Here is a 139,524-nt window from a genome sequence, read left to right on the forward strand (position 1 = left end):
GCTTACCATAAGGAACAGAAGAACTGGGAAAAACGAGGGCTGGGCATCTGGACAAGGCCTGACCTGGCTCCTGCCAGGGGTGGGGGAGAGGTTCTTGCGGGTGAGACACCTCATAACCAGGGACACCTGCCTGAACCTTTCCTCCTTCCCTCACCTACAGCCCCTGGCCCCACCCATCTAGCTGCTCCCACTTCCCTAGTCCACTGCCCAGTCCTTCTTGACCTCAAAGTATGGCAGGATGGGACACTGAAGCAGGTTGGCTGAACAGGTCCTGGCATGGCCTGCATCTGACACCTGCTCCCTATCACCTGTTCCCTGCCTGGGAATACCTCCCCTGGTGAAGGTGCCCACCTGACACCAGGCATCTGGGGTGAAAGATGCCTGCCTTCCTGAAGTGGGGAGGGGTGCCGCCTCTGGTGCCAGAAACCCCCTACCCATCTTCCTGCTCATCAGTCCTGAGGCTGGCCATGTTTTGTCCTCCGTTGGCACTCAAGGCCAAAGCCTAGCCCGGGCCTCCTCTTGCCACTTAGGCTCCCCAGTCCTGTAGCCCATGTCCTGCCGCCCTGGACGCTCACACTGGATGACAACTCCACGACTCAGGAGGTGCTGGGGAGGTGACCCCTTGAGGGTCCCACCGGGACTGGGCCTAAAAGTGCCCTTCTCAGTGCTTACACCCTCCTCAGCAAGTCCCTCCACCTCTGGTGTCCTTGAACTCGTCCTCCCCTCTCTGCAGCTTGGCCCCCAGGGTGGACTTTCTCCTCATCCCTCCTTCCTCAGACTCCGTCACCCCAGAGCCTCTTTGAGTACCCTCCTTCTAACCACCCCCCCCCCCCCCCGCTAAACCCCTCCCCTGACCAGCCAGGGCTATGCTGGTTGATTTCACCTTGAAGCTCCCTTATCACAGTCTCCATCTCCTGCTGGCCTTAGCTGGAGCAAAATTGTTTTCTTTGTGGCTGCCCTGAGCAGTGAGGCCAGAGTGGGTGCAGGGATGGGAATGGGCTATGGTGGGTGGAAATTCAAGTCCTGAGATCCAACGGTCTCCTCTGCTTCCTCTCCCTGCACCCAGACCCTATCCCTGCCCCATCCCCACCCCCAGACCCAGGTACAGGCCTGGCCTACCTTGATTTGTTGCTCATGCCCACACTCACTTACCCTTCTCACCCTGGGCTAAGCTGACCTAGCAGACCCTTGGGATGCTCCCTCCCCCCTGTGAGCACGCTCCTCCAGCCCCATGGGCTGGGACCCACACAAGCACATGCCCACATTCCTTCGGACCCCCATTTTGTACTTGTGCTCCCCTTTGGGCATGCACACACTCCGCCACAAAAACATGTGCCCACTTACTTGTGCATACGCCTAACACAGAGCTCCAGAAGGTCAGAGCCCGGAGAAGCCCAGCAGTCTTCCACTCCCCTAACCCAGTCCAGACACCTTGTTGTACAGATGGGAAAGCAGAGGTCCAGAGGGGTGGAATGGAAGCAGACATCCTGGGTTGGAGGTGGGGTTGCAAAGTCTCAGGGAGGGGTTAGGGGTCCAGTTGGTTTCCCCTAAGCTTTGAAGAAAGGCCTCTCTGTTGGGCCATTCACCTGGGGACATTCTTTCTCCAGGCTTTTTTTCCTGCCCAGAGCAATCAAGATCTCAGTGCTCTGCCCTGGGGTACTCCAGTCCCCCATGTCTCTCAACTCCTGCCCTCCACTCTCTCCTCTCTAACTCAGCTTTCTCTCAGAGCCACCTCCCCATGAGGAAAATAGTCTCAGGCCCCAGCCATGCTCTGGAGTCCCAGCTCCAGGATCCTGCTGTGTGACCCCAGGCAGGTCACCTCACCTCTCTGAACCTCCATTTCCTCAGCAAATAGGGATGATAAACAATCTGACCTCACAACCTCACGTGATCTTATGAAACTGAAAGACTCACCTGGAAGGGACTTAGTGCAGGCAACAGGGTCCTGTACCAATATAGTAACAGCAGTGATAAAAACAAAGCTGCTGCCCTTCCCTGCTCACCCTCCCTGCCCTCACCCTCAAGGACTTTTTTCCTCTCTATCAAACTCCTTGCAAGAGTTGCCTGCACCCTAGCCACCACTTCCTCTCCATGCACATATACTCTTAAACATGCATGCCCACCCATGGGAGTGTGCCCCTCAAATCCACACCCCCATCTAGTACTCGCACATGCTCACACACACGCACACACACATGGTAAGCAGAATATAATTCATTTGTAAAGGAGACTCCAGTCGTGCCATCCATCTTAAGCTAAAATTCAATACTTCCCAGCGCGGCCCACCAGGTTTTGATGAATGGAGAGGACAAAAGGCTCCATCCCACGCACCCCATTCTCTGGAACAGATGCCAGCCACCAGGGGCTGGTGGCATGGAGAGGCAGGGCAGCGTCCCAGCCATCCAGAGAGGTGGTTCTAACAGTCTAGCAGCCCAGCTGGGGCCAGAGCAGGAACTACTCCAACTTCAGCCTCCCATCTGTGGCCTCCCAGGGGTTCTCTGATTCTGCTTTTTTTTTCTGGACCCTTTGGAGCCAGTGCAGCCTGACCAGAGGGTTGGCTGAGGCCCTCCCAATTACCTGGATGCCAGCTCCCACCTCCATCCCCAGCACCTCTTCCTCCCTCAGCCACCCACTCTGAAACAAAAGTTCCCCTTCCCTGCTTGCATCCACCTCCTTAGAGCCTGTGGCTACTTCCCAAGTACTCCTGACCTTTGCATATACTGTTCCCCCACCCCAAATTACCATTCCTTTTCTTCTTAACCTGGAGAAGTTCTCCACATGATTCAAAGCCCGGTTCAAACGCCCTTCCTCCAGGAAGCCAGACCCCTGACCCTCCTGGGAACAGCTAACTCCCAGGCAGTCAGGGTGTCAGAGCCATAAGGCAGGACAGGGTGAGGGAGGGTCCACCATGCAAGTCCCTGCAGGCCAAGGAGGGGGCTCAGATGCAACGCAGACAATGGGGGGCCATGGAAGGGATTAAGGGGCAGCAGCATGGCCAACGTGAGGTGCCTGGGTGTGGCTTTAAAAGGACGATGGCTAAACCTTTCCCCACACTAAGCCTGGGTGAGGAGCCCAGCCTTGGCCTCTGCAGTCAGGGCCCTGCTAGCTATGCGAACATTCCTCCTCCGCTGGGGGAGTTTTATGGCCCGCGGTGCTTCCTCCGCAATGGCCTGTGCTGTTTACGAACCCCTCTCCGGCTTGGAAATAGACTGCCTTTTCTGAACGATTTTCTCTTTTCACATTTACTAAACATTGATTTCCCCCCTCCTGCGCCTCTAATAGATCAGAAACCAATACGTCTTTGTTTGCTTTTCTCGCGCGTTTGGGGCACGGGAGGCGGCGGCAGGGCCAGGCGGCTGCCCCGCGCATGTGCATCCCTCCAGGTGGCACTGCCCACCGCTGGCGCTCCAGCTGCCCCAGCACTGTTGCGCCCCGCCTGCAGGGAGGGTACCAAGTCTGGGACACTGGGTCGGGGCACACCGCAGGCCAACAGAGCCGACCAGGAGCCTGAGTCTCCGAGGCTGCTGTGAGGACTGGTAGCGGGGGTACCAGGAAGGCAACCTGTTCCGGTCGCCTCCCAACTCTGATGCAGTTCCATCAGCAGTGCCTCACCTCCTCCAGATCCTCTTGTGAAGTCCAGGTGCTTCTGGCTGAAGGGCCCATTAGTGTCTGGGGCTACACTCAGTAGTGGCCAAGTGGGGATGGGATGTTCATTCCTTCTTCCCTTCATGCATTCAGTCACCAAAGGCATCTGAGCCAGGCCCTGTGCTGGGGGCTTGGCGGGGGGACAGTGAGCAAGACAGGTGTGGTTCCTTTGTATCCTGGTGCTGCACTGCCCCTCACACCACTGAAGAAGCAAACAGACCAAGGCAGGGAGGAAGGATAACTGGGTGTGAAAAGATCTCAGTCGTGACCACAGCCCGATTCACACATTCCCCAGGGCAGCTGGCCGTGCAAGCCCTCCCCCCATAGTACGGGGGCCCATCTTTCTGCCAGACAGAGTCCCTGATAGACCAGGATTCACAGGTGACCTTGGCAATTTCTTCCTTTTCCGGGCCTCATTGTCTCAATCTGAAACATGGGTCCAGCACCCAGGTGAACTAAAACTGCTGGTCAAGGCCCGTGCTGCCCATCCCTACCTTCAGGAGCACCCAGGCTCACCAGCACCCAGTGACCCAACCCAAAACAAGCTGCAAAGTCCTAGGTTCAAATTATACTCTGCCCTTATTAGCTGTGAGATCTTGAATACTTCTCTTCCCTCTCTGGGGCTGTTGATGGTCCCTACGTCATAGGGTTGTTCTGAGCATCAAACGGCTTTAGAAAGCTCAGCTGCTGAAACCCAGTAATGACTCCACTGAGGGAGAGGGTAGAGGGGCTCAGAGAGGGGAAAGTGGGGCTGGGGGAGAGGTTCCAAAGGATGGGGAAAAACAGCCCCTGGCCTCTCTGTCCACTCAGAGTGGACATGTGGTTACATGTCCACCCAGAACTCCTATGAGCTTCACAGCAGCCCTGAGAGGGGCCATTTATAGATGATAAAGGTGGGAGCTCAGAGAAGGGAAGGATCTTGCCAAGTCACACAGCAAGAGAGTGGCAGCCCTAGTACAGGACCCAGTCCTACTAACTGGGTTGGGCAGGTGTGTGTGTGTGTGTGTGTGTGTGTGTCTGTAGTCATTGGATGTGTCAAGGGAAAGAGAGGGCACATCCGGCAGGCATACCTGCTGGGAGCAAAGGCCTGGAGGCAGGAACGTGTGTAACACAAGCTGGGGGAAATGGAGATCAGGCTCAATTTTCAGACTTCCCAGGAACTTGGCTCTGACTTGTTTGTGACCAAGTGAAATGTAGAAGAGGCCTCCACGGAGTTGTGGCTTATGGAGAAGGGAAAACCAGAGGCCTTATGGGCAGACACCAGGGGAAGGAACCAGGCTAGGGCAGATGCAAAGAGAGACTTGGGCAGACGGAGGGGCAAAAAAATCAGACTAGGAGACCCACTGACAGGCTGGCAAGTAGGCAGAGAGATGGGTAGATAGAAGGGATGCATGGATAGATAGGTAGATGATGGGCAGATGGATAAACAAAGGGACAGACCAATGAACAGTCAGAGAGCACTGAGCAGGATTCAGCAGAGCCAAGAGGAGGAAAGGCATCCCAGGCAGGAGTACCTGTGTGAACAATGGATCAGAGGTGAGGCTGAGAGTGACCTCTGGGCTTTGGGCAGTGGGGGAGGAGGCTGGTGTCCTACTGCGGTAAATCTCAGAGGCCCAGGGCCATGAGGAAAGCAGGGTGGGCTGGCCAGTTGTTGGGAGTTGGGAGAGGAGGTGGTGGCAGCCCTCCCACGACAGGGCAAAGGCAAGTTCTCAGGGGGATCCGGTCATTTATATCCCCCTAGGATCACTGCACTCACAGCCCTGTACACTTGGTGCCCAGTGTATGTCTGGACGATGGACCCAGATCAAAATGCCTTCTCTGCACCAGGCGTCAGGTGTTTGGGTCGGCCTCTGGAGCAAGGCTGTGACCACCCGGGGCCGACTGGGGCAGGTGGTGGGCAAGCTTTGGCCACTCTGAGGAAGCCAACTGCAGCCACAGCACAAGCATAGGGGCCTGGACCAATTAGGAAAGAAAGGGAGGCAGCAATAATTAAAAATTAAAATCCAACAAGACAGCAGTTTAAAAATGGAAGGGGCGAGTAAAAACAATTAGCAGAGATGAGGCAATAGGGCGGGCACGATACAAATGGAGCTGATCACAAAGCACTAATGACATCAGAAACCTAATTTTTACAGTGTCAGGGCTTTGTGATGAAGCACTGGGTCTGCTCCCCTAAACCAGGCCTCCAGCTGTCTGAGGGCCGAGGGACTCCATCTCCCTCCCCACAGGTCCCTTTCAGGGAGGCCTGAATGGAGGGGTCAGGAGGCAGAGGGCATGGGTTGGTGGGGAGGCTTGGAAGCAGGGAGGCCAAAGGGACAGTGCTGGGAGGCAGAGCTGGGAGGCTGGGAAACCAAGGCATGAGTTCGTGGTGGGGGGCAGCTATTGTCCCCTCAGTTTCCCCACCAACCAGGCAGCAGGGGTGAAGTCACAGTCCTCCGCAGCATCCCGTTGCCACAGAGACCAGGCGACCCTCCTGGCAGAGGGAGGCTGAGTCAGTTTGAGTAATGGTGGAGAATGCTGCCACTGATGGGGAAAAATGCATCTTCATAACAGGGTGAACCTTTTGGAAAATGGAATAAGTAAAATAATTGAGAGAAAGAAAATTGAGTTTTTATTGCTTTTTAAGTGTTTAAGTGGAGGTTTCATTTCGGGAAATTATCGTTGCTTTTATTTTTAGCCACCCGGTGGTGTGGGGTGGGGCCTGGGGGAGTTTGATTCAGGGTGGGGCTTGGGTCTCCCCCCACCTCCCCAACAGGAGCCACAGGGGCAGCTGCATCTCACAAAAGAGAGAGGAGGCTAAGGCTGAGGTCTCGGTGGAGGGCCGCCTTGCCTCCTGTGTCTCTTGGGTCCTGCCATCAGGCTGACCACTCGCCTCCTCTTTTGTTGGTCCCCTGACTGTGTTGGAACACCCCCTTCACCTCGACAGCTCTTGCCACACACTCTCAAGTGGGCCTGGTGCCTCCCCCTGAGCTCCCTTGCTCCCCTGACCTTCCGGATGCTCCCCTTGTCATTTCTGACCCCTCCTGAGTGGTCCTGTGTCTCCTGTCCTCAGTCCTGTATGGCACCACAGTGGAGGAGGAGAAGGGGGCTCAGTGAACCCTTACTGACTGGCTCATCTGCTCCATGGGAGGCGGGGGTTGGGGAGGGACTCAGACGGTCTGTGGACCTGATGCTCGGAAGGTGCTGGTTGAGCCTCTCCAACACCTCCTGCCAAGCCTGGGTGTCTACAATCTCATCCACGCTTCCTATCCCCATTCTCTCCCCTGTCCCAACTCTGCTGGAACCCTTCTATACCCTGAAATGGCTCAGGTGAAGGCCACCAAAGACCCCACTGAGAAGATCACACAGTGGTTGGGGTGGCCTGCCTCTCCAGACCCCACTGCCCCCTACCCTGTGTCCCATGACTGGTCTGGCTGCTACTTGGGGTTCCACCCTGGGTCTAGTCCTGCACTCCCTTTTCCATCTCTGCGATTGGCCTCTCCAAGGCTCCAGTCTTCCGAGGATCTCCCCGATGCCCTCCTGAGCCCCAGATGGAAGTCCCTGCTGGCTGGTCTTCACTCTTCACTGGCTCCACCATCCTCCTTTGCTCAGTTCAATCCCTGATCCATTCTTTCCACAGACCCTCTCATTTCTCTCCAAAACAGCAGCTTCAGCGTTCCCTGGTCTCCTGCCTCCATGCTTGTTTTCTCTGTCCCAACAGCTTCTTTCAATTTCTCAACAGTGTCAAGTTTTTCTCGACCCCATGGCCTTTGCTCATGCTACTCTCTGCTGAGAAAGTATTTCCCCTTCACCCGACCTGACCAAGCACAGGGGGCACTCTCACCCTTAAGGTCATGAATTAGGAAGCACAAACCATGATTCATGTTACCTCAGTCACAAAACAGAATTTACTGGCACAAGTAACTGAAAAGTCCAGGTCTATGAGCTTCAGGCATGGCTGGATGCGGGTGCTCAAACATTATTACCAGAACACAACCTCTCTATCTTGTACTTCCTTGAGTGTAAACTTCATGCCCAGTCAGGCCCTCTCATGTCCTGCCGCCTCAATGTACCTCGTGCCCTGCCCCTAGCCCTAGCATCAAATTCACACGACCATCTCAGAAAATCAGTATGGTCCTGGAGATGAAGGAGGCCAATTGGCCAGGCCTGTGCCAAGACAGAGAGATGGGGGAGGGCACTTGCTTATCCCCAATCCATGGAGAGAGAATGAAGGGGTCAGGGGTTCCCAGGGACAACTGGGAGTGAGCATGTGAGCAGGCCCGGCCTCTGTTGAACTTACACAATGCCTTAACTCCCCTTTCCTTGATTAATTCCTTGAGGAGTGAGCCTCTTCTTGTCTGGCCCCCTCTAGGCTGTGAACCCAGAGGGGGTACCAGGCTGTCTTGCTCACTATGGGATTCTCAGTGCCCATGAGTGAGGGGGAGCCCCTCATATTACAGATGGGGAAACTGAGGCAGGGACTTGGCCAAGATCACACGTCTACGTTCATGCTAAGGTGCCCTATGCTCTGCTCCTCATCTCCATCACTCCCTCCACCAACCCCTCCTCCCACTGTTCCCACATCTGTCTCCCCCACTTAAACCATCCCCATTCCTGCCTGTGGCCTCCAGCTTCTTCTTATCTGTCTACTCATCTCTCCAAAACTCCTTCCCTGGTGTCCGCATTCTGTTCTTCACCTCCTGCAGCCTGACTCCCTCCAAGGCCCTTGTGGCCCCACTGACTCTGACATGCACACAGCAGCCCCTCATCAGCATACAGCTTGTCAGCGACGGCTCTCTACATCACACACCTGCCTCCCCTCCTGCCCCCTGGCCACACTGTCTCAGGCCCTTTAGACATGTCTTCTTCTAGCTGCCCCTGGACCATGGCTGTCCCCACGGCTTTGTCCCTCGCTGCTGGTCTCACACCTCCTCCCCCAGGCCATCCCTGCCTGTGGCATTATTCCCATCCTGGGGCCTGGTGCATATATTGTACTCCTTGGTCCTGACCTCTGCCTCCAGTCACCCCATGGGACAACTCCATGGGCATCCCTTGAATGCCTGGAGCTCAGGGTCTATCCCCAGACGTGCTGCCCCCACCCACATCCAGTTCATCCCTCTTCCTGGCCCTGAAGCCCCTGCAGAGACCAGGTTACAACACGCTGTCCTGGACAATCCAGCCTCCAGATGGACCTTGGCTCCCTATTGTCCTTAGAACCAGCCCAAGCTCCTCAGTGGGGCCCCAGGCCCTCGCACTCCCACCACGCTGACTTCTCCAACACCACCTACATATCCTTACTCTGACCCCTCATCCTCACAGATAGACAAGGTGCCATCTCTGGAGGGTGTTCTTATCAGCCCTCTGCCCGTGCCCCTGCCATCCCCCATGCCCAAGCGTCTTCCCTCCCTGGCCTCCTCCTATGCCACTCCTGTCCCTGGTTAATCACTCTTATTCTCCAGCCTTAGCTCAGGGGTCACCAACTGCAGAAGCCTTCTGGGCCCCTCCCCCGAGCCAGACTCCCGAGTCTCCTCCACAGCTGTAGGATGCTGATCTGTGTACGCATTGTCTCCTGTAGTACTCTGCCCCCTCAAGGGTAGACAGTGGATGACTCCTCTTGGTATCTGTTTTGCCAAACCCTGAGCCTGGTGTGCTTAGCACACATCACTGAATGAATGAATGAATGGATGGATGGATGAATGACTTTCCAGTGATAGGGGCTTTCACACACCGGGCCAGGTCTCCTGTGTGCAAGATGTGGCATGTCAAAAAGACCCCCTGGGCACCCTTGGCAGAGTCCAGGACCAGCATTGACACTGGAGTAGGACGTGAGGTGTCCTGGAAGCTGGATGCTATGTCTATATCTCGATGGCTGGCCCTGCTCCCCAGGAGAGGACCCCTGGGAAGCTGAGAGGACACAAGTTCATCCTCCTGTCCACCTTGGCTCTCCTTTCCATCCTTTCCATTCTCTCTGCCACCACCCAGTCCTGGTCTGGCCCCTTTGGTCAGTGACCCCATCGTAGTTCCTTTCCCCTCCCCTTGGCTTCTGCTCTCCTCCCCAGGGTGCATTCCACAGCTGGCTCTGGCAGCCACCCCTCCCTCCCTGCCCTGCCAGCTCCCATCCCCTCCCTGCAGCCGCCACAGCCCCCATCTCCCACGGCACTGCCATCCCTCAGCTGGTACAGCTGCTTTCCTCCAAGAAGTTAAGTTGAATTGAGCTTCTGTTTAATGACCTGATGTGTTCATTGCCCACATGACACGTTGGCAGAGGTGGCTGTGGTGGTGGGCAGGCAGACACCTGCCTGCCCACCTGGGAGCGCAGCAGTGCAGGTGTGCTTCCCAGAGAGGCCAGGGCAGCAGGAAAGGAGTGCAGGCACCCACCCACCAGCACACACACACACACACACACCCCTTGCTGAGTCTCCACATGCATAAACACATGCACGCAGTCATATCCCCACACCCACGCCAGCTTACAGTGCTTCCAGCTGCAGCCAACAGCTGTTATTACCACCACTCCTGGGCCTGGCATTCAAGGCCACCATGATCAAGCCTCAGCAGACCACTCCAGCCACACCTCCTCAAGGTGTCTCTGGACCCAGGGACAGAGGAGGGGAGGCTTTCCATCTCTGTCCGTTAGTCTCTCTGTGTCTGTAGTGGTGTTTGTCACTCTGAGGGAGCCCTCAGGGCAGACGCTGTACAGGCACATTCTCTCTGAGCCTGAGAAGGGGTGCACTGTCCCCCCTCCCCAACCATGTCCTGGGCAGCACCTGGACTTGGACTTGCCCGGAGCTCATCCTCAGCACTGGAGGAGGTAGAACTCAGAGGAATGAGCCCTCACTGAGCACCTACTCTGTACAGCACTTTCACACCGCTGTTGCCTCTGGTCCTTGTCACAGTCCTACTCCCTGCCCGTACACCTTCCATTCCTCCTCTCACTGACAAGGAATGAGGTCCTCAGGCAGTGCCCTTTCCAAGTCACACCCAGCCTGCCTAATTCTCTCCAGTGTTTCTTGACTGTTTTGCAGGGTCAAGGATAAATCCTGGTTGTATCTCATCTCTGGGCCAGGCAGGAGCTGGGGGTAGGTGGGAGCATGGGCATCATTGTCCTTTTTGCCCACTGCTGGCCTGGGTTCATCTTGTCACATTCAGCTGTGATACTCTGGTCCTGCCTCCTAAGATCAAAGTCTGTGTGCCAGGCAACTCCTCAGGTCCTCACATGCCCTGCAGCAGAGGTGTGACTCACGACCCCATTTTACAGATGGGGAAAGTGAGACTTTGAGAGTTTAAGTGACTTGCTTGCGAGGGAGCTCACAGATAAGAAGGGGCTGAGGCCTGAATTGACCCTGGGTCAGGTCATCAACTGGGCTGGCTGACACCCCACACCTTTGATACAGATTGGAAGACTGCAGCCCTGAGGCCAAGAAAGAAAGATGCATGGTGGCCCTGAGCACTGCAGCTGCGGTACTCAGTGCATGGTGTTCTTTCCGGAACTAGAGGACAAAGCCGAGGATTTCCTGGGGATCAGACTCCAGATTGCAGGGAGCATGTGTCTGCTGCTGGGGTTGGAGTACAGACGCTTCCAGGCGGCAGCTCAGATTTGCATCCGTTTATGTGCTCTTTACTAGGCCCTCCTATCTCCACTGTAAAGCAGCCCCCAGGGGCCTCTCTTTGTAGGGTGTCATTAGCTTTTCCTCCCCTTTGGAGGGAAGTGGCCAAAGGGTTCTTTGTCAAGTGGCCCTTGAAGGTTGACCTTGGATGAGTGAGTACAGTGGCCACTGTCCACAGGCCCCCAACTCCTTTGTTTCCCTAAGAGAGGGCATGGCAGGGGAGAGGAAGAAGGAGGGAGAGGAAGTGAAGGGGGGGCGATTGGGAGAAGGATAAGGAGGTTGAGGGGGAGGGAGGGGAGGAGAGAGGGAAGGAGGAGGAAGGTGAAGAGAGGAGAGGAAGAGGGAGGGGAGGGGAGGGGAGGGGAGGAGGACATGCCAAGCTGACCCGAAGAGAGGCTGGAGGGAGGGGGAGGCAGGCCGCAGGGGAGTCAGCGATGGCTGCAGTAGACAGATAAGGCTGGGGAGGAAGATGCGCTCCACCGAGGGGAGCACAGGGATTAGGGGCTCCAAGGGCCTGTCCTGGGCCTGTGAGTGGAAATTCAGGAAGAAGGGAAGCTGCCCTAATGAGAAGGGAGGAGAGAGAAGACTGATCCCACTTCAGGGGACCCCTGTGTCCTTTGGGAGCAATGAAAAAGGCCCCACCCCCACTCCACCTCGGCTGGCTGCTCAGTGAACTGTCTAAGGGAGGCCCAGGTCTCTGGCCCAGGCAGGGCAGCATGGAAGATCCCCTGAGCTCAGTGCTCTCCCCCAATCAAAGAAGGCAAGTCATGGCTATGGCCCATCCTCTTCATGCCAACCTGACATGCCCGCACCCTGGCAGGCGTGCGTGCCAGCCCATGGCCGCAACAAGGACTGTCCCTGTCCTGGTGGGGTTTGGCTACGCTTCACACGTGTGTCCTATACAGCCGTGTCCTCACACACTCATGGTTATGCAGATCTCTGGGGTTCCTATACTCTTCTTGGTGCCTGTGGCCTTTCACCTGGGGTAGGTGAAGGCACGCCCGTACCAGCCGGGCAGGGCCCAGCGCCAAGTGAGGGAAGAGCCTTACATGGCATGCTGTCATTCTCAGGGCTAGATTCTGAGGACACCCCTGTTCTCAGCCCCTGAGGCAGGCCCCTTGTGGAGGGCCCCGGACTCCCAGACCCCAAGCTGGAGGAGCCCAGGCCTGAGGCTCCCTGAGCTCACACTGGTCATGGGGCTGGGCCTGGGAACCAAGTCCCTCCTGGCCAGCGGAACACAGCTCTGTGTGGGTGGGTGTGGGCCTCTGGCCTTCCTTGCTGTGCTGTGCCCAATTCCCAACCCACGTGGGCATGCAGTGGGGCGCTCACAGATATCTGGGGTGCATGCATTCTGAGCTGTTAGAAGCTCAGTCTCCCAGGGGCTTGGTGGGAAGGGGTCCCTCTTCTAGGCCCTTTTATTTATTTATTTATTTTTTAACATCTTTATTGGAGTATAATTGCTTAACAATGGTGTGCTAGTTTCTGCTTTATAACAAAGTGAATCAGCTGTACATATACATATATGCCCATATCTCCTCCCTCTGGCGTCTCCCTCCCACCCTCCCTATCCCACCCCTCTAGTTTGTCACAAAGCACCGAGCTGATCTCCCTGTGCGATGCAGCTGCTTCCCACTAGCTATCTATTTTACATTTAGTAGTGTATATATTGTCAGTGCTACTCTCTCACTTCGTCCCAGCTTACCCTTCCCCCTCCCTGTGTCCTTAAGTCCATTCTCTATGTCTGCGTCTTTATTCCTGTCCTGCCCCTAGCTTCTTCAGAACCTTTTTTTTTTTTTTAAGATTCCAAATATATGTGTTAGCATATGGTATTTGTTTTTCCCTTTCTGACTTCCTTCACTCTGTATGACAGACTCTAGGTCCATCCACCTCACTACAAATAACTCAATTTCGTTTCCTTTTATGGCTGAGTAATATTCCATTGTATATATGTGCCACATCTTCTTTATCCATTCATCTGTCGATGGACACTTAGATTGCTTCTGTGTCTTGGCTATTGTAAATAGAACTGCAGTGAACATTGTGGTACATGACTCTTTTTGAATTATGGTTTTCTCAGGGTATATGCCCAGTAGTGGGATTGCTGGGTCGTATGGTAGTTCTATTTTTACTTTTTTAAGGAACTTCCATACTGTTCTCCATAGTGGCTGTATCAATTTACCCACCAACAGTGCAAGAGGGTTCCCTTTTCTCCACACCCTCTCCAGCATTTATTGTCTGTAGATTTTTTGATGATGGCCACTCTGACCAGTGTGAGATGATATCTCATTGTAGTTTTGATTTGCATTTCTCTAATGATTAATGATGTTGAGCATCCTTTCATGTGTTTGTTGGCAATCTGTATATCTTCTTTGGAGAAATGTCTATTGAGGTCTTCTGCCCATTTTTGGATTGGGTTGTTTGTTTTTTTGATATTGAGCTGCATGAGATGCTTGTATATTTTGGAGATTAATCCTTTGTCAGTTGTTTCACTAGCAAATATTTTCTCCCATTCTGAGGGTTGTCTTTTGGTTTTGTTTATGGTTTCCTTTGCTGTGCAAAAGCTTTGAAGTTTCATTAGGTCCCATTTGTTTATTTTTGTTTTTATTTCCATTTCTCTAGGAGGTGGATCAAAAAGGATCTTGCTGTGATTTATATCATAGAGTGTTCTGCCTATGTTTTCCTCTAAGAGTTTGATAGTGTCTGGCCTTACATTTAGGTCTTTAATCCATTTTGAGTTTATTTTTATGTATGGTGTTAGGGAGTGCTCTAATTTCATTCTTTTACATGTAGCTCTCCAGTCTTCCCAGCACCACTTATTGAAGAGGCTGTCTTTTCTGCACTATATATTCTTGCCTCCTTTATCAAAAATAAGGCAACCATATGTGCGTGGGTTTATCTCTGGGCTTTCTATCCTGTTACATTGATCTATATTTCTGTTTTTATGCCAGTACTATACTGTCTTGATTACTGTAGCTTTGTAGTATAGTCTGAAGTCCAGGAGCCTGATTCCTCCAGCTCCATTTTTCTTTCTCAAGATTGCTTTGGCTATTCAGTGTCTTTTGTGTTTCCATACAAATTGTGAAATTTTTGTTCTAGTTCTGTGAAAAATGCCATTGGCATTTTGCTAGAGATTGCATTGAATCTGTAGATTACTTTGGGTAGTAGAGTCATTTTCACAATGTTGATTCTTCCAATCCAAGAACATGGTATATCTCTCCATCTGTTTATATCATCTTTAATTTCTTTCATCAGTGTCTTATAATTTTCTGCATACAGGTCTTTTGTCTCCTTAGGTAGGTTTATTCCTAGGTATTTTATTCTTTTTGTTGCAGTGGTAAATGGGAGTGTTTCCTTAATTTCTCTTTCAGATTTTTCATCATTAGTGTATAGGAATGCAAGAGATTTCTGTGCATTAATTTTGTATCCTGCTACTTTACCAAATTCATTGATTAGCTCTAGTAGTTTTCTGGTAGCATCTTTAGGATTCTCTATGTATAGTATCATGTCATCTGCAAACAGTGACAACTTACTTCTTCTTTTCCAATTTGGATTCCTTTTATTTCTTTTTCTTCTCTGATTGCTGTGGCTAAAACTTCCAAAACTATGTTGAATAAGAATGGTAAGAGTGGGCAACCTTGTCTTGTTCCTGATCTTAGAGGAAATGGTTTCAGTTTTTCACCATCGAGGATGATGTTGGCTGTGGGTTTGTCATATATGGCCTTTATTATGTTGAGGTAAGTTCCCTCTATGCCTATTTTCTGCAGGGTTTTTATCATAAATGGGCGTTGAATTTTGTCAAAAGCTTTTTCTGCATCTAGTGAGATGATCATACGGTTTTCCTCCTTCAATTTGTTAATATGGTGTATCACATTGATTGATTTGCGTATATTGAAGAGTCCTTGCATTCCCGGGATAAACCCCACTTGATCATGGTGTATGATCCTTTCAGTGTGCTGTTGGATTTTGTTTGCTAGTATTTTGTAGAGGACTTTTGCATCTATGTTCATCAGTGATATTGGTCTAGACCCTTTTAGAACTGTGAGGGACCTGCCTAAGGTGGCCTTGTCCCTGGGGGAGTCCATCTGCTCAGACTAAGAGTCAGGGAAGGGCTGCTTAGTGTCAGTCCCACGGGATGGAGATAGTACCTGCTGGTGGAGAGCCTGGCTGCTGGGAGCAGCTGATGGAGATAAATGGTCCTGTCCTGGGTGGGGTCAGGGCTGGGTAAGGTGGCCTTGGGTCTGATGGAAGACTCAGGGCTGTCCAGGAAGTCGAGGATGCCTCCTGCAGTGGATCTGTCTGGGCAGCAGGAACCCAGTTGTCCACAGCCTTCCAAGGTCACCTTCACCAGGGCTGAGAGTTTGGGAGAGGGGAGGTGCTGGCCACACCCTGTTGCATGTGTGGAAGCTGAGGCTCTGCTGAGCCCTCAACTGCCCAGTGGACCAAGCCCCATCCTGGGCAGGAAGTGGGTTTTCCTTGGTGTATTTGTCAAGTAGACCAAGACTCTCCTCACAAAGACCTCAGGGTGAGAGGGCTGGCCTGCTAGAGGCTGGTCCCAGGCCTCAATTTTTCTTCGCTCATTCATTCATTCCCATGCCTGCCCCTGGTATCCTTTCTGGACTGCTATAAACTCCTTTCCACCCAGGGAGGCCAGGCCCTCCCCTCTGCCCTGGCATCTCTTTGCCCATGTCACTCTCCTTCTGCTACATTGGCCTACTGGCTGTTTCTTCAGGAAGACTCTGGACCTTTACTTTTGCTGGTGTTTATTTATTTATTTACTTACTTATTTTTCCAATCTGGAACCCTCCTGCCCCAGGTGTCTGCATGGCCAGCAACTCTTGACGTTGCCAGTGCTTCAGGTGCCCTCTCCTCCTTGATTGCCCCTCTGAAGCTGTCCCCTGCCATTGTCTATTTCCATACAATCCTGGTTTGTTTCCTTCAGAGCCTAAACATACTTTGTTTGCTGGTTCATCTGTTTATCATCTGTCTCTCCCAGGCATTGGGAGCCCAAAGGAGAAGGCACCTCACCAAGCCCTCCCCAGGAGCCAGGTGCCAGCTGCTTTCTTTAGTGCTTTCCATGAGTGCTCAAGTCCCCGGGGCTACTCAGGTCAGTGTAAGGCAGGACCTCTTCACAGGCCAGTAACAAGACTGTTGCTAGAGCAATGGGCTGCCCATTTCTGAGGGTCCCATTTAAAGGATTAAAACTTTGGATCCAGGTTGTCAGAGGGAGAGCAGGTGGCCAGGACCCCAAGGACACTACACACCCAGAAAGCAGGTTCCCCAAGCCCTGCCTGGGCTAGGCCCTGTGGCTGAAGCCTGGAGAGGATGCACATGAAGATTGGCACCACATCTGGGTACCTCTGCCCCCAACGTGATGGAGGTAAATGAGAGATGTCTGGAGCTATAGTGGATGACAAGGAGGCTGGTGTAGCCTGAGTGATGCAGAGTTTGGGGAGGGGGACAAGGCAGTGGGAGACGAGATGCTGGGAGAATCTATAATCCCTCTAGGACACCCACTGCCCTCTGTGGAGAGGAGGGGAGATGTGCTCCACAGGTTGCGGTGGTGTGGGGTGAGGGGGGGATGACTTCAGGGCCCATTTCAACCTCAGCCCACAGAGGGGCAATGTCAGAGCCTTTAATGCCGCCCTGGTTCTGAATCCTGGGTGGGGAACCAGCATGGGGCCATGGAACCCCACCCAACAGTCATGACTCCTCTCCCCACCTACTTCACCATCTTCTCTCTCCCTCTACACTCCCAGAGTCCTCAGGCTCCAGGAAGGGTCTTCCTGGTTACTGTCTAGGGATCAGTGGGCCTGGTGTGGGTGTGGCTGTGGGTGTCTCCAGTAGCCAAGTTCCTGAGTACCAGCCCAGTCTCTGTTCTACCCAGCTACTACTCCAACAGCCCCTAGGGGAAGTGCTGGGAAAGGAGCCAGGGCCACAGTGGGCCCCTCATTTTTTTGAGATGGAAGGGGGTCCTGTGGCTTGGAGAGAATGTGGCCCCATCTTTCCTCAGCTTCTTGGAGGTCTGGGGCCGCTGGATAACCTCAGGGTCTCTCGGAAGGATAAGTCCATAGCTCCAAAGAGAAAGGATGAAGTGGGGCTGAATATGGCTTCCACTGCTGCCACCTGGTGGCTGAAAGAGGCAAAGCATCTGCTCTTCCAATTCCCAGAAGGAAGTGGAGGGGACACTCATCAGGGTTGGGGGCAGAGGAACAGGTAAGACATGCACCCCCCCCCCACCTGCGCCCCGTCTCCCACTAGCATCATGGTCAGGAACCTGGGCCTTCACTTGCTTTGGATCAGAGCCTCCCCAGGTGCTATCTGACATGTGCCCACCAGAACATTCCAGAATGTCTTCAAAGCAGATCTAGCGTCAGAGGTGGCCTGTTTGGCCTCCACTGTATTAAGGGAGGACCCAGGGCCTGAATGACATCCAGGGCCGTGCTGGATGGGTCTTAGTGGCAAAGAAGAGGGGGAGGAGTGGGAGCTGGGAAGGAAGTAGGAAGCAGGGGCAGCAGGGAGATGGGTGCAGCCCAGCCGAGCCTTGCCTGTCTTGTCCTCGCTTTACTCACAAATGCAGCTGGTTCTCTGTTTGCAGGACCTGAAGTGAGTCCCATGAGGCTCTCCAGCACCCTGAAGTGCCCTACTTGTGTTGTAATAAACCTCCTCCCTGCTCCAGAATGGGGGGGTGGGGTGGCTTGCTCGGGATCCACAGGCCTCGGCCAGCTGGTCTCAGCAGAGGGTCCTTCGGAAGGAACAGATTTCCCTTCCTGCTACTCCTCACTTCCCCACCACTCTGACTGCATCAAGGTGATGTCAAGGTCACCAAATCTACTGAAGGAATTATGGTGTGGCAGGCAAAGTTAAAACTGGATACCAAAAATGACCTTCTTAGAGTCCAAGGGAAAAAAAATCAAATGCATCCCCTCAAGTGGACTTTCTTCTCCCTTTTCTCAACCTCCAGGAGGCACGTCCCACCCTGCCATCCTGTCCTCCTGGTCTCTCTCTCTCTACCTGCCACAGAACATGCCATTTCCCCAGTGGTACATTTCCTAAAATCTCCATGATTCAGTTAAGAATAACCTCCAAGAAAAGATGATGTTGAAATCGCTGGATGATAACCTGGGGGAAAAAAATTAACTTGGCTCCCTACCTTACACCTTAAAACAAATACCAGGCACTTCCCTGGTGGTGCAGTGGATAAGAATCCACCTGCCAGTGCAGGGGATACAGGTTTGATCCCTGGTCTGGGAGGATCCCACATGCTGCGGAAGAACTAAGCCCGTGCAGCACAACTACTGAGCGTGTGCTCTAGAGCCTGCGCACCACAACTACTGAGCTTGAGTGCCGCAACTACTGAAGCCCACGCACCTAGAGCCCGTGCTCCACAACTAGAGAAGCCACTGCAATGAGAAGACTGCGCACCGCAAGGAAGAGAAGCCTCCACTCACCACAACTAGAGAAAGCCTACGCGCAACAACAAAGACCCAAAGCAGCCAAAAAAATAAAATTAAAAAAACCAAAAAAAAAATACCAATTCCAGTTGGATCAAAGCTAGAGGGACTAAAGAATGAAGAACAAATTCCTAGAAGAAAACAAGGGGATTTTTGTACAGTTTTTATTTGATATGACCTTTTCTAAGTATAACAAAAAAGCAGAAAAGCCACAAGAGAAAAAGTTGGATACATCTGACCCCATAAAAATCAAACATTTCCATGTGGGGAAAAGAAAAATCAAAATTTAAAGACAAACAACAAGCTGACGGAAAAAATTACAAATCATATATATATACAAATATATATATGTATGTAGATATATATATGGGCCCTATAAATCTGGAAGGAAAAGACCAACAATCCCAGTGAAAACTGCATGGACAGAAGAGAGGAACGTCTAGTCACACAAAAAGAAATACAGAAGACTCACCCACTGAAACCATGCTCAACTTCCTTCCTCTGAGAGAAATGCAAATTAAATAGGCACAGCTGTGAAAGGTTGATGCACATTTCTGGTAAGCACAAGGGAAAGCAGAAACTTGTAGTCTGTTGCTTGTTAGAGTATAAATTTTGTAACCTCCGTGAAAGCAATTTGGCAATATCTATCAAAATTTAAAATGCACAGATCCTTTGGCCTAGCACTGACCACTTCTAGGAATTTATTCTGCAGATAAACTCACACACATGTGAAATTACACCCCAGGGTGTTCGCTGTGTGACGTTTCTAAGAGTAATCGATTGGAAACACCCTACCCTGAGTAGCCTGGCTGAGTAAATACGGAGCACCCTCACCATACATTCTATGCAGCTATTAAGACGATGAGGGCAAGGCAGTGCCACATGCAGTGATGTATGAACAAGGTGTATATGTATAGGATGTTAAACTCATGTTTTTTGGTTTTTTAAGACTTGGGATTTTTTTTTTTATTGAAGTATAGTTGATTTACAATATTGTGTTAGTTTCAGGTATACAGCAAAATGATTCATATATATATATATATATGTATTTCAGATTATTTTCCATTATAGGGTATTACAAGATATTGAATATTGTTCCCTGTGTTATACAGTAAATCCTTGTTGCTTATCTATTTTATGGATGTAACAATGTTTTTTTAAAAGGAAAAGAGTAAGTGTTCTGGAACCCTGGTAGTACCCTCCAGACCTCTCAGCCCCCATTCCCCGCCGCCCCCACCCCCACCCCCCGTCCCACGAGGTTGAGCTGCGTGGGTGGCATTCACTTGGCTCTGCCCTCTTGGTGTTAGGTCTGGACAATGGGAGCCCAGCAGGAAGTTAGCAGGCAGAAGCAGGAGGTCACGTTTATTCCCATGTCCATGTTTATTCCCCTCCCAGTCCATCCTCCTCTTGATTTTTCTGAACAGAGATCTGGTCACATCCCTCCGTGTTCAAAACATTCTGTGGCTCACCACTGTCCTCTGGATAGAAGCCAGATTCCCACCACAGACCATGGACCATGGACCGTGAGGCCCCACCATGGCTTTTGAGGGTCTGCTCCTGCCAGCTGTCCGTTCTCTATACTTCCAAACCTCTCCCAGGCCCTGGTCTCAGCATAGTTCCCTCTGCCTTCAACACTCCTCCCTGCCCCAGGGGACAGCCTCAAAGGACCTCCTTGTCTTCCCCTGGCTGCTGTGCTCCTGCCCTGAAAGCAGGGAGCACTCTTCCCTGCATCCTACCTGTGCTCCTGGAATGCAGTTTGGCTAAATGGACAGAGGTTCCCCAAGGTTCTTGGTCTCTGAAACTCTTCGGAGTCTGTTCTGCTGCAGGGCCCAACTCTGGTCCTTCCAGATTTGGGGAAGAAGGTGGCCTGCTTGACTCACCTCTGGGAGGCTGGACCAAAAGAGGCCAGAGAGGACCCAGGGGACTGGAGACCACGGCTCAAGGGAGAGGCCTGGTAGGACAGGCTATTGGTTGGGGCAGGGTAGGAATAGGACTGTGTACAATCAGTAAGAAGCCATGTTTTTAAAAATAACTCTGCTGTCAGCAGTGGTGAAACAATATAATAAATATGAGAAATAAATCTCGTTACCATGTAATGAGCTGCCTTATTAATGTGTTAAACTTGTAAGAAATGCTTAAGTGTATAATTGGCACCTAATGAGGGTGCCAATTAGGAATCATTATACATTTCTTTTAAAAAAATCCTAATTGGCAGGGGGGCATTTCAATCAATGCCACAGAATTAGCTCCGCAGGGACCCCATCCTGGAGGTGCATCTGGAAGCTGTACCTGCAGGGCCACACATTGGTGGCTAGCCCCACTGGAGCCCACAGCAAGGTCAGGGCCACCTGGGTTCGATGTGCCCCAAACCCACCAGAGACCAGGACTCAGTTTCTCCTGGGCCACCAAATCCTGCTACCGATTAAAGCCCATCTGAAATAGTGCCTCGTCAGGAGGTTTCCCTGTTGCTCCAGCCAGATGGGGGGACTTGGTCTGTCTTGAGGCTTCCAGAGGCCAAGGGCTCACTGAGCACAGTGACCATGGCTCTCCTCCAGTGCCCGGCACACAAAACCTCAGCATCCCTCACTCAGCTAAATCTCATCCTGGCCACCTTTACAAGCAGCCCCCATCTGCCTGGCAGGGCCAGGGGGAGGTGGGCAGGCAATGGAACTCAGAGTAGATTCCATCCCTCTTGCCTCCAGGACTCAGCCTCCCTTCCCAGGAAAAGCAAAGCCGAGCAGATCTACATTCCAGGCCAGGCCGGCAGAAGGGAAGTGTCCTGAGCAGCCGGAGCATGATTAATTACCAAATTAATTACCACATTAGTCACCTGGGTAATTGCCAGAGGGCTGGGAGGAGGGCAGGGAAGGGGGTCCACTGAGGGGCAGGGCAGTGGGTAACCCTGGCCCAGGCAGTGGGCAAGAGGGCAGAGACAGAGCACTGGCTGCAGTCTGAGCAGATGGCTTGGGCAGAATGGGAAGCAGTAGGCTGAGAGTCTTGGAAGCCAAACTTGGGGGTTCCAGAGTTCAGGGAAGACTTGCAGGCCTGTGAGTGGAGGATAGAGGGGCCACGGAGGCAGTGGCAGGTGGGGATGGCTGGGAGCTTGGCTGGGGTGGCTGGGAGGTCCAGGAAAAGATGGCCAGGTGGACTGTGTATAAACTTGGAGGGAGGGAGTTAATTGGCCTTGGGGGCTGCAGGCTGGGGGAAAGTGCCAGTTTCTCGCCTGGAAACTAGGAAGGAAGTCGGCATCTCTGAACCCGACAGAGAATGAGATGAGGCAAGGGGCCAGCCCCTCCCCTGCGGCCTGTGGACCCCCAGGCCTCCAGGACCCTGACCCTGTCTGTGACTCTTGTATTAGGAGTGACTGGGGAAGGGGCCAAGTAGCTTCTGCCACCTGCTGATTTTCAGGAACTATCAGGAAACTGAGAGATTCCGTCCTTCCCAATGGAGAAAAACACAAGGCCACTGAGTGGAGCCAGGTTAGAGGGCTCTCTGGCCCCAGAGCTCAGGCCCTGCCCTATTTTTCTCTCCTGGCCCAGCTGCTTCCACTTACCCCACCCAGGCCAGATCCCAGAGGCTGGGCTGTGTTTACAGGAGGCCCCAGGTCAGGCCAGGTGTGGAGCAGGAGACTGCCCCTTGACCCTGAACCCACCTGGAAGTGGGGGACTTGGTGTCTCTGGGGAACTGCCTTCTTCAGAGAGAAGGAGATGGGGGGACATGAATTGGTGGTTAGTTTCTGAGTTTTACCAAATAAAGTAGAATCTAAGAGGAAAAAACAGTTGCTGGGTAGAGGCAACTTTAGATCTTGGGCTCCTTGGGAGAGTTCAGAGGGCAAGACCAGAGTTTGAGCCAGGAGGTACAACCCGAACCAGGTGGACCTGCAACCCCAGGGCGCTGGAAGGCTGAGTCCATATGTGATTCAGAAGTTCCCACTTCTGTGAAGGCCTGTACCCCTTGGACTACCGTTTGGATCTTTAGTGTGTTATTTATTTAACAAATTATTTACTTAGTGTTTCCTATGTGTCAGGCACTGTTCCAGGCCCTCTACAAACATGAACTCTTCTTTTTGTTCAGTTATAATGTGCTTTATTACTTATCACAGATCATGACTTCCTTTGTTAATCATCAAATATGGATTCATGGCATCATTTTCTTTTTTAAATAAATTTATTCATTTATTTATTTATTTTTGGCTGCGTTGGGTCTTCGTTGCTGCACGTGGGCTTTTCTCTAGTTGCGGTGAGCAGGGGCTACTCTTCGTTGTGGGGCGTGGGCTTCTCATTGCAGTGGCTTCTCTTGTTGCGGAGCACAGGCTCTAGGCACCCGGGCTTCAGTAGTTGTGGCTCGCAGGCTCAGTAGTTGTGGTTCACAGGCTTTAGAGAGCAGGCTCAGTAGTGGTGGCGCACGGGCTTAGTTGCTCTGCGGCACATGGGATCTTCCTGGACCAAGGCTCGAACTCATGTCCCCTGCATTGGCAGATGGATTCTCAACCACTGTGCCACCAGGGGAGCCCCATGGCATCATTTTCAAAGGCTTCTGTCCATTCCTAGCACAAAACACTAATCCACCCTCCACTGCTGCCTTTGGTTTATTTCCAAACAGGTCTGTGATGTAAACAACTTCATGCTCTGGACTTTTCGGGGTATGGAATCTCAGCTCACCTGAGGACAAGTGGTCATGCCCTGCTCCCAGGTAGTCCTGTGGGTAAAGTGGGCCCTCAGAGGAGAGGGGGCTAAAGGACCTGAGGACTAAGGGTACCTTTGGGTAGATTTCTAAGGGTGACCTCTAACACAACCCTAAACCCACCATGTGGGGACTTCCTGGTGGTCCAGTGGTTAAGACTCTGCACTCCCAATGCAGGGGGCCTGGGTTCGATCCTTGGTAGGGGAACTAGATCCCACATGCGTGCTGCAACTAAGACCCAGCACAGCCTAAATAAATAAATAAATAATAAATAAATAAATATTTAAAAATAAATAAATAAACCCACTGTGTGATTTCCACCAACCCAGCAGCATCTCCCGTAGGCAACAGCAAGGCCGCACCTATTCCAGGAGGAGCTCAGCCCCTAGGAATCAGGCCCAGGGAACCTGCACTTCTGGAAGTTCTTAACCCAAACCTTCACGCTACTCAGTGGTCTCAGGTGTACTCTGATAACTCTAGCTCAGTGCTACTGGATACAGGTCTGAGAGAGTAACATCTGCACCAACAAAAACTTATTAAAGATGCCATTTCGTGAGCCCCACAGGAGAATCATAACTTAGAGTGGGGTCCTGATTCCCCCCAAATTTGTATGCACTTTAAAATTTTGGAAGAAATGTTTGCTGCGTGGTTCCCATGCAGTTTCCCATTAGTATTACATGATGAGTATTTAGCAATAACATCACCTGTGCCCTCCCCACAGAGCCTGTCTATTGAACTGGGTGGGAGTATCCGCGTTGTTTTAACTCCAGGTGATTCTAAGTTGAGGCCCGGTTTAAGCATGAGGACTGCTGGGTACAGTGGTGAGAGTTGCTGCCTGTCTTTGGTCCTTTTGCCTTTGGGGAGGCATCGGTGTCTGCTCTACATGGGATTGGAAGGGGCAGGGCAGTGTGGCCCAATTACTCTATGGTGTAGCAGAGTTTTTGGACATCTGTGTGAGGGGAGAGCATGTGTAGGCAGGAAAGAAAAAGCTCATAGCTTGTTCTCCATGCAGGAGCTCATTGTTCCTGAATCTCTTTCTCGTACAAACATGAACTCTTAATCCTATCAAGTAGGACCTGTTTTACTTTACAGATGAGGAAACTGAGGCAAGAGGTTCAGGGATTTGCCAGGGGTCACATGGTGGCTGAGCTGGGATTTAGACCAGCTGGTTCCTGCAGCAATGGGCATTTAGGTGAGTCCAGTTGTCCCGGGTGGGTGCCGGGGGGGGGTGTCTCTGGGACACCTGGCACCAGCACCACAGTGGAAGGCAGAGCTGATTTGCCATTAGTTATACCCCTCTTCATAGCTGAAGGAGGGCCTGGGGCCAGTTACACCACCTCTTCTTCAGAGTCAGGCTGCCTGTGGCAGTTTATCATCAGTAATCACTTTGCGGGAGCTGCTTGTTTCCTGCTATCTGCCTTGTTGGAGATGATGTATGCGGATGAGATGGTGCAGCTCCTGCCCTTCCCAGCCATATAGCTTAGCTGCCGCAGGCAGCAAATGCCCCATCTCATGTGTTCACTCATGGGGATGCAGGAGATAAAAGGAGGGGGACTCTCGGTGATGTACCCAGGAACCCACCTAAAGTCCAGCCCAGAGCAGGACCTGCCATGGGGGAGACAGGGATGAACCAGACCCATTCAGAGTGTGACCTAGGATTCCCACAGAGCTGGGTTCAAATCCTTTGTGACCGAAGACAAGTCACTTAGTCTTGAAACTCAGCTACAGGTGGGATAGCTAATTGATCTCATAAGAAATCAGTGGCAAGCAGCCTCCATAATGGGGGGAGGGGAGAGACGGTTTTCGTTTTTCTGTGTGATACCCTGGTGGGCACTCATCTGAGGTGGGAGCTAGGATTTGAGGTAAAGATGGGATAGGAATTTACAGTAGAGATCCCAGGGCAGGCACATGTGGCAGTAAGAAAGTTCCAGGAGGGAGTGACCTGCGGATACCATGTGCTTGGGCCACGACCACTAAAGGGCATGGCCCCCAGCCTCACCCCTGCCCAACCTCCAGCAGCTGAACCTGTCAGCAGGCCAGCCCGGTCAGGGACAGGAGAAGGTTGGCTTTCTCCCCTGCCTATGGAAGATGCCTGGTGAAGTAGAGGGGGCCCCAGTCCCTGTGCCACCATCAGGGTTTGGCACAGACCTTTCCTGTCTCCAAATGCCCACAAGAGCTGCTCTGCTGAATGGTGAGGCTTTGGGGTTCAGTCTTTATCCCCTGCTGGGAGAAGCTATCTAGATACCAGGACGGGGCCCACAGCTTAGACTTTCCAAAATGGGTGGGGACCATCCATAATAAAAGTTCAAAGAAGTGCACACATTTATTGAAGTCTTTCCACGTGCTTTTTATATATTAACTCATTTAATTCTCATGAGGCAAGAACCACTTACCAATCCTCTGTTCATTGAATAGCCCTGAGCACCTACTAGGTACCAGGCTCCATTCTGGAGGCTCAGGACACAGCCATGAGTAGACATTCTCCGTGACCCAGTCCCAGACTAGACCTGCTCCTGGCAGGGAGGAAGCAAACAGCTTCAGTGCGTCAGCCACCCAGACTCCCAGTCTCCCAAAAAAGGGCTCAAGGCCAAGTTTCATCCACAGCACTCCTCAAACCGGCCCCACAAGCCAGGCCTATAATCTGGGCCTACACTGTCATCTGCTGGTCACATTGGGAAGGTCTCCAAACAGAGTACTCTCGCTTTCCTCCACCAAAGGAAACTGGTCCACTTACCCACTGAGGCTTGGGCAGGGGACAACTTGCGTGTGGGAACAGGCCTCCTGGGTCCCTCTGGAGGAGTGGAGGTGAGTGTGGTCTCTCTGGGGGAGTCATCCAGCAGCACCCTTGGCCTGGTGATCCTCAGAGAGCAGTCTGACAGATCCACTCCCCTAACAGCACCGGCGTGAAGAAAGGGGGTATTCAGTAGAGAGGCAGAGAGGGTGTGGCACATAGGGCTGGCCCAGCACAAGGTAGGCGCCCCATGTTTGTGGGGGTCATCTCCATCGCTAGTGTCATGGCTGTGAGGAAGCCCATCGTCCCTTACACCTTGCCCCTGCCCAGCCCGAAATGTCCATTGTGACCCTGTGTCCAAACCCGGCACAGGGCCCGGCACAATGAAAGACTTGCCCTGCCTCTGGTCAGAAGTGATGTTGCATCTCTTGTCACTTCCTAGAGAGGGGTGAGTTGTTGCTGTCATCATTACTGTTCTGGGTCACAACGCTGCGTAGGACTCTTCTAAGGCCAACCCCTTCTGGGTGCACCTCAGCCCCAGAGTCCAGCAGAGGGCCTGGTGTGGAGGAGTTGGGAATGGTTGAAGAGAATGAAAAAGTGGTGAGAGGAGGGGGCAGCTCTTTCTTCAGAGAACATTCTTACCTTCTTTGGGAGTCTTGGGTGTGAGCTCTGGGGTTAACCCAACTGAGGTAAAATCCAGGCCCTGCCACATGCCGTTACCCTACTGCTCTGTGTATCAGTTTCCCCATGTACAATATGAGGGCACGGGCTTCCTGGTGGCGCAGTGGTTGAGAGTCCACCTGCCGATCCAGGGGACGCGGGTTCGTGCCCCCTGTCCGGGAAGATCCCGCATGCCGCGGAGCAGCTGGGCCCGTGAGCCATGGCCACTGAGCCTGCGCGTCCAGAGCCTGTGCTCCGCAACGGGAGAGGCCACAGCAGTGAGAGGCCCACGTACAGCAAAAAAATAAAAAAATTTAAAAAATATGAGGGCACAACTGGTGCCCATACTCTGGGGTTGCTGGGGGATTAAATGGGTTCTGATTTTGCCTGCAAGTGCCGCGGGAGGTTCACACACACACCTCAGGTCTGAGCTGCCCACAGGGATTTACGGCAGGAATCCTGTCCTCCTCCTTCACCTGGGGCTTCAGAGCGTCACCTTATTGACTAGTTATTGAGCCGCTGCTAAGTCCTTTAAGTCTCTCATAATCTGGTGTTCTCAGCCTCCTCTGGGTAAAGAGCATCTGTGCGAGCTCTGCCAGAGAGAGGTCCACACTCCCCTTGCTTGGCCTTCTGGGGCCTCCAGCCTGCTGGCATGGGCGTGAGTGGTGGTGGGACGGAGGTTCAGGGTCTGCCGCCTGGGTCCTGACCAAGAGGGGCCTGAGTAGCAGGGCCAGGACTAGGATGAGGCGAATGAGGCACCCAGGGCACAGATTTGAGGAGACATTCACGTTCAGGTTGGTGCAAGTGTAATATCAGCGCCTGAGTGGCTCCTGACATTTTGAACCCTGTGCTCCCTTTCACCTCACTCTAGTCCCTGCCCGGCCAGATGAGCCCCCATGTCAGGACCTGCAGTGTGAGGGCTGCATTCCATGCCACATGGGGGAAAGGCAGGGGAGGAATCCGAGGATGGGGCCAGAGGTGCACTTGGGGCCACCAAACGGGTGACTGGGCTGACAGTGGGGGACAGGAAGGCCACCTGCAGTGCCTATAGATGCCAGCAGGTGGCAGCACGGGAGCACATTGGAGGCTGGAAGGCAGATTGGGGAGCCAAGTGGGCCGTGCCTCCTGGGTGCCCCATCAGGCCCCAGCATCCTCCTGTTTCTAGGACTTGTCTGACACTCCTTTCTCAAATGGCATAGAGGAAGAGCCAATCCTCTGCCTCTGAGCCTGATGACCATAGTCTCTGGGTGCTAGAGGTCTTCTTCTGTGAGATGGGTGACAGTATATCCCCAAGAAGGATACTGGGAATAAAGTGAGATTGTGCCGGGATCGGGCCAATCAAAGGTAGCAGTTACTGGGACCAGATTCTGGCCCTTGAGGTGGCCCAAGGCCCTTTCTGGCCATTGTCCAGCTCTGAATACCTGTGAATGGCAGTGGGGAACACTGACCTGGCCCTCCCTCAGGGAGCCGGTCCACTGTAACTGGCACGTGGCAGAAGCTCAATAAACCACACATTATTATTGTTACTGTTATTATTATTGACACTGTTATTACTGCAGCCCCTTTATCTCTAGCTGCACTCCCAGGAAGTAGACCTGCCTACCCCTCCTAATGCAGGCCTCCAGGCCTCCAGCAGAAGTACAGTAAGGGCTGGGTAGGTGGGAATGGCCAGGGTGAATGTCCCTCCTCTCCTGTTTGACCAGTGGCCAGAGGACAGGAGGCCCATCAACCCCAAGGGCTGGGACATCTACTGTTGTCCCCTCTCTACATTCTCACAGGTCAGATCCCAGAGGTGGCTGGGTAGGAGAAGCTGAGGGGATTGGCTAGGCCTTAGCCTGGATGTCACTGGGAGCACTGGGGAAGCTCAAGCAGGTGGGCACATCCATCCATGTTGCCATCCAGGAAGGTGGGAGCTGGATTAGTGGTGTGAGAGACTGGGAGACTGGGTGCTCCTTGACAGTGATCTGTGGGGCTTTGGCAGCCCCAGGGGGGAGGTGCTGGTACCCAGCGACCATGTATTAGGAGAACAGAGGGGTGCAGACAAGGACATGGCCTCTCATTCCGCACTACATATGTACACCTGGAGGAAATAGGGCTGGGATCCAGGTTGTCACGGAGCCTCAAAGGGGACCTAGTCCTAGCCCTGGCCTTGGAAAGCTGGACTGAATCTATGGCCCTTTCCCCTGAAATACCTAGGCATAGGACGCAGGACATGCCCAGCCTCCTGTCAGGTCAAAGGGAGGTAGGAGCTTGGAGCACCTTGGGCCACGCTTGTAGGTGCAGGCTGTGTTGCTGTCCTCCATATCAAGGCCTGCCTGGGCCACATGAGCTGTGGGCTGTGGGCCCAGGATGTACCAGGTTCAAACCCCAGCCCCAGCTGTACACGGAGCCCTGGGCTACTCTCCCCTGGCTCCTCACTGATGAAACAGGAGTGAGACAGCCCACCTCCCCCAGCCATTGTGGGTAAGAGGATCTCTGGCCTTTCAAGAATGTCTTCTGTATGACCACAGATGCCCCTGGCTGCACTTGCCCCCTGTCCTGAGCCCTCAGAGGCCAGGAGGGTGGGGGATGCTCCTGGGGTTCCCTCAGATATTCTCAGCCAAGGCCCCTCACACTGAGGCCTGCTGCAGGGTGCAGCTGGATAGGATAGGGTGGCAGTGTCTGCTCTCAGCCTCTGAACACCCCCAGGCACACTGGATCCTCTTCCTGCCTTCTTTTTCATATGGGTGTAGACTTAGAGTGTGTTTGTGGATACACTTGAAACACACACACACACACACACACACACACACACACACACACACTCTCTCTCTCTCTCTCTCTCTCTCTTTCTCATCCTTTCTTCCTATTTGACATGTGTTTCCTCCCATCTCAAATGGTGATGCAGAGACTGGGTTGGTGCTGGGCCCCCTGTGGGGCTCAGTGATGTTTCTGGAAGGAACCCATTGCAAGGTCAGACTGCTCTACAGGAGTTTCTGTGCTCAACCCCACAGGAACTTTCCTTTACATTCTGAAGGCGTCTCTGGCATCTGCCTGCAGCCAGGCAACAGGATTATTGTATTCACTTTGGCTCGAAGGTGACACTTCACTTGATTAAACAAGATGGCCTCCTCTGAAGGCGGCCCTCCACGTCCACCCTCATACCACCCACTGTAACCGCTGCAGCTTCTGCCCAAAACTCCGGTCGCTACCTGTGAGGAGGGGTTTCATGCATTGATGTGTGTACAGGGCTGGGGGCCAGGGGAGCAGCTCCCAAGGGCCCCCTTGTAACAGTCACCACCAGGAGTAGTAATGGCAGGCGGGCAGCACCGTCTCACCCCGTCTGCCTGGCTGAGGGTGGCGAGGAGCTTTCTGGTCAGTCCACCAGGCCCATGGTCACGTGGAGGACACATCACCTGGAACATTTTATCCCAATGCTTATTGATCCCACACTCTGTAGAAGACCTGGGAACTTTGGGGGGCATTTGGTATTCCTCCAGGAGTGAGAGAGAGCTAGAAAACAGAAGGTGGGTGGAAGGGAAGAGGGGGTGATGTGAGGGGACAAAGGAGGAGGAAGCGGCCCCCGTCACCCAGAGAAAGCTGCCCTGTGTCCATCACCTAGCCAAACCCACCCAACCAGGACAGGGGTCTGGGGCAGGCAGTGGGAGAGAATGGGGACAGGGGTCCTCCCGGAGCCCCCATCCCAGGCTCTGGTCCCTGGGTGCCAACCTTACTCTCCGGACTCCATTTTTAGGGTCTCCCAGACATTGGGTCCTCTGCAGCTCCCACATTCTGGGGCTGAGGGGCTATCCAACAGGATTGAGGTGCACAGCCCACACATCCCGTCTCCCCTCACCCTCAGAAATCCTCTGTCAGTCTGCTGAGGAAAGGAGACCCCTCCCCAAGACCAGGCTTGTCACTGACAGGTCCGGCTGTTTGACCCCAGTGTGGGAGGCCCATGGGGTGCTTGGGGCCCTCACTCTTACCCAAGGCCCTGTCCTGCAACCCCCAGGTCCAGCCCAGCCCTCCACCATGGGACTGGGGCTCACCCTCTCCTCGTTTCCACTTATGCTAGCCTGAAGGTTCAGTTCTTTAGCAGAGGGTCAGGATGTCACTTAAAGTCCTGGTTTATGAGATTTTCAATCCTAAAATTGTGCAGTCCTGGGAAAACTAGGGCATTAGGTCACAACAGTGACCAAACCCTCCAAACCCTTCTGAACACTGCAGGTGGGTTCCCCACACATAACCCTTGTGGCTTCCCAACACCACCCATCCCCTGCACCCCTGTGCTCTGGGAAAGACCACATTATTTTCTTCTCTTTTGTGTTTCACACCCAGCTCCTATGGGTCCTGAGGCATTGCACCTCCCCCTGGCCCTTGGGGCTCATGCCCCCTCCCTCCTCCTGTCCCATAGGTCCTGTCCACTTGGCCTCTCCAACCAAGGATATGGCAGGCATCATGACGCCATTCCACAGCTGAGGCACGAGGCCCCAGAGCAGCCTTGAACTCAGGACCAGAGGCAACTCATTGGATAGATCAAGGAAAGCCAGCTGGGCTTCCACCTCATAGCTGATATCCAAGCGGCCATCCCCCCCACAGCCCCTCACTCATCCCACCCCTCCTGGGGTTTCACATCCCCAGTGTCACAGGCTCACACTCTTTTTGTGTAAACGTCTTAATTACATCTTTAATGCTCTCACATGGAGATGCTATGAGTTAAATTACAGTTTCTGTGCATCCTAAATTACCCATAGCCCTCCAATTGGCTCAAATGCTAACGTATTTATAGCATCTAGAGGAGGAAATAAATCCAGAACCTTCCCCATGAAGTCCTCCTAGGCCCTCACAGCCTGACACCTCGTATTTGCCACCCTCACGTCCCCGCCAACCAGCAGAGGACAGTGATGGCGGCGAGGCTGGGCACAGGGGTGTGTGTCTGTGCCTGCTCAGGTGCACATGTGTGCCCAGCGGAGAAGTGCCCAGCTCTTGGGGTCTGGCTTGACCCAGTGCCTTGCCCAGATGCCCCAGCCTGGCAGAATTCCTGCGGGGCATGGGGTGGGTGGACAATGGGTAGGTGGGTTGTGTAATCAAAACCCAGACTAGGTCTCTTAGGTCTGTTTTCCAAGGGGCTATCCCCACCCTGTTTCAGGCATTCAGAACTTCCCCTGCTACCCTGCAGCTGGCGACCACTGCCCTCTGACCAATAGTCTCTCCCCCAACCCCAGGTCCCCGATAAACACCAAGACAGGGAACTGTTCCAGAAGCAGGTTACCTGGCTTTTAGAGCCCAGTGAAGGGATGTGGTGGGCAGTGGACCCTTGCCTTTGCTTCCCTCTCCCTTCAGTCCCTGAACACTGAAGGTGGAGAAGGTGGCCTACTTAATGTTCCTCTACACACCATGGGGTGGGGGGTGGCTTGGAGTGTGGAGCCAATGCAGGGGTCTCCATCCTGCCCCCTGTGCTGGGACAGGCACATGTCTGCAGGTGGGCACCTTCATGCGCATGCAGGAGGCCTTCCAGCAGGTCTGGGCACTGCATCCCTCCACACCTGCTCCCCCACCTCCCTTCCCCCTCAGCTCTCATCCTAGCTTGGGCCCAGCCAATAGCCGACCACCACGGAGGGGTGGCTGGAAGACCTCATGGATCCCTGTAATTTGGACTGACCTTGGGTATGAGCAGTCCTCCTGCTGGCATCCTTGCCCACTGGGCAGTTTCAGCTCTATCCCTGAGCCTCTCCCAGTGTACCACCATACCATGTGTCTGTGACCTGGGTGGCTGCCTCTCCCCACCCCAGAGGAGACTCCAGATTCCAAAGATATGTCTCTCCCTGATGGATGGGGACCCCCCTACTCTCCTTCCCTTCCCCCTCCCATCCCACATCTCCCCCCATTTCCTCCACATTAGAGGAGAAGACCCTGATGTGAGGGGTCTGGGAAGGGCACAAGGAAGCCAGCCAGCATAAGGAAGCCTTATGAGGGATGCTCTGCATTCCAGGGCCCTCAGGTCAGGGGATATCAGTGGCCATATGCCCAACCTGGCCAGGGCCTCTTTTAGAGCCTGGAGGGTCAGCAGCTGGGTCCTCAAAATAGCTGAGGCCTTGGCAGGGCAGGTCCTGAGAGGAGGTCCTAATGATCTCGGAGTTGGCAGCTGAGGGCACTGTGGCAGGTGTTTTCATCAGAGGTCCAGGCCTGTCCCGGGGTCCTCACGCGTGGATGGCATTGGCTACATCGGTGAACACCAGCCGGCTGGGCCTCTGCATTGGGCCCTGAGAGGGGAGAGTGGTCTGCAGAGAGACAGTAAGGGGCATCAGGGACCTTGACCAAGGCCATGCACTCTCTGGCCCAGTCCCCTCCACCCTCTGGTGCCCACGTGTGCTTGGCACCAGCTATGTCTTCTGCCTGGAATGCCCTCCCACAAGCTCAGCCAAGAAATACGACCTGGCTCAGATGACTCCTCCCCCCAGCCATCCCCAGCTTGCCCTGCCACCTCAGCCAGTTGCAGCACTTAACCTAGGTCCCAGGGCCTGCATTAATTATGCATGTACTGACCTCTCCCAGCAGAGGGTATTCACCTCTGTACCCCCAAGCCCCAAAGCCCGGGCACAAGGGCTGGCACAAGGGAGATGCACAGGAAACAACCGTCAAATAGTCAGTAGTCCCAAGCGCTGGGTGGACCAAGGTTCTCAGCCCAATTTCCTGAATATCCCAAGGGGGAATGAGTCCTGATCCAGGTGACAAAGAACTGGTAGCAAAACCAGGGGACTCTCAGCCTGGACTCTTCCTGAGCCCAGTCTCTTAATTCTGCTGCTGTGGAGCCAGGTTCCCTAGCAACCTGTGCAGTCAAGGCAAGGAGGGATGCAAAGGGGCATCATGGGTCAGGGGGAGACCAGGCCTCCTCATGGTGCTCTGGCCCCTGGGGATTTCAGGGACCGGTGGCAAGTGGCCAGGCAGCCCAGTGACTCTGGCAGGATAACCACACAGGTACCCAGCACTTTGGACATGGGAGGTGAGTCCGGCTAGGGTCTGCACCTGCCTGGGGTCTGCCAGCTACTAGGAACCCACCAATCTACTCAGAGGTGCCACTGCCCCAGAATCTGATGCCAGTCACAACTCACTCAGGACTGGGATCTCAGGAAGCAGAAGAACCCAGGGTCTCAGCCCCCCAACAATCCCTCCCGTGAGTCTTCTGCTTTCCCCCTAGTTTGAGGGGGCATACCTGAGGCAAGAATCAGGATTTTCACTTGCAGATGAGAAAACTGAGGCTCAGAGAGGCCAACGGAGCTTCCAAGGTGACCAGGCTATCAGGACAGAGCCAGCCTGGATCCCAGGGCTGCCCTGGCCTGGCCTTGTGCAGTAAGCCTGTGGGTGGCCGAGGAGCAATTCTACTAGTTTCTAAACAAACCTGACAAAATCCATATACCCGATAGCTGCCACTTGACCACATGGCAGGTGCTAGAAAGCTACATGGGAAAGGAGGGAGGGTGGGGGTGGAAGAGCCACAAACAGGCTGCAGGCTGAGTGGAGGAGCCTGGTCAGTGCCCACCTTGGCCAGCGTGGCCTGCACAGCGGTGGCGGCCTGCACGGAGGCAGTGTCCCGCCCGTGCTCCAGCAGCTCCCGCTCCAGTTCATCTTGCTCCTCCGTGGGGTCGAAGTTGTACATAGGCATGAGCTGGTGGCGCAGCTTCTCCAGCCTGGGGGGTGGGGGCAGAGACTGCTGCAGGCAGGGCAGGCCCTTCCGCTCCCACCAGCTCTCCAGGTGCTGCTGCCTGCTGACCAGCTGACACCACCATGTTTAGGGTCCTAAAATTTCCCCTGGGGTTCAATGAAAGACATTTTTGCACATACAGTACTAGCTCTACCTCTTGTATGGGTGGCCTGGGAGGGATAGTTACCCACTCCTGGGACCAGATGGGGCCATGGGCCACAGAGCTATCATCCATGAGAGCCATGGGGACTGCCTAAGCCAGGGCCTTGTGCGATCCCCAGCCTCTGAGGGGCCGGGGTGGGGAAAGGGGAGTCAGTAGCCATTAGCTCAGGGCAGCAGGGCAAGGGTGGCTCAGCCCTCCCCAGGGGAAAATGGTTACCCCCAACCCCGAGTGGGCAGAAGAGGCCCTGACTCCTTCACTAGGGAGAGGGACCCTCATGGTGGAGGGACTCTCCTTTCCCACCCACGTCCCCTGGAGTCCAGCCCAGCATTGCCCACGGGCTGGAGTCTTGGGTGGCAGATGGGGAGTTACCTCTTCTTCTTCCTGATGTACAAAACCTGCAAGAGAAGGAGCAGCATCAAATGGCCAGGAAAGGAGGCCCTAATTAATCCAGCAGTCCCTCGGGACAGGGGACATGCTGAGGCTGATGAACGGGAGAACTATAGGTCCCCATGTCCTCAGCGACCCCATCCCAGGGACACATACATCCTAAATTTGTGCTTCCATTTGACGTTTATTAGATGCTGACAGTGCCCGAACTCAGAGGTGGGGAGAAGGCCAGCCTGGGAAGACCACACAGGTAAGCCTGGCCTAGGGACGCGTGGGCCCACCCCTGCCAAAACTGACTGTGGCTCCAGCCACTCAGTGCCTGCCTCGGACTCCTCAGGGCTGAAGTGGTGGTGGCTGAGAGCCCTCCTCTCAGCTGTCCCCAGGACCAAATTTTCTCCCCATGTATGGGCAAAAAGAACAGAGGATAGGCAGTGGGCAGACACTGCAGGGCAGTGACTCTAGGCAAGGCTCTGGGCTGGCTTCCTGGGGTTTCCATGGGAGGCTGATGGCCCTCAGGGGCTGAGGAGGAGGGTCTGAGCCCCTGGACATCAGCCTAGACCACATTCCTGAACCCTGATGCTGGAGGAACCTAGGAAGACCACTGGGTCCTAACCCCCATCATAATGACTTGAAGATAAAGGCCTAGGCAGCCTGAGAAAACATCTGAGACCCAAGAGCTCCCGGCTAGAGCAGGAAATCCTGGTACAAAGCACTCAGGGGAGGAAGGAAGGGGGTGAGACTTGGGGACCTCTGCAGGACCTGGAGCAGGAACTCCAGGGACCTCTGCCACCATCTCGCTCATCCCTCAACTGGTGTTTTTTGACTACCAGGAGCGTGACTTCTTCTGCTTGGGGGAAAGCCATGTCCCTAGAGTCTGTCCCAAACCCCCTGTGGCTCCTATACTCTTTGTGGCCCATTCACAGCTTGAATCTGGTTTGTTTCCAGCCTGACCCAGAGCTCCTCCTGCTGCTCATTCCTGGGGGACCCCAAAGGCGGAAAGAAACTGCAGTGCCCCTTGCTCCCCCATCCCCTCCAGGAGGTCACATGTTGGCATGCCCCTTGCTCTCTTGTGGGTGGGATGCAACAGGAGCTCCAGGTCTCTGGCATAGCCCCTGCCTGCCCTGAAGCAGCAGCTCCAGCCCCAGCACACTGTACTCCCTCGCCTCTCAGCCCTCCTGCCTGCCCTGTGATACAGAAGGATCTTTAAGAGAGGCTAGAACCAATCTCCACCCCTCGCCCTTGCTGCTCCCTCTGCCCCAACTACTAACACCCTCCCTGCAAATACCTTCCTTTCCAAATCTTCCTTACGTAACTTCACTGTCCAGCTGCAGCCCCACCTCTTCCAGGAAGCCCTCCCCCACTGTTCTTCCTACGTGAGGCACACGGCCTGGCACTGATTTGTTCCTCCTTGCACCCAGCATGGCCTGGCTCAGGGTTGGCATGAGGGGAGAGGAAGTAGTACTTAAGGAACATCTCCAGACCTGACCCCTGCCCAGGAGCTGTTTCCTGCCCTCCACTGCCTTTGCCCCACAACTTCCCTACCTCTCCGTGTTTGGTGATGAGGCCATCCACCGTGGCCCTCCGAATATTCCTCCAGAATGAAGAGTAAGGAAGTCTTCCCAAGTTCCCAGGACAAAATCTTTGGCCAAGAGTGACAAAGGCAGTTTCTAGGCCCTGCTCTGCCCCTGAGGTTAGGGTGTCTCAGCCTGCTTAGCCACCACATGGGTGCCAAACACCGGTATTCTGCCTCACTCCTGCCCCAGGAGACTGCTCAGGCCCCGGCCTCACTCTGTGTGTTGCATCCTGGCTCTGCCCGCTGGCCAGCAGTTGTTCCCTGGCAGCAATCCGGAGCCTGTGGGGCCCATATGGTGACCCTGTTTTACCAGCAGCTCCAGCCATGAATGGATCATCCAGCCCTATTTGTCACAGCAACATGCTCCTGAGTCTAAGGCCAGCCGTCAGAGCCTGTGAGGGGCAGCAGGCAGAATGCCACCATTGCCGGGCCTGCTGGGGGACCTCAGGTACACCTCTCACCCTTCCAGATCTCAGTCCTCGCAATCTCCAATGGGCCCTCGGTGACATTCTGAGTGTCCATGTATCATCTTAAGAGGAGAGTCCATATCTTTTTTTTTTTTGTCCACGCTGCACAACTTGAGATCCTAGTTCCCTGACCAGGGATTGAACCTGGGGCCACGGCAGTTAAAGCACTGAGTCCTAACCATTGGACTGCCAGGGAATTCCCAGGGGAGAGTCCATATCTTCAGAGGTAGATACCAGATCTGGAAGCATCATATCCACTCTCAGGGGACACCTGCAGTCCTCACCCCAGCTCACCTCTGCCCTGATGTCTGCCCAACTCTGCCCTTCTCATGACGCTGGGGCCAGGCCTCCACTGTGATGTCTTAGCTCTAATGTTGTCTCCTTAGTTGTCCCTGACCACCCAGCCTAGGAAGTCCCCCTAACTCCCACCCAGTTCCCTAATCCAGTCCCTACGGGCTTCCCTTGGCACCCTTGGTTTTACCTATCTCTCACTCCCTGTAAGAACTGCAGGGCAGGACTTTTTCTTCCTAGTCCCTGGGGTCCCGAAGGCTCGGTCCAGGGCAGGTGCCCAGTAAATAATTGCCAAGTGAATGAATGAATGAACATTGCCAGCAGCCTGCCATGCCCAAAGCATCCCATTTGGACTCTACAGCCCACGATCTATCCCAATTGCCTGCTGGCCTCTACTCCTATTGCATCCCCACGCTCACTTGCCTCACTGTCCTGCTTGCTGCTCACAGGTACCTCCTGTCTGCCTCCAAACGTTTGCCCATCAGGACCCTCCACCTGCAACACCCTCCTCCCCAACTCCTACGTGGCCTTCATGGCCCAACTCAAAATGCCATGTATTCCTCAGAACCTTTTCTGGTTCTTCCAATTGGAGGCAGCTTCTCTGGTCTCTGGACCCCAATAAACAAATCTCTGGGGAAGGAAGGGATTGTACTATCACTAACAGACAATTGTGTTCCGATTAGATCCTCTAAAATCTAAACAGTGATAGCCCTCTGCCAAGTGAGGGCCATCTGGGCCAGCCCCAGCCTGCCCCAGCTCTCACCATGGCCACAGCCAGGCCAATCACTGTGATGATCCCAAAGGACAGAAGCATTGTGCCCACGCCGGCTGTGCCACCAGCCACGTCAGGGATTCTGGTGTCATTAAAGCTGGTGGCTTCTGGGCCGAGTGTGGTGGTCTCAGAAGCTGGCCCATCTGTGGCAGGCTCCAGGTCAGGTTCAGAGGTGGGTGGGTGGCTGCTGATCCAGCTCCTAGCAGATGGGATCCTGGAGTCCATGCTCATGCTGAGGGACTGCTTGTGGTCAGTCAACCTGCTCACTCACTTCTGACAGCAGGGGTGTCCCAGCCTGTGGCCCCCACTACCCATACAGGGGGCCACGTCCTTGGATAAAGAGAGCTCCCTGCCTCCCTGGGTGTTGGAAAGGAAAAAATAAAAAACATGAGGCTGAGGATGGGACTCTGTGAGGAGATGAAGTCCCCCTAAGTTCTGAAGGCACAGGGGAAATAAAAGTTTGAGGGCAAGGGCAAGTTCAGGGAACATCAGGACATGTGCTTTATATATCTATGGATCCCATGTGGATTTAGGAACATGAAAATGAAGCCCTGCCCCCTCTTTGTGGGTAAGATGATCATAGTGATCATACTTGGAGGATGTGAAAAGTAGCGGGGAGGTTTGAAAGAAAAAGTTCATTCCCCACCCCCAGCCCCTACTCCCCACACTGCTCACCTTCTTACTTCCTGCCCCCCACACCCCTCACCTCCTGCTTGGAGAAAAAAATACTGCAGCTTTTTCCTTTCCTGGAGGAAAACACTTGCACGAAAGTCAGATAGGCTTGTCTTTGAATCCCGGTTCAGCCACTTAACTGGGTGACCCTAGGCAAGTCACTCCACCTCTCCATGTCTCAGTTTTCCTGAGTCTAAGGTAGGGGTATTAAGAACACTCCCTCACAGAAAGGGTCATAGGGTCACTGAAATATCAGAATGAACAAGTTCCTAGAAATGACTTAGCTCCGTACAACCCTCATCCACAGCAAGTACCCAATAAATGTTAGATCTTCTCCCTCTGGCCACTCCAGTTGGGAAAGGGGAGCCCCAGAAGCCCCTGGACCCAGCCTGCTGTGTGGTCCAGCTTGTGCTTGGAGTAAGGGCAGGGACATGTGTGGCAAGACCAGAAGACAGGAAGGAGAGAGAGGCCAAAGTCAGGTCCTCTGGTAGGCTTTCTCTGTAGGCTCTTGGGTCATTGAACTCCCTATAGGGGCTGCCAGGGACTAGGAGAAAATCAAGGGGAGCGTATCTTCAGAGGCAGGGATGGAGCTCCCACTCTGAGATGCCTTCTCTTCCCCTTCCCTCCTCCCCTGGGAGCAGAGGGTGGGTGATGTGCCCAGTCTAAGCTGTGACTTTGGCCTTCCTAGGCCAAAAGGCCCTGGGTAAGGCAGGGTGGGAAGGGGTCCTAGCCAAACTGCAGAAGGGAAGGCCGAGGGATAGGAGAGATGCACAGCTCATGGCTGCATACACACCTCTGCGCTAGCTCACGGGTGTATGTGGGATGCCTCCCTGTGCAGGTGTATGGGTGTGTGTGAGGTGTGCACACACCAGTGATGGCCTCTTAGGAAGAAGCAAGGCTGGCACAGAAACATGGGATGGGAGAAGCTCATCGTCCCTCTCTGTCCTCCTCCTCTAGCTAGGCTGGGCACGTCAGGAGTCCCAGGTTCTTTCTTGGCTCTGCCGCTGACCCCAGATGTGACCTTGGGCCAGACCCTTAATACTTGCTCTGGGGCTCTGTTTATTCTTCCCTCCAAAGGAGAGAAGGGGCTCTGCTCATCATTGTTCAGGAATGCCTCATGGTCCAAAGGGCAAGAGAAGGAAGCCAGAGAGAAAGGGGTGGGTACCACCACCTCCAAGAACCCGCATACCATTCTCCACCAGGTTCATCAGTCCTCCCTGCCCCAATCCCCAACCCCACCTTCGCGACTCTGTGATTCCTCCATTCTTGCACAGAAGCGGCGACCTCAGCACTTACTTAATCCTCTCTGGGGCGCCGAACTCAGCGGGAGAGGCTAGGGGTGGTGGCGACTGGCAGGAGGCCGGGGCAAGGTGAGGGGGACCCCCAGGCCCCGGGATTGGGGGCGGCGGGTCCGACCCAAGGTCCGCCCTCCCTGGGCGCCCTGGGAGGACCTCCCTGGGCTGGGCCAGCGACGTCACACCGCCCACAGCCGAGAGTGCCTGTTCTGCCAGCCTGGACAGGGACTGGCCGGCCGGGACCCACCTCGGGGGTGGGGCTGAGGCGAGCAGCCTCACGGCTCCGCGACGCTCCAGCTCCTCTCCTCCCTGCCAGCTCCGTGCCCCCGGCCCCGGATTGGCTGTCAGGCCCAGAGCCTGCCCTGCATTGGCCCGCTGGCCTGCCGCTCGGATCTGACTCTGCCCCCAGCAAGAGGGGGAGCCAGGTCGCAGGTCTTGGAGACCACTCCTCACTGCCCGTGGACTGTGCCAGAGTCGGGAGGGGGACGGTGGGTGGCCAGGCCTTCCTAAGGGCTACAACTCTGGTCTCCGGCTACTCTGGGCTCCATCTCCGCCAGGACAGAGTCGGGCTCCGCAAACGCAGGTGGACACAAATTTGGGGAGATCACTTGACTAGGAGTCCTTGAGTCTGCATTGAACTCCGGTTCGACCCTCCACTAGCTTAGTGACCTAGAGCAAGATGCTTCTCTTCCCTGGGTCTCAGCTTCCTGCTCAGATGGGCTCTGGTGTGAGGGCTCTTGTTAAACGATACCCATCCCAGGCTAGAAATGAGACATCTTCAGAGAAGTTGGGGGGCGGGATGGTATTTTTATTACAGGAGTGGTATTATTGGACACCTGGACCCAAGCAAGCCTACACACACCCCTCCAATCCAGAGCTCGATCATCTCTGGAGAGGAGCCTTCTAATCCTCAGGTTTTTAAAGGAGCTTATGGGGATCACCGGAGTAGCTTGTTACAAATACAGATCCCCGGGTCTGGGATGGAGCCCGGGAAACTGCATGCTTCATAGTAGTTTAGTCAACAGTGATCTAGTTAACAATAGATTAGGGGGCGAGGGCGTGGCATTGGCAGGCCATACTTTTCGAAACACTGCCATGAATTTTATTGGAGCGACTGAGGCCCACAGAGGGGCACATGGACAAAGCCTCACGATGAGTCAGGATTCAAACCCTGGTCTACTACTTCCAGTTTCGAGCTCCCTGCTCGAAAATGGGAGCTAGAGGGTCAAGAGCGGCCCTGGGGTCCAGTTGCCACCTGAACCCCAGGTCCTGGACACTGGGTGCCACCCCCCAAATTAGTGCCCGCCCCCAACACTGGGATCCGCCCATGTGCCGCTCTACCACCACACAGCCTACGTTAGACCAGGCCCCTGGGCATCGCGCCCCAACTCTCGAATTCAGAGCCGGCTGGTGACATGCCTCCGTTCGGGCTGGCTACACACCTCCCGGCCGGGTACCCAAACGTCATCTCGGAGCTGTCACCGCAGGCTTATCCCTGCCTCGACCTTCAGGAAGACCGTCCGGTCCAGGCCCCCAGGGAGCAACCCTACTCCCAACCACGCACTTTCCCGCCAGTGGGCCTTTGGACGTAGTGGGCGTGGCGTTCATAGCCCTCACTGGACGCAGGGGCTTCCGAGGTGGAACACATCGGCTCTAGGAACTCTGGAGCTGGGCGACGGGGTCCGCCCGAGCCCTTCCTCAGTTGCGCCAACCCCGGAAGCAGAGCGTCGGAGGGAGCTTACCGCGGGTCACGCATGTCCGGGAGCCGAGCCTGCGGCAGTTTCTTCAGGCTGGCGGGCGAGTGGGGAAGCTTCTCAGGCAGGTATGCGTAACACCCTCGAGACCTCGAGTTCGTCAGAGCTCTGGCAGCCTTCCTTAAAAAGTCTGTACCCCCGTTGTACAGATGGAGAAACAGGCTTGTGGAGAGGCGACCTCGCGGTGCGAAACTGAGAGGGAAGCTGCGCCTTTGACTTCAGGCCTCGGCTCCTCCCTGGGCGGCGCTCTGGTAGACAGAGCTGCCTCTGGAGTCCAAAGGACTTGTGTCTTGACTGGGACAGTACCTAGCTGGGTGACTTTGGGCAAGTTGCTTCCAGTCTCGGAGTCTCATTTTCCTCTCTGTTTGTCTCTGAAGAGCGGCACCTAGCAGGTGTTCAGTAAAGGCTAGTTTGAACCCTGGTCTCTGTAAGAGGAAAGGAGACCGCTGGTTTTAAACCTTCAGTTAAATTTGTTTGTGATAACTTGCATATAAAATTAACAGAAATTGTCAATTTTTTACCTGGAAGTTTATGCTGGTGTTTAGGACTATGGGTTAAATTGGGTGGAGGGGTGATTTTCAGCATACAGATCAATGACAGTGCATGCAAAATGTCAAAAGCAAAGCTCCCAAGCAAGGGTGGTCTCCTCCTCCTAGTAATATTAGTCAAGAGCATATAAAATTGAGTTCCTCTACGTGTTGAGCTGGCTCCCAGGCCCTTGATATTCATTGACCGATGCACTGCTCACCGTGGAGTTTGTGTTATTTTCCCCATTTTATGGACGAGGAAACTGAAACACAGAAATAATGACTTTCCCAAGGTCACACCCTCTGGGTCAGATAGATCTGTCCAACCCCCGAGCCTGGGCCCTGATCCACACCAGCCCATTTATTAGTAGGGACTGAGCTATGGGTTCAGATCACTTGAGCCAAAAACATGAAGAAAATGTCACTGACCAAGACAAGAAAACTCAGATAGGTGGGTGAGGGTCTAAAATGGAGTCAAAGAGGCGACAGAGCAAGAGCATGCCCTCTCTCAGGCAACAGGTCAGAGAGGAGTGGGTCCCACAAGTCTCAGCTACTCTCCTGGTTCTCCTTCCCTATTCTAGGGCAGCCACATCTGAGGACCAGAGCCATGCTGAGGAGCCAGAGCCTGTGACCTTCTCCATCTCTATCCGGCTGAGGCCAGCCACCATCCTCAGCAGCTGACATCACGAGAAAGATTTGGGGACCTTGGGGAAGTACTCAAGGGATCCTTTCCCTGAGATGTGGAACATCGGGGCAGAATGCTGAGGGCCCTCCTATCTGGCCTGGGGTGGAGGGGAGGCATTTGGGGCTGCACCTTCAGCTCACAGCAACCCCATCTGCCTCCGGCTCGGATGTTGAGTGCCACAGAACTGGTCAGCCACTGGACAGTAGTATTTGAGAAAAGGGGCATCCCTGAGGCCCGGGAATCCAGTGAGTACATCGTGGCTCATGTCCTTGGAGCCAAAACAGTTAAGTGCAGTGTTGTCAAGAGGGCAGGAAATGGGGGGAGGGAGGACTCTGGGGAAGAGACATCCAGGCTTTTCCATTCCACTGAGAGTGCTGAGCTGAGAATGATGGGATTTTTCTGGAGGAATGTCTTAGGCAGATACTTATTCATTCATCCAACAAACTATTACAGTGTGTGCCAGGCACTAGGGGTTCAGGGATCACCAAGGTGGCCAGTGTTGGACCCACTGGCATTGTCTACAAAAGAAACCTGGGTCAGGGGAGCCAGCCACTCACATTCTCTGTGGTGCAGTTTCAGAGCCTGAGGCCAGGACTTTGGACCCAGCCCCTGACCCCTTGGCAGTTACAGTATGTCCAGGAGCTGAGTAGCTACCGATTGCAAAGGTGAGCACCATAGGCCAAACCAGAGGGCTCTGTGTGGGGAGCAGGGTCCAGCTTCCTTCAGCTCCACCAAGTTCATGGTCAGGGAGGAAGAAAGTGTCCAAGGACTAGGGAGGTGTTGGGATGAGAGAGTGATGAGAGAGGGATCATGGTAGTAAATAGGAAGAAGGGAGGGAAGGAAGGTCTTGGCTAGGAGTTCTGGGGCGTAGGAGACATGACCCTACCCGACACTTTTGGCCACAAGTGGTATCCCAACCCAGACATGGTCTTGTTGGTCCAGGTGCTGGCACTGATGATCACCCTGCTGCCCCCTCTGCAGGATGCCTGTGCAGTACATCCTTGGTGAGTGGGACTTTCAGGGCCTCAGTCTGAAGATGGCACCCCCAGTGTTTATCCCTCGGCCAGAAACAGAGGTAGGTGTGCCATCAGGACTGGGCAGGATGGGAATGAAGGGGGCTCAGGGCACCTGTCTTGTCCCAGAGTTCCACCAGGGGGCGCTGGAGCCCCATGACTGCTGTCCTTTAGAGGCAGCGCCCTTCCTGGCTGGCTGAGTAGGTGGGGCCAAGAGGAAAGAGGTCTCCTGCTCACCTCCTTGACTATCCTCACTTCCCAAGCCACTTGCCAAGCCACTGCCCCAGCCGCTAGGCTGGCAGTGGCTCAAGATGCCCCAACTAGTGCTGCCCACCAAGTACTCAGCCGGTTCCTGTCATTTCCCTAGGAGCTGTCCCATGGGCCCATAGCCTACCCAACCCATGGGAAACAAGTGCCCTTCTCTTCCTCAGGAGGCATGGGCGAAGTGGAGAGGGCTCCAGCTGGACATCTGGAAGCCTGGTACAGCTTTGTGACCTTGGGTAGGTCACTGCCCCCTCTGGGCCCAGATGATGAGAGGGTTGGGCCTCCAGACCAGGGAACTGGTTGGGACCTTTTACCTATTACATCCACTATCTAGTCAGGTAATCACCTGTGTTTCTCAAATTACTAGGACTGGGAAGTGTATGGTCCCAGCATGCTGTGGGTAGGTGCGACACCCTAGTCTTGGGAGAAATGCTTTCTATGGCCCTTCTTGGGCTTCCCCATGACCTTGTAGGTGGCAGGGCTGGGAGCCAGAGAGAGCAGAGCAGGTGGAGGGGTATGTGGGTGGGGGCTGGTGGGCAAGCCAGAGCGCACCACGTTCTGAGAAGGGGTGTTTCCAGAAAGGCACACACATTCTTGGGAAATACCAGGCCTCATCCACCTGTCCCAGCCAGGGACCCAGAGCCCCTTCTCACTTTCCCAGCCTCTCTCCCTCAGCCAAGAAGCCCTCTGACCCCACTTGCCCCCTGCATCATGTGGTTGGGAGGCCAGGTCCTTGCCTTAATGCCCAGTGTCAGGGCAGGGACAGTAGGGAGTCTGAGACCTTGCTGAAGTCACAGGGATGTCAAGGTAGGGAGCATGGGGGCAGCACTCAAGACATCCTGTCTCCTGCGTCAGGGCCCCATACCTTACAAGGGGCTGAACCATCTGGGATTGGATGAGCTGGATAGGTGCAGAGACCCAGAGCAGGATATAGCCTGCTACCTGCAGACTTTTGGGAGGCCAACCTGTGGCCCCTCCAAGCATGCGACCTCTGGCCAGGAGGTCACTCACCATCCCCTGAGGCTGCCAAGGGTCAGGGCATGGGAGGGAAGCTACCGCGATGACCTTTGAGTCCCCTCAGAGCTGACCTGGCACCAACCATGTGTTCCAGGGTTCTGAGTGTTGGGTGTGGACTTCCGGCTCCCATGTGAGGGTCCCCCCTTTCCTGGGTGGGTCTGGGCCAGGAGAGCAGCTCTGCTATAAGGGGTGGGGGAGAGGAGGGAGGCTGCGGTTGGGAGGCCAAGTCCTCGCCTCACTGTACAGACGTTTCTCAGAATTTACCAGGTTGCCCCAATGTGAAGCCGCATTGGGGAGTGCCTTACCAAGAACTTGAGAGGACGTGGCCTGTGGTGGGGAGTGGGGAGAATTAGTGCAAGGGAGGGACCGTGGTGCTTGCGTTCTCTCCATCCATTGAAGGGTGGTTTCTGATGATGGGTGCAGAATTCTGAAATGCAAAGTTGTAGGTGGTGTGTGGCCTGACCAGTTGGGTTTTCTCTGGGGATGGGGAGGTGGCTCAGTCCCTGGACTGGCAGTGTGTACAGTGGGAAAACCAAGGCTGGAAGTGTGAGCCATTCTTGCCCAGCTTGGCGAGGTGAGGCTCTGTGAGGTGTGGGAGGCTCAGTGCCTTGTCTGTGATTAGCTTGAGGGAGGCAATGCTGCCTTCTTGGGGCTGCCTCATCAAGAATGTAATCCTAATGAGGGTCCTGATGGCACTCAGGTCCTGCTGAGGCCTTGCGCCAGCCTCTTAAGGGGTGTGGAGTCCTGTTGAGGCAGTGGCTCCAGGCAGAGCCGACAGCTGCCTGCTCTTTGCCTCCTTCCCACGTTCCCCTCTGCTCCGACCCTGCAGTGTTCTTGGATTCTCCCCATGTTCGCCTGGGAAAAGTGCCCTGGGCCTGTAACCAGCTCGATTTTCAGCTTCCCCCAAGGAGCCACCAACTCTAGGCTGAGGACACTCTTTACTAGGTGAGGAAGAGAGTTTCTGGACTTGCTGGGAGTGGTCTCCATCCCTACCCCGCCCCTGCCAAAACCCGAAGTGGTCCTACAGCCAAGATAATCTTCCCCGGATCTGGAGGGTAAGGGGGAGGCCAAGGGGCACTGGTGGCAGTGGGGGCCCAGTCTCTCATCTTCATGCCCTGACCAGGGTAGCCATTCACACATGTGGTGTGTGCCTCTGATGTCAGGATGTCTCTCTGAGGTGGCTGGCCAGTGTGGTTGACTAAGGGGTCATTCTCCAGCCAGGGTAGGTCTGTCTGTGGTCAGGAAACCAAGAGAAGTTCATGCCCCTGACAAGTTTCAGCTGGCCACTTATTATGTGGACTCGCCACTGTGACCGCAGGCTCCAAGCCACAGCCCTAGACTGCTGGCTCTGTGCTGGTCTCAATGCTGTGGGCGCAGCTTGCTGCCAGCACTCCAGTTCTCCAGTGGTGCCTGGTACAGGGCTGGTGGGAAGGAGTGAGGGGAAGCCCTCTCTGGCTGGAGAGGGTCTGTCTCACTCATAGGCAGTAGCTTGTTTGGTGCAGAAGGGGCTTGGAACAGAAAAGGTTGGACCCACTGGCCAAGTTCCACCTGCCTTGGACTTGCTACCCTGGGGACAGGTGAACTTTGCTCCCGGGTTGGGATGAAGGATGAAATACTTCTGGGGACTCAGCACTGAGCAGCTTATGCGGAAAATGAGTCTGAGTGATCTGGAGCCCTCTGCTCTATCGGGGCCTAACTGTTGACACTGGGGCTTGGGGGAAGCTGCGGGTCTGAGGCTCAGGGTAGCTTCCTGTGGCCACTGAGAGCTTGCCCAGCACTTGGGAAGTAGCCAAGAGGCCGCTCTGTGGGCCAAGCCCTGCCCGTGTGGGACATGCCATGACGGGTTAGATTCCTGGTCTTCACATCATGGAGCATTCAGTTTGGTGGGAGAAGCACACCCCATCCTAGACCTTAGGCCCACAGTGAGGAAGGTCATGGTAGAGAGAGCCTGGAGGAAGTAGATCTCTTTCAGATGAAGGAAACACCTACTTCCTGACTCTTCCCCTCATTCCCTGAGCCAGCCCTGCCTGGAACCCCAGGAATCCTCAGCCTCTAGGGGGACCTTTCCTACCCTCATCCAAAGGGCGGGTCCCTTTGAGGGACTGCCCTTTCCCTGCTCCATAGCTCCATGCCCTTTCCCTGGTTCCCTGGCTCCATACCTGGCTACTTGGGCCCCCACTCTACTGCTGTTTAGAAACATTTTGGCCAATGCACAGCAGCGGCCCTCCACCCTCACCCTATATTGGCTTCCATGCACAGTCTTCAGGTGACAGATGGGTGGGTCAGACTTGAAACTGTTGTTTCTAAAGTGACAGTGTCTGAAAGTGTCCCCCTGCCACCAAGGCAGGTACAGTGCAGTTAGGCACCTCTTCCCATGCCATGCCCACTTACCCCATGCCCTGTGTGTGCCACAGCCCCCTTCAGATATGGGGCTCAGGTAGGGCTGTCATCCCCCTGCCCCTCCATGGAGGGAATTTCCTGTCCCTTTGACCTGGGAGCCTCTCTGGGGGGGCTGTGAGGAAGCTGGGGACACACTGGCCCCTGATTCTTGGCCACCATGAGCTGCAGGCCAGGTTCCCAGTGGGGCCTTGACCCCTGGACCTCACTTTCCTCATGAGGGTCTAACAGATTAATACAGGGAAACCTCCGGAAGCAGGGCCAGGCACAGAGGGGTTGGCCAGGGACCATTAAGTATGATTCTTAACATTGCTGTAAGCACAAAACAAGAGGATGTCTGTAAAAGGATTAGCTGAGGCTTACTGAACACTTACCATGTACCAGGCATGAGATAAGTGCTTCATGAATGTGCTTCTGTTAAATCTCCACCTGCCCCCAATGAGGTGGGTTATTCTCAACTGTGCTCAAGTTTACAGATGGGGAAGCGGAGGCATGGAGAGGCAGCGTGACCTGCCCATGGCCGCAGCTGACAACGAAGTTCAGTCTGGCTTTAACCATCCCCATTCTACATTCACACAGGGGCTAACTATGCTTGGCCCTCTGTGCCAAGACCCACAGGAGTCAGGTCAGCACCAACTCTGATCAGGATCTATCTCCCTTGCAGGAGCTGGTTGAATGGGTGCTGGAGGAGGTGACCCAAGGGCCCCGTGTGGTGGGAGCTCAAGGTGGCCCACTCATCCTGGAGGTGGGCTGTGGATCAGGAGCCATTTCCCTCAGCCTGCTGAGCAAGCTCCCCCAGGTGAGCCCCCTATGCATCCCTCCACCCCACCCTGGGTAGACTGTGACTGGCACTTACTGTCCTTCCTGCTGATCCCTCCCCAACCCACTCTGCTAGAATTACTTGAGAGGAAATGACTGAAAATAGGAGGAAGACAGAGCTGCCCCAGCCCACCATGGTCACAGCCTTTAAGTCCCATCCCCTTCCATCTGGCCAGACCCTGACCGCAGAGGAAGAAAAGCTACTGAGTATTTCCCTCCTCTTCTAGCAGAGGGTTGGAAGAGGGCTCTGGTCCCCAGGCCTGGCCTTTCCAAACACCCTGTCTCCCACGTACCTTTTGTTTGTTCTTGGGGCAGAGCCGAGTCATTGCTGTGGACAAGGGAGAAGCCGCCATCTGCCTGGCCCATGAGAATGCTCAGAGGTAGGGGGGCTTGGGTGCAGACGGTCAGGGTAGGGGGAGTCAGACTTTGGGGCCTGCTCTCAACCTCTATCCAGGTATCAAACCCGCCGATGTCCACCCCCAAGAAGGAGGAGGCAGTGGGGGAGGCCTGGCGTAGGTCCCACAGGGTTACAAATGGACAATGGACACCAGGTGTCTTGCTGGTCCAAGAAGGGTTTATTCTCCCGTTCTTTGTAGCCAAGGGTAGGAGTCTGTCCCCACCCCTGCTCCCACCCCCTCTCCCCCTCCCCATGCTCACCTTTACTTTCCTATCTCTCCAGGTTTCGGTTGCAGGACAGGATTCGGATCATCCCCTTCGATGTGACCTTAGGTACTTTCCCCACCCATCTTCCCTGGGTGGGGATCCTGGGTCCAGATGCTGATGGGTGGATGAAGCAGTCTGCAGAGATAGAGGGATGGCTTACACACACACACACACACACACACCTCCTGGGCTGACCTGACCCATGAAGGGACCAGCCACAGGATCTTTCTTACCTTTCGTATCCCCCATAATTAATGAATTTAACTAGGGCTTGTTTGTTGTCAGGAAGTAAGCAGAAGCTCAAGAGATAGCCTTTGGGACCAAAATACTTGAGTGTCTGCCCGCCCCCGCCTGGCCCAGGCACAGCATGACTTGGCTGCATCCTTTACAGAGTACCCGCAGAGTTCTGGCTCCAGCTCTGGCTCTATCACATGCCCACAGCATCCTTGAGCTTCATGTGCACCCTCCATGGAGTGTGATACCTGATGCAGGGTGGGGCCAGTAAACAGAGCCACTAGGAATCAACTGACTGAGGCCAGGCTTGCCCTCCATACACTCAGTCCATGTTGGCTACGAGGCAGAGTGTGGCAAGGCCAGCAGGGTGGCAGAGAACAGAGGCGCTTGCTTTGTCAGGCAATCAGAGATGGCTGCCTGAAAGTGGCACTTGATCTGAGTCTTGCTTATTGAGGAGGTTTTTGATAGGAAGGAGAGAAGGCAAGGACACTCCAGGGGGAGAACTGCCACGTCAGAGCATACACACTCCCAGCCAGGCTGCTGGCTGGGGACGCTGGGCACTAATCTAGAAGTCTAGTTTATTGGGTCCAGAGATAGGCCTAAGTTGTGGTTTGGGGAGAGGGATTACCCAAGGGACATAGCAGTGCGTGGAGCTTCTACCCTTTACCTCCCATTCTCTGCTGTGTGTTCCCTTTGACCACAGATGGGAGCTGGGCACATCTTCTACCCTGGGGCCCTGTGGACCTGGTCGTCAGCAACCCTCCCTACGTCTTCCACCGGGACATGGAGAAGCTGGCCCCTGAGATCCTCAGGTGTGGGGTAGACCAGGGTGGTCAGGCCTGAGAAGGCCTAATGGGATGGGTCTGCCCTGGAGGACCATACTATCGGGAGGGATGGGGAAGCCGGGGGGCTGAACGGGGCAGTGGTGTTGAAAGAGAGGCTCACTCTGGAACCCACAGACCTACTTTGGTTCAGCATCTGCCTTCCCACTTAAGACCACTGAACCTCTCTGAGCCTCAGTTTCCTGCCTCTGAAAGGGGAGTGGTAGAGCTTTGCCGGGCCATGGGGAGGACTCACTAATGACTAAAATATCAGACTACAGTATACAACACATAGAAGGTGGTCAGATGGGTGCATCATTTTCCAGAAGACTGAGGCCCAGAGAGGGAAGGGACCTTGTCCAAGATTGTGTGGGGGCTTAGCTGGAAAGCTGGGACTAAGACTCTACTCCAGGCTTTGCACTGAACCATCCTGTTCTCAAACGGTCTGAGAACCAGGGGTAGCCCAGCAGCCTCTGGATGAGGCAGTGGTAGTGAGTGTCAGGGTGCTGGCTTCCAAATTCCTGGCTCTCAGGAGTGGTCAGGGCCAGCTCTATGCCTCCCCAAGCCAAGAATAGGAATATCCTTGTTGTGGGGAGACCCTCATGCCCTGGGGGTAGTCAGTCAATGGGATTCGCTGAGCATGCCCAGCACTGCCTGGTAGGGGGCTGCCTGTAGGAGGTAGGGGAATCAGAGCTGCCATCATTCGGGGTCCTCAGACTTTCTTCTCAGCCCAGAGTGTAAGTTCCACAGAGCCTTCTTTGTGGAAGTCCTGGTCAGCTTCTCCATACTTTTCAGATACCCCATCCCAGGCCCTTAGCTCTCACTGTTTTCCCCTTCAGCTATGAAGATCCACTAGCCCTGGACGGTGGGGAGGAGGGCATGGACATCATTACTCACATCCTGGCCCTGGCACCTCGGCTCCTGAAGGACTCTGGGTATGGATGGGGTGTTTCCTGAGTCTGACCTCAACAGCCTCCTCCCCTCCCAGTATGTACTGGGCCTGCCCTGGGTGTCATTCTGCCTCCACCCCTCCCTGCTGGGACAACCCAGAAATGCAGGTCCAGCCCTGCCCAGCTGAGCTGACCCATTTCTCCCCCACCTAGAAGCATCTTCTTGGAAGTGGACCCAAGACACCCAGAGCTCGTCGGCAGCTGGCTTCAGAGCCAGCCTGACCTGTCCCTCAATCTTGTGGCTGTGCGCAGGGACTTCTGTGGGAGGTGAGACTCTACCCTCCCCCCAGTCCCCACAGCCATGCTGGTCCTTCCACTCAGACTATCACAGCTCTGGCTGTGGGGCAAGCATGCGGTTCCCACCCCCTGCTCATTCCCCAGGGCTCAGGCAGTAACTGGCCCCTTGTCCCTGTCTCCTTAGGCCCCGGTTCCTACATATCAGGAGGTGTGGGCCACAGCATGGTTGCCCTGTGGATGCCTGGCCAGGGCCCCAACCTGCCAGAGTGCCTGGCTGACATTTCTACCTGGAATGCTACTTGGAGGGAGGTGGATGGTGCCTTCCAGAACCCCAGATGTTTGTGGCATTTCCCGTGGCTTTGTGATTCTCCATGCTCTACATTTCTAGGAGACTTGGGAGTAGGCACGAGGGCGGGGGTGTCCTTCCTGGGCCAGCAAAGAGCAAGAGCACCCACAATCCAGCTTAGGAGCTCAGCAGACCGGATTCCCAGTCTGGCCCCATCGTGTCAGTGTAGCCAAGGCAGGTTGCTTTGTCTCTGTGGGTGGAATTGCTCTAGGGATGTTGGGAGATACGGCCAATAAAGTGGCGAGAGACCAGCAAGTGGTGACCTAATGTTTTGATATTGTGATTTGTGGGTCCCCTGACCCCTTGCCCTTAGGCAGTGCTGGGGGTAAGAGCTTCCTTCTGCCTTTGCAGGGCTGGCTGGCAGGCCCCAGCTGGTGGTGTGGGGAGCAGGGCTTGTGTTTACTTTTTATTCCCATAGTTTTGAGCTAAAACATTCCTTCCAAGCCTTGGGGTTTCTGAAAACCCATCTGTCCCTGGTTGGAGCTGGGGAGAGTGAGAAGCTGAGACAGAGTGGGCACCAGGTTTTGACCTCCACCCTAGCTCTGGTCTGCAGGCTGGTGGCTGCCGGGAGGCCCAAAGGCCCTTCTGTCCACAGCGACAGGAAACCTCCAGGTTGGCAGGTGCTGGTGTTAGCCTGCATCAGGGTGGGTCTCAAGGAACATGGCAGACTAGGCTGACTCATTCTGTTGGTCTCCCCTCCCATCCCCCCAACCCAGCACTTTCAGAGGCCTGACCTGGTGATGCAGTGGCCAGAGGCAGTGTGTCTGGTAGACAGCATCCTCTGATGGAGCCACCATGGTAGACAGACATGGAGCCATGGTAGACAGCCTCTGATGGTTCTAGAGCTGTGTCTTGCAGTGGGACCTTGGGCAGCTCCCTTCCCTGTGAGAAGCTGGCTTTTCTGGCTCCAAGGCCAGTGCAAGATGGCAGTCTCATTTTAATCTCAGTCAGTCAGGTAAAGTATGTAGCTGGTATTCAAGGGCCCACTCCCCAGGCAGGGACTCCGCAACAGAAGACATGGCCTGCCTGAGGTCCCATGATGGGAGGAGGCCAAATGGAGATAGGAAGTTAGGTCCCTGCCTTGGGAGAGTCTATTGCTGGAGTCATACCTGGCCTGAGCTACTCCCTCGCTGTGGTTAGGGGTTGTATTTGCCTTAGCAGAGGCCACATTGCAGTTCCCAGGGCTACCGTATCTTGCTCCTTGCCCAGACCCAGCTGCATGGACCTCAAGCCGCCCATGGCTTCCTTTGAGGAGGAGCCAGGGACTCCCAGCCATGGCTGTTCCAAAAGGAACCTGGAAAGGCGGCATGGGCTTTCAGAGCCCCCGTGTGCTCTCAGATCTTGGCCTGCCTCACCAGTATTGCCCTTCCTCTCCTACCTGTGTCCTTGGGCTCTTGCTCTCTTCGCAGCATCTCAGGGTAGCTGCCTTGACCTAGCAGTCTGTTGCCTCCTTGTCCCACACCTCAACCACTGATGGCTTCCCTGATGGTCTCACCCTCCTGGCTTCAGGCCTTGGCAAGCATGTGGATATGGCTCCCCAAGAGTACATAAATAATAATGGGGAGTGACAGTGTAGGCATAGTTGGGGTCACTGAAGCAGGAGGCACCCTTGGGGACAACTTCCTCCCATGAGGCCTGACTCCCCTGAGAAAGAGGTGCAGGCCAAGTGGACTGGCAGGGCCGGGCTTCAAGCCTGCAGCCACTGGCTTGACTGGGGCTTGGACGTTAAGCTCCAGTGTTGGAGCTACACCAGCCTGGGTGCAGATCCTGGCATCTGCCCCTCACTAGGGTATGTCCTTGGGTAGATGACTTCAACTCTGTCAGCCTTGGCTTTTAAGTCTGAGAAATGGGACCAAGTGCTTTCTTTATCTTAATATGATTTTGAAGAGACCATGGGTTTCACCTTTCATGGGGCACTGTGAACGTTTTCACTGCTTGCCTTGGAGGGCAGACATAAGGAGGATGCTGTACCCTCGTGTGTGTCTTGTGGTTGGCACCAACACGAGTCAGGCAGAGACATGGCAGTCTGGAAAAAAGGGAAGGCAGGGATTTCAGTCTTGGGCTCTTGACTTCTCTCTGCCCTCTGGAGATGGAGCCACCAAGAGGCTGGTAGCCTGGCAGCCAGATCTCCCCTCAGTCCCTCCTTTCCCTCTTCACCAGGGCCTGAGTGCCCCAAGGTCCAGGCCAGAGCAGCCTGTGGCTCCAGCCCAGGGAAAGCCAGCCTCACCTGCCCTGTCTCCTCCCTCCTTACTGGGGCTGGAGCAGAGATGAGCTGCCTCCTTTAGCATGTGTCATGGAGCCCAGGAGACAGAACAGCAGGAGGATGTGGGGCTGATGGTGGAGTCCAGGCTCTACAGGCCCTTGAGGTCTTGAGGGATGTGCCTGATGTCCACCCAGCCTCTGTCAGCTGGAGCCCCAAGCGAGGGCAAAGGGTGTAGGAGTCCCTGATGGATGTACTCTGGAAGAGCAATTACATCTCTTCTGACAGTTGAGGAAACTGACACTTTGCCTCAAGTTGTATGCTTTTCCCAGCTGCCCATGGCTCTTCCCATGGGGCCCATCTAGCTGCTTTATTGACATGTACCCTTTCTGTTCTCCCCTAACCCCACCTGGACCCTGGGCCATTAACTTCTCCCAATCCCTGCTCTAAACCCTTGGCTGGCTCCCCATGACCTGAATGTGGTCTCCGTGTCCTGCAGAGTCCAGATCTGAAGAGGTAGGGGAGGATGACTATGGGAGGGGTCTTGGGGAGCCCTCCCAAAGCCTCATCAGTGCTCTGAGTAAGCTTCCATCAGAACAGAGTATTCCACTGCTGACTGGCTTTGAGAACTGCTTTAACCTACGTAGGCCAGCATGTCCCTCCCTGTCCATCTTTGGATTCTTTCTTCCACTGCCCTATACTCCAGCTTCCCTGCAGAGCTATCCATTCCTCAAACTCCCCTCCTTCCCTTTGACCAGGCTGTGCATTCATCAGAAATGCTCTTGCTCACCACTTCTAGTCCAGATAATCCTCTCCTTCAGGCTCCAACACAAATGCTCTCTCCTCTGGACCACCCATCTGACCTCTGGGTTCTCCCCACCAGACCCTAGCCCACTTCTTCCAGTAGCAATGACATTCTGTCTCATGCATTTGGAAGCCTTCCTGTCTCTGTCTTCTCTCTGGGGTCCCATGTGGGTCTAGCATACACTAAGCTCAGTAAATGTCCACCAGTAAGCCAACAGTGTATGCGTTTTCTAGAATGGAGCTGGAATTTCCCATGTGGCTCACATTGTACCTGACAGCAGCTCTCACATATTCTGGTCAGCAGGGAGAAGAAGCTACGAGGGCTTAGCCTCCCACCCGAGCCAGGCAGCAGTTCAAGTTGAGCCATAGCCACTTCTTGGGCTACAGTGCACCTGATCTCTGCACAGTGGCCACGCCGAGTACAGGCCGTCCTTTCTGCAGCAGGGGCAGGCGCCAGGTTTCCTGGAGCTCTGGGCCCCGGCCAGCCCCCAGCCAGCCCCCAGCCAGCATTGGCCAGAACAGCAGCCTGATCCCCCCTCATGACTCCCCAGTCCTAGGACAGGCCACCTGGGCAGGGATTGGGACTGGTAAAGCAATCTTCTCCCTCCTGTAGTAGGCAGAATAATGGCCCCAAAGATGCCCATGTCCTAATCCCATAACCCCCCAGTCCTAGGACAGGCCATCTGGGCGGGGATTGGGACTGGTAAAGCAATCTTCTCCCTCCTGTAGTAGGCAGAATAATGGCCCCACAGATGCCCATGTCCTAATCCCATAAACCTGTGAATTTGTTACCTTACATGGCAAAAGGAACTTTGCAGATTTAAGGATTTTGAGATGGAAAGATCCTCCTGGGTTATTCAGGTGGGCTCAATATAATCACAGGGGTCCTTATGAGAGGGAGGCAGGAGTGTCAGAGAAGGGGATGTGATGGTGGAAGCAGAGGTCAAAGCGATGCCATTGCTGGAGGAAGGACCATGAGCCACGGAATACAGATGGCCTCTAGAAGCTGGAAGAGGCAAGGGAATGGATTCTTCCCTAGAGTCTTAAGAAAGAATGCCAGCTTGCCAATATCTTGATTTTAGCCTCTTAAAACTGATTTTGGATTTCTGACTTCCAGAACTGTAAGATGATACATTGCTGTTGTTTAAAAACACTAAATTTGTGGTCATTTTGTTGTAGCAGCAATAGGATACTGTTACGGATTTTGGTACCCGAAGTGAAGTGCTGCTCTAACAAATACCTAAAAATGGAAGTGGCTTTGGAATTGGAATTTGGAAATAGGCAGAGATTGAAAGATTTTGAGGTGCATGATAGATTGCTTTGAACACTTTTCCTCTGAGCAGTGAGGTGGGTGGGGATGGGGGTGGGAAACCCTTCACAACCTAGAGACCTGAGCTGCCCAGGCTCCCTAGAGCTGACCCTTTCTTGGAGTGAGAGACTAGAAGACTGCCCAGGGTGGGACCCAGAGAAGCTGGCCCAGGCACTGGGAGCTGTGGGGAATGGAACTGGGATCAGGGGGAGAGAGCAAAGCTGGCCTCCATGGTCTATCTCCAGTGGTAAGGGGGCCACCCAGGCCCTCAGAGGGGACCTCAGAGACTGGATCCGAGCCTGGTCCTGACTCCCATGGAGTCACGTGGCTGGCCCAGCACCCCTGGAGTGTGTGATAATGAACAGGGTGTGAGGGTGAGCAGGTACTCTGCCTGAAATGAGTGCAGCAGCCCCTGACTCCAAGGTGATCCCTCCATGTAAGCCATGGAGGTTTGGCTCCTTCCAGCCCCCAGGCAGTGCCCAGCTCCTGCTACAAGCCTGTGCTGGGCTGTGTGGCTGGGCTAGAAGTGGGTCATTCCTAGGATTCTCAGCTTCATGATCCCCAGAGCTGAAGTGGCTACCTGGAACCTTCAACCCTATCCCTGATGTCAGCCATATTAGCCCAACTACAGCCTTGGGTGTGCGGACAGATCTGGGTCTCATTTGAAGCCCTGATGGTAGTTGTGAGGAGAGCAGGGGTTCCTCTTTTCATCCCTCCCTGAGAGAACTGGTTATGCACCCTGCCAAGGAACCTTTAGCATCTTTGGCCTCATAACCAGGAATCCGATGTGTAAGAGCTTCAAATTCTGGGACCACTCCCCTTCCAAGATACTCTTGTCAATCATCCTATAGGGAAACAGTGGGGAAAAGCCAGTTTTACAGTTCACAGAGTAGGAGAGGCAAGGGAAGCTTACGTCAGCCTCACTGGGAGCCCTGGACTGAGCTGGCTTCCACCTGGCCTTGGCCGTGACTGAGCGGAGAGGTGAGGTGGCTCAGAGCAGCTCTGCCCAGCGGAAGGCAGGCCTTGTCTGGTCGCTCCTTCTCAGAGGCTGGGGTCTCTCTCAGAGACTTCGCCTTTCAGAGCGAGGGATGCCACTGTATTGCCCCCTGCTGCGCTGGGTCTATAGCCCTCTCCTGGGGCATGCATCTAGGGCAATGGAGGGGTCAGGTTTCCCAGCCTACTGAGCCCCAGGAGCAGATTATTGGGACTTGAAGCACCCACAAAGATCCTTGTGTGCAAATGAGAACATTAAGGCTCAGCAGGCCAGGGCTGGGGCTCAAACCCAGGTCTCTTCTTTGCCTCCCAGCCTCCAGCCCTTTATCAGCTGCAGACCCCCAACCTGCCTTGCTTTCCAGGTATAGTCTTGTCTGCCATTCCTGGGGGTCAGTGTGAGGCCAAGCTACGTGGGCGATTAGAGTGAACCCCGAGCTAGAGCTGCTTGGGCCTTGTTTGCCCTCAGACCTTGCAGCTGAGTGAAGTATCTGGGCAGCCCCCTGGGCCTTCCTCCTCCTCCTCCATCTCCTTGCCATCATATCTTGAGCTCCTGCTGGGCACTAGGCCCCAAGCAGCTGCTTTACATTTATTGGTGTTAATCCTCACACAACCCCACAGACTGGGTTTTTAATCATCTCCGTGATGAGGAAACCAAGGTTCAGCAGGGTGCAGTCACGGATCAGGTCTCACCGCTGGATTGGAAGGGAGGGTGAGGCCACCATTGGTGCCCATTTGACTGGTCAGAGACTGAGGTCAGCATAGCTAGGTCCTGGGCTGCCCCCTGCAGAGCTTAGTGCAGTGGTCCACCTGGGCCTGTGGATCCTCAGAGCAGGAACAGGGGTTGCCAGGGTTGTTCCCAGAGGGCTTTCCAGAAGCCCAGTGCCTACCCTGGTGGGCCCTTCTCCTGAGGTGTGTGCAGCATAGGCTCAGGCCTCTGTCTCCCAAGCCCTACTATGTGCCAGGCCCTGGGGAGATGATACCAGTCAGAAGAGCTTGTAAAATATGGAGATTGAACGGTGCACCCTGAACCAAGTGCTTCTGGGATTATCTTATTCACTCTCAAGACATCCCATAAGGCAAAGTCAGTGAACCCTCCCATTTTACAGACGAGGAAACTAAAACTGGGGAAGGCTAAGGAATCTGCTTATATGCTGGCTGAACTGGGATTCCAGTGCAAGCCTAATGACCCAGGGCCTGAGGCCTTGGTCATCACACCTGGCTTGAAGAGGGTAGGGTGCAGGACAGGGATAGAGCAGGCCCAGAGTGAGGACAGTCTGGGCAAAAGCCTGGATGCCTGGAGGCACGTGGAGAGGACTATGTTGTGGTGAGGTGGTGGTGGGTGCCTTTGGATGAGCTCTGAATGCATTTCTGGGTACCAGAGCCTAATTTAAGGGTCTCAGGGTGAGTTACAGGGTCAGGTAGGCATTGAGGATATTCTCTAGCTGCCAGGAAGAGGGGACTGGGGCAGGAGGCTGCAACTGGGCCAGGATCTAGAGGCCGCTAGGGGCTATAGCAGTGGCATATAGCAACAGGCCTTCTGGAAGAGAACCAACTCACCTCCATTGCTGAGGGATTGGATGTAGGGCGGGGGGTGGCCAGGACCACGATAGGGCCCAGGGCTCTGACTGGAACCTGGGGGCCCTGGAGCCACCCTGAACTGGGCACTGGGGTACTAGGGACAGACAGCTTGAGAGAGTGGGGTGCCCTCAGGCCATCCCATAGGCAGTGTCAGGGGCAGTGGGCAGGGGTGTCTGGAGATCCAAATGTGACCATGTGGGGACATAACCTAGAGGCAGCCCTTTAGATGGAGTTGTGAAGACCACCCTCCCAGGCCTGAGCTCTGTCAACAACAGTAACTGGGCATCTCCATGTGTAATGGTGCCCCGTGCCACACACACTTTGTCATAAATCCTCTGTCTGCACATGAGGGGAGCCTTCCTTGGCCCACTAGACAGATGAAGCAACTGAGACTTAACCGGTGCAACATCACACAAGCAGGAAGTAGCCATGCTGGGCTTTGAACCCAGTCCTCTGACATCCCAGCTGGAAGGGGAGTGAGCAGGCCACAGAGGCCAGCTGTAGCCCGGGGCCCGGATACCCAGCTGGGATGCCCCCAGGGCTGACATGGGCTTCCAGGGCAAAGAGGAAAGTGGTGAGTCAAACAGAAAGCACCAGATGTGGAGTGAGCTTCCTCCCCTCCCAGCTGCCCCTGGTGCCAAACTTTCACACCCCACAGCAGAGGAGCGCATGGGGGAGGGGAGGGCAGTGAAAGTGGCTGCTGCTGAAAGGAGGCTCTGATGTACTCCGGATGTGGGGTGGGACTGACAGACACCCAGACTCTGGTTCCCTGCTGACAGGTGGGTGAGGAAAGTGAGTCCCCTCGCAGCATAAGGAAGTGTAAAGCCTGCCGTATCAGGTGGAATGTTTCAGGTTCCCAGGCCTGGGAGGTTCTGGGAGAGGGTGCAGGTGGATGTGCCTAAAACCCTTCTTGAAGGCATTCCCACAGCTCAAGAACTGACCAGGGCTCCCCACTCTCTCTGCTTGCACAGAAATCCTCTGTCTCTTGTCATTCTGCCCAGCCCTCCTGCCCAGAGCCCTAGAGTTTGTTCTTTCAAACCAAGTTTCACGTGGAACTCAACTATGTAGTTTTTAAAAGATAAAAGCATCATTTTAAACGTAAATGTATTTTATGAGTTCAAATTCTCAACACTTTCTTAGCATTAAGTCCATCAAGGTGAACAGCGATGAGCACTGACGTTGGAACTGGGGGCTAGGATGGGAGTTGCAGTCTTACGTCAGCCTCAGCGTTCAGTGTCTTTTCAGTATTTGGTTTTGGTGGCACAGGACCAAATGACCCCACCAAGTGATTCTCACAGATAAGTGGTTACAAATGGTAGCATGTTTCTGAAGGGCCCCTTGCAGTCTCTTTCATTTGTAGGGACAGCAGGAGAAGGCTCATGTCCAGCTCAGCCCAAACCTGGGTCTCTGGACACATGGGTAGGATTCTAACGTATCATAGTTTGGTGTTGTGCCCATTTGAGTGTGTGTGTGCTTTTTAAAACTGGGCTTTTTCCAATAGTTAAAAATATGAACGAAAGAGGGAAAGAGAGGGGGGAAAAAAGGAAAGGAGGACGGGAAGGGAGGGCAAGGAGAAAGAAGGAACTCACATGGGGCATCTGAGGATGCCTTCACTCAGGTTCTTGGTGAGGGCAGCCTCTGTCTCTCCTGGGAAGCCCACCCTGACTGCTCCACCCCTACCTGTCCAGGAGGTTCCAGTGCCTCCTCTCATTCAGCATCTGTCTCAGCAAGTGAATCTGGGCCACATACTTCTGAAAAGTCTCAGGAGTCCACGACTCCCTCCTGGCTCTGGTGTGGACTTTCCACTCAGTCCCTGGTTCTGGGGCAGGGAAGAAGGTCCCAAGGAGGGGACAGGGACTAGGGGCTTCCCCAGGCCCTATGTGGGATCTCTAGGGGTGGGAGGACTGGGGAACCCAGTGCCCCTGAGAGCCTGGGGTTTCTGTACCTTCATTTCTGGGAACTTGCTATACTTTAGGAAGAGAGAAATGAGAAGCAAAACCCTAGGGCCCCAGCACCACCAACCCCCCTTCCTGTCTTCCTTCCGCTGAGTCATAGCCAAGAGCCCAGCACCTCTGCCTCCTTTGGGGCCATCTGGGTGGGGTGGAATTCAGAGTCGTGTGAGGACACAGCATCTGGACAAGTCCTCTTTTCCTGCCAATATCTGTGAGGGACCCAGACTTGCTGAGGCCTGAAGCTACCTCCCAAGTTTGGAGAATGGGTGACTGAGGTCCTTAGTGTCCTGTCTCTCCCCCATCCCCAGCCCCACTGTTCACCTGCAAGCACTGAGCACCAACTGTAAGCCAGGTAGGGTGGTTCAGATGGGGCCCTGTCCTTGAGGAGCTCATGGATTTGGACATGGACGACTCCTGACAGGCCCCTCATGACTGGCTGGGTCCTTAGGCTTGCTCTGGTCAGCAGTAGGGAGGCAGGCCACATCACACATGCCCATCATAGAGACCTGCACACCCCTACACAGGTACCCATAGATATGTGCATGTGCACAGGTGTGGGACTTGAGCATGTGGGTCCATGTCCATGATCACAGGTGTGCCCACGCAGGGCTTCCATTGGATGGGGGAGCTCCAGGCTCTGGGAACCAGTTCAGGACCTTGTGTGTGTGGCCTCTGTGAGAGGCCCCAGGTTGCTGAGGGCCGAGGCTGCCTTCCATACTTGGAGAAGGGGCGACTGAGGTTCTTGTGAGGTATCACCCTGTCTTGGAGGCCCAGCTACTGTCTCTGAGTTATGGGAGCCCATGGGAGCTTGAGTACTGTGCCCCCATTTCATGGAAAAGAAAGCTGAAGCCCAGAGAGGGCCCATGACTTGCCCAGGGTAACACAGCAAGCTAGGGGAGATCTGGGAGGGGAATGGGCCAGACCTGGGCACCTGTCCACATCCCTGACCTTTCTGGCCTGGCATTTGGGGCTTGGCAATCCCTGATGACCACACTGCATCAAACTCTGGGTTGATTCTCCCAGAAAACCCACCTAGGGACCAACCACAGGGTCCTCCCAAGCCTTGCCATTCCTAGGAATTTCCCCCACACTACACCTTTGCTTGGGCTGTCCTAGCTGCCTGGAACGCCCTCTCTCTCTCAATCAGTCTCTGTCTATCTCTCTCTGATTCTGCAAATAAAATCCAAACTTCCAAATTCTGTTTAAATGGTTTCTATACCTTCTTTGACCCCCTGGAACTTTCCCCTGCCTCTAGCGTCCCTCAGCCTCTGTCCCCCTCACTCCCACCCATTTTGCACCCACCTACTAAACATAAAATTGACCCCTAGAGCCCTAGGCTGGGTGTGAAGGGTCCTTTGAGGCTGAGACAGTGAAAGCCATACTCAGGCCAGCCCAGCCCTCCAGACTTTGCCAGGCACTGGGGTGGGCCCTGGAGCTAGGAGAGGAAACCGCACCTCTGCTAGGCCTCACCATCTGCCCCCAACTCTGCTCCTTCCCTGAAGGCCCAGAAGCCTGGAGCACTGTACTCTAGGCAAGATTGATCCCTCGCAGTTTACCATTCCAGCTTTTGTTTATTCCCCCACACCCTGAGTACCCCTCAACTGGGGGCTAGGCCTGTGTTTGGTGGGGTGGAGGGTGGGGGTTGAACAAAGAGTAGAGAAGCTTCAGATTTGTTGGGTGCCGCCCTTTCATTAAATGGCCCTGGACAGAGCTGTCTGCTCCTTTCCAGAGCTCTTCCCTTCCACTTGGTCTCAAGAGGTGGGCAGGGAGTCTGCCTTTGCCCCATGAGGCAGTGAGCCCCATCACTGCCTGGCTATCCCCTCACTCCCCTACACCCCTAACTGGGAGCCTAAGATTAATTGTCAGGCCTACCCTTGGTGCTAGAGTATGAAGGAAAAATTGACAAGACACTGCCCATAAGGAGTTCATAGCCTAGTGGAGGACAGAGGCAAGTAAACAGGTCCTTATCCTTGGCCCATGTGGCATGCATTTGATCACTGTGTGCTCGGCACTGTGCCAGGCACTGGCCATGGGCAGTATTCAGATAAGGCCCTGCTTGCATGGGGCATATCCCTTCCCACTTAGGTTTCCACACAGCAGTTACAGTGCTCAGCTTGAGGCTTTCTCTATGGCAAAGGCCAGCTTGGTAGGTGAAATAGGCAGGGAGTTCACCCCCTGGAGCAGCCCTTAGCCAGTGAATAGTGGGAGTTGGTGGATACACATCCCAGCTTCCTTACCTCTCGGGTAGGACAACCCTGATGTGTGTTCTACACTATCTCTCAACCGAGGACTGACCTCAGTTGCCCGCAGAGAGAGCACACTCATTAACACACCTGCTTCGGCTTCCTTTCCTTCCCTGTCTCACTTCCCCTGTCCTCTATGTCAGGAGCTGGGAAGGCTCTGAGATTTCACCCAACTCACAAGCTAACAAGTTGTCATATTCCCGAGGATGTTGGCAGAAGACACAGATTCCTGCTTGAGAAACAAAGGTCAGTTTACTTTCCACAGTAACAGTAGACAGAGTATCAGCATTTTCTTGTACCACTTCCCTGAACCACAATTCCTGCAGAGTGACCCAATAAGGGCCAGATGATGCCTGTGCGTGCAGTGGGTTGACAGGAGAGGAACCCTGAGATCAGGGAACCCAAATCTTTTATAATAGACTATAAACAAACCTGCCCACCCTTTACTCCAGAGGCAGATATTATCTTTATTATACTGGACAATAAATCTGCCTTTTTCCCTGGAGGGAGACGCTATCTCTATCTTCTAAGGCTGTTCACTGGAATAATCACCCTTGAAAGTATTGTTTGGAACAAGGGCAGTCAGTGCCTCTACCAGCAAGTGTACAGAAATGGGAGACAACCAGGAAAAATTGCCTCCCTATCCTCTACTGGTGCTTCTTGACATGACCTCTGAAATAAGCTGTTTGTGTTTGGATCCTTGTCCCTGAGCCTGCCTCTGGGGGAAACCCTCCAAGACCGGGAAGATGACACCAAATGGGCAGTAATGGGTTTCTGGTGTGGCTCTCATTTCTCCAGACCTGTCCTGCACGTAGTGCAGGGGAGCCACATGAAGGAAGAAGTTTCCTTACCCAGAATCGATACTGTTGTGACTCTTAGGGAGGTGCTCTAAAAGACTCTTAGGGTGTCATTTTTTCATGTTTAAATATTTAGTCCATCTAGAATTATTGAGATTTCCCTGTGTGAGGTAGACATTGGACTTCATTTTTTTCCCAAATCAATATCAATTATTGGATTGATATTAGATCAATATCATTTATTGGAAATTGTGCCTGCTCTGTCACCACTCTCTTCTAAGCTGCTTGGAGGCTGTTATTTAGAATGTATCACAAGCACACAAATGATCACAAGCACACAAATGATCAATTCACAATAAATGGACTAAAGAACACATGGGCATCACCATCACTGGGGATTTGACACTCAGCGGTGGCACAATGTGAGACAAACCCAACACCCACTCGTGATGACACCATTCAGACCCCAGGGAAATGGAGGGAGGCTGTGAACCAGCCTTAGAATTCACAGGGGATTTGAACACGAATTGGGAAGGTTTCTTTCTATAAAAATATTTAACAGTTAATAAAAATTTCAAAAAGTTGAATAAAATTTTAGTTTAAATCTTTTTGACTTAAATTTTTATATCAGTTCATTATAACTTATAGTTTGTATTTTGCCTTTTAATTTTACTAATTTTGATTATTTAAAAAATAACTTTTTGGAATGTATTTTAAATACTTCCAATTTCTAATATTTTAAATTTAATTCATATTTTTGTGCTCTTTGAATATAATATTTTATTTTAGTCTTTTAAATCATTATTGCCAATAGAATAGTAATTATGTGAAAATCTTGACTATAACAACATAATCAATAGTTTTACTGGAATCAAAGCAAGAACAGTGAATGTTACAGAATAAGTATATAATACCTTATGAATTAGGCATGTCTTTATCTTCTTACTCACTTGGTATCAGTGAACACCTGAACATAAGCAATAATCATTAAATTGAATCATCTTTGATATCTGACTTTCTGATATTTTTATGACTTTTAGACATACAAAACCCACAGATTTACAGATTTTTTATTGTTATGAAAGTTTACTTGTTGAGTAGGAGGATAGCACGTGTTTTATTAGCAGTTTGTAGCTTGACTTATGATTTTAAATATTTAGATTCTGTAGCGTGGGCCTCCATTTGTCCTTTTGCCCGGAGCACTGCAAATGTCAGGGCCTGTGCTCCAGTGGGAAGAGCAGATGTGTCCATAGTTCTTCCTGTTGCAATAAGGGCCAAAGAAAGAGTGCTTCTGAGGCTCTTGTCTACTTGGGCCTATGGTCAAGGGGGAGCCAGAGGGGTGGATTGGGACCAGGGAGGAGACCCCAAGGAGAAAAATCACCAAACATATTTACTCCTCACCATGATTCTGTAAGGTAAGAAGTCATGACTGGCTCAAGTCATGCAGAGTGCCTGGCTCTGGAGCCACCTATATAGAGCAGGGCACCAGTGTCCTCTGCAAACCCAGTATGTGCCACCTAGCAGCTCTTCCCACTCAGGTCGGGTGGTTCCAGGTCCAGTCCTCCCATGGTATCTTCCCAGTCAAGGCCAGCCTGACCTGGGTGCAGGCGCCAGGGCTGCTAAGTGGTGGAGAATGCAGCACTACACTGCCAGCTGCCTCAGGTAGCCCCAGAGAACCAGCACTCCAAAGCGCAAGCGTAATGGTGAACTATGTCCCTAGGGTGCCCCACCATCTTCCTGCAGGGGTCAAAGGGCCTCTCTGTCACAACCCTGCCTCACAGCCCCCGCCTGGGCACTGAGTCTCAGCCCTTCTCAACCCCAGGACTGGCCTCTGGAGGATGGGCTGGGGGCCCCATCTCTGTGACATGTCGGGGGTGGGTGGGTAGCAGGCTTGGAGCTGTGCTCAGTGAGAGCCAAGGAGTGACCTGAGGGCATGAGGCGAGAGGCAAATCCCTGCCCACACCTCTGTCCAGCCTTAGCCAGGGAGCGTTCTCCATTCTTCTGAGGGCAAACAGGTCCTGAGTGGTTAAAAGACTGCCCCAAGGTCACCCAGCTAGAGAGGGAGGCCCTTACTTCCCCTCTGTGCCTGTCTAGACAGGCCCCCCAGCACCCCTTCAAGACCCCTGCTGTCCCCAGGACCCTGTGATGGGAACACTCATGGCTACTCCCTCAAAGTGTGACTAGGTCCCAATCCAGTCCCAGAACCAGGTCACAACCTGCAGAGCCGTCCTGGGGCCCTGCAGCTTCTCCTCTTCATCCTCTAAGTAGGGAAACTGAGTCTCCAACAGGCCAGATGTGTGCTCAAGATTGCACAGCTGGGCACTGGTGCTAGGACCATACCAGGTGGCCTGATGCTGAGGCTGGGACCTGTACCCCAGCTGTGGGACAGGAATCTGAGGGGAAAGACCCTCTAGGAAAAGACTGGCCTGAAGGAGAGACAGAAGTCCTGGCCAGAGGTTTCCCATTCATCAGCAAGGGACTCAGTGAGCAGGGCCTGCCACTGCTGATCCCACCTTGCTCGCCCTCCTCCTTCCCCTTAGCCTTCGTAGCCCTCACTGCTCACCAGCCTGGGCAGTACACTTGCACCTAACATCCCACTTTCACCTGTGCCCCCTCACCCGCCTATTGCCCCTCCTCCCAGGCATGCACGCCCCGCTTTTTCCCTATTGTTTCTGGTTGTCCACTCTGTGCCTATCCCTGGGCTGGATGCTGGGTACCGCAGAGGTTGTGCCAGACCTGAGCCTGTCCTGGCAGAGCCCTTAGAGGGACCCTGCACTCAGTGCTGAGAGAGGGGAGTCTAAGGAGGCACCCACAGTCAGGGAGGGCTTCCTGGAGGCAAGGACCCCAGTTGTGGCCTCAGCACCCCCTCCCCCTCACCTAGGTCACTGCCCCTCCTGTGAGCCTCTCTCTGTGGAGTGGCCAGCGGGTTCCAGGAAGCGTCCCCTCGCTCTGCAGTGCCGATTCCAAGAACCGCGGCTCCTGGCAGCACTTGCTCAGGATCCTTTCCTAGAACATAGGCCTCGCCCCACCCAGGCTGCTGGGGTCTCATTGGACAGCTGGCAAAGGGAATGAAGGAGGGAGTGCCCTGGGCGGGGTCCTCTGTAGAGTCCGGAAGCTGGGAGGTGGGCCTAGGCTGTCAGCCTGGAGAGGGTGGCCACACTAGGGTCGGGGGACAGGAGGTCAATGTGTGTGAAGGCACTTTGACTCCCAGTCAGCTAGGGGGCGGGGTAGGCCCAATGAGTTCAGCTCACAGCCTCCCTGCACACACAGGAGGCTCACCCCTTGGACCCAGAACTTGGGCTCAGCTTGCTACACTCCATCCTCGATCCCCCGACCCCCATCCCAGGGTCCCATCTCATAGGCAAATGGCACAAGCCTTACTCTGGCCTCAGAGCAGGCCTTCATCAGATAACCTCCAGAGGTATAGGCCAGGGGACAGGAGTGGCAGGTTCTGAGCAGTGAAGGGGGGATGGGACAGTTGGTCCTTGGAAGGACATGACACCTGTATTATTAATCTTATAATTTCACCTTGCCTGATTATGATGGAGGAAGTCACCCCATCCAACACCCTCAGCAAGGTGGGTGGGGGTTGGGGGTGACAGGCCCTGATTCATGGGCAAGGACAGGGCCTAACTTCCTTCAAGGTCACTGGGCCTCCCACTCTGGGGCGTGTCCTCCACCCCTGCCACCTCTGAGCTGGCACCAGGCCTGCCCGCCTGTCTGGGACCTGCCAGATCATGTTGAGCAACCAGTTCCTGAGAAGCGTTGAAGGCTGTTTGGTTTAAAATTAACTCCCCGCTACCCCTCCCCTGCCTGCAGGCCTCCTCCGAGTTCTTGGAAGAGGCGCTCTGCTCTTTCTTCCTGGGAAGAGGCCTCTAGCCACAGCTGCTGCAATTCCAGCAAAAACACCTCACCCAGGGTGGGGGTGGGGGGTGCCCATTCCACACCTTCTCTGCCCTCTAGTTCTCTGCCCTCTGTGAGGCCCAGGGATACTCCTGGAGCCTAACATGCCCCAGTTCATCCACTGAGACCCAGAGGAGAAAGGGGGTGACTGTCAGGGTGCTAAGAGCAGGTGCTGCTGCCCCAAAGCCCACAGCTCTGCATTCAGGCACCTGCTGGCTCTGAACAGAAAAAGGGCTATAGAGACCCAGTCTGAGCACCTCTGGGGTAGAGAGAGTATGAGCTGATCGCACTGACAGCAAACCCAGGACTTTGGTCTACTTTAAGACATGTATGGCTCAGAGAGATAAAGCAATCTGCCCAGGGTCACCCAGCTTTGCCTGCCTAAGCTCAGCCTGCCCACTAGATGCCAGGCTGACAACACTGACCTCGCAAGGATGCCCAGAGGCCAGACCCCGCATGCACTCACACTGGCATTAGAGCTCTCTTTTTCTCTTACTCACACTCCTCTAACTGCTCCGGAAACCCATCTCCTTCTGGATAAGCCTTCATTTTCTAGTGTTTCCTTGGGCTCCATGTTTCTATGGTTTTGGAGAAAAGGTTTCCTGAGAACCTGCTCTCCTAACAACTCCTCCTACCATGGCCATCTACCCAAAGGAGCTGAGAAATACAAAGGAATGTTGGCCAAGTGGAAAGGTCAACACACACGCGCACACACACACACACACACACACACGCGCACACACCCACACACACGCACACACCCACACACACACACACACACACACACATTGATGTTGCTCAGAAGTAGGGCTGGTGGGGGTGGGGAGGGGAGAAGTGCTTCTTAGGAGAAGGCTGAGAGGCGAGAAGCACTTTTAAAAACAAAGCTTTGGCCCAACCCAAACTATGAGTGAAGTCCTCACCTCTGATGGAGGAGGAGCCCCGCTCTGGTGACAGGAAGGGCCCAGTCTGGCTCATCGGCGCTGGGTGTGGGGAGTCCCTGGAACAGGGCTGTGCCTGGGGAGCATTTGCTGGGTGCCACTCCCCTTCCAGCCACATCATCAGAGTGTGGATCTCCCTAGCGGGGACTGTGCAGTGAAACAGTCCTAGAGGACTGCCTGGAGGAGTTGTGGCCATCCCAAGTTCCCTCAGCCCTCAGAGGCCACTTCTTGCACTCTGGGCCCTGCCTGCTTCAACCAGGCCTGAGTCATGGAAGCAACTGCCTTTCCATTGAGCATAAAGCTTTGGCCACACAAAAAGGCTCCTCCTGCTTTGGGCCTGCCACATCTCCTGCTCAGAGATGAGCATCAGCTTCTACTCACCCCGTATTCCCCCAAAACTAGGCATAGCCACTCTCCAACCACCCTGTGGCAGGGCACTTCCACTATCTCTGTTAGACAGATGGGGAAACTGGGATTTCCCTGGCAGTCCAGTGGTTAAGACTTTGTGCTTCCAATGCGGGGGACGTGGGTTCGATCCCTGGTCAGGGAACTAAGATACCACATGCCATGCGGAGTGGACAGAAAAAAAAAAAAAAAAAGAGCTCTTGGCTGTTTGCGCTCCAAGGAGGAGCTGTGGAGGAGGCAGCTGCTTGGCTGGGGAAAGAGGGAGCCAGAGCCCACCTCACCTGCGACTCAGCAAAAAAAAGACATGGGGAAACTGAGGCTCCAAGAAGCTAAACCATTCGCTTGAGATCCTACAGTGATTTTGGAGGCTCTGAAATTTGAACTCTGCCTGAGTTCTTTCCACTTGGCTAATTTGCCTCTTCAAAGACATCCCCAGGAGACTTTCATGGGAAGCATGGTGTGTATGTGTGTGAGAGAGAGAAATTTAGTCAAAGAATGGCTGTTTTGAATTTGTTATGGAAAGTATGTTTTCTCCTCCCCAGGCTGAAGAGACCTGGGAAAACTCGGGCTCCAGGGAGATTCCCTAGGATGCAGTGGGTGCCCAACACAGGCATGAATAAATGCAGGAGAAGTTAAGGAAGACTTCTCAGAAAAGGAGCATTTGAGTTGGACTTTGAAGGGTGAGTAAGAGTTTGCCCTGGCACAACTGAGGAAGAGGACGTTCCAGGATGAATGATATCCTGGTATGTGGAGGGCTGTTTGGAGGGAAGCAGAATGAAATGGCTTGTTGGCAGTTTGGGAATCCATGTCTTGGAGCCTGGGGTAAGGCACAAGCAAGATATGAGGGGAGCCTGTGAATATCACTAAATGAGGAAGGCAGGACAAGTTTGGGTTTGCAAGCCCCTCACTCTGGAGATGGTGGTAGGGCTGAGGGAGCCAGTGAGGAGGCCATCAGGATGGTCCATTCAGGTTGGTGAGTGATGGTAAGGCTAGATCTGGGCAAGGCAGCCATGGGGAGCAGCAGGAGAGCAGCTTGAGAAGGACCAGGGGCAAGGTAGACAGACGTGGAGATCAACAGGTGGGGGGCGCATGTGGGGGCTGTGGAGGCATGATGGGGGGAGAGTGGAGGCATGTCTAGGGGACAGTGAAGAGTCCAGGTCTGGACAGGGGGAGTCTGGAGGGCCTTGAACCAGGCTGTTCATGTTCCTAGTCAGAAGGCAGCAGACTCAAGTTCAAGAGTTCTAGGGTGAGGGGGACAGGCCCTGACCTGGGATTCAAAGCCCTGGGCTCCAGCCCTGTATGGCCACTTCCTCTCTGGGTGACTGTGGACAAGCTAGCCTGACTCTCTGGGTCTCAGGCTTGCAGCTTTGAAATGGGACAGACCCAGAGGTGCTACCCAGCTCACCTCCCTCACCTGTGGCTCACCTCTGAGGGCACAGACCACCGAGGGCGTGGAAAGTAACAGGCCTGAGGGAGACCCATCCTCCAGGTGTGGACAAGGGTAGCAGATGGCCTAGTCTCTACTGGAGCTGCAAGGGAAGTTGCTAGAAGGTTAGGCTGGTCTAGCCTCCACCCCAGCCCATGCAGAGACCAGACAAAGGGTCTATTCACCATGACTGGAACCCAAGGCCTTGGTTGGCAAATGATGCCTGAAGGTGGAGGGCTGGGCTGGCAGGGCAGCATCAAAGCTAGTGGGGTGAGGGGCTGCTTATAGCTCCAGGGAGTTCCAGCCAGCTCCCCTGTAGCTCCCATGGGGACCTCAGGGGACATCAACACCTGTCCGGTGACTTCCCTGGTGGTCCAGTGGTAGAGAATTCGCCTTCCAATGCATGGGACACGGGTTTGATCCCTGGTGGGGGAACTAAGATCCCACGTGCCATGGGGCAACTAAGCCCACATGCCACAACTACTGAGCCTGTGCGCCTCAACTAGAGAGCCCACGTGCCGCAACTACACAGCCCACGCACTCTGGAGCCTGCGCGCCACAACTACACGGCCCACGTGCCCTGGAGCCTGTGCGCCACAACTAGAGAGAAGCCTGTGAGCTGCAACGAAGAGCCCGCGTGCCGCAATGATGATCCCACATACTGCAATTAAGACCCGACGCAGCCTAAAAAAAAAAACCCTGCCCTGCCCACCTCTCAAATGGGATTAAAACAAGGGACAAGGAATAGTTACAGTGACAGCTGCAGCAGCTGCCAGGTTGAACCCTCAGGCTCTCCTCAGTATCAACTTATAAATCCTCCTGGGCCCCCCATGTCCCCTCTGAGAGACGTGCTGTCACTCTCCCCATTTCATAGCTAAGGAATCTTATGAGGTTCAGTGAGGTTGAGGGAAACAGCCCCCCCCAAACCAAGTGTACAGCACATAATCCAGACTGGAGGGGAGGTGGGGGTAAAACCAGGGTTGGAGGGAAATGCTAGCCAGGAGTAAACCTCCAGGGACCTCCTGTCTTAAGTATCAGATGTGGGAGCCCCAGCCTGCTGCCCCAGAGTGACCATTGGAATGGCCCCTTGGGTGGTGGCTGTGCAGCCTGCCTAAGCTGGGGAGGGGGCCCATACCCTGCAGTTGGCGTGGGGAGGACACCTTCACCAGGAGAGGCTGTTGAATTTCTGGCAAAGCTCCAACCTGCTTTATATTAAAACTGGTCTAACAGGTTGGTATGAAAGGGCTGCCCAGGCCTGTGCAGGCTCCACTTCTCCTGAAGAAAGAGGGCCTTTGTGAGGTCCCAGAATCCTCCTGCCTTCTTGATTAGGACTTATTTCAGGCTCTTGGCTCCTCTGTTTCACTGTGGAGCTGTGCTGGGTGGGAGGGTTCCCATCTGAGAGTGGAGCCAGCCTGGCCATGTCCCCAGACCTGTTCAGACCCATGTTTGCCCTTGATCCAGCAAGATTTGCTCAGTTGGCAGATTAGAAGCTGGGCCCAGGTGCAGAGACCCCAATGGTTCAGGGCGTGTTAGGACATACGGTGATCACAGGTGAAGCCTCCCAGCAAGACCTCTCATTGACTGACAAGAGAAACCTGAATGGCCTAGTGGCATCTCTGTCCCAGAATTTTTCCAGAGGGGCATCGTGAGTCCAAGGATGGACACCACGTAGGATCAATCTGCAAACCCATTTCCCCGTGGCCTGACAGAATCCTCTAGGGCAGTCCCCAGCCCCCCTCCTCCAAAAAGCCTTCCTGAATTGCCTGGCCTTCTACATGTCCCCAGTGCCTTGTGAGGGCCAAGGCCTTAGCATGCCAGCCCCTGGGAGGCAGAGCAGAGCAACAGTTTATACAAACGAGGTCTTGAGTCAGGGTTTGAACCCCGGCTCTGCCCCTCACAAGTTGTGTGACCCTGAAAAAGCCACCACCTCTCTCTGAGTCTTACCTCTTCTGCTGTAAATGGGGACCTCTGCTGGTGTGCAAGGCTGCAGTGAGAACTTAATGGGGCACGAGCCGCACCCAGGATCACCTCGCCTCCTCTGCTCTCCACCACACCCTACTCCTCCATATCCCATACCTCTCAACCTCCTTCTGGCCTCTGGCCCCCAGGCCCTTGTGGGGCCACCCCCCCCACCCCCAGCTGACAGGTTCACTCCTTAGAACTGAGCACTGGATCATAGCTTGTCCCTGCTAAACACTGAAGGGGCGCTGCACCGCACCAGAGCACAATCCATGTGCACGCTCTGCCCTCTCCACCCACCCTCTGTCTCCTCAGCCCTCCTGGGCAGCCAGCCATCTTCTGGTCACACCAGGTTTGTTCCTGCCTCAGGGCCATTGCACTGGAGCTCCTTCCACCTGGGATGTCCTTTCTCTAAGTTGTCTGCATAGCCAGTTCCTGCTCTTTGCTCGGGTGTCCAGGCTCAGTGCCACCCTGCTCCAGAGCTTTCCCCGACCCTCTCATCGGCAGCAGTGTCCCCACACCCAAAGCACTTTCTTCCCCGCCTCCTGCTTTGCTTTCATTTCACTCTCAAAACTCATCCTGAGTGCCCATTTGTTTACTTGTTTATCTCTCGCCTACCAGCCCATGAGTCCCACAAGGATGGGGAGTGTGTCCATCGTATTCCCTGCTGTGTCCCCAGGGCCCAAATGGAGTCTGGCCCAGTTTGTGCCCAAAGAGCACGTGTGCTGGTGAAGGACTTAATTGGTAAAGGGTTACCATCAGTTATTGTTTGTATGTTGTGCAGGGTCCTGTGTGCCCTCCAGTCAGCTCCTTTCTTCCTCCTCCGTCAGTGCTGGTAGGTGTGCTCCTTTCACCAGCCCAGAACCACCCAGGGGTGATTGCAGTGACCAGAGGATTTTCAGCATCTGTTAGGCTGGGTCTCTGACTTGGGTCTGGGGCCCGATGACATGCTCTCCACTGATCCTGTTCTAACTAGGCGTCACTCACTCCCTTGGTAGGGAAACATGAAAATAAGATTGAAGCAGATTGGGACTTCCCTGGCGGTCCAGTGGTTAAGACTCCGTGCTTCCAAGGCAGGGGCTGTGGGTTCGATCCCTAGTTGGGGAACTAAGATCCCACATGCTGTGCGGTGCAGCCAAAAAAAAAAAAAAAAAGATTGAAGCAGAAAAGCATCAGGGGTCAGAAGTAGCTGTAGGCCCTCCTCAGGCAAGAGCTGGACCCTGGCTTGGGCTGAGGCGACAGGGAATGGGATAGGACCCTTTTGGTCAGGCCAGTGGCTCCAGAGACCTTAGCAGGCAGGAACGCGAGGGGATAAAGCCAGCATCCAAGAACAACTCACCTGAAAGCTGCCCCCCTACCCCAGCTGCCCGTCCTCGCCACCTCATGTAGCAGTGCAGGGGCAGGTGGGCAGTCAGGACCCCTCAGGCTTAGCTCTGCTCTGTGCCTCACCTCCTCAGCCAGTCCCTTGCCCCCTCTGGGCCTCAGTTTCCTCATCTGTGAAATATGGGTAATATTTAGACCTACTCCCAGGGTTGTGGTGAGCATTACATGAGGTGCAAAGCCCTTGTCTGTTGCCAGCACCCGGTGGGCACCCTGAGACGTGTCCTCTCTGTGGACAACGAAGGGCTTCCTCCTGCTCCAGCACTTTCTGTCTGGGTCATGGCACCAGGTGGTGAAGAGCCTGCCTTTGGCCCTTCTGTGTCTGCTACCCACCCACTGGGTGACTCAGATCTCGGGGTGGAGCAGACAGAGGGGTCACCTCAGGTATTTTGGGAGTCATCAAGGGGCTGGGATCCAGGCTGAAACAATGAGGAACTGCAGACATCCCTGGCAGGGTCATGGTGACCTGGAGGAGGTGTTTGTTGGGCCCTGCAGCCAGCAATGGAGAAGGCACCAGGCGGGACACGTGGGCCTGGGCACCACTCCGATAAAGACAGCCCTCACCCACTTCTTGCTCACTCTCACCCAACATCAGCTCCATTCTTTCCCACTACTATCTCCGTGCCCCCAAGGTTCTGTGCCTCCATAGTTCTTGATTTATTTTTTTTGCGATACGCCGGCCTCCCACTGTTGTGGCCTCTCCTGTTGCGGAGCACAGGCTCTGGACGCGCAGGCTCAGCGGCCATGGCTCACGGGCCCAGCCGCTCCGCGGCATGTGGGATCTTCCCCGACCGGGGCACGAACCCGCGTCCCCTGCATCGGCAGGCGGACTTTCAACCACTGCACCACCAGGGAAGCCCCATAGTTCTTGATTTTTATCCTTTCCTGCCTCCTCCTCATCATCAACATTGTCACTCCTCACACCTTCCTGCCTTCAATCTGCCGACATTTGCCTCTTCTAATCTGCAGCTTTTAATTGTCTAAGGGCTAAGAAGATAGAAAGGTTAGAACTGTTTCTAAAATAAGGGTTAAAGGCTATGAATGAGGTTCACAGGAGCATTCCTGTGAGTTACTCAAGTAAAGGTGCAGAAAATTTCAGGACATAGTGGGATTCCAGGTGCTGAAGTGCTCCAAAGGCAGACCATCAGATGATGGAGAGCGTTTTCATTTTAATTGCTTTTTCACCTACTTCTGATATGCAGGACCCTGAGTGAGAGAGTACCCAAACCCCAATCAGCCTAGACCAGAGCCCCATTAGCCCCATCCCAGGCCAGACCCTGCCAGCTTACTGGCCACTATCCACAACTCAACTGTTCCACTCCACTGCACAGAATGACCCTTCCCCAGGCCTCCTTGTGGTCAGGAATATAAGCTTCCCAGTCATGCCCTGGTGCCTTTGCATGCCCTGTACCTTCTCCTTGGAATGACTGGCCCTGACTTCTCTGATTGTTGGTCTCCTCATCTCAAAAGACGCTGCCCCCAGGAGTAGTCCACAGTCCCCATCCCCCTAGTATTCTCCACTTTCAATCTTTAATTGACATCACTTACACATCTCTCCGACCTGGTGCTCCTCTGCCACCACCCCCCACCTGACACTGGGCAGTGACCCTGCAGGCAATCCAACTGGCCTTCATCTCCTGCATCCCACCCTCCAAGGGGAAAATAGGGAATGAGTGAAGAAAGGCTTCTCGCTATCCCCTCCACTCTTTACTGGGTGCCCTAGCAGGGCCTGCTCTGCCACATAGGTCTCTGGGCCTCTGCTGACCCAGATGTAAAGTGGGGGATAATGATAGTAAGATCAAAGGGGACAAACTGTGTACAACTCAAAAGAGGCCCCACTGAGGGCTCCATAAATGAAAGGTACAATTTTATTGTCATTACAGAAAAATCAGTGAAAAAAAAATGACTACCAAACTGTGGGTTTTTTTTTTTTTTTTAGAAATAATTATTTTATAAAGTCTTATCAGATATGTATTTTCTTTCCTTCTTTCATGTGCAGGCACCTTCCTGGGCAGGAAGCAGACCCATCAGAGGTGGAGTGGCAGCCCTCAAACTACCATGCTCCTCCCTGACACGGCACCCACACTCATGCAGGGCCTGTGCCCCAGCGAGACCAGCTCTGTGCAGACAGGGCTCTGCCCTGCAAGGGGGTGAGTAGCAGGCTCTGCAAGGCGCTAACACTTTGGCTCTCTTTTCTTGTTTATTCACCCATCCTCCCAAAACAGGGCTGGAGGCAGAAGAGGGTGGACACCTTCACAGGTGGGTGGGTCAGCGCCAGGACACCCAGGACTGCCTTGGGTCCAGCAACACGTCTCAGGAAGAGGCTCTCGGCTGGGAGGAACCAGAGAAGCTGAGGCAGGGCTGGGGTCTCTGGAGCACTCAGGGCTCAGGCAGAGAGGTGGGGTTGGCTCTCCAACCCAAGGAGAATAAATAAATAAATACTATATAACTGTGCCGTCCCCCAGCCTGGCCTGCTCCCGCAGAAGGGGACTGTCAGTGTCAACCTCAGTTCCTCTGGCTGCCATCCCCCCTGAGACAGAGGCTGGCTGAAAGGAGGGGGCCTGCCCCACCCTGTGGACTGAGAAACCAGGGCCGGCCAAGTCTACGCAGTTCAGGAGGCCACAGCAGGTGAGTTGGGGCCTGGGCCCAGCCCACAGGGTGAGACGAGGTCCTGCCAGTCCCCTCTTCTGTCACATGGCCCACCACAATGGAGCCACATGGGAGCTGGGGGCGCTGACCTCCAAGTCGTGTGACACTCCTCCCTACCCCTCACCCCCAGCCTTGTTCCTGCAGACCCTTCCTGGTCCAGCTGCCAGATGCATGTGGCACCAGGAGGACTGGAGGAGGGATAGTGGGAGCCCAAGTCCAGCTGGAGCCGGTGTCCCCTCCAGGGTCTGGCTGGGTGAGGCTAGGCGGTTGCTTGGCTGGGTCAGAGCTGGAAGGGGTACTGTCGGAGGTAGTCAGCCATGCGCCGGGGTAGTGGCAGGCAGTCCACATCAGCCACCAGACGGTTGATGACGAGGCGGCACAGGTGCTGCAGGCTTCGGGTGCTGCTTTTGCGCACAAAGGGCTGCACCAGTTTTAGGTGTACAGCAGTAGCAGGCAGTGCTGGGTCACCAGGTGCATCTTCCTTAGGGGTAGGCAGGGCTTGGGTGGTTGCAAGGTCAGGACTGTCACTTCGGGTATCTGCAGCACAGGAGGCCACATAGTGCTGCACAAGGCTGACCACATCTGGGAAGGCCAGGATGCGCGGCCTGGACAGGCAGTTGGAGTCCAGGCGGAAGCTGGAGTCGGCGTACTCAATGCGCACGTTGGTGGGGCCACGGGTGGTTTTGACCGACAATGTGAACAGGTAGCTGGGGTGGGTGCTGTCACGTACTAGGAATGTGCCCTCTGGCATCTTCTGCAGGTGTTGCCGGGCCTCACTGGCCGTAATGGAACCCCAGTACCAGCCTAGGCAAGTGGAGAGGGGGCTAAGAGACTGGTCACAGTGGAAATTAGTTGGGTGCACCAACCCAGGGCAAGGCAGGGCTCAGCCTCTCTCTTCACATCTCCCTGGGGAGTGCTGTACCCCTTCTCTCCCATCAGACTCTTCTGGCCAGAGCCATGCCTCTCAAATTAGACACAACAGGCAGAGCTAAACTTTCCCCATCAGACTTCAGGACAAGTCCTGCCTCCCTCCTCAGACTCACCAGATTCCCGAAGGTACGAGAAGGTCTTGGCTATGCACAGCAGATCTTCTTCGGGGTCCAGCACCTTGGGCTCACCCTCTGGCTGGGCTGGGGACTCCTCTGCTGCTTCCTCCAGGAAGGCACCAGCAGGTAAAGGCTGCATAGCTGGTTCGGGCAGCTCCAGGGACTGGGCCCACAGGGGCCGCTGCCCGATCTGCTCCACAGCCAGCAAAGGACAAGGTCTAGAAAGAGGTGGATGGGCGCTGAGTGGAGGCCCTGTGCTCTCCCCATTTCCAGAGATCCCCTCTGCCCCAGACTGGCTATGTGACCTCTGGCCAGTCTATCTCACTATGAGTCCTAGTTTCCCCTCTGCCCACCCACGGGCTCAATGAGACCAGTACCCCACCTCCCACTTGTCATCACAAAAGGCCCCTTGATTACTTCCCCCACATATGAACCCTCTTCTGAAAGAGACTTCTCCACCCTCCTGCATTTGTTAAACAGTAATTACAGTCATCCCTCAGTATCCGCGGGGGATTGGTTATGGGAGCCCCCGTGGATACGAAAATCTGCGGAGGCTGAAGTCCCTTATATGAATGGCGTAGCACAGTGAATACTTTGGGCCCTCCATATCCATGGGTTTCGCATCTGCAGATACGAAGGGTCAACTGTAATCTCTCTATTTTGCACCAACCAAATACACTTCATTCTCTATAGGCATCTCTAGCTCACAGTGGCCAGTTGGTGTTCTCACCACACTGACAGGATCCAGTACAAAGAGGCTTCACAGTGGTGCCCTCCTGGCAGTGGTGGGCCAATTAAATGGCACTTGTCCTGGTTGAGCCGAGGGATTGGTCACATGCTACCTCCCCATAGATAGGAGTATCTGTCAAAGGGACCTAGGTCCACACTGGCCAGGGCTTAGGGGCTGGAATAATATCCCCAAACAGGTCAGACACCCATCCTGTTCTCTCCTCCTCCCAGCTGAGGGTATAGGATAGACAGTGGCCTCTAAAGGCACTGACAAGTCCCACCTCCCATAAATATGAGCTCCCACCAAAGGGCAGGGTACTCATCCCACATTCCAGATCCTACCCTGACGAGCCTGCCCTACGAGGCACTATGATCTTATGCAAACACTGTTCTTCACTAGACGTCAGTTTCCCCTCCTCAATGAGGGGTCCTACTAGCCCAGACACTGAGGGGTTCGGTCACACCATATTTTCAGATGGCTAGAGTTGGGTTGCTGAACTGGCCCCAATCTGAGCAGTAGCTTCCCTTTAGGGGAAGCCCACCCAGCATGGTGATCCTGGGGCTTCCTGGGATTGAGGGGCATGGCCCTGGTTCCCAAGGAAGAGACTGCTGGTCCTCTCCCACTCACTCATCACAAAATAAATCCTCGGGTCTTGGGTCTGGTTCTCCGCTGGCCTCAAGACACCAAATAATGAAACCCTGGGCCCTACCCTAAAGGAGAACTCATAACCCAAAGTCATAAAAGCAAAGAATGTTAGGGGGAAGTCAGGGTCTGCCTGTTCCTGAGCTGAGTCTGCCAGGCTAAAGGAAGGAGTAGCGGGGAAGGCACCGCAGGCTGAGATGATGGTATGGGTAAACACTGACAGGTACTGCTTACAAGGCAGGAAGAGGTGGGCAGGAACCGGCAGCAGGAGTCAGGCAGAGGAACCAGATCTGACAGTGTAAGTTATACAGTGTAGGTTATAGGTGACTCTTAGAAGATTTTAACAAATCAGGGGCCCGTGACCACTCAAGAGAAGGGGCCATAAGACCCTAGCATACCACAGCCTGCTAATACTTTTCCACCCCTACCCTGGCTGTACTACGGGAGCTCTGGAATCTCTGTTGGGGAGCTAGAGGCTGAGTTTCAAGGAACTGGTTGATGGCCTGCCTGCTGGAACCCAGAGCTCAGCTCAGGCCCAGGAGCCTTCTAGGAGTATGGGAGGTGTCATTGTCGTGGCGGTGGCTGTTATGTTCCAGGTGTGGGTGGCCAGTATGTGTGTGTGCCTGCTGTGGAGCCCAGCCTGTGAGTTCTGCCTGGGCACATAAGCCAATGAGGCAAACTCAGCCCTGAGCGGGGATCCCTCAGCAAAGCTGACAACCCATACCTACAATTGGGAATCCCTGCACCCTACCTCAGGAGGGCACCAGCTGGTCTGTGGCTGTGTGTGTGTGTAGGTCTTAAAAATCTTGCTTTCCCTGCTGTGGAGCACCCATTCACATCTTCTTTCATTCTCCCCGGAACTTTCTGAGCTCCTGTCAGATCAGTTGGGAGAGCATCAGACCCTTGGTTGAAGGGGATCCTGAGGCTCTGGCCAGAAGGAATGTGCCAAGAATGCTCAGCTGAGGCCAAGACTCTGTCTTATCAGTCCCCATCCCACCCCCACATTTTGGGAAACTTGGAGAAGGGAGGCAGGAGCCAAGGTCCTTCTCACATTGGGATCCCATTTTGGGCTGAGAGGAGGGCTGAGGACATTGTGGGGGTACCTCAGGCAGGACTGGGCCAAACCTAGGCTCTCCCAACAGCTGCTTGTTCAGCAGGTGCCAACCAGGGGAGAGGCAAGGATCTCAGGCTGGCTTCCCAAGAACAGCCTAATTGCTAGCCGAGGCAGGAGAGTGGATGACAGGACAGAGAAGGGCAGGGGCTGGCCCAAGGTCACAGTAGACTGTTGGGCCGGCAGGCTAGGATAGAGCGCTCCGGGCCCAGACGGCTGGGCAGGTGAGCCACGCCTTGGAGGACGCGCTGCCTGAGGCGTCTACCTTCTCCCACGCTTAGCCCACCCTGTTTCTCCTGTCGCCAGCCAACCCCCAGTTTCCCTACCCTCAGTGCCAGTAGAGGTGGTGACGATGTTGTCACCCTTCCCTGTTGTCTCTCTCGAGGTCTTTCCGCGCTCGATCATTTCCGACCGGTCAAGCCCTCTTAATGCTCGGCAGCTAGCACGAGGCCAGTACTCTGCCGCGTGCCGGCGCAGAGCTGGGCGGGGGCGGAGAGCCGCGCTTACCCCTGAACGCAGAGGACCATGTCACGGCAGCGGCAGCGGCTGCTCCGGAGCTGGGGCTCGGCCTGACGGCGGCTGCTGGAGGGAGCCAGTGGGCGCGGGTCGCGCTCGCAAGGCAGGCTCCTGGGGCGCACGAGCGGCGGGTCGGGACTGAGAGGTGGCGGCGCGGGCCGGCCGGGAGGGCGCGTGGGGCGGGCCGGGAGGGCGGGGCGAGCAGCCTAATCTTTTGTCCTCTGTGTCCCAGCCCTTCCCGGAAGCGACGTCTTCCTAGAACCGCCGGCTGTGCGGCCGGGCGGGGAGGGGTGCTGGCGAGGGAGTCGGTTCCCTGGTCTGCGGCCGAGGGCCGCTAAAGGAAACACCTTTGACAGAGTTCCAAGAACTTTCCAGGAAAATGGGGCGGGGCTCCGCGCGCTGACCAATCGCAGCGCAGGAGGTGGAGCCGAGTGGTCACGCAGGGCCAATTACAGCGCTTGGACCCGAGGCTGACGTGACCAAGCCGGGTTGAGAGTGACCTAGAGAACATTAGGGAAAGTCCAGGTTGAAAAGGGCTAGGGAGGGGCAGGTGCTCTACCTACCGGAGCCCAGATTTCTTTCGGGCACTCCGCTTCGTTGGGAACAGGCCCCCTTATCTCTCTGTAGAACCGGTGGCAGCACGAGGGCGCGGTCACCGGCCTGTCCGCCCAGCTAGCGGCTCCTCCAAGGCGGTCTGTCTGGTGTGCGGGGGCCCCCTGTGGGCTGCACTTGGACCCCTGGACTCTGTTTCCGGGGAGGTGGGTAGCAAAGGGTGTGGTTTGGAGAGGGACATTAGGGGAGGGAAGGGGTACAGAGGGAGTACTCAGATACGCGCAGCTTCACGGGGGTCAAGCCTGCGGCCACCACAGCCAAGAGAATCCAGGCGAGAACGTTTTCACTGAGAGTTGGGGGAGAAGGCACCATCCCAACCTTTGCACCAGGCAGGGCCATCCAGTCTCGGCCCCAGCCTGTCCTCTGGCCGGCCCTCCAATCAGGGAAGAAATGACTACCGACTTGAGGGGCAGGCAGGCCCCCAGCTCACCCCACAGGACAGTTCACATGTGTCTCTGGGTTGGTGGGTTCCCTAAAAATGTGAGAGAGAGACCTGGAGCTCCAAACACCAAGAGATAAACTGAAGATGGGGGGTAACGGTAGAGAGAAGGATCAGTGACACCCCCTCCCATCTACATGGAGCACTTGATACATTTGCTTCTCAACAGCTGGTATTACCCCCATTATGCCGAGCCCCAGGGAACAAAAGTCAGAAGCCCATGCTCCTACCCTTGATCCTCTCCACCTTTTCCCAGTTCACTGGACTCACCAGGGAACATCTTGAAAGACCATAGGGGCTACACACACCTCCTCTAAGCCCTTGGACCAGAAGGAGAGGGAGAGAATTGGAGAAGTGGCAGGGTCCACTCCCCCCTTCCAACTTTCCGGTGTGTACTCCCAGGTTCCCAGAAAGAAGGTAAGCTTCAGATCCCCTAGCAGGGATGACAGACTCCTGGCAGGGTCCAGAAGCCTAAATGGCAGTATCCAGGTTTTCCCAAGGCAGACAGGGCTGAGCTTGCCCTGCCTGGGAGGGGATGGAAGACAGAGGGGGTCCAAAAGCAAAACCCCGTGAAACAGGACAAAATGACAAAATAAACTGGTTAAGATGAGAAATGACTTCAGGAAACCCACTTCTCTGTAAATTTCCTGAAGGGAAGTTGAGCTTCAGTGTCGCCCCACCAGTCCTCCTGAGTAGGCCAGAAGCTGCTTGCATGGGGTGGAGATGGGTGTGGAGACCTCATTACCACTTTGATGGCTGGGGCACCTGGAGAGCCCAGCATGGAGCCCCTGTATAAGGTGCCGTTTCTCCAGTAGGAACTGTCTACTGCTCCACATTACTATGAAGACAAAGGGGCTTCACAGCTGCCAAGCAACAGAGCTGGATTTGAACCTTGGTCCCCCTGGTGACAAATCCCAAGCTCTCTACCCCGAGATTGCCCTTTCCCTCTAACTGTGATTACTTTACTGAATGCTTACTATGTGGCAGATGCTCTCAGCAATTTCCAGCCCCATTTCATTGCCTAACTACTACATATTGTCCCCTCTTTACAGGTGATAAAAGTGAGGCATAGAGAGGGTAAAATATACCCTAGATCTCACAGGCCCAACCCCAACCCCAGTTCCTCTCTAGGCTCCTATTATAAGCCAACTCCTAGACATCCTTCAGGATCCAACTTTCAGGTCCTCAGTGAAGCTTCCCTGCCTCCAGGACAGTCAACATCAGGGCACCACAGGTGTCCCCTTGAAAGCGCCCCCTACAGAAGTCAGTGATTGTGCAGTTCTGTGTGTAAACTAAAGGACCCAAGGGTTTTGCCCTCCAACTGCCCTTTGTAAATTTGACAGCACTATGCACCTCCCCTGAATACTGGGAAGAGTGGTGTGCCTTTGTTTTACCTGAGGTGCCTGCCTCTGGCCGTGTAATTGTCACCTCTCCTGCCCTGATTGCTGGGCCCACACTGCCACCCAGTGGCAATTCCTCTCATAGTTTCATGTGCCACATCTCCATGGATCCTTCCTTCCAGAAAAACCCCTCCCGTGCACCCGAGATTCTTGCTGCAGGATCTCTCTGCCCTTCCCCACCCAGAACAGACACAAAATGGGTCACAATAATATACAGCAGTGCCTTCCTCAAGGTCTGGCTCATTTAGTCTGTAAACTTTCATATGTGCAGCCTCTCCTCTCCCCAAAGAATAGTCCACACGTCTACGTGTGTGTGTGTGTGTGTGTGTGTGTGTGTGTGTGTGTGTGTTGAGAGAGTGGTTTCAGCTGCCCTACCACCCCACCCAGGCACTCACTGGATTCCTTGGTCACTGTAAGCTGTTCCAAAGTTCTCAGCCCTCATCCCCTTGGACTTACAGCTCTCATGGAGAGCTGTGTGGCAGAGTTTGCCACCATGTACCCACCTGCCCTGGCCGAGCCATCCCCAATACTGAATCCTCCCATCAATTTGCAGGTGGCAGATGCTTGCTGGAACATGAGCAGCGAGGGGAAACCATGCATTCTGACTCCCCTGGGTCAGCTGCAAAACACGTGTCTATGATGAACCCATGTGGGGCACGTGTGTGTTTGTGTAAGCACTGGCCTTGGTATGGACACTGCAAGAGGAGAGACATTGTCATTCCTTACTTTTTACATTTCTATATGGTTCGAATTTATTATAACAAGCAAGTTTTGCTTATGCAATTAAAATTTTTAATAAAGAGAGACCAGTTTAAAAAATACAGATAGAGTGTGCAGGCCACGTCGGAGCCAAGCCCAGCTGATCAGCCATGATCATGGATGTGCAGCTGGCCATCTTCGCCAACCTGCTTGTCGTTCTCTATCACTACATGGCCATCAACAGTCCCAAGATGTAGGAATGAAAGTGGCGCTTTCTCCACCTCAAGTTTCCAGGACATAGTCTGAGGCAATATGGAGCGTGTGAGGGGCCTTCACCCTTCACTTCGTCCCTTCTACCCATCACAATATACAAAGCAACTACACCTGGATTTGTCCAAACGACTTTTATTTCCTCAAAGTCTTCCTTAACCCTATGGAACAAAAAGCTGCCACTGAATAGGGCCCAGTATAGGGGCTACTTTCTTTTCTACTCCCTCCCTCCAATATAAAAATATAGATTTTTTTGTGGTCAAAAAAAATACAAATACAAAAATGTTAGAACAATTGTAATCTAACTCCATTTTAAGAAAATAAGATAGCTCAGAGATCATAGCACGCAGAGATGACCTTGGCTACGACAAGTGGCCAGCCTCCACCCTCAGCTCTCTAGACCCCTGCTTATGAGTGGGGCCTTGCTTGTCCAGAATGAGATCTTGCTCAGCTTTGGGTTCACCTGGCTCAAACCAGTCATCTCCATAGGAGAAGGAGAATCCTTCTCTAGTCTCCAAGCCTTCAAGCAGTGGTAGCTTCTGGATCACAGGGCTTCCCGCAAGGCTCTGAGATCTTGGATCAGATTCTCAGGTGGGGCTCAAGGACAGAGGTCCTGGCTCCAGCTAGGCATAAATGTGTGTGTGTTGTGTGCATGTGTATGCCTGTGTATCTCTGTGTGCATATGTGCACATGTGTAAAGGTGTGATTGCATGTGTGTGAACATGTGTGAGAATGTGTACTTGTGGATGTGGGAGTGGGGCGGGGAGGCACAGGAGAGGAAGGCATAGTTTGAGGGTGAGAGCTGGGCCCTGGAGTTGTTCTTTGGGGGTTGGGATAGGGGCTGTGCCATGGTAGCTACTGACCTCAGGCAGGTCTCTTGACCTCTCAGGGCTTGTCACTCGTGTGTCTGGTGTAGGCTGCACGGGATTGGTACTGCCTTCCCTCCTCCAGTCCCAGTGCGATCATGGGGTGCCCAGATAGAGCATCTACCCAGTGTCTGGTCCAAAAGAAGAGCTCAGTACGCTTAGTTGAGGCTGTCATCTGGGCTTCTGCTTTACTGAACCTTCCTAGCTTGAAGGTCGCCTCAAGGAGAGAGGGAAGAGCCCCTCACACCCTCATCCAGCTCAATGCCTGCACACAGAGGGTGCCTGTTCTCCTGGAGCTTCTGCCCAGTCATCCACGTGCATCCACATGCATGTGTGTGTTGGGGCTTAGGGGCAGGGAGCTCGCTGGGCCCCAATTCCGAAGCCAGAAGATACCTTTGGATACTTAGGTATACAGAGGAGTTACCTACGGGTGGGACAGAGGCTGCGGTTCCTGCAGTCCTGCTAGTGGCCTGTAGATGGCAGCAGAGGCTCGCTCGCACAGGGATCTTGCCCTAAATCGCATGTTCCCTGTCCCAAGTGAGCCACCTCTTTCGGGGCTGTGGGGCGAGAGGTAAGTGCAAGAGTAGTGCAGATTTGTCCAAGGAGACAGCCACACACTCTGCAGCTCTAGACAAGTTGTTTCCTCTAGGGGGTTCTCAGCTTCCTCATCTGTGAAATAAGAGTTAACAGTCTGTGATGGGAAAACCCGTTCGCAATATATAAGGTAATCTAAGATGGGCTCAGAGTAGAGACCTAAATGTGGAAGGGAAAAGCACTTAGCTAATAAAGAATATCTGTCACTGTGGTAGGAGGAGGAGACTTTTTAAACATGACACAAAAGCTCTAACCATAAGGTGAAAAGTTGATGGATCTGACCAAAGGGGAATTCAGGATTTCTGGTCTTAGGACGCTGTATTCCAAGGGAATATGAGCAGGAGATGCACAGAAGGGTAGAGATGCCAGTGCTAGAGAGACGCGCAGAGCCACCAGGAGCTAGAGAGACACGAATCACAACAAAATTCTATTTCACTCTTGCGCTGTTGGCAAAAATTAAGACTTTAGATACGCTGGCGGTGGGCCACCACTAAGGAAGTTGCAAGCCTTACAGATTATACTGGAGGGCCTCCTGGCAGCGTGCAGAGAAAACACCCGACTCAAGGGGCTACCTGAGACTCCAAGAAAAACAAGACTTCCTGTGCTGCCACTTCCTTGGTGGCTGGTAAAATTCGCGGCTCGCACAGCCCACGCGGAACCCGGCTGCGCTAGCGCTGGGGTGTCCCCGGAGGCTGGCGGAGCCTAGGAGATTTCTGCACCCTGGAGAAGCCACGCCCCCTATTTCTGCTTCAGCTCTAGGCGGGCCTCGCCCCGCCCCGCCCCGTCCTGCCAGGGCCCGCCTGGCCCTTTAAGGCTGACCAAGCCCGGCCTCAAGCCGGGGACGCGCGGGGGAGGGGAGCAGTCACGTGGGCAGGCGGCGGGGTGACTCTCAGCTCTGGGCGCTCGCGGCTGCGGGCTTCGGCGACGGCCGCCCCTGCCCCTTACCGGCGCTGCAGCCAGGTGCGCTGCCGTCAGGTACGCCCTCGCCAGGTACGCCCTCCCTGGGCCCCCTCCACCTCCCACTCCCGGGACCTCGCGGCCCTTTCCCCTCTTGACAGGTGGCCGGGCAGGACTCGCCTGTGCCCCGCTGCGTGACCACCTCCCCCTGCCGCGGGTCCGTACACTGCGGCAGTTCGTTCCTCATTCCCAGCCCTGTCCCCCACCCGAAGCCCACTCTGGCTCAGGGCCTCCAAGGCTGGGGTGTACTGAAGAAGTCTGAACGGAACTCACTCTGCCTCTCTTTCCCAGGTGGCCCTGGACGCGCCAGGCTGGGGCCTCCTCTGAGCGCCCCGCGGGGGCCATGGATGTCGAGACAGCAGAGGAGCAGGGGGGCCCTGCGCCCCCACCAGGTGCACCCTGCGAACCTTGCTCAGCCGGCACTCCCGCCCTTGTGGGGCGGCGGGAGCCCAAGAAGTACGCAGTGACCCATGACTACCAGTTGTCCAAGCAGGTGCTGGGCTTGGGTGTGAATGGCAAGGTGCTGGAGTGCTTCCACCGGCGCACCGGGCAGAAGTGTGCCCTGAAGGTCAGTGACCCCTCACTGCCGCGTGGGTGACCCGGAGGGCCCAACAGCAAAGACCTGTGGGTACAGGATATGACCAGGGCCCCTGTTAAGCTTCTTATGCTCAGAATTTCATCTTCTTACTCCTCTGTAAGGTTGGACTCCCGGTTCTCTCTGCTTTACAGATGAGGAAACAGGCTTAGCCTTGCTAAACTCCGAGTGTCCCAGGGAGCAAGGGGTCAAGGGGTGGAGTCAGTGTGGGTAGAGCCTGCTGTACCCGGAAGCAGGGAAGGAGGGGCTTCTGGCTCTGGGTTTCAGGCTGGGCCTATGAGTTTGGGCCCAAGGGGGACCCTCACTCAGCTTGGCTGCCCCTTCCATGAGAAACTCTTCTGACTGGAATGGGTCTGAGTTTCTTTCTGCCTGAGGCTGTGTCCTCACGAAAGCTTGGGGTGGGGCTACATTCTCTTGGGTCCCCTGCCCGCCTAGGCTGGAGTGGGAGCCTCCCGGGGCTTGCTGGTGGGCAAGGCTGACGCCCACTGCACCTGTGGGCAGGAAGCTGCTGACGGGCTCCAGATGAGTCACTAGACCCATGTTGAGAGGGGGCGGCCCTGCTCCAGCTCTGACCCACCCTGTTTCCTGGGCAGAGGGCAGCCAGCCATCTAGCCACGTCATACCATAGGCTCCCTATAGGCCTGGTTAAGACCTCACTGATACATGTGGAGCCCAGGGAGTCCTGGAGGTGGCTGATCTAGCCATGTAGTTCTGGCTTAGGTCATATAGTTCTGGGCCCAGGACCCTGGCCCGTACCTAGAAGCTCTTGAATCTGTCATCACTGAGAACTTTACTTAATTGCAGCCTGTAACACTGGCCACATGGATAGGTAGAGTATGGCAAGGAGAGTGGCTCCTGGAGGTTAGAATACAGCTAAGGATCTCCTCATTTTACAGACATTGTAATTATGAGCCCAAGCACAGAGTCCTGCAGATGTAGCTCTAATCTTTGGCCTGCATTTGCCAGCTCCATGACCTTGGACTAGGTCTTGGACTCTTGAAATCAGGTTTCTCTGCTCAAGGGTTGATGAGAGTTGATGTGAGCTTGGAATGAGATGATGCATGTAGAGTAATTGGTACAGGGCCTGGTGCAGACCTGGAGAGGCTACAGGAGTTATTTAGGGCACAGAGTCTGCAAGTATCTGAGCAGGGGACCTGGGCCCAGCTCCCTGTGTCTCTCCCAGTGGCCCTAAGACTGATAGAGGGGGTCATCTCCCCAGGGTGGTCTTGGAGGGGATCATGAGGATGGGTCTGGAAGATGCTTAGGGCAGGGCTGGTGAGGCTGGGTCTCAGGCACAGCTTCTTTGCTTGTGAACCCAGCAGTGGAGTGGGGTTGGGAGGCCCTTTTGGAGCCCCGGGCAGGGGATTCTCTGAGTCCTTCAAGGAAAAGGAGGCTCTTCTGAGGGGAGATGGGGCTAAAGAAGTGAGAAGTGAGAGTCTTCATTCTCTCCCTCAGCACCATCTTAGCCCTTTCACTCCTGCTAGGGTCATGGTACAGTCTGGGTGGGCAAGGGGACGACAGAGGCCTCTTCTTAATACCAAGGTTTTGGCCTTGTGAGCCAGGGCTGAGCTCTGACCACCCCCTGTGGTACTCTAGATGCTGTGAGTGAGGCAGGGGTGGAGTGAGAGGCTGGAGTTCATGGGCCCAGGCAGAACTGGCTTTAAGCAGGCCTGGGCCTAGGCCTTTCCCCGTAGGTGCTGTGTCTGACAAGTGACTTGGGGGGACTTCTGTCTGCAACAACTTCCAAAGCACCTCCTCTTGAATCTAGGGCCTCAGTGCTCTCTGTTCTGGACTAGGAATGGGGCAGGCCTAGAACAGATGCCCCTACTGTACCCCTTTAGGCTTCATGGGTGAGCGTGGCTAGGGCTATTGGCTTGGGACCTTCAGGACCTGGTGCTAGGTTAGCCCTCAAGGGGGACATGGATTAGATGTGCCCCCACCCAGCACTTTCCTGTTCTTGCCAAACCCCACCCCCCTCCAGTGACCAAGTCCCCACCCAGCTAGGTAGGGCCTCACCATCTTCCAGGATGGGATGAGCACAACCTCTAGCACATTGTACCTATACTGTGAGTGATGGCTCTAGCCTTGACAAGGTAGGTGGCACCTTTATGCTTATAGCCTCTGCCCCCTGCCCAGGAGGGCCAGGGCCAGGAGACCTCAGCACATGGCCTGGCTTGGGCCCCAGGAGCTCAGCCAGTCCATGAATGGGTCTCAGCCCTCTCTCTGCCTCTGCCTAGCCCTGTGCCTTTCTGCTTCCCTGGACCTACGTCCTAGGTTACCAGGCTGGCCCGTCTTTGTCTTGTGGTCTGGATTTGTCCAGGCCATCTCTGCCATTCTTGGTTTAGGCCTAGTGTCGTGGCCTCTCCCATATCTGTCCTCTTGGCCCTGTTGCTTAGGGTGGTAGATGGTGCTTAGCATAAAGCCTGGAACACAGCAGGCACTCATAAAACAGGAAGAGCTGTGGTCGATGGCCCTGTAGCTGTTGCTGTTCTTTGGAGGCCCTAGAGAAGCAGGCTTCTCCTTCCTAGGGGGTTGGGCCACTTCCCCTTTCCGTCAGCCCCTGACTGCTGGCTTGGTCCATCTTGGCCTCACTCATACTCAGGAACTCTCTCCCAAGGCCAGCTTCTGCCACCAGTGCTGTCATTCCACTCTCCATTCAACCCTTAGCACTTCTGCTATCCCTTTGGCAGGAGCTAGAGGTCTGCCTGCCAAGTATCTGGGGCAGGGGACTGCCTCCTACTGACCTCTTGCTTGTGACCCCTTTCAGGCCTAACTGGTTAATTGACACCCCTTATTTTCACTCCTAACTGGACACAGCCACCCCATCACATTAGACACCCAGCCTCTCAAACCTTATCCCATATATGAAAGTCAGGACCTGGAGTTAGTGGTCAGAAGTCACGTGGCTTGATTGGGATGGGGGATTATAGCAGAGGCCTGAATCCCCTCCTCTCCTGACTTCCTGCCAAGCCGCCTTGTCGTCCTCGGCATCCTGGCAGGCAGAAGTGACAGTGGTACTTAGATAAATAAAAACAAAGCCTTGAGGAGACTGAGGGGGTCTGCAGTGGGAGTCTTTCCTAGCCCTGCTCTCTGGGCTCTGGGTCCACTGAAAAGTGTTGGAGGCCCCTGGGGCTTCCAGTGCCCTCATCTTCCTGTCTTTGTCAAAGAGTAGAGTGGTAGGGTGCTGGATCCACATGCCCAGGAGATCCCTGCATTGCTCCATGGGTGGGGCTGGCCTGTTGGAGCTGGTGCTGTGGAGCTGGATTTGAGGCTGGGTGGGGCTTCCAGGCAGGCCAGGTACTTTCTCATTTGGAGCTGCTACCCCTTCACCTACCATCTCCAGACCGGTCAGATCAGCCTCTGCAGGACCTCTTGTTTACTGAGTCAACAAATCAGGAAGCATGTGGAGGGCTGGTGGCCTTGTACAACAGAGTCCCCAGTAGTGGTTTTACTGTACCCAAGCATCTCTTCAGGCTGCCCCTCTCCTGAAAGGAAAGAATCTGAGGAATTCAAGCACTACGACACTCAAGTGGAGCCTTCTGAATTGCCAGGAGTGGGCGACTTGCTTTTTAAATGAGGATCCTAAGGAGAGCATCAAACTCTATACAATGTAGATAGTGAGATTTTGGGGCAGAGGGGGATTGTTTGGATATGCTTCACATCCCGCCCAGCTGGCCTCGCTCACAGCTTTAGAAGCTGTGCTCGTAGCCTACTGTCAGGATCCCCTTTGTTGGGACTTCCAGAGTCTTCTTCCCACCCCCACCCCCCAGGAACTGATGCCATCTCTCCAGCTTCAGGCCCTGGTGGTATGGAGTCTAATATTCTTGTGAATGGCCAATAGTTTTGCAGAGCGTTCTGTCTGGCAGGCCCTGTCCCAGTGTACAGTACATGTTATCTTCCCTAACTCTTTTCATTCCCACTTTATGGATGAAGACACTGATATTCAGAGAGGTAAACGACTTGCCCAAGGTGTATAGCTGGTGAGTGGCAGGGCTGGGACGTGAATCCAGGCAGTTTGATGCCAGAGTCTTAGCACCTAAGTCACCTCATGCCTCGTGCAAGTCTATGGGGACATGGGAGGGTCTCTGAGGCTTGGCTCCTGGAAAGATGGTAGCAACGTCCTCCATGACTCCACTGGGCCTGCTGGTGTTTGTCTGTATCTGCCCAGCTCTCCTCACTATACAGGACTCTATGCCTGTAAGTGGACAGGTGGTGGTCCCGCAAGGCCAGTGCACAGGGACCATGATGGCTGTGGGACTGCCTCAGAAAGGGTATATGGTTCATCTCAAGCCTTGTGAGTCTCAGACAAGCCCAGCCCAGCGAAGTCCAGGGTGCCACGGGGAGGAAGTCAGGTTGGTGAGTGGGCGAGAGGAAACTGTCAGGACTGGGCCAGCCAGGGGAGGTTTCCTGGAAGAGATTGCCAGCTTTAATGCAGGCCTCTGGTCTGAGAAGGATGCGGATGACAGAGGAGGGCACTGGGTGTATTGTGACAGCATGCCTGGTTTGCACAGTTCAGCACTTGTTGTGGAGTACCACCTCCCCACTCCCAGTCTTGTGTCCTGGTAGGGTGTGGCTAATCTCAGCAGGGCTGGTGTCCAGGCCCTGACAAACTCTGCGGAGCCGTGGAGAGACCAAAGGGCCCTGTGGAAAAAGAGGCATTTACCTAGGGTTTAAAGGATGGGGGAAAGTGGTCAGCGGTGACTCTCCCTCTCCATTTGCCCACAACTGAGATTCATACCTCATCCCACCAGAGGCCTCTGTCTGTCTTTGGTGCCCTCCATCACTAGGTGGGCAAAAATCCTCCCTCCTTCTCCCAGAGCTTTCTTTCACAGCATCACTGGGACCCTTGTGGAGTACTATTGCCAGGGGTGCTGTAGGGGCTTCTGGGTCACCTGGGCTGTTGTTCAGTTCAGGGCCTGGTCTCCACGACATTAGAGGTCTGTTCTGTCTCTGCCTGTTCCCCAGGTTTGCACTTGGGGAAGCTGGTTTTCTACTTGGATCCCTCGTCTTCCTCTCCCAGGGCCTCCTTGGGACACCATCATGGGAGGCCCCTGAGAGGGTGCAGCAGGTGGAGCATCTGGCTGTGCAGCCCCCCAGCCTCCTTTGGTCCCAGCCTGGCAACTGGCTGCCACGTGTCCATAGGTGAAGGCCACCAGGCAAGAGCTGGGGACGGTGGTTATACCTAGGCGAGGGCGCCTTCCCCACACATCTGTGCTGTAAAAGTGCGCACCAGGCCCTACCTGGATAAGAGGGTCTACTGCTCTCAGGGCAGGGAGACCACAGCTCTAGTGGGCTCCCACAAGCTCCCATGTTTTCCCAGGAGAACTTTTGTTCTGCTGCCCTCCCTCCCACCTGTTCGAGGTCTTGTGTGGCTCCACACGAGAGGCTGCCTGGGGTTGAGAGAGGAGCAGGGCTCTGGGCTTGAAGTCCTTTCTGCTACTTTCTCCCCAAGTAACCTTGGAAAAAGGCAGTTTCGGAATTTTTTGCAAAACCATCGTCTTTGTGGTGCCGTTGAACGCAGGGTTTGAATATGTGGTGGGAAGCAGGATTCAGCCTTGGTAGCTAACTATCCCCAGGTTCCTGCTGTGAGACAGCTGGGGCCTGCAGGCACTGTGAGAGGGCAGAGCTCTCCTTTGGGGGGGGCCTGGGTGCATTTTTTGGTGGCACATTATTGGACTTCATGAGGACTCACTTGGGCTCACCCTGCACCTGGGGAAGCCAGTTCTTCGTAGGGTTTGAAAGAATGGTGTGAAAGAAACCACCCCCCCCCCCCGCCCCCCAGCCCTTTTGGAACTAAGTAGATTAGGGCCAGTGTAATTGTGATTAAAATTCTGCTCTGTGGGAACCGTGGGGGTGTGTTTAGGGCTGGAGTACCAGGCGGCAGCCGGCTGTTTGTGGGAACAGGGAGCCTCAGGAGGCCTTTTCAGCGCTGGACAGACCAGAGACACTGAGAAAATTGATTTTGGGTTTATTTGCGGGTTTGGGATTAGGGTTGCCCTTTTCTTTAGACTAGGGCTTTGTCCTTGCTACTTTCTCTTTGTGTTGCTCTCCCTTTTCGGTCTTCTTTGCCTCCTTGTCCCTCTCCTTTCTTCTTTCCCATCTCTGTTTCTCCTGCTGTCACTCAGTCCCTGCCCTCTCGGGCCCTGCCACTCTGTCTTGTGGGTTTCGGGCAGGCAGAGGACAGATGGGGGCTGGTCAGGTGCTCGGGACTCATCCTAGTCACCCTGAAAGTCTGCCCCACCTCCTAGGGACAGGGTGGGGGTGGGACAGGAAGGAGGAGCACGGCCGCGCCCATGCCGCTCACAGTGTTTCCTCTTGCTCCTGGCCTCGACCAGCTGCTGGCTGCCTTTGCCGCCAGAGCAGTGGAGTCAGGAGCATCTGGGCCAAGTCTGTAACCTGAGGCATCCCCCTGTGGAGTGTGGGAGGTCAGCCTTGGCTGTGGCCTCTGCCTGTGGGTCTCCTTTTACGGCTCAATGGTCTGAGCCTTTTGCTTGGGACAATGGTGCAAGACCAGGAGCACTGTGACTCCCAAGGATTCCTGGGCTGAGGTTGGGGAGAGAAGGAGCCAGCTGAAGGAGCCCGCAGAGGGGCTAGGAGGGCTTGAGATGCAAGGTGCAGCCTGTGCAACTGTGTGCTGCTCCGCACTAGCTGGGAGAAGCACCCCAGAGCAGCTGGCTCTTTAGCCTGCACCCTGCACCTGCCCTCACCCCCACCTCAGCAAAACTCACAGTCTGTTTTCAGGAGCATGAAGGATCAGAGCCTTGACCTGCCACATTCATCGCCCCATTCCTAAGGGTTCAGCCTCTGAGGACTCATAGCTTGTTCCCTAGCTGTTTCCCCAACATAAACAAGCCCCCTTCTCAGGATGTGTCAGAAGGACTGGCCAGTGCTCTCCATGCCCTCTGGCAGGCAGCAGCATAGTGGGTGGGGATGGGGATAAGAGCACCCACTTATCCCTTGAATGCTAAACACAAACACAGCAGACTCTAAGAATGGGTTGTAATCACCCCCATGTCATGGTAGCAGAGACTGAGATTCATAAAGGCGAAGTAACCCTGGAACCCTGGCCTGTCTGGCAGCCAGACGGTGCCTCTCAGCCATCCTTCCCTGTGTGCCAGGCTCAGTGGGTATCAGGAGCTGGGCCCCTCTCCCAGGCCAGTCTGCCCCTCTGTAAGGTGAGGGGCTGGGCGCTCTGTTTGACAAGGGCCACCCCTTCTGGCTGTGAAGACCCTTTGGGTGGGCAGCGACTGTGGGCAGTGCCAAGCAAGCAGGCAGGTGGTGGGGCCCCCCTTGCCCGCTGCTGGGGCCGCTCTTGCAAGAGGACAGGCAGCGCGGAGGCTGACTAGAGGGTGCCCCGAGATGCCTCTCCTGAGCCAGGTAGCAATGGTATTGCCAGGGGAACCTGGTCATCTGTGGTGACACCACCAGCAGGGCATGTGTTCTGCTAGGGACAGGAGCTCAGGGGGTTATGACTCAGGTTTGAAGACCCCTCTGCACTGCGCTCTATGGCTGGTTCAATCCTTGAGTCAGCTGAGCCTGTACCAGGGTGTGTCCTTACCCTAAGAAAGGCCTGAGAGAGTGAGGGTGAGTCACTGCAGTCCATTCCCATGGCCGGAGTGTCCCTCAGTGCTGGCTGCCACCCTGGTCTCCCAGAGGGTGGGGCCTTCCTCCCTCTTCCACTTCCCCTTCCTCACAGCTACGGCTCCAGAGACAAGGAGACTTTCCCAGGAGCCAGCTGGGTGTCAGAGGCCTGGGAGCCTTCTAGCTGAACAGGAGCAGGAGAGAGAAAGGGACCAGGGGCCAAGGTCTGCCAGAAGCTTGGGCAGCCAGTTTCCCTGCCTCCCCTGGGAGGAGCCTGAGTAGGGCGATGGCTGCCGGTGCTCACCCAGGCCTGTGTGGGGAGCTGCGGGGACGTGGATGAAGCCAAGGGAAGCGGGAGAGATGCAGAGCAGATATGATATTGGCTTTGGGAAGAGCAGGTCTGGGGGGTGGAGTCAGAAGGTTCCCAAGGGTCTCTGCACCATGTCTCTGGGGGTGGTGCGGTCCATCCTCCCACCCCCGTCCCCCCACTTCTTATTCCTTTGTCATCTTTGTAACGTCTCCTCCAGGGGAAAGAGACCAGCTGTCATTCTTCTGAGAGCTAGAGTGTGTTGGATCCCCTCTCCAGAGCTGACCACAGGCATGGCAAGATGGGTGCCTCAGCAGGGGTCGCCTGGGCATGGCCTCACTCGCCCTGGTCGCTGCCTGTCCTCTGTTGCCCTGCGCGGGCTATGCGGGCATCACTGCAGCACAACTGGCCAGTTGGGGGCACAGACTCTGTGGCCAAGGTGGGGTCTCCTCATGAGGAGGGACCATTGAAGAGACATTTTTGAGATTAGAATAAAACACTTACGTTTGCTAAAAATTGTCCAGTCTTATGAGGAAGATGTCTTCTTTTTATACTGTCACAGAAGAAATAGAACCAGGGTAACGTTTCACCAATTATGTAGCTGATTTTGACAGAAAAATCCTTTTTTCCTCTAAGAAGTTAGATGATAATAGAAGCTAGACCCTCTGAGTATGCACTCAGGGGGCTCGCAAGGCACCTGTGTGGCCTCTCCTCAGCCCCCTGTGGGAAGGCTGTAGGTAGGATGCTGGGATCTGGCACCTGCCTGGGGCAGAGGGAGTTCTGATCCTGCCACTTACACACTGTGTAACCTCCGGGAGGGGGAGAAGGTTGTAGCTCTTTCTGGCCCTCTTTCCCTGCCTGTAAAGCAGGTGCCGATAGTCTCACACATGCCTGCCCCCCTCCCTTCGTTGCCATGGGTGAGGAGAGTGCATATCCATTTCACAGATGAGGAACTGGGGCTCAGGGAGATCTTAGGGGACAGGTCCAAGGTCACCACACACTTTGCAGAAGGGGACATTGCCCAAAAGGATGCATGGAGGAGTTGAGGATGTAAAGGTGTTTGCCACCTGGGAGAGTGGGGATGTGCCCTCTCCTCCAGTCTGCCAAAGCTGAGGGCTGGGTTAGTTCCCTGGCTTAGGTCCCTAGCTCTCAGCCTTGCTTCCCATGCCCCAGGGTCCCTCCCCTGAGATTAGCCATGATCTTCCCACCCTGGAGGGTCTGCGCCTCCTCATTGAGCCTTTCATAGCAGCAGTATCCATAGACTTTTGATTCTTGGTCTACCTCTCAGGATCTGAGACCATTTCTGTGACCTGCTGGATTGGAGGGAGTCTGCCTCCCTGGGTCCCAGAGGCTGCACCTGAATTTCCCCAAATTCTGGAGAATAGGGAGGTGAAGAGTGTGAGACCACCTCAGGGCAAGACCCAGGGGAATCCTGAAGCCAAGCAAACTCAAAGCCCATTTCCACTCAGTGTGCACTTGGCACTGTGCTAATCTGAGCTCTCTGTGTTCTCATTCTGTCCTTGTGGCCACCTGGGAACATGAGTACTGTCACTGTCCCCATTTTCCAGATTGGGCCAGTGAGGCTCAGAGAGGTTGAATGGCCTGCCCAAAGCCGCAGGTGAGTGGAGGATGGAACTGGCCTCTGCATCTGGCATGCAGGTCTGTCTGACCCAGAGCCCTGTGGCCACAGCTGGTCTTTCATAGTGCATGGACCCTGGCCTGGCGCACTGGGACCTGGGCCTGCTCCAGCTAGCACTCATGTTCCCACTGGTCCTCTCCTTCCCTGCCTGGGAGCCTAGCTTAACTCCCTCTTTCGGGAAGCATTCTTCCCCTCCCCCACCCCTCCCTATTCCTCCCCAGACCTGGCACTTCTGCCTTTGTTTCCACGTTTTCTGGGGCTGGGAGGAAGCAGACAAACTGAGGCCACCAAAATTTGGCAAATTGAAGGAGTTCTTGTGTTCCTGAGATTTGACAATTTCAAAACGCGTATTGGCTTTCCTGCTGGCAGAGCTTCCTAGAAAGACGTTGGGCCTAGAGCCCCAGCCACTTCCTCCCCTCCCAGGACTCTGGTGGGAGGTGATTAGGGAGGCTCCCAGCCAGTCAGCCACTTCCTCCTGGTCCCCCCACCCCTGCCCCGGCCATCAGGTACCCCACCCTTGGCCTGGAATGGGAGCAGCTGTTTGGGGGCCCTCCTTCTTCCCAGGGCTGGCCTTCCCCATCTTGCCTGCTCTGCCAGGTTCTGGATCTGGAAAGAAAGGAGAAGGGAAGAGAAGGAGCCAGGCACAGTTCCCTAGGGCCTACATCCTCATCAAGCATCCTAATTGGCAGCAGCTCATCCATAGACCCCCAAATCCTTGAGTACGGAGTGCCTGTGGCAGCATTCCTAGCCGCAGCTCCAGGCCTGACCCCCAGGCAGGGCCAGTAAATGTTTGTAGGGGTCAGGAAGACATCTGTAAAATGTGCAGTCCTCCCTGGGCATGAGGGTTGAATCCTGGTGTCCAAAGGACTCCTGGACTCGGAGGTGGCTATGTGTGAACCATGTGACCCAGAGAAGCTATAGAATATCCTTGAGTCTCAGTCTCCTAAGCTGAAAGTGATGGTCAGTAATGCCCTTTTTTTTTTTTTTTTTTTGCGGTACGCGGGCCTCTCACTGTTGTGGCCTCTCCCGTTGCGGAGCACAGGCTCTGGACGTACAGGCTCAGCGGCCATGGCTCACGGGCCCAGCCGCTCCGCGGCAAGTGGGATCTCCCCGGACCGGGGCACGAACCTGTGTCCCCTGCATCGGCAGGCGGACTCTCAACCACTGCGCCACCAGGGAAGCCCCAGTAATGTCCTTTTTGAAGGGCAAGAGCTAACAGGTGTGTAACATGCCTGGCAGATGGCAGCGACTCTGTGAACATCCACCACCGTTGTAATGACCGCCAAGGGGCAGAGCCTGGTCTAGCCCCAGGGCTGTGGGGCCAAGGTCCACACATGAAAGGAACAAAGCAGCCGCCTGCATCGCCCTCACTGCCTAGAAGCCAACAGGTCTGGATCCAAGTTTTGACTCTCCCTACCAAGCTATGTGACTTTGAGCAAGTCACTTAACCTCTCAGAGTCACAGGCTCCCCACAGGAAAAGGGTGATGCTGGTTCTCCTCAGGATGTGATGAGTACTGAATGAGGCGATATCTGTGACCAAGCACTGTGGCCAACACAGCACTGGCCAAACACCAGGGAGGGACAGTTGTTATGAAGGGTGTGCTAACCCTGTCCTGACTCCGTCAGTCCTTAGGCGTTCAGCTGGGGCCTGGGCATTTGGGGTCAGTAGATCATGTGAGCCGACCTCCCTGGAACTTAAGCTGCTGAGGAGGAGAAGTGAACAGACAGGGTGAGACAGAGGACAGGATATGGCCAGAACTTAACGAAGCGAGGTCTGATCTGGCATGGGGCCAACTAATCCATAGCTGCAAAATCGGTCCGTTAGCTCTCTTAATGAGCTACAAAAGCTGGGGAAATTAGTGCATGAGAGAATAATGGCACATGTCTGAGGCTCTAGTTTGAAATCAGGGCTAAAAAGTTAGATTTGACATGACCAGCAACTCTCCAAATAGCACTGGTGCCCTTGTGGGGAGGGAGAGGGTGAAGTCAGTGACGGGGGGGATGAGTCTGGGTTTATAAGGAAGATACTGAGGCCTTAAAAAGGAAACTCCTGCTTCAAACCCTGAACTTGAGGTCAGTCTCTACCACCCCATCCCGAGGCTATGGCCTCTGCTCTAAGTAGGCAAAGCAGCCAGCAGGGGTCCCACTAGCTGGCCAGGGGCAAGGGTGCAGAGTATTAATAACCACCTGCTGCTAACAGCACAAGGCAGGGTGGTCTCAACAGCTGGCTGTAAAATGAATCCTGCTCTTCCAGCGATGTCTCTCATAAAATTAGAGATATGTTCCCATGGGAAAATAATCCCAAATAATTACAGAACTGGGAGCCAGAAGGGACCTCAGATATGGCTGAGTTGAAAAACTCTTAACAAGGAGGGAGTTTAGTAAATTCAAAGTGCTTTTTCTCATCTATAACCTCCCTCTGTAGAGAATTGGGGTTCTCCACAGTGAAAAAAATGAGTCGCAAACCTAGATTTTCCCATAATATTCTGTTCAGTTCCACTGCCTGAGTGTTTGGCGCTGAGCGTGTGTAACTGTGGTGTAATCGACAGCCCGGAGATGCAGCTCCTGAATGTTCCAGCCTGCCCTTGCCTGAGGCTGGGGTGAGACCCCCAGTGTGGGAGAGAAGGTGTTGGGGGACACAGCAGTCCTTCCTGCCTCTCTCCTCCCTATCCTCTGGCATCAAACCAAGCTGGAATCCCAAGAAAGTGGAAATAATGGGACTTTAGTGGCCCACAGAGCAGTGAGAGGAAGTGGATCCCTGGCCTCCATGAGGTTCCCTTTGCTGTAGGGTTAATAATGTCTCTTGGGCTGTGGGCTGTCATGAAATCCAGAGTTCATATTTTTTAATTTGCTGCTGCCTCACTGATGGGAGAGATTATAAACCAGCTGTCTTCCCCTGGAAGGAGTGGGTGTTCCGGCACAGGCCACAGCAGTTTGGCCTGGGCTGCAGGTTCATTGGCTGGGAGTGTGGAGGTTGGGATGGATTGGGAGAGGCTGCTTGTCCAGCCCGGGGCCTTGGGGCCTCGTGTGTGTGTGTGTGTGTGTGTGTGTGTGTGTGTGTGTGTGTGTGTGAGAGAGAGAGACAGGTACTGTGAACGCTTTTACTTGAAAAGAGCCCATCCTGGGGTGAGCTGGATGTGGACGCTGGCTGTGTGGGTGGGCATGTGGGCCTGGGAAGAAGGGTGAAGAAGGGTGTTGGGGGCTGGTCCCAAGGCTGTGTCTTACAGAGTCACTGCAGACATCCCAGCTCTGTTTGATGCTCTAGGAAGGCAGACAGAGTACTTTTACAGCTCTGGGCAATGTGCGGTGATGGCTCCTGCAGTGGAGATGGGGCCTCAGTGGGAGAGGAGGTCTGAGCAGAGGGTCTAGGCTTGGTCACCTGCCCAGACAAGGCTGTCACAGGTTGAGTTGTAGCAGCAAGACCCCCAGTCTTTTTTTTTTTTTTTTTGCAGTACGCGGGCCTCTCACTGTTGTGGCCTCTCCCGTTGCGGAGCACAGGCTCCGGACGCACAGGCTCAGCAGCCATGGCTCATGGGCCCAGCCGCTCTGCGGCCTGTGGACCGGGGTATGAACCCGTGTCCCATGCATCGGCAGGCGGACTCTCAACCACTGTGCCACAAGGGAAGCCCAAGACCCCTAGTCTTTCTTGGGCACCTCTCTGTGCCCAGTTCTCTGCTAGGCACTTCAGAGAAATAGAAAATATTGCACAAATAAATGGACAGATGGATGGGCCTTATTCTCTGAAGGGATCAAAATCAACATCACAGAGTCTGTAGACACAAACATACCATGGCCCACACACTGACACACATTCCCCAGCCCCATACCACATACACCCGTACACACCCATGCACACACCCCTTATGTGCATGTACTCATGTGTACATTTACCCATGTTTCCATGCACACATACACACACCTACTCACATCCCTGCTCGTGCACACACCCATGCACCTATGCACACATTTATTTCAGAACAAGTTTCCCAAGTCTTGCAAGTAGTAGTTTTGGCCAGTGCCTCTCTGACTCGGGGCCACCCCCTCCTCTCATTTCCGCTCAGGGAGGGGTTGTCTGGATGCTCTCTCAGGAGTCCTGTTCTCCTCGCTGTCCAGCCTTACCTTACTCCATCCTGGTGACCCCAGGGCAATGACTTCATCCTCCAGAGCCTCTTTTTCCTCACTCTATAAATTGGGGCTGATGGTCCCGCCCTGCTTGCCTCACAGGGTGGCACCAGCATTCCCATGAGATAAGGGAAAAGAGTGTTTTGTAAACTGTAAATTGTTTTCCAAACAGTCAAATGATGCTGTTGTTTTCTCAGCTCCCGAACTCAAGAGTTCCTCCACCTACATGTAAACCCTGTGCTTGGGTGGAAAGGGACACAGCGTGGAGGTAGGGAGGAGGCCTGGCCAGTTCTGAGGCTCCCATTCCACCTGGAGAGCTGGAGGGGCGTGGGCCCCTCTGCCCTCAACCTTTGCTGGGGTCCACTGTCTGGTGGGGTTGGTAGGGGTCTCGGCTGTCTGGCTACGGGCTCTGGGGGTAGGTGAGAGAATTTGGCAAAGGAGAGTGAGGGGAGAAGGGAGAGGTGGAAACCACGTAATCAAAGACTGAGGCTACAGCATTGTCATTTGATCAAAGAAATATGGTCTCAAATTCGATGCTTGTGTAACTTCAGTGGGGGCCCACAACTCAAGGAGAGCTGGGAGCCCTCCCTTAGGAGGAAGCCAGGGTTCCATCTCACAGGCGTATAAGGGAGCCTGCTGGGCACTAGCTGGAGCTATGGAGCTGTCCAGGAGCCATCACAGACCCTCCAGCTTTGGTGGACCCCTGGGGGGCTCAGGGGATGTAGGATGGGAGTGAGGATGGGGTAAAGGTGTGTTGCATTGTTAGAAGGCCACCCCATCTTCTTTTCTTCCCAGCTGTGGCTGGGGACCAAGACACCGGGTGGCCCCCAGCAGCTTCAGGCATTTGAATATGGGGTCAGTGGAGACCAGAGGCTGCTCCATGGGGACAGTGCTGTGGGAGTGGGACCACTGACCCCACTTTGCAAGGAGCCCCTGACCAGGGGTCCTCCCTGTGGTTCCCATCCCCCCCAGTCTAGCCCAAGCCCTGCATCTTAACACAAGGGAAACAGACACAGAGAGGCAAAGGACCAGCCCCAGGTCACACTGAGAATAAGAGTAGAACCTGGGGCTCCTGTCTCTTAGCCCTGTGCTCATTCCCATGCCTGGGAAGATGGGGCTCTTGCTGGGGGACACCTTTCGTGAAGGATAGTGAAGCCTCATATACTTGCATGAATGAAGCCAACTTGTAGCAATGGCCTTGTGGGCTGGAGGAGTCAGGATGGGCTCCTTGGAAGAGGAGGTAAAGTTCACCAGAGAGGGTAGGTTAGGTACAGTGGGGAGGAAGTCTGTCCAGGTTGTCATGTCTTTCATTTGTTGAGCCTTCCTGGGTCCTCAATTTAATCTTGTTCTCTCCTCATGATGGGTTGTGAGGGTTTCTTCCCTTTATCCCCACTTTATAGATTTGTTCATGAAATCTACAGATATTATCTGAGCCAGTGCTCTTTGCCAGTGCTGGGACCCAGAGGTGACCAGGCAGACTGGCCCTGCCCTTGGGGGTCCACAGTCTGAGGCCAGAGGCAGCACAATGCCAGCCTGACTGGGGAAACAGTTGCATGATCTGGGGCCGGTTATTTCACCTCGCTGTGCCTCAGTTCCTCAGCTAAAGAATGGTGGTAATAAAGTCCCTTCCTCCTAATGTTTATCAAGTGCTCGGAACAGAGCCAGGCATACTGAAAGTGTAACATCTATATGTGTGTGTTTGTTTAAAGAGTTATCAAAGGAACAAGTTAATTGTAGGTCGTGAGCAAGTGATGCACAGGAGGGAGGAAAAAAGGGTGATGATGCGGGAGCTTTCTGGGGAGCTGGCAACATTTTCTGTCTTGATGGGGGTGTGGGTCACAGGGTGTATGCAACTGTCAAAATTCATTGAACTGGACTCTTGAGATCTGTGTATGTAAAGTGTACCTCAATAAACAAGCATATATAGAAAGAAAGTAAAATAAAGGATGAGGGGAGAATAAGGACCCTCGAGGTCCTCTTTAGACAGGTTGTCAGGGAGGGCTTCTGAGAGGAGGTGTCTTTGGGGGTACTCCTAGGAGAGGAGAAGACTGTGGCAAGGGGGAAGAAAGATGAGAACACTGAACCTCTAAGAGGTTTGGGGCTGCACTCAAGGTCACCCTGAGAGATCAAGAGAGACAGCGCTGGAGATTTCTTGGCAGCTGGCCCTGGGTGGGCCCAGGTGCAGGGCTCTGTAATCTCCCCTTTAGAGAGACCTGGAGGCATTTATTGTGTTTTCTAGGGGCAGTTCTCTCCCCACCCCTGTGCCTGTTCTCAGAGCCTTGGCACTCAGAGAAGGACTATTTTAATCCATGTGGTAAATGGGATCCTAAATATGGACTGAGTAGGGTGGGAGGCATTGAGAGGCTCCAGCTCAGGACAGCTCCACCTGCTTCTCCTCCTCAGCAAAGCACAAGGTGCAAGCTCAGGCCATCCATCGTCCTCCTCCCTTCCCTTTCACACCCCTGTCTCCTTCCAGCCCCATGCCCATCATCCCATCCTTTGTTTGTTCAGGAGCCCAGTGTTTTCTGCCAGACCCCAGCCAGGGACTCCCAGGTAATCCCGACCTGTCTGTACCTTCAAGCTGCTTCCAGCCTGGTGGAGGTACAGAGGCAAAAACCACTGAGGGAGGTGCTGGGAGCACTTTCCAGAGGAGGAGACGTCTGAACTGACACCAGAACCTTCCTCAGAAAAAGGGCGTTAGCCCAGTAGAGGAGATGGAGCAAGAGTGCACCTGGCGTAGGCAGAGAATGAGGCCTATTTGGGATCAGAACATACATCACTCTGACCAGAATCAAGTGCTCTGGGGCCAGGGTAGCAGGAAATGAGCTGAGAGAGGAAGACGAGCTCTGGATGCCAGGCGAGGAGGTGGCCTTTATACAGAGCGCTAGGGGGTGGGGATAGGCAGTGAAGGAACAGAGAGAAAGAGGTAGGGCTGAGGACCCCACCGAAAGCATTTCAGCTGTGAGCTTGGGATTTTAGGAGAGAAGAGAGAGGACCCTGATATCGGGGTCGGGTACCAGAAGCAGGGCAGAGTGAGGAGAGGGTCCAGGAGCCTGCCTGGGGGCCCTGGCAGGACATGGTCAGGTGGGCTAGGGAGGAGGTGGCAGGAGGCAGGGAGAAGTGTTAGGAGGCCAAGCAGAGAAGGGGGGCAGAGAGGACAGAGCAGGCAGGGAGGATGGTGCATCTTTGGTCCTGTGGCTAAAGCCTGAGGTGCCCGTGGCTTGAGTCACCTCAGGACACAGTGTGGTGGGGGGAGCTGATGTGGTGAGTGGGGGTGACCAAGCCTCTACCCACAGTGCTGTTAAGTAAGAAGCCGGTACATGGGAGCTGTGTGGGCAGAACAGAGGAGGCAAAGGCAGCACGAGCAAGGGATCCATGGTTTCCAGGCTGGGAGTGTCTGCCTGCAGCCGTCTCCATGCACACCCCCATTCTGGACTGGTTAGTGGAGAAGGAACCCTGGAGCTGGTGGAGGGGCTTGCCCAGCTCCTTGCACCCCACACTAGGGTCAAGCTCCAGAGACCAAGGGGCAAGCAGATGCAGGGATTCGTTTCTGCCCCAGTTGATCTTTGCCTAGAGAGCTTGGTCCCAGAGCCTGCCCACACATGCCCTGGCAGAGGGGAAACCATCCTGCAGAAGAAGAAAGAAAGGCCCAGGGTGGCCCAGGGTCCGGCGGGTACTGAGCAAGATGGAGCTGGTCTGAGCCTATCTTGGGTTCCAGCCCTGGTCTTCAGCCCTGTTCAGCCAGGAAGCAAATGTGAGCAGCCTTACCCGGGGGATGGCTTGTCCCTGCTCTCCCCATTCTGGGCCACCTCACCCTGCAGGCTGACGTCTCCACCCCCTGCACCTCCTCTGCGCATGACCACTTCAGGGTCTTGCTCATTTCTGGTGATTGGCTCTAAGGTTGACAGCCACAGCCCAGGGCTGAATTAACCTGAACAAGGATCGTGATGCCCACCCACGTGCTGCCTGCCTTGATGTGATGTATCCTGTGGGGATGACTATTATTACTCCATTTTACAGAGTTGTGGGCTGTGGCTTGGAGCTGTGAATGTTAGCTTGAGGTCACAGTGAGTCATTGGAGGAATTTAGCTCCAAGCCCAGACCTCACCCCGCCAGGCGGTCACTTCCCTCGAGCAGGGTCCTCCTTGCTGCCAACCTCTACCTCTGGTCCACAAACCCTCATGCCATCTCACTGTAAAAATGAGGCTCTGGCGATGTGTGGCTCCTGGCCTGGGGTCTCACAGGTGATGCATGATTTGACTATGAAGTCCACTCAATTTCCACCTCAATTGCTGTCCCCAAGAAGGGAGGCAGGGGCTTCTCTGGCCTCTGAGTCCTTCCAAGCTTTCAGCTACTTTTCAGGGCTTCCTGAGCTACCAGCTAAGCTGCTTGAAGCTGACCCTCAATCAAGTCCAGAGGCTCATTGGACCACCAATCAGGAAAACCTGGATGTGAATCCTCATTTTGCCCTTCATAAGCTGGGGGACCTTAGGCAGGTCACAGGCCTCTCTGAGATTACGTGTCCTTGTCTGCAAAGTGAGGGCAGTGGCACTACTGGGTGGCTCCTGGGGAAGTGGATTTTAGGCTTGACAACTTTCTGTGCCTACCTGCCCTCAGCTCCTGTATGACAGCCCCAAGGCCCGGCAGGAGGTGGACCACCACTGGAAAGCCTCAGGCGGCCCCCACATTGTGCGCATCCTGGATGTGTATGAGAACATGCATCACAGCAAACGCTGTCTCCTCATCGTCATGGAATGGTATGCTGGCCCACCCTGCTTCAGCGCCTCATTAGTACCCCTGTGGCCCCCAGGCTCCCGCCATTCTTTAGGGGCTGTCTCTGTTCTTCAGATAGCATCTCCGGGAGGCCCCCCCCCCCAGCCTCTGAAGGGTCGCGGACCTGCGCAGCTGGCCACAAGGGCCTTCCTGCAAGGGTGGGAAGGAATCCACAGGGGCTCTAATGTGGCCTCCCTGGGTATGATTTCCACTCTGTGAGGAGGGGCTGGAAGAGCTGAATGTAGTGGGTGGGGGAGAGATATGGGGAAGAGTGGGAAGTACACTGTCCCCTCAGCTTTCTCCTTCCCACCTGGATTGGTGCTCCCACGGCCCCACCAGGTGCTGGGTGATCAGGGCCTAGATCCAGGAGCCAGCGGCTTTCTCCACCCTGGGCTTCTCCCATGAGCACTGTGGCTCAACCCTAACCTTCCTCAGACCCTGGGCCCTGTGTCTTGGCCTCCAGCTCCTCCCTGTCTGCCTTTAAAGTTCCCCCTCACCCCACAGTGTAGCAGCTCTTGAGTCAGATTTGGGGTTCAGATCCTGGCTCTGCCACCCACTAGCTGTGTGACCTTGGGCAACTGCTAACCTCTCTGAATCGCTGTAACTCCCATGTAAAATGTGGAGGGAGATCTTGATGTAGCATTCACCCTGTTCATTCTAAGTGCTCTATGTGTATTGCTGAATCAATCTTCACAACTCTGTGAGGTTGGTGCTATAATCCCTGTTTTACAGAAGAGGAAGGTGAGGCACTGAGAGATGAAGGGACCAGCCCAGGATTACACAGCAGTGCACACAAAGGGTTTGCCCAGGGCGCAGCACACAGTAGGTGCTCAGAAAACAGTGGCCATGATGATGATAACTGACATCTCCTTCCTCACTTGGGGAAACCTGGATGAGGGTGGGGCTGCCAGGTAGGGTCAGTGCCCCTGGGAACACAGGTGCTCCCTGGTTAAGATCCTCCCCTAGTTCTAAGAGTTGAGTTCAACCCACCCAAGCCAACAGCCCACCATGCAAGGCACAGGGAGGCTGAAGGTGACCGTTCCCCAGGAGAAGAGCAGCAGGGCTGGAGGCCTGAGCCCATGACTCGGGGTGGGGGCAGGTTGATGCCTGATTCTCCACCTCCCTGCCCACTTTCTCTAATAGCATGGAAGGCGGTGAGTTGTTCAGCAGGATTCAGGAGCGTGGTGACCAAGCTTTCACTGAGAGAGGTGTGTACGTGCAGCTGCACTGGGGATTTGGGCTGAGATGGCTCACACAGAGTTTCTGTGTGATGCTGGGCAAGGCCCTGCTCCTCTCTGTGCCTCAGTTTCCCCAGCTGAATAAGAGAGGGTGGGACAGAGTGTTTATCTCCCAAGGGGTTCTGTGAGTCTGTGACACTTTGCCAGAGATGGGCTCTCCATGGCCTTGGGATGGAGGACTCCATGCCTCTTGGTGCCAACCAACAGTTGAGCTGGGGAGAGGTAGCCCAGGCCCGCTGAAAGAGCCCCAAATGAGATGAGGGCATCCCCAAAGGAAACTAGGGTGACCAGGATGTGGGTATGGGATGGGGGCCCTGGGTGGGAGGAGTGCACCACCTTGTGCTTTCCCAGGAGGGATGATGGGTGGGGCCCCCTAGGCTGCCTGACCCTTGACTGACATCAGTGACCCTCTCCTCTGTCTCTGTCTGCAGAAGCTGCACAGATCATGCGGGATATTGGCACCGCTATCCAGTTTCTGCACAGCTGGAACGTTGCCCACCGAGATGTCAAGGTGAGGCTCCAGGATCCAGGTTCGGAGACCCGGGAAAAGAGTACCATCCACAACCCTCAATGGTCCCAGCATCCACTAGATGGAGGCCACGTTCCTTGGTTGGCATTCAAGGCCTCTTCCCCCTGGCCAAGACTGCTCTTCTCAGCCTTTTCTCCCATGGTTCCAGCATATTCATTCTGCTCTAGCCAGATGGGTCTCCTTGTTTCCTTCAAACACTGTATAATCCCAATAGCCATAAGAATAATTGAATGCCTACTTCAAGCCAGTAGTCCTGATAAGCATCTCATTGAATCCTCACCCAGCCCTGTGAGATGGGTGCCATTACCCATTTGACAGATGAAACCGAGGCTCAGAGAGAGATTGTCTTGCTCAAGGCTGTGCAGTTGCTGCACTGGGATTCATGCATTCATTTGTTCATTCAGCAAGGATTTTGTGGTGACAATATGCCAGGCCTCAGGAAGGGGCTGCCTTACAATGTTGGGGCTTCTGTGAAGTAACAGCCATAGTTTCCATAGGTGGAGCCCTCTAATGTCAACATTTTAGGGGAAAGAAGCCATGTGCTGGGCACTGGATGAAGGAGCAGAGGTAATCCCAGTTGCTGGACCTGCTTGCCCTTCCAGTGGATGGGCTTGAGAGATGTTCTCTCCAAACTTCCTATCCAGGGAGGACTGACTCTTACAGGTGATCAAGATCAGATGGATGAAATGCAAACCGAGGCAGCCTTACATACACACATGCACACACTTGCATGTGCCAGCCACCATCAGAGTAGAATCTGCAACTCCTGGGCCCTCAGGCCCACACTTAGAGTCCTCCTAAGACTGGGCAGAGGAGACCTGAGGGCCCAGCTGCTGCATCAGGTTCTTCCTCTGGCTGACTACTGCCAACCCATACAGTTATTCTTTGATTTTGGATACACGGGGAGCCGCAACAGTCTCACCTTTGCTTTATTTTGCAAAATAAACCATTGCTTTATTTTGGCCCTGGCTTCCTTTTTTTCTCCCAATCGGAGAAAAGCCTTCTGCGGAGAAGATTCCTTTGTATAGACCAAAACTGCTTCCCTGTTTTTAATCCCAGTCCAAGGTTGCATCATCTCAAACAGGACCTGAGAAATAGCTTTCACTGGCTCCAAACTGGAACTCCATCTAACACCCATCCTTCTACCCCAGCTCTGCCGCTCCTCTCCATGGGCCTAGGTCCTACACATTCATTAAAAACCAGCTTCAGGGCTGCCTCCTCCATGCAGATTCCCCACTGCCTTCATCCCTCAGACTCTCTGTGCTCTGCAACCAGGAAAGATGGCCTCTGTGCAGCTCCTGGGGTCTTAGCTCCCGGAGCAACCTCAGGGGGGCTGTCCTGCAGGCTCATTCTGGGCTGGGTACAGGCTGTGTGCTTGGCAGCACTGGCTCGCTTGCAGCCCACCTTCCCCCGGAACCCTCATTTTGGCATCTCAAGGCAGCATCACCAACTCAAGCTCAGAATTTCCTGCCCCTGGGCTCTCTGTGGCACTCGGTTATCTGCAGCCTTGGTTGAACAACTGCCTCAGTTTCCCCTCTGTGAGATGAGGTGTCACCTCTCAGCCACATTAGTCTCCTCCATATTTGGCCCATGTTGTTGGTTGCCAAGACCCAGGTCTTTTTAGTGAGATGGACCTGGCTCCTCCTGCATCAATCTGGATGAGGGAAGATTCTGCCCCCACCTGGTGCCTAACTCCAGACTAATGTTTTCTCTTCCTGGCCCAGCCTGAAAACCTGCTCTACACGTCCAAGGAGAAAGATGGGGTACTCAAGCTCACTGACTTTGGCTTTGCCAAGGAGACCACCCAAAATGCCCTGCAGACTCCCTGCTACACTCCCTATTATGTGGGTGAGTCCTTGGGATATGGTTTGTACCTCTTTACCACACCCGCCTCACCCTGCTGTGGTATGGGGCAGCCAGTGGGGTGCAGAAGCCAAAGGGTTAAAGCCCAGTGAGGAGGGAGGGGAGGATTCTGTCTGCGAGGAGGCGGTGACTGGGGGGGCTGGAGGTTGCAAAAATATTCTCCCAAACTTCAGCTTCTGCTTTTGAAAATAGATCCAGGAAAATTCTGGCTGTGGCCTGTGAGCTGAATGACATCACAGCGGCTCTAAATATATACGTGATAAAAGGCTGCCATCAGCTTGGGATGGAGCCCAACTGCGGTTGTTTTTCTCTGGTTTTTATCTTCCTGGGAGTCATATTCAGAAAGTGGGCAGGCATTTCCTCCCACATTAGAGGGATGCAGGGTACCAGCCACCTGCCTTGTGGGAGAGGGTCCCTTAGGTGAGGGCATGGATGGAACCCGGGGTTGTACACATACCCACGCTTCCTGGAAAAGCTCCCTGCTCCTCTGTGAGCGGGCAGCCCCCTGATCTGGAGAAGCCCCTGCTGAAAGTGCCCCTTCCCAGAGAGTGGGGTGATGACTCGTTTTACAGAGAGCTCTTCTCCTTCAGGATAAGCCTTCCAAGAGCTGTTTAAGGGGTGGGAAGCCCCCTGAGACAGCTGGAATGGCACTCTGTTTTACCAGAACATGTTTTGCAGTATTTTGACTTAGAAATCTTCCGGCCTACCCATCTCATTGAACAGATGGGAAGACCAAGGCCCCATGGGATGGTAGTCAGGCTGACAGTGGAACCCAGAGCCCTGGCTGTGGCCCCTCCTTACCCATGACCTCGGCTGTACATTCAGGAGGCAAGGGACACAGGGCAGCTGGTGGGCTGAGGCCCTCTCACCTACGCCAGGACCCCATCAAACCCCAGACTGCCCTCCTCTCCCTCTCCTCCCACACCAAGACTGAGATGGCCCAAAGTAGCTAGGAGGCTATCATTTCTTACAGCCCAGTCTAAATTGGGATTATTTTATCTGGGAGCTGCTTTTCCTCCCGCAACTTCACACACATGCCGCCTTCCCAGAAGGTGCCAGACACCAATCTGCTCTGCCCCATCCCCCAGCTTGGGCACCTGCTCTCCACCTTGTCCAGGATTTAGGCTCCTGCCTGGGCTTGAGGACCCTTGGGACTGAGGCCCCTCCTGTGCTCTCTGCCCTGGTAGCTCCTGAGGTCCTGGGTCCAGAGAAGTATGACAAGTCATGTGATATGTGGTCCCTGGGCGTCATCATGTACATCCTGTGAGTACCATCCATCTCCTGCAACCCCGTGTACCCTCAGAACCACTTCTGCCCCCGCCATCCTTGGTGAGGGGCTTGAGCAGGTCACTCTTCAAGGAGGCTGCCCTTCCCTTCTGGTCATGGGACACCTCTTCTTCAGGCTCCCTGAAGGCCTCCCCATGCCAAGGGCAGATGGTGGTCCTGGGATGAACACCAGAGTTCTGAGGGCTGGTATTATTGCCTTGGTGTCTGGCTGCCTGTCTCCCCAGTCAGGGTCTTGGGGGAGGAGAATGGGTCCACCCTGGCGCTTCCCCCACACCTGTGCCGAACGACCTCTGCCCTCCCCTAGCCTATGCGGCTTCCCACCCTTCTACTCCAACACGGGCCAGGCCATCTCCCCGGGGATGAAGAGGAGGATCCGCCTGGGCCAGTATGGCTTCCCCAATCCTGAGTGGTCAGAGGTCTCTGAGGATGGTGAGTGAATCTCTGCCCCATCTTGCTCCACTGGACCCCATAAGCCTTCCTTCTGGAAGAGAACACTTTGGTGTCAAACCGACCTGTATTCAGATCCTAGCTTCCCCAACATCCCAGCTTTGTGGTCCTAGGCAAGTCACCTAACCTTTTTGAACCTCAGTTTCTATATTTGAGCCAAATGGGCTCAAAACCTGCCTCCTCAAAACTTCCTCTAACTCCTGTTCATATTTTCCCTTTGGAGACCACAAACAAGTCTGCCTCATATCAATTATCTATTGCTGCCTAACAAATTACCCCGAACACTTAATGCCTTAAAACAAGGAACGGTTATTAGCTCACTGTTTCTGTGGGTTAGGAATTTGGGAGCGTGTGCAGAGCTGATGGTCTCTGGGAGGGGGGGACTGGCTCTGAGGAACTTCGCAGCCTCACCACTCCCCTCTCATCACTAGCCAAGCAGCTGATCCGCCTCCTGCTGAAGACAGACCCCACAGAGAGGCTGACCATCACACAATTCATGAACCATCCCTGGATCAACGTGAGTGCCACCTCGTTCTATGGTGGGCAGGGTGATGAGCTTGAGCAGGGCTCCCAGAAGAGTGATGGCTCCGGAGTCCCTGCCGTGGGCCACAGATGTGTGGTAGTGCCCCACCTATAACCTGCCTTTGCCACCACTCATGTCAGGCTCCTTCACCTCCCTGAGTCTCCGTTTCCCCATCTGAGACTGGAAGAAAGGGGGTGGGGTGGGGCAGCCAGTGTTGTCCCGAGTGCCCGCAGGGTCTGATCCACGGGCCTGGGGCTCCTTCCAGCAATCGATGGTGGTGCCACAGACTCCACTCCACACAGCCCGAGTGCTGCAGGAGGACAAAGACCACTGGGATGAAGTCAAGGTGGGTGGACTCTCCCTCAGCCTCCCTGCAAGTAGCAGGGTTTTGGAAAAAGGGACTCCACGGTGGTGACCACCCAGAACCTGGGTCTTCGGTCCCCTCTCGCCTTATGTCAGTGACTGCAGCCGTGGTCTGACCGTGGCACTTGGAGCACTGGGCTGCGCTACCCCGTTCAGGGTGGTGCTCCTGGCTCACGCCCTCGGTGAAGGGGGGCTTTGGGGTCAAACCGAACAAGCTTTGGCCATAATCCCTCCTATGATTTGCAACATTTGGGAGGGTGGTCAGCCTGCTTTTAGACTTAGGGGAGGCCAGATTTGAGCCTATGGGGCAGCAGCTCAGAGCCTGGGGCAACCAGGGCACAGTCTTCAGGCGCTGGTGCCCTGGGTGCACAGCAAGACGGCGTCCCCTGCAGGCCTTGTGGTTCTGAGCAGGTGACATTGGTCCAAGTCCCTGTCCTACTTATCCTTGGTATGGTCCCAGGGAGTCACTATACTTTCTGTGCCTTTTTGGATAAGCTCAGTGTCTACCACAATGGACTAGAGTGAAGCTCATATGAGGCAAAGGGATGGGCCCAGTGCTGGCTACACAGGGGGCTCTCGGGCAGCATAGATGGTCACTGCCATCACTGATATTATTAAGGGGCTACTCAGGCAGGAGGTGATGTCTCTTGAGGTCAGTGTACCTGCCCTCCCCCCACATCTGTCCGCAGGAGGAAATGACCAGTGCCCTGGCAACCATGCGGGTGGACTATGACCAGGTGAAGATCAAGGACCTGCAGACCTCTAACAACCGGCTCCTCAACAAGCGGAGGAAGAAGCAGGCAGGCAGCTCCTCGGCCTCTCAGGGCTGCAACAATCAGTAGCTCATGCGGCTGTGGGGAAGCTGGGCCTCAGCCTGGAGGACACAATGGAGGGGCCTGAGGCCCTGACCCAGAGGACCCAGGCTCATGGTTTTTAACAAAAGGATTATTTTTGTTATGTTTTAATTTGTCACTTGGAACTTCAGGATGGGGGGACGTGACCCTGATCCTTCAGAATTCCAGCCCAGGTTCGGGCCCTAGACAAGGGCCAAAACCTGGGGGCTAGGGAGCCATCTGCTGCAGCTGCAGTGCCTTTGACCAGAGTGGCCTGAATGAACTGTGACTTTGTCCTGCCCTGGGCATGGCCTTAGACTTCTAGGCCACTGGGAATTGTGGCTGGGCGTCCCTTCTTCTGTGGAAAGAGCTCCCTGGAGGGTGGGCAGATGGGCCTGGCCTTGGGAAAGGCATCCGGCCACTGGTTGTCATGGTGACCAGGGACAGAGTTGCTGTCTCTGAATGCTGAGTGAGTGAGCAAGGGAGGGAGAGGGGCAAACGAGGGTCTGCGTGCCTTCTTGGGGAGGCTGCTCTCCCTCACGCTGCATGCCTCTCTCAGGCTCACCCCTCTTTGGTCTCCCTGAGGCTGCAGGGTCAGTCTGCCTGGCTCTCTGGGTGGTCCAGCCCTGTCTTGCTGCAGCCCCATCCCACAGGGTCCTTGGAGTTCTCCTTGCACAGAGTCCATGGGCCCAGCATCCTGTTACTACCCCCCACTCAAAGAGTAGCCTCTCGTCTCACTGCGAGTGGGAGGTATTTTTAACCCTTTTTTTTTACTTTGGAAATGTCACTGTGACAAAAGCTAAAACAGTTACCCTGCCCCTACCTGCTCACCAGATCCCAGGCAGGAAAGCCTTTCCTTAACTGTTCATCCTCTACTCTGTCTTGATTGATGGCCAGGGGTTGTCTCTTGGTGCACTTTTGCGAGAGTGGGGAGCTTGGGGCAGGGCCAAGGGCTCCCCGTTAATCAGGGGTCTCTTTCTATCCTCCGGGTCAGACCCGAGGCAGCGGAGGGCTGCTGTGTGACGCTTAGAGGGTCTGGTCCTGGCTTTGGCAGAGTCAGAGCAGAGAGTGCCCCTTCCTTGCTGGTCCAGGCTCACCCAGCCCCACACTGCCCAGGCAGCCTCAGGGTGCTGAACGCCTGATACGGGCCTGGCAAGTGCCTGACCCCCGGCCTGTGTGCTGGTTCCTTACGCTTCTCTCACGGGTAGGGAAATCCTAGACCACGTCAAATAGGGTGGTCACACTTTTTGTAAAACACGGCTGGGTTTTACATCCAGATATTAGTAAACAACATTTTGACATTTTCCCCTTGTTTCTGAGTTTCTCTTTGTCTATATGAGTGGACAAAAGTGGCCTAAGGGCATGTCCTCACACCTACTAGTGATTTCACTGCTGCTGGACAGGGTGCCTCAGGCCTGGTAAACATGCCAGACTGACTCCAGGTCCACCCTGGCCTCAGCAGGCATGGGAAGGTCATGGGAGCTAAGGGATGGCAGCTGCCCCGTGCCCCCAGCTCTGTGCTGCCCGGTGCGCTACGTGTGTGACACCCACCCCCGGCTTGGTGTGTGCCAGCGTCTGCCCACAGTGGCCACCCCCAGCTGTGTGCCAGCCTGCTGAAGGGCGGGCAGAGCGCCTGCTGCAGCGCTGAGCTATTTTCAGAAGCTGCCAGATTTCATTTGGCAGCGAGGATGTCGGGGAGGGGAGGGGGCGGGACGCTGGAGACCCTTTTGACTACTCCAGCGACGGAGCATCCTCAGGCCTCGGGAGCCCTTGCGGGCAGCCTCGAGGGGGACCCTGACTGACATATTCCCCCAGCTGCTGTCCTCTCCATTTCCCAAGAGCTCATCTGACACCTGCAGCACTCCTCCCCCCACCTCCCTTCCCCTCAGGGTGTCGGGGAGGGCGGGAGATGTTAGAAGGCGGGGACAGGCAAGCCACCTGAGCTGAGTGCTGCTTCCTAGCCTGGTGACCTTGGACAAGTCTCCCCGCCTTCCCGCCTTGATTTCCTCACCTGTGTATTGGGGTTGATGATGTCCACTCTGGGGAGACATCTGGGGGATCGGACAGATGATGTGTAAAGTACTTAGTGGGATGCCTGGTGCATGGCTCGTGTCCAGCACCCATTTGCCACCCCAGCATCCTTAGCTGTCAGGAAGGAGAGAAGTACCTGAAATTGCTCAAGGGAAAAGCAGCCCAGCCCCCAATCTACCTCTGGGACTTTCCACCCAGAAAATCAGGCTTTCTCCACCCATGGGCTCTCACTCCCAAGGACCTGCTCTCCAGAACAGCATCATATGGGCTTCCTGGACCTTGGTTCCAGCCCTGGGCTTCATCCTTGAAGGGGTGGCCCGCCCTTCTGAAGGACCCCTGAGGTCCCCAAATGAATTCTGGGGGCCTCACAGAGCCTGTGGTTCAGACCAACCCTTGTCATGTACTCTGCCCAGTGAAACGCTAGCCAGCTGCAGAGGCAGGTAAAGTCTGTCTAGTCACAAAGCTGCAGAGGTGCAGACGGACTCCTTCACTTGGCTACTTAGTGCCCACTCCCGGAGACCCTGTGCTGGGTGCAAGGAAGGCAGCAGTGGAAGCTGAGGATAGAGTCTCACCTCGGGGAGTTTACACACATGAGGGAGAAGGACAAAATATCACACAAATACATGTTGAATCATGGACTTGATATTTTCTATGAAGGAAAGACGTGGCTTGCGAAGGAGGTGTCATTGTGCAGTTTAAGCCAAAGAGGTAATTTATGTCCCAGTGGCTGGGGAGGGTGCCTGGTAGGTTGCAAGGCTGAAGGCAGAATCGCAGGACCAGGGCCTTAGGGACAGAGGGACTCTGTGCGCCCCTCAACTTTGCCTGTCTGTGCTTCTCTCGGGGGCTGGCCTTGATCTTCCTTCTGTACTGCCTTCTCCACATGCAAGACCAGAGCTTCAGTAGTCCTAGCAGGGAGGCATCTGCTCAGCTGTCTGCATGCCGTTCCCAGGTTTCTTATTGGCCATACTTGGCCCATTGCTGTTGGTGGGGGCATGCCCTTCCTATGACTAGGTGGGGAGGGGTGCAGCAGAGGTAATTAGCAGAGGAGAGGAGGGAAGGATTGCCCGTGGATCTCCCATATCTGTGTGGCCACTTCCAAGAGTCCCTGAGGAGGCTGGCCCAGCGACACCTAGCCCAGGGCCTGGCCCCCTGATCTCTGGCATCAGGTACAACTCTCACAAGCCAGGGTTGGGAGGCTGGATGCCTGGCCAGATCACACTCTTTGGGCCTCAATGTGGCTGTCTGTGAAATGGGAGCAAATCCTGACAATTAGCTGGTATCAGGTGAGCTAAGAAACCAAGGGGCCACATGTTCACATCGTCCTATTCAGATACATGCATTTGCCCGGGCTTCATGTGGTTTCCCGAGGTGCTTTCAATAAAGAATCCATAAGAAGTGTATTCACATGTGTGTGCGTGCGTGTGTGTGTGTGTGTGTGTGTGTGTGTGTGAGAGAGAGAGAGAGAGAGAGAGAGAGAGAGAGAGAGAGAGAGACGTTTCTTCCCAGTGATGCTCCCCCTGACCCAGCCGACAGCAGCGTTCTCTGTCTTACAAACCTGGTGCTGGCCGGCTTTCAGCGGCCTGGCTCATTGCTATTCCACACCAGCCCCTCTGCGCCCTCGATTCAGCCCCTCCACTGCAGCGTCGGAATTGAGCCTCCAAATGCAGCTTGCCGCGACCTCTGCAGGGGTCTCGATGCTTCCAGGGCTGCTTGAAACTCTCTCTCTCTCTCTGGCAGGCGTGGGGAGGGGGCACAGGTCCCGGGTAGCTGTCTCCGAACCTGGCTGTCTTGGGCTGAGCCTTTGAATCCCTAGTGGGTTCTTACAGCTGCCCCCAAACCCAGCAGGATAAAATTCTCCCCTTTGTCCCTCTGGACAGCCAGCATGTTCACCCCTTGGAATTGAGGCCAGCAGGCAAGGAAGGATCTGGGAAGCCCACCTCCCACCCTGTGTGTGGAGTGGGGTGGGCTTATTTAGTTTGGAGCCAGGAGATCTCAGCTCTGGTTTACATGAAGCCTTGGGCAAAGCTATTTCACCTTTTAAGGTTCCCTATCAGTAAAATGAGACATTTATTAATCCGGGCCAGATCCTCCCTGCACCCTTGGAAGACATGCTGCCACTAGTTGGTGGATTATGAGAATGCTCTATAGTCTCAGGCAGGTAATGCACTTTGCTGGGCCTCAGTTTTCTTACTTCTTAAATGGGAGTAATTCTCACAAGGGTGGGGCAGGACTGCAGTGGAAGAGGGGAGGGGTGGCCAAGCCACAAAACCTTGGTCACCAATGCAACGCAAGTGTCTGCTACCAGACACTACCAGGACTCTGCCAGTTCTGCCCTCTCTCTGTTTCCCCTGACCAGGAGAAGGCAACCAGTGTCTCAAGGGAACCAGTTTCCTGGGATTCAGAGGAGCTGGATAGGACAGGTTAGTTGGGGTGTGGGGCCACCTGCTGGTCACCTGGTGAGTATTCAGTAGATGCCTACTGTGTGTCAGACCCTGAGGCAGCTGTGGTTCTGCCTAGGTGGAGGGGGAGACCACAACATCATAATGAACAGCTGCCATTTACTGAGTGCCTATTGTACGCCAGGACTATGTGGGGGCTTTACCTGGATCATCTCACTTAGTCCTCACAGTCCCATCTCACAGATGGAGAAACTGAGCCCTCAGACTCTTAGCTGGAGGAGGTCAGAGGAAGGGATGCTACTTGTGGCTGGGGACAATCATAGAGGGCTTCCAAGAGGTGGTGACACGTGAATTTGAAGGGCAAATTTGGATAGACAAAGATTTGGGAAAAGCGCATTCCAGCTGACAGGTATGGGGGAGGCAAGGCGAGGAGGCAGGAATGGGATGTGAAGAATGGAGAACAAGTCTGTTTAACCGGTGAGAGGCAGGAGGTCGCTCATTTCTTCATCCCATCTCCTGTAGGTAGTCAGGGTGGGGACTTTAGGGGTGAGACAGTGGGTACCTGGTGGCAGCTTCTCTCTCTTAGTGCTCCCAGGCCAATCTCATGTGTGGAGGATGCATTCCCTCCTCCCCATATCCACATCTGCCTCCCCTAGAGATACACCCGGCTCTTGATGCTGGTTTGTCAAACTATCAACCTCCTCTTGCTGGTATGGCCTTTTCAGGTGGCTCCAGAGTTGGATCTTTTCACACTGGACTCCCTGGACCCTCAGGATGTGACCTCTGCTTCCAACAGAGCTATTTTGTGTACTGGATTTTCTCCTGAGATTTAATTTGAACAAGAGTTTATGTGCTTTAAAAAAGTTTATGGACCATTGAACTAGACGCTTAACATTTATCTCAAATCGTGCAGTATGATCCCATTTTACAGATGGGAAACCGAGACTCAGCATGACTAAGTACTTGCTGGGGTCCATGGCTGGGCTCTGATATGAAAAAATGGCTTCAAGATTGTCCTTTCTCCCACTGTCCTCAAAGGGTCCAGACTTCATGCGGACAGGCAGAGAAGAGCCACCTGCATGGTCTGATGGGCTGCAACAAGTGCTAATAAGGAGAGCAGAGATGATGGGGTGATCGTGGCTCTCTTAGGCAGGGTTGTTTTCCTCTTTCTGGTGGGGATTTGAGAGAAAGTTGGGACAAAGAGGAGGTGATGGGGATGAGGAGGTATTGGGGAGGCACTGGGGAGCCTGCCTCATCCCCAAATACCTGCCCCTGATGCAGCGGCTGTGTGGATAAAGTAGATTATGCCCCCAGACCCACTCCCAGCCTTCAGCTGTGTTCACATCAAGCCAGAGAGACCAGCAAGCCAATCCACCATTGGGCCTGGAAGAGATCCTCTGTGTAGAGCAAGGTAGGCCCTTCAGCTGCCCTCTGGAGTAGCCCCCCCAGTGTGGTGAACCTCCCTAGTGCAGCCTCACTTCCAGTTGATGGGACCTCGACTCATGGGCCATGTCTCCCCACCAAAGGCCCAGTGAGTGAGGGGCTGGGCTACCCAGCTCTGGGTCTGGCCTGCTCCAGTTACACACTGGAGCCCATGTTTTGAGCATCTAGAGTGTGCCAGGATGTCTCATATGTGACCTCCTTCACTTTTCTGTCCTTCCAATAGCTTTCTAAGCAGGGATTATGCCCATCTCACAGATGAAGTCACTGAGGCTTGAGTAGCATGGGGATAAATTGCCCAGGTTCCTCCATGTGGTGAGTGGCAGGGCAGGGGGTCTGAATCCAGGAGCATGGGGCTCTAAGATCCCCTCCCGAACAGAAATGCTCTCCCTGCCCAAAGAATCCCAACCCTGCATGACCCTTCCCTGATATTCTATGTCCCTGGCTGCCAGAGGAAGGGCCCTTGGTAGGGGGCTCCCATGCTCTCTGGCCTCCAGACCTGAGTAGGGAGTGCCAGGCACCTCTCAGCATGGTTTAAGGTCAAGGCATTTCCCTGTGGCTGAGATGGAAGTTGAGCTGGGTCACACAGCCTGGGGCCCCTTCCAGCTCTGCTCTGTGACCATGGACAACTCCCTTAACTCCTCTGAGCCCATCTCCTCATTAGAACATGTGGACAGTGACACCTGCCCCCTGGATCATGAGACTGTGAAAGGTAAGGCACGATGCCCTGAAGAGCTCTCAGCATATCATAGGTCCTAGAAAATGTCGCTTCACACAAAAGACTGTAGGGTTTGATGGTGTATGGGGAAGTATTGAGTGGAGGCTGAAAGCCTTCAGAAAGGAGGCTGTCTTCCCGGGAAAAGCTGCAGTCAGGGCCCCTGTCTGAGTGAGCTGCCCACCTGCCCTGGGGACCTCTCTTTCTGAACGTCCCTTTCAGGCCAGGGTCTAGTGGGCTGTGCAGCAGGGCTGGCCAGGGCTGCTGGGGAGACAGTGAGGCAGAGGAGGCAGCCAAGGCAGGTCCGAAGAACTACTCCGCACAGGGTCGTGAAGGTATCCAGGGAATGTGGGGCACAGGGCTGGTCACCACGCCAGCCAGATGAGGGGATGGGCTGACCTAGAGTGTCTTCTATGGGTAAGCCTCCCTGGACCATTGGCTGGGGCAACCTAAGCAGACAGAACTTCTTTAATGACAGAGTCCATAGCCAAAGTGGGGTGACAGACACGGACAGGAAGGTCAGGGAAGGTTTCCGAGAAGGGGAATTCAGCTGAGGAAGAATGACCAGAAGAAGTTGCTGTAAGAAGAACAAGAGAAGGGTGTCCCAGATGGAGGGAATAGCAAGTGCAAAGGCCCTGGGGCTGAAAAGACCTTCAAGTATCTGAGGAGCAAAAATGAGTGCAATATGCCTGGAGAGTGCTGCTCCAGCCTCTCTCAGACAGACGTGAGTATGTGGACTGCCTTATGGGGCCCCAGGAAATTGGGCTTTTTGGAGTGCCTTTCTATATGCTCTGCCACTGACCACCCAGAACAGGGTCCAACCTAGGGCTCAGGGCAGCTTGGCCAGATGTGAATCAACCCTTACGTGGCCCTTGACTCCCCTGATATGGCTTTAATATCTAATCGTTGATGATAAATTGAACTCACTAAACTGTGGATGCAAAGCTTGCTGGAGCTGTTAACATCAGCAAAGCCAGTAGCTGTGTCTATTTCCACACAGAGAAGATGCAATAAAATATAACTCACCTCTGGAGATAGATTCTATAGAGCTAGGGCTCTGCCCTCTGGGCCCAGGAGAGAGGGGATCAATTCCTCTTGGTGAGCTCCTATAAATGGGGTTCAAGCTTATTGGAATTATGTGAGTGCTCGGGTGGGAGATCCTAGGGTGTGGGGTGTGCAGAGATTCTCGGCAATGACTATGTACTATAATATAATCTCAGTCAGCAGGAGACAAGGCCCTCCTCTCTCCAGCACATGAGTCATACAGGCCAGGGGCCTGGGTTGGGAGCACTGCCAAGGGATGAGTGGGCCTGACCCGGAAGGTTTTCTTTCTTCTGTTATTCTGATGGTCAGGTGGGTTTTCTCAGAGAGCTAATTCTGCGGAATAAATCCTGCCCACCTGAAGCTGGGAGGGGTGCCTGGAGTAGGCAAAGATGCAGTAGATGGGAAGAGGTTTGGGAGAAAGACAGGTACCCAGGTTCTGCCCTCCAGAATGAAGGTGGTCAGAGGTCAGCTGATTTGCCCAAGGTCATACAAGGTTAGTATAGTAATGGAGCTGTGAACAAATGAAAGCTCCCTGGAGATGGCCCTAAATTTGGGGGTAGAGGAGGAGGGCATCAGGACTGGAGGGGCCTAGAAGAGCTTGCGGGTTCCAGCTTCAGGGCTTCTGATGTCTCCTCTTCAGAGTACAATTACCTCGAGGGAAAAGTGGTAACTCTTGGGCCTCTGCGCTTTCTCCCCTCTGTGTGTGTGACTTCCTGGACCGGCCAAACCCAGCCCTCCAAAGATGGGAGTGGATCCTGAAGCAGTGAAAATCAACACAGGTGTGGTTCTGACATGGCTTTGAGAGCTGGAATGGATGAATAGATAGAACCTGGGAAGGTCAGAGCTGGAAAGTGCCTTACTGCATTTAACTCCCGTTTTATGAGTAAATAGAGGCTCACAAGCCAGGCTCTCAGCCTAACTGTCTGCCCCCCACATGAAGCTGCCCTGTCTGCTAGCTTCCCTGGCCTCAGAGTTCCCTCTCAGGTCTTCGTGGCTCTCACCTGCTGCAGAGCTGTTTTCCATTTTTGCTTGTTCCTAAATAGGACTTTATCAGTGACTGTGCCTGGGGCCTCCATGGCTCTTAATTAGGCTTCCTTGAGTTTCCTTTGCAGAGGCCTTTGGGTGAGGGGAGTGTTAGTGCTTCCAGTGCATAGAGAGCCTGGAGGCGTGAAGGGTGGGGCTTTCAGGCCCCATCTCTGCCCTGTGCAGGTCTGCTGGAGCCCAGGGGGCTTCGAGTCTGAGACCTCTGGCTCCTGGCTGGCTGCTGCTGTTCCCCCTTCTGCCTGGACTGGGGCTGCCTGAAGGCTGGACACACACAAAGGATTTCCCAGCTGTGCCCTGAGGATGGGGAGGGGCTGCAGCTGTGGAAATGTTGGGAGCCATGGCCCATTTGATCTGGAATCCCCGCTCTCTGGCTGGAGATGTGACTTCTCTCTCTGGCTCCTTCTCTTCTTCTGGGTGAAGACCAGGATGTCGTCACAGAATCAGGGCTGTGGAGGTCATGAGAGGAGAGTCGGGGCTTTGCTTGGTCTTGGGACTCGATGGGACTTCTGGAAGGTCAGAGCCAAGAGGGCACGGCATGGCCCTGGGAGGGGTCTTGCGGCCTCTGTGGGCTGGGGATGCAGGGTGTGGCTGGGGATGGGCAAAGACGCGGGGTGGGGGTGGGGCATAAGCGCCCTGCCTAGGGTGGGATAATAAATGCCAGGCTGAGTGTGCACACTGCTCTAGAGGCATCAGGGAGCCATTGGAGACCCTTGGGCTGAAGGGAGGTGACAAGCTGGGAGGTTTGGAGCAGCTTCACCTGGGGATTGGGAATGATGAAGCAGGAGTGGAGGAACTCATCGGACCCTCTCTCCCAGGTTCAAGTGGCATGGCCTCTGGGCAGGCGCCCCTCTGCGAGGGTGACTGGGACCCTGGCTGGATGCTCAGGGACAGCTCAGGGTGACTCCCATGTAAGTCACCATCAGTTCCTGGATCACACCCACCCTTGTTTAGAGTCTTCTCAACAAGCTCTCCTTGGGACATTCTTAAACGAGTCCCAGGTCAGTTGTCCAGAAAAGCGGAGCAGTTCTCATGCTGCCAGCCCTGTGGGTTGCCCCTGCCCTGGGATTTCCTGTCCTGTGGAAGGAGGAAGAAAAACTCACATTATTGCCACATGGATGCCAGAAACCTCAGTTCATGTAACCCTGGCAGCACTCCCGAGAGGCAGGTGCTCTTCTACCCATTTTCCAGCTGAGACCTCCCTGATGACCCAGGTCTGTTCAGGATCCATAGCCCATGCTAGTCCCATGACCCCAGAGTTCTTCTGCCCCCAGCCCTGTCAGAACTTCCCTGGGGCTTCTACCTTGAGAACCTGCCTCAGCGTGAATGGCACCTACTTTACTACAGGCTCCTTGAGTGATGCTGCTACACAACTTTGTTTGGGGACCTTGGCCCCAGCTGGCTACCCCTAGTGGTCTCTCACTGGCAGTGGATGTCAGCCCCATGGGGCTACCATGGCTTCCCCACTGCTCAGGAAGCCCTCAGGATTCTCTCTGTGTCTAGAAAAGAGCTCAGAAAAGTAGGCCATATCCTTGGGGTAGAGGGAGAGGAAAGCCTCCCCTACTGCCCTCTCCCCCAAAGTATCTTCCATAGCTTCCACACTTATCTCCATGGATGTCACGGTCCTAGATCTGGCACTGCCTATTCCAGGTTCTGCAGAAAGTTGAAGGCCAGCCCCTCTTTTCCGGTATCGAGAAGGGCTTTTGGTGTCAGGAAACACCTGGAGCTGGAGCTGGCGTCTGGCTGCTGTGCATGATCTTGGACGAGTTTCTTCCTCTCTTTGGAATCTCAATTTCCTTGCTATAAAATGGCCACAGTGATGCTCACAGGGTTCTCAGGAGGACTCAGAGCCTGCTGCTTCGAGAGTTGAGGTACGCCAACTGAGCTGGAGGGAGTGGTGGGCCCTGGACCATTTATAGTGTGAAGAGGGTAGTAGGAGGTGGAGGGGAGGAGGCATTTGATCTGACACAGAGGGTCGGGGCAGCCAGGAGGCCAGAGGCTCCTATGCCCTGCCATGGCTTTTGCAGTACAGACATTGAAGGTTGTCTGCCACTTATGCAGAAGAGTTTCTAAGAATCAAAAGTTTAGTGTCCAGGGAGCCAGAAGAAAACAGTGTTGGGAGGCCAGCAGCCAGCCTGGAGGAAGGAGAGTACAGGTGGAGGAGGAAGGAGATGGATTCCTTTTCTCCAAAGGCCACACATGTACTCCTGAACACGTCATCCCTCAGACTTTGGGTATTGGGAAGTCAGTCTCCCACCGGCTGCCTCCAGGACCAGTTGACAGGGATGAGAAAGCTTCAGATTTGGTGAGGGCCAAGGGCCACCTCCCAAGCACAAAACAAACCCTCAGGGTACCACCTGGTCCTAGGCCCAAGGACAGAAAGCCTTCAGCCCCCTGTTCCAGCCTCATCCCCTGGCAGTCTTGGTTCATCTGCCCAAGCACAGATCTATACCTACTCCTGCTTTCCAGGGCTGAGACTCTGAGTCCAGTAGTCAAGGCCTGGCTTGGACTTGATGAATGAATCAGATCAAATACATGCAGTTTTCTCCCAGGCCTGATTTATCCAACCCCTCCAGACCACATCCACATTGCATCTGAGTCCACACCTTGGTTTCCATAAGGAACAGCATTGGGTCTATGATGGGCTTTAAGAACAGACCATAGGTTTGTCAATTGGCCACCATTAGAGTCAAACAAGTAGCTCCCAAAGTTTGATTCTTTGGTATAATTTATATAAAGTAAAATCTTAAATGTAAAATTAGATAATTTAAGACTAATGTATATACCCATGTAACCAGGATCCCAGTCAGGATATAGAACATTTCCATCACCTCAGGAAGTCCCCAGTAACCCCCCATCACAGAATGCTGATCTGATTTCTATCATCATAGGTAAGCTTTGCCTATTCTAGAAGTTCATATAAATGAAATTATACAGTATGGAAGCAGATAGCTTTTTTGTGTCTGGCTTCTTTTGTTTCATTTGCGATTCATCCATGTTTTTGCAGTAACAGCTCTTTCCTTTTTATTGTTCCTTTTTATTGCTGTAGAATATTCTATTTTATGACTATACCACAGTTTGGTGTTTATTTGATTCCAGTTTTTGGCTATTATGAGTAAAGTTGCTATGAACATTCATGTACAAGTTTTTGTGTGGACATTATGCTTTCATTTCTTTTGGGTAAATACTTAAGACAAATGGCTAGTTAATACCTAGTGAAATTTCTGGATATACATTAAGTGTACATTTAACTTTTTGAGAAACTGCCAGATTTCAAAAGTGGTTGTATCATTTTACATTCCCACCAGCAATTTATGAGACTTCCAGTTACTCCATGTCCTCATCAACATTTGGTATTATCAGTCCTTTTTAGCTTAGCTATTCTGATGTATATGTAGTGTTATTTCACTGTAGTTTTAGTTTGCATTTTCCTGATGACTCATGATGTTGGGGACCTTTTCATGTGATTATTGGCCATTGACATATCTGTTCAAGTCTGTACCTTATTTTCAAACATTGGGTTGTTTATCTTTTTTATTATTGACTTGTGGGAGTTCTTTATATATTCTGGATATATATCCATTGACAAAGGATATGAGTTGGGAATGTTTTCTCCTACACTATGGCTGACCTACTCATTGTCTTATGACTTTTGATGAGCAGTTTTAAATTTTTTTGAAATTCAGTTTATCATTGTTTGCTTTTATGATTAGTGTTTTCTATGTCTTGTTTAAGAAATTTTTACTTATCCCAAAGTTGCAAAGATATTCTTCAATTTTTTTTCCTCTCCTAGAATCTGTATAATTTTAGCTTTTACATTTGGGCCCATGAGCCATCTGTAATTGATTTCTGAATATGGTGAGAGCTCAGGATTGAGATTTATATTTTTCCATATGGATATCTAGACAGCAGCATTCTTGAAGAAAAATAAATATTTCTTGCTATGGCACTCTTAGAAAAAAACACTTGCTTGTGTATAGTTCTGGACTCTGTTCTCTTTCATTGATTGTCTATATATTTGCCAATACCATACTGTCCTGATTACGTTCAATCCATCAACATGGCATATCTTCCTATTTATTTAGGTCTTCTTTAATTTTTCTTAGCAATATTTTATAGTCTTGCACATCTAACTTTATATTAATTTACATTAATTAATTAATTTACATTAATTTCTACCTAGTATTTTTAGTTTTTGGATTCTGTTATAAGTAGAAATAAAAATTATTTAATTTCCCAATAGTTTATTACTATTTTATGAATAGTTTACAAAAATACAATTGATTTTTATCTATTAATCTGTATTCTATGACAATGCTAAATTTTCTCATTAGCTCTAGTAGTTTTCTACATTCACAATAATGTTACCTGTGAACAATGAGAGCTTTACTTTTTTCTTTCCAATCTTTATGCCTTTATTTTTCTTGCCTGTGCACTGGCTGGGACTTCTAATACAATGTAGAATAGCAGTGGTGAGAGCAGAGAAAGACAGAGTAAGTAGCTGAGGCTTTGTTTCTTGGAAGGCCATTCTATTGACTGCAGGGATGCCATGCTGTGACTTACACTTAAAAAAAAATTCCTGTGGCTGCCTGGGAAGAATTGTAAGAGCAAAAGGGGAAGCAGGGAGGCCAACAAGGAGGCTGCAGAATTCCACGTGAGAGAGAGGGGTGGTTTAACCTGCAATGATGGGAGATCTGGGATGTATTTGGAGTTAGAGCTACAGAATTCACTGTGGAATGGATGTGGGGGAAGGAAAGGAGAACCAAAGATGATGCTAGAGTGTTGCCTTGAGCTGCTGCAGGGATGGAGACGCTGTCTTTTTTTTTTTTTTTTTGGTTGCACCGGGTCTTAGTTGCGGCAGGCGGGCTCCTTAGTTGCAGCTCGCCAGCTCCTTAGTTGCGGCACATGGGCTCCTTAGTTGTGGCAGGCATACTCCTTTAGTTGCAGCCCTAGGGCTCCTTAGTTGTGGCTTACCAGCTCCTTAGTTGCAGCACGTGGGCTCCTTAGTTGTGGCATGTGAACTCTTGGTTACGGCATGCATGCGGGATCTAGTTCCCTGACCAGGGATTGAACCCGGGCCCCCTGCATTGAGAGTGTGGAGTCTTAACCACTGTGCCACCAGGGCAGTTCTGGAGATGCTGTCTTTTGAGATGAGGAAATTGAGGGTGAGGGTGAAGCTTTGGCCACTTTCATTTCAGGATATTATTAGACACTCAAGGTCTCAGAAGGGCAGCTGGAATGATGGAACTTGAGGTACAGCTTTTGGGTAACATCATGATTTAGATGGAATCTAAAGCTACAAGACCAGATAAGAGAGGAGAGAATGTGGAGAAGGATGAAAAGGAGACTTAATTCTGGGGTAGAGATTGGGGAGGCATGAAGGAGCCAGGAGAGTAGACTGAGAGGGAACAGTGAGGTAGGAGGAAAACCAAAAGAGTACAGTTTTTTTGAAGTTTCTTGAAGCAAGTGTTCCAAGAAAGGGGTAGTCACTGTATTGGATGCTGCTGAGCAGGAAAAATAGGACAAAGACAGAGAAACAACCATGAGACATTCTGTCGCAAACATCCTTGGTGGAACCGCCCTTCGCTTCTTGCCCGGAGGTTTGTGAGAGGAGCATGTTTCTTTGCAATAAATACCAATACGTCATTTAAAAAAAAAATCTTTGGTGACTTCAACATAGGCATTGCTGCGGAGTAATAGGGCTGAAAGCCCAACAGGAGAGGTGGGAGATGTAGATATGGAAGTAGAGGCAGTGAGCACAGAGAAGGGGAGTGGCAGCCTTTCTCCACGCACCCAGTGAGGAGCCTTGAGGACTCTAGGCATCTGCTGAGGGACCAAAGCCCTCACTGGCCACGTGGAAAGAGAAAAGTGGGCCATGTGCTCTGGAAGTTATGGCCTGGGCCAGCCAGGGTAGATGAGTAGATGAGACAGGCTGGGGAGAGTGGAGAGGATGAAGCAGGCACAGGAATCCATGCCCAGTGCTATCACTGGCTCTCTATCACGAGTTCAGCTTCGAGAAATCCTCCATGTTCATCACCAGAAAGGATAAGCTCCAAGGAGGGTGGGAGGGTAGACTCGAGAGTGCTGCCCAGCTCCATGTCCTGCCTATGTGTATTATTTTCCTGAGAAAGCTGCACTCTTTCTACAGGTCAGTTTGTCATAAAAGCAAGACATATGCACTGAGAAATTGCAGAAAAGAGGGAAAGGTTAACTTCTTGGTATATTTTACTCTGGTTTGTTTCTATATGCAATTGTTCTTACATAATTATAACCATGCTGTGAACAGAGTTTTGGGCCTGATTATTTTTCACTGAATGTTACATAATAGACATTTTCCATGTTGATATATAGCTTTCGTTGTTGTTATTGGTTGCATAAAATTATATGCGCTAATGCCCCATGTTCAATTAGTTCATCCCCTACTGGTGGTCATTTGGGTTACTTCCAATATTTAGAGACAGTATTGCATTGTATATCTATGTGTGTGGAGCTTTCCCTGGATCCATTTTTCACAGAACTAACATTATTGGAGTTTGTGATACCCACTTGCCATATTGCTGGTCGGGGCTTAGCTAGACCCACCCCGCTGAGAAACACTACATGAGGCAGGCTACTCTCATATTCCTAACTGCCTACACCCTGTCATTTAAAATTTTTCTTTTTATTTGTTGGGCCAAAAAAGGGATCTTTCTTGATGGTTATAGAAGATGCTCATTCTCCTATATGTTCACTTACTGGCTCTATTTCCCCTCATAGGAGGGAGCAGATCCTATCAATGGATCCACGCTTGTACTTTACCAGATGGGCTCTCTGAATGGCTCTCCAGGCCCTGCCAGAGCCATCCCTACCCACTGCAGCAATCCTTAGTGTCTTCCTGGACTGTCCCTCCTCCCCCCACCGCCCCAACCAGTTTTCACAGTTACATTCTTCCTCCTGAGGGTCTCACATAGTTCCTGCTGCCCAGTTTTCACTGCCACTCCCCAGGCCAGACCCACATCCCCACATCAGGAACCATGGAATAATCACAGCAGCTCCTCAGCCTGCTGCACAAATTCTCCTCTAAGCCATCATCAGTTTTGCCCCTGGCCACTTGCCCTGGACCTGGCAGAGCCTTTGGGAAACATGTCTTGACCAACTGACCAATCTTGTCTCTACTGACTGCTAGGAATTCTGTCATCTGCTTCCACCCACCTGCCGCTTCCCCCAAGGAAATCTCAGGCTCTAGTCACACTGGCCTTGTTACTGCTTTCTACATGTCTTTGCTTCTCCTTTGCTCTGTGCCTTGGTAGGTGAAACCTCCATCAAGAGTGCCCCCCTTGGGGCTTCCCTGGTGGCACAGTGGTTGAGAATCTGCCTGCCAATGCAGGGACATGGGTTCAATCCCTGGTCCGGGAAGATCCCACATGCCGCGGAGCAACTAAGCCCGTGTGCCACAACTATGGAGCCTGCACTCTAGAGCTCGTGAGCCACAACTACTGAGCCCACGTGCCGCAACTACTGAAGCCCACGTGCCTAGAGCCCGTGCTCTGCAACAAGAGAAGCACCGCAATGAGAAGCCCAGGCACCGCAACGAAGAGTAGCCCACGCTCACCGCAACTAGAGAAAGCCCGCGCAGCAACAAAGACCCAACTCAGCCAAAAATAAATAAATAAAATAAGTAAGTTTATTAAAAAAAAAAAGAGTGCCTCCCCCTTTACTCCTGAGCCGTGTTCAGTCAGACTCATCCTCTGTGATCTTGCCTCCTTAGCTGAGCCTTCCTGGATTTTTCTGGTCTACTTGGCCCCCCTGCCTCTGAATGTCTGTAGCATTTATAGTCTACAGGGGCTCTTTCAGAGGGTCCTCAATAAGTAGTCCCTTGTCCCCCACCCAGCTTCTGAAGAACTCGAAAAATAAAAACCCAGATGGAGGCCAAAGTATCACCTTCTTCACTGATGAAAGCTGGGGGGAGGAAGCAGCTTAGAGTGAGGACAAATGGACCTGTGAACTGAGCCCAGAACTAGGCTGACCTCTTCCCTGTTCCCCAGTCTCACTTGCCCTGGGTGAGTGAGGACTGGGGTAGCACAGCCAGTGGGGACCCACACATGGAAGGAAGTGAGAAATCCACCCCTCCCCCACAGTCCATTCCCAGGGAGAAGTGCTAAATCTTGTCTTGAATTATTTTCTAGACACTTTCAGTGGATTTTGTTGCTTCAACTGCATGAGCTCCTCAAGGCTAAGGTATGCATAACTTCTTATCCTTGCGGCGCCTTCAAGTGGGTGAAGAGGACTTGCTTTTAGCAAACCCCTCCTCCTCCCTTTACACACACCCCAGCAAAGTTTGAAATTCATTCTGAGGGCCTCATTTCTCTATCAAAGCTGGCCTGAGTCGATGGAGACCCTATGGGAGTTGGCAGGGATGTAACCACTGTCATTCACTCAGGCCTCGGTCAAGAGGGCAACAGGCCCTTTCCTGAGGGCAGGCTTCCATGGAGGTGCAGGGCATGGAAGTGCAATTACTCTTGGTGGAATGAGTAGAGAGCCAAACAAGTAGTTGGGATGGCTCAGACGTGCTTTGCTTAACTCACAATTGTGCTAAGAGTCTCCTTTGGACGTTTACTGGACTGATTGATGAATGATTGGATTGTCCAAGGTCTGGGGGTTTAATTATTTTCACCTGGGCAGGGGATTCCATGGACATAGGTTACAAACCACGGCTCCATTGGCTACTGCTTTCTAGAAGAATTTGAGCCCTCACACAATTTGGAGCCCACCTGGTGATGCTTGGATTCCAGAAATGTGGGTGCACACACATCACTGCACCATGTAGAGTTAGAAAAAAACTTCTCTAAAAATAACCACCGAGGAATATTTAATTTGATAGCAAAACTGTGACTAATGCATGAAACAGAGAGAGTCTGTGTGACAAGACACAGTACAATAATGGGGAGGGATTCATGTTTGACCTTTAAACCAGTGCAAAATCAAACATACCTCAGCCTTGGCAGCTGAGGCTGTAGGGAAACTGGCTATGAGCAGGGGGTATGATGGTCATGGAGGAGAACTGACGGGATATGCGGTTCTCAAGTGTGTTGCATGATGGAAATAGCTCAGGGAAATCAATACCTTTTGGTGTTAAATAGAGAGAAGGGGCTGGGGCTGAGCCAAGTGCTGGCTGGTGAGAGGCGGATGCAGGAGGCCAGCCCAGCTGGATGGAATCAGCTCTTACAGGCTGGCTTGGAGAAGAAGTAGGTTCCGCAAATGCAAGGAGACCCAGCGTTTCCGGGAAGCAATCTGAGCTGATGGGGTAGGAGCAAGGTTCCAGTGTTGAGTGAACAATTACCCTCTGGTAGGCTCTGTGTTAAAAGCTTCCCACGGATTATCCTCATAAGCGTCCCTGATATAGAAGCCGTTATTATTCCCACTTGACAGAGGAGGAAACTGGGGTCACCCAGCTGGGAAGTGTCTGGAGCCGGATGTGAACCCAGAGCCTTTAAACTCTATTTGCTGTTGCTTGGTCACTTACAACTTGAAAAACTCAAGGGCTGGCAGCAGCCTCAAGTGACAGGTTAGGGCTGGGGTTGGGGCAGGCTTAGTGTGGGTTGGGGTTTTGTCAGGGGCCACCTGGTGACAGGGAAAAATTGCCATGGCTCTTGGCATGGCAGGTTTCCGGGTCCGAGTCAATTTCATGATCATTCCATGATTCATGACTGCATATGATAAATTGTTATCCATCACCTTCAGTGCTAATTGGAGAACAAAATAGTCTCCATCTCTTAGAGTTGTTCATCTTCAGTGGCAACACTGTGAGTATTGGTGCTGCTGCTTCCTGGGTCAGGATCTTGCACGTTCTGAGTACTCATTCAAGGTGTGCTCTCAGGAGAGAGTTCTTTAGAGGGTTTCTGTTTTTGTTTTTGCGTCCTCTTCTAAATGTTCCTCAAGAAAGAGATTAGAAGCGGTCCCTGATCAGATTCAGGGCCAGTTCTTCTTGGAATGTTTGGTGATATTCTTTCCCTAGACCCTCAGCATGGGCAGGGCTGTGGGGGACAAGCAAACTGTTGAGGTTGCAGTTGAAGCTGTGGGGCCCCTCCTAGTCTCTGGGGAGTGGCTCTGTACGAGGTAAGTTACTCTTCCCCTTTGAGCCTGGGAGATGAGAGCTGAGCCTCTGCTTAGGTGTGCCACCTTAAGAATTAAGGAAGGATTGGCTCAAAGAGGAGAGGGAAGCCTGGAGTGGTCCTGGGTGGGGAGTGGTTCTGCACATCCTCTGTCGGGTACTCAGAGGAATGGGAATACACAGTGGTGCCTCTGAGCCCAGCACTCAAGGTGGTGGGCCTTTGCTTGGGTTTTCCCCCCAATAAGCCCAGGATCTCCTTGAGGGATCTTACATCTTTCATCTCTGCTTCTGACCCAAGGCCTGGCAATGGTTGGTACCCCAATGTCATGGGACCCAGCAGGGTCCCAAGGCCTGGCCCTGCCTCTCACTCTAGCCACATCTCTCCCCACTCTCCACTTACTTGCTTGCTCACTCATCACATCCTGGTCACACTGGCCTTTCCATTCTTCAGAGACATCGAACTCCTTCCTCACCTGACCTACCTCCCCAAATGCTGCTCCCTCTGCCTAGAGCACATTCTCTCCTACTTTACTTGGCTGATTCGTCTGAATTGTCAGGTTCCAGTTTAAACATCATTTCCTCCAGGAAGTCTTCCCTGACTTATCAAGCCAGGTCAGTTTCCTTGGTGGATGCTCCCTTTGTAAGTGCACTCTTCTGTCCTAGTACTTATGTCTCTAATTAGAGATTCGCTTGTGCGATAATTGGTTCAGTGTTTCTTCCCCCCAACTAGACGGTTAAACTCTGTGACGGGAAAGACTGAACATCTTCTGCTCTGGACCTGTTCCATAATAGGTGCTCAATAAATATTTGGTGGATGAATGATTAAAATTTCCCATACTTCAAGGTGAAACGTATGAGGAGCTGGTGGGAACAAAGTCTGAGTTCCCTTTCTAGCCCCAGCCCCACAGCAGTTCAGAGATGGGGTAGGTGGTGCTACACCAAACAGTCTTTGTTTTGTGCTTAACTCAAGCGAAATGGTAAAGGCACTGCAGTTGGTTGCTTTTTAAATGTAGAGAAATTACCTCTGTCCTGATTTGCAATATCTGTGCTATTGTGGGCTGTTTTTCTCTTTTGGGCCTATTTGTATTGGAGCAATAATTTCACCCTTTGGCTACACAGAAGTCCAATTAATATTACAAATACGGTCCCATAAAATTCACTTCTTGACATTAGAACGTTTTGTTGCTAATTACTCCCCAAGGTTTTAAATTTCAAGTCCTCCTTGGTGACTTAGTGCAGAAATTCAAGAGCACAGTTATTTCCCCACAAAGGGAAAGGTGAACTAAGTGATGTCAAGCTTCCATCAACTTGCTCCTCCTCCTGGGGGTATCTTGTTTTTGATTCTATCTCCTTTTACTTTCCTCGCCAGAAACAAACAACAAACAAACAAAAACCATATTGGAACAAAGATTTATATTTCTGGAAAAAACACTTATTCACTAATGCATTCATTCAAGCAATATTTACCTACTGTGTGTCAGATCCTGTGTGTAAGGCACTGAGGAAGCCAAAAAAAGAAGACTGTTTTCAGGTAGCTCACAGTCTTTTTTTTTTTTTTTTTGCGGTACGCGGGCCTCTCACTGTCGTGGCCTCTCCCGTTGCGGAGTACAGGCTCTGGACGCGCAGGCTCAGCGGCCATGGCTCACGGGCCCAGCCGCTCCGCGGCATGTGGGATCTTCTCGGACCGGGGCACGAACCCGCGTCCCCTGCATTGGCAGGCGGACTCTCAACCACTGCGCCACCAGGGAAGCCCTAACTCACAGTCTTGAGTAGGCAGGAAGAAGGTGCTGAGGAGCCTGTGACATATCCGGAGGTGCTTCCTACGGTGGGGCTCGATAGCTACAGCCCATCCGGAAGTGCCATGTCAGTCTCCAGAGGCTGAAATCAGGGAAGCTTTGGTCACTTCTCATTTGAAAGACCCTGGCTAACTGCAAGGAATCTGCATTTTAATAATATTTTGAATGGGTTGGTAAAATAGGAACAGATGGTTAAAGTTTGTCTTTTAGGGAAAATAATGAAACATTGCATTGCCTAATCTGTCTCTTTTTCACACTCTTCCCTATCCCCTCCCCACTGCAAAGATATTCAGATGTAACAAAATTTAAAGGAAAATACTAATAATATCTTAGTCACTTAGGTCTCTTCACCTGAAAGGACCCTAACTTTGTTGGCCATCTCTGTGTTAACCTATTCTGTTAGCCCTTTATTCCAGTGTTACCTCCTGAGAGAAGGTTTCCTAAAAAGTGTTGGTTTGGGGGAACATAAGAGGTGGCAGTGAAGTGAGACTAGCTTGGGTGTCTTTCTGCCATGAAGGAAACCAGCTCTGTAGATGCTTTATTAACCAGAGCAGACCCATTCCTAGATGAACCCAGCAGGGAAGAGCTGGATAACATGTGTTCTGAGCCTCCTATCCACCTGTCCCTGTGCTACAGAAGGGCATAAGCTCTAGATGCAGCACCTCTTGATGAAGAGAAAGCAGAATGTCACTACTATCACCTGCATGTCACTTGGACTTGCCTCAATACCCATGGCATTTCTCTGAAGTTTTTCCATCATTCTGCTTGGACAGAGCACCAGATGAGATCAACTGATGTGAGAGGGAAGTGAGTGCTGTTCTGGCACCATGGCCAAAAGCTCTTGGGAGAATGAGCATCACGTACCACTTGCCTACTGCTTGCTGACTTCAGTCATGAGAGCCCCCATCCTGGATAAACATCATCTTTGTGGCCACACATTGTTTTATGAGCTGAGTCATCAGACTGGCTGACTCCTTAAATGCTGCTGTCTGATTCTCCAGGCAGCAGAAAACGAGGAGAGATGATATGAAGTGTAGCTCATTGAGCTTTGTAGAGGGCCAGTCTCAATTGCCAAAGGTGATGGGGGAGTCATCATTATGGAGTTTGCTTATGTTAAAAAATGGTTGATTAACTTAAGTTCCATTTAGGAGAAAAAGATGATGCTGTCCACATTTCTTGTATGTTACTACAAAATCTGTTTGGTTACGGGCTAATTTTGATAGCCACCAGTCTTAAACAATATCCTGCTGAAAACTTGATTCCTTCACTCGTTTATTACAATGCAATTTATTATCTGAGGTAATAAGTTCAACCTAAAAGCAATAGTGACATGTTAAGTCAAACAGTTTGCAGACTTCTCTATTTCTTAAATTACTCCACCATGTTTATCTTTTATATAGCTACTCAGCAACATGTCTCAATGAACTTTTAATTAAAGCCAATGTGCCTATATCAAAGAAATTTACCCTGATAAACTCAAGTTTCTGAATTTGGAGATTTGTGACTTCCTGAAGTAAATTTCTCAGTTCTCTTTTCCATCCTATTTCATTATGGTCTCAGAAAGCATACAGGCAGATCATTCACCCAATAGTATATGCTGAATTCCTGTTAGGTGGCAGGCACTATGTTAGTCTCCGTGTGGGGTAAAAATAACTGAAGAGCGATCTTTACTACTGAAGAAGGAAACAAATGTTTGTCAATGTGCAAGGTGGACATATTTGATCTCTTGGAGGAGGATGGGATGAGTAAGTGCTATAGGAAAAGCCCTCATGGGAAAGCAAAATCCCCTTCAGCCAGAGGCAGTTGGGGAAGCTTTTCTGGGGAAAGCAGCCCTTGGATGGTGAGGAGGATCCATGAGTTTCAAGAGAGGGGAGTACAAGGGCTGAGGGATACTGTATGCAAAGTCCTAGCAGGAGTCAGGGAATAGCATATGCTTGTGTCTGGAGCTAGGATGGCCCTGGGGACTCTGGGAGAGCAGTTTCCTGGAAGTGACAGGGTCAGAAACCAGACCTTAGGGGACTGAGAGCCAAATAAATTGTGTTGAAATGAAGGGGTCTGGGGACTTCCCTGGTGGTCCAGTGGTTAAGAATTCACCTTCTAATGCAGGGGACGTGGGTTCAATCCCTGGTCAGGGAATTAAGATCCCACATGCCTGGGGCAACTAAGCCCACGTGCCGCAACTACTGAGCCTGCGTGCTCTAGAGCCCACACGCCACACCTAGAGAGAAGCCAGTGCGCTGCAACTAGAGAAGTCCGCGTGCCACAACGAAAGATCCCACATGCCTCAACAAAGATCCCGTGTGCTGCAACTGAGACCTAATGCAGCCCAAATAAAAGGAAAAAAAAAAAAAGAAAGAAAAAAGATATAAAGGGGTCTGGAGTGGATAATTCTCCTTTGGAGTCAGATAGAGAAAGGAGGGAGAGAGAGGGAATAGGGGATGAGAGTACCAACGGGGCAGGTGTACCTGGGACCACAGAAAGATCCTGTGGAGCAGAACAGGGTAAAAATGGGGGACAGGGAGCAACAATGGTGCAGGGGGTTCCTGGGGATCCTGAGTGCCACAGGGGTGGTGGTGAGAACACATGGAAGAGTGGGTGGAAAGGAAGGGAGGGCAGGGCACTGAGGGTCCTGATTTTCAGAGGCAAGCTGGAAGTCAGTTCACATGCTGGGAGGGGTGTGTTTGTGTGGGGTGAGGGTAGGTTGAGAGCCTTCTTAGTCGAGTGGACTGAGAGCCTGAGGAAGGGCTCAGAGCAGATGCTGTGGGTATAGGAGAGCAGGTGCATAGTCCTTCTGAAGGCCAGCAACATGCCCTTTTGCTTCAACTCAAGACAACTTTCTAAATTTAGTGCAAACAGCAAGACTGCAGGAGTCTGGGACTTACCATGCTCTCTCCTTCTCACCTTGGCACCCTTTCTTCTCCCTTTGCCAGTTGGGATTAAAGCCCGCCCACCCCTAAGCTGAAGTGTGCAGTCATGGATTGGGATAGTCTTTGTATGGGGAAGCCATCATCTAAGATGGATTCACACAAGGAATAAGAGAGTAAACTTTGGGAAAACTAGTTCTTAGGCTCTGAGATTTTCATCACATATATCAGTCAATGGAGTGAACTAGAAGACAAAATAAGAGCTTTTAAAAGCTTGTTCACAGAAGAACGGATAAGTGACCTGGAAGATAAAATAGTGGAAATAACTACTGCAGAGCAGAATAAAGAAAAAAGAATGAAAAGAATTGAGGACAGTCTCAGAGACCTCTGGGACAGCATTAAATGCACCAACATTCGAATTATAGGGATCCCAGAAGAAGAAGAGAAAAAGAAAGGGACTGAGAACATATTTGAAGAGATTATAGTTGAAAACTTCCCTAATCTGGGAAAGGAAATAGTTAATCAAGTCCAGGAAGCACAGAGAGTCCCATACAGGATAAATCCAAGGAGAACACGCCAAGACACATCTTAATCAAACTATCAAAAATTAAATACAAAGAAAAAATATTAAAAGCAGCAAGGGAAAAACAACAAGTAACACACAAGGGAATCCCCATAATGTTAACAGCTGATCTTTCAGCAGAAACTCTGCAAGCCAGAAGGGAGTACCAGGACATATTTAAAGTGATGAAGGAGAAAAACCTACAATCAAGATCACTCTACACAGCAAGGATCTCATTCTGATTTGATGGAGAAATTAAAACCTTTACAGACAAGCAAAAGCTAAGAGAATTCAGCACCACCAAACCAGCTTTACAACAAATGCTAAAGGAACTTCTCTAGAAAAGAAACACAGAAGGAAAAGACCTACAATAACAAGCCCAAAACAATTAAGAAAATGGTAATAGGAACATACATATCAATAATTACCTTAAATGTAAATGGATTAAATGCTCCCACCAAAAGACATAGACTGGTTGAATGGATACAAAAACAAGACCCATATATATGCTGTCTACAAGAGACCCACTTCAGACCTAGGGACACGTACAGACTGAAAGTGAGGGGGTGGAAAAAGATATTCCATGCAAATGGAAATCAAAAGAAATCTGGAGTAGCAATTCTCATATCAGACAAAACAGACTTTAAAATAAATACTATTACAAGAGACAAAGAAGGACACTACATAATGATCAACAGATCGATCCAAGAAGAAGATACAACAATTGTAAATATTTAGGTACCCAACATAGGAGCACCTCAATACATAAGGCAAATGCTAACAGCCATAAAAGGGGAAATCAACAGTAACACAATCATAGTAGGGGACTTTAACACCCCACTTTCACCAATGAACAGATCATACAAAATGAAAATAAATAAGGAAACACAAGCTTTAAATGATACATTAAACAAGATGGACTTAATTGATATTTATAGGACATTCCAGCCAAAAACAACAGAATACACATTCTTTTCAAGTGCTCATGGAACATTCTCCAGGATAGATCATATCTTGGGTCACAAATCAAGCCTTGGTAAATTTAAGAAAATTGAAATTGTATCTTTTCCGACCACAATGCTATGAGACTAGATATCAATTACAGGAAAAAAATCTGTAAAAAATACAAACACATGGAGGCTAAACAATACACTACTTAATAACCAAGAGATCACTGAAGAAATCAAAGAGGAAATCAAAAAGTACCTAGAAACGAATGACAATGGAAACACGACGACCCAAAACCTATGGGATGCAGCAAAAGCAGTTCTAAGAGGGAAGTTTATAGCAATACAATCCTACCTCAAGAAACAAGAAACATCTCAAATAAACAACCTAACCTTACACCTAAAGCAATTAGAGAAAGAAGAACAAAAAAACCCCAAGGTTAGCAGAAGGAAAGAAATCATAAAGATAATATCAGAAATAAATGAAAAAGAAATGAAGGAAACAATAGCAAAGATCAATAAAACTAAAAGCTGGTTCTTTGAGAAGATAAACAGAATTGATAAACCATTAGCCAGACTCATCAAGAAAAAAAGGGAGAAGACTCCAATTAATAGAATTCGAAATGAAAAAGGAGAAGTAACAACAGACACTGCAGAAATACAAAGGATCATGAGAGATTACAAGCAACTCTATGTCAATAAAATGGACAACCTGGAAGAAATGGACTAATTCTTAGAAAGGCACAACCTTCTGAGACTGAACCAGGAAGAAATAGAAAATATGAAGAGACCAATCACAAGCACTGAAATTGAAACTGTGATTAAAAATCTTCCAATAGGGCTTCCCTGGTGGCGCAGTGGTTGAGAGTCTGCCTGCCGATGCAGGGGACACGGGTTTGTCCCCCGGTCCGGGAGGATCCCACGTGCTGTGGAGCAGCTGGGCCCGTGAGTCACGGCCGCTGGGCCTGCGCATCCGGAGCCTGTGCTCCGCAAAGGGAGAGGCCACAACAGTGAGAGGCCCTCGTACCGCTAAAAAAAAAAAAATCCAACAAACAAAAGCCCAGGACCAGATGGCTTCACAGGCGAATTCTATCAAACATTTAGAGAAGAGCTAACACCTATCCTTCTCAAACTATTCCAAAATATAGCAGAGGGAGGACCACTCCCAAACTCATTCTATGAGGCCACCATCACCCTGATACCAAAAACAGACAAAGGTGTCACAGAGAAAGAAAACTACAGGCCAATACCACTGGTGAACATAGATGCAAAAATCCTCAACAAAATACTAGCAAACAGAATCCAACAGCACATTAAAAGGATCATACACCATGATCAAGTGGGGTTTATCCCAGGAATGCAAGGATTCTTAAATATATGCAAATCAATCAATGTAATACACCATATTAACAAATTGAAGGAGAAAACTATATGATCATCTCAATAGAGGCAGAGAAAGCTTTTGACAAAATTCAACACCCATTTATGATAAAAACCCTCCAGAAAGTAGGCATAGAGGGAAATTTCCTCAACATAATAAAGGCCATATATGACAAACCCACAGCCAACGTCGTCCTCAATGGTGAAAACCTGAAACCATTTCCACTAATATCAGGAACAAGACAAGGTTGCCCACTCTCACCACTATTATTCAACATAGTTTTGGAATTTTTAGCCACAGCAATCAGAGAAGAAAAAGAAATAAAAGGAATCCATATCGGAAAAGAAGAAGTAAAACTGTCACTGTTTGCAGATGACATGATACTATACATAGAGACTCCTAAAGGTGCCACCAGAAAACTACTAGAGCTAATCAATGAATTTGGTAAAGTAGCAGGATACAAAATTAATGCATAGAAATCTCTAGCATTCTTATACACTAATGATGAAAAATCTGAGAGTGAAATTAAGAAAACACTCCCATTTACCATTTCAACAAAAAGAATAAAATATCTAGGAATAAACCTACCCAAGGAGACAAAAGACCTGTATGCAGAGAATTATAAGACACTGATGAAAGAAATTAAAGATGATACAAACAGATGGAGAGATATACCATGTTCTTGGATTGGAAGAATCAATATTGTGAAAATGATTCTACTACCCAAAGCAATCTACAGATTCAATGCAATCCCTATCAAACTACCACTGGCATTTTTCACAGAACTAGAACAAAAAATTTCACAATTTGTATGGAAACACAAAAGACCCCAAATAGCCAAAGCAGTCTTGAGAAAGGAAAACGGAGCTGGAGGAATCAGACTCCCTGACTTCAGACTATACTACAAAGCT

General features: G+C 53.3%; 4 protein-coding genes across 11 annotated transcripts; 2 read left to right on the forward strand and 2 right to left on the reverse strand.

Annotated features, from left to right (window-relative positions):
- Nucleotides 1-32,623: 32,623 nt before the first annotated feature.
- Nucleotides 32,624-40,249, reverse strand: CUNH3orf18 (chromosome unknown C3orf18 homolog). Of its 2 annotated transcripts, none has more exons than XM_029243381.1 (5): nt 40,002-40,188; nt 38,082-38,447; nt 34,970-34,995; nt 34,276-34,423; nt 32,624-33,016 (listed from the first exon to the last, which is right to left on the reverse strand). In XM_029243381.1, the coding sequence occupies exons 2-5, from the start codon at nt 38,319-38,321 to the stop codon at nt 32,936-32,938; spliced, it is 495 nt and encodes a 164-aa protein (XP_029099214.1). In that variant the 5' UTR covers nt 38,322-38,447; nt 40,002-40,188; the 3' UTR covers nt 32,624-32,935. The 2 variants fall into 2 exon arrangements, with proteins under 2 accessions (XP_029099214.1, XP_029099213.1); XM_029243380.1 differs by having other exon boundaries at nt 32,875-33,016; nt 40,059-40,249.
- Nucleotides 40,250-41,783: 1,534 nt separating this feature from the next.
- HEMK1 (HemK methyltransferase family member 1) lies at nt 41,784-56,120 on the forward strand. 3 transcript variants are annotated; one of them, XM_029241901.1, is made up of 11 exons: nt 41,784-41,879; nt 42,920-43,306; nt 43,597-43,688; nt 44,005-44,098; nt 48,379-48,513; nt 48,849-48,913; nt 49,213-49,262; nt 50,134-50,242; nt 51,091-51,186; nt 51,355-51,468; nt 51,623-56,120. In XM_029241901.1, exons 2-11 carry the CDS (start codon nt 43,097-43,099, stop codon nt 51,714-51,716), a joined length of 1,059 nt encoding a protein of 352 aa, XP_029097734.1. In that variant the 5' UTR covers nt 41,784-41,879; nt 42,920-43,096; the 3' UTR covers nt 51,717-56,120. The 3 variants fall into 3 exon arrangements, with proteins under 3 accessions (XP_029097734.1, XP_029097735.1, XP_029097736.1); XM_029241902.1 differs by having other exon boundaries at nt 51,358-51,468; XM_029241903.1 differs by lacking the exon at nt 51,623-56,120 and having other exon boundaries at nt 51,091-51,238; nt 51,355-51,399.
- Nucleotides 56,121-69,536: 13,416 nt separating this feature from the next.
- Nucleotides 69,537-113,977, forward strand: MAPKAPK3 (MAPK activated protein kinase 3). Of its 5 annotated transcripts, XM_029241899.1 has the most exons (13): nt 69,537-69,586; nt 75,671-75,821; nt 76,137-76,299; nt 86,494-86,770; nt 105,065-105,204; nt 106,364-106,428; nt 106,890-106,969; nt 108,712-108,835; nt 110,038-110,113; nt 110,442-110,566; nt 111,016-111,101; nt 111,373-111,453; nt 112,160-113,608. In XM_029241899.1, exons 4-13 carry the CDS (start codon nt 86,546-86,548, stop codon nt 112,310-112,312), a joined length of 1,155 nt encoding a protein of 384 aa, XP_029097732.1. In that variant the 5' UTR covers nt 69,537-69,586; nt 75,671-75,821; nt 76,137-76,299; nt 86,494-86,545; the 3' UTR covers nt 112,313-113,608. The 5 variants fall into 5 exon arrangements, with proteins under 5 accessions (XP_029097732.1, XP_029097730.1, XP_029097729.1 ...); XM_029241896.1 differs by lacking the exon at nt 69,537-69,586 and having other exon boundaries at nt 75,025-75,821; XM_029241897.1 differs by lacking the exons at nt 69,537-69,586; nt 111,373-111,453 and having other exon boundaries at nt 75,022-75,821; nt 112,160-113,977.
- Nucleotides 75,525-80,559, reverse strand: CISH (cytokine inducible SH2 containing protein). The gene is made up of 3 exons (XM_029241904.1): nt 80,357-80,559; nt 77,364-77,584; nt 75,525-77,124 (listed from the first exon to the last, which is right to left on the reverse strand). The coding sequence occupies exons 1-3, from the start codon at nt 80,374-80,376 to the stop codon at nt 76,601-76,603; spliced, it is 765 nt and encodes a 254-aa protein (XP_029097737.1). The 5' UTR covers nt 80,377-80,559; the 3' UTR covers nt 75,525-76,600.
- Nucleotides 113,978-139,524: the final 25,547 nt, after the last annotated feature.

Source organism: Monodon monoceros, unplaced genomic scaffold (genome assembly GCF_005190385.1).
Source record: "Monodon monoceros isolate NGI ecotype Baffin Bay Population unplaced genomic scaffold, NGI_Narwhal_1 Super_Scaffold_3, whole genome shotgun sequence".
NCBI lineage: Eukaryota > Metazoa > Chordata > Mammalia > Artiodactyla > Monodontidae > Monodon > Monodon monoceros.

Excerpts from the sequence above, each read along its gene's own strand:
- CUNH3orf18 (XM_029243381.1), bottom strand. The coding sequence starts at position 38,321 with ATGAGCATGGACTCCAGGATCCCATCTGCTAGGAGCTGGATCAGCAGC. Across the intron at positions 34,996-38,081 it reads TTGGCCTGGCTGTGGCCATG|GTTTTGTACATCAGGAAGAA; the intron begins GTGAGAGCTGGG and ends CTTCTCTTGCAG. Across the intron at positions 34,424-34,969 it reads TACATCAGGAAGAAGAAGAG|GCTGGAGAAGCTGCGCCACC; the intron begins GTAACTCCCCAT and ends CCCACCCCCCAG.
- CISH (XM_029241904.1), bottom strand. The coding sequence starts at position 80,376 with ATGGTCCTCTGCGTTCAGGG. Across the intron at positions 77,585-80,356 it reads ATGGTCCTCTGCGTTCAGGG|ACCTTGTCCTTTGCTGGCTG; the intron begins GTAAGCGCGGCT and ends ACCTCTTTCTAG. Across the intron at positions 77,125-77,363 it reads CTCGTACCTTCGGGAATCTG|GCTGGTACTGGGGTTCCATT; the intron begins GTGAGTCTGAGG and ends CCACTTGCCTAG.
- MAPKAPK3 (XM_029241896.1), top strand. The coding sequence starts at position 75,641 with ATGTATTTTCTTTCCTTCTTTCATGTGCAGGCACCTTCCTGGGCAGGA. Across the intron at positions 108,836-110,037 it reads CTACACTCCCTATTATGTGG|CTCCTGAGGTCCTGGGTCCA; the intron begins GTGAGTCCTTGG and ends CTGCCCTGGTAG. Across the intron at positions 111,454-112,159 it reads ACCACTGGGATGAAGTCAAG|GAGGAAATGACCAGTGCCCT; the intron begins GTGGGTGGACTC and ends ATCTGTCCGCAG.
- HEMK1 (XM_029241901.1), top strand. The coding sequence starts at position 43,097 with ATGCTGAGGGCCCTCCTATCTGGCCTGGGGTGGAGGGGAGGCATTTGG. Across the intron at positions 48,514-48,848 it reads TGCTGAGCAAGCTCCCCCAG|AGCCGAGTCATTGCTGTGGA; the intron begins GTGAGCCCCCTA and ends TTCTTGGGGCAG. Across the intron at positions 48,914-49,212 it reads GCCCATGAGAATGCTCAGAG|GTTTCGGTTGCAGGACAGGA; the intron begins GTAGGGGGGCTT and ends CTATCTCTCCAG.